This window comes from Talpa europaea (assembly GCF_964194135.1).
Source record: "Talpa europaea genome assembly, chromosome: 12".
Classification (NCBI taxonomy): Eukaryota; Metazoa; Chordata; class Mammalia; order Eulipotyphla; family Talpidae; genus Talpa; species Talpa europaea.
This window is the reverse complement of record NC_140079.1, coordinates 53269672-53388566: the sequence shown is the minus strand read 5'-3', so window position 1 is coordinate 53388566 and position 118895 is coordinate 53269672. Positions and strand designations below refer to the sequence as shown.

The 118895-nt window shown below is 41.2% G+C and overlaps 3 protein-coding genes across 3 annotated transcripts in view; 2 read left to right on the top strand and 1 right to left on the bottom strand.

Moving 5' to 3' along the window:
• Positions 1–27823: 27823 nt before the first annotated feature.
• On the top strand, positions 27824–28597 carry LOC311181605 (transmembrane epididymal protein 1-like; the record flags this gene model as incomplete). Its single annotated transcript, XM_084250051.1, has 1 exon — positions 27824–28597. The coding sequence occupies one exon, from the start codon at positions 27824–27826 to the stop codon at positions 28595–28597; it is 774 nt and encodes a 257-aa protein (XP_084106177.1).
• An 8047-nt stretch (positions 28598–36644) lies between these two features.
• On the top strand, positions 36645–92282 carry RGSL1 (regulator of G protein signaling like 1; the record flags this gene model as incomplete). The annotated part of the gene is made up of 21 exons (XM_084250050.1): positions 36645–36657; positions 38691–38773; positions 40830–40904; positions 42359–42488; positions 43887–43991; positions 45006–45167; positions 46340–47307; positions 49536–49598; positions 50016–50238; positions 53800–53907; positions 56795–56900; positions 65943–66136; positions 67449–67566; positions 68044–68158; positions 70294–70423; positions 74873–75047; positions 77758–77896; positions 78138–78262; positions 81272–81381; positions 83701–83787; positions 92212–92282. 21 exons carry the CDS (start codon positions 36645–36647, stop codon positions 92280–92282), a joined length of 3300 nt encoding a protein of 1099 aa, XP_084106176.1.
• Positions 92283–107874: 15592 nt separating this feature from the next.
• Positions 107875–118895, bottom strand: part of RNASEL (ribonuclease L) — a gene marked incomplete at both ends in the record, with an annotated part of 12280 nt that continues 1259 nt past the window's right edge. Inside the window, 6 exons of the mRNA XM_084250049.1 lie at positions 107875–107995; positions 109321–109451; positions 111985–112117; positions 113052–113254; positions 114402–114484; positions 118678–118895. The exon at positions 118678–118895 is cut by the window's right edge and continues 1259 nt beyond it. Coding sequence (XP_084106175.1) covers positions 107875–107995; positions 109321–109451; positions 111985–112117; positions 113052–113254; positions 114402–114484; positions 118678–118895 — 889 coding nt within the window. The remainder of the gene's footprint in view (positions 107996–109320; positions 109452–111984; positions 112118–113051; positions 113255–114401; positions 114485–118677) is intronic.

The following is a 118895-nucleotide window of genomic DNA, read 5'->3' as shown; positions in this document are numbered from 1 at the left end:
AGATTTGGCATGAGAACTTTGACCTCCTCAAGTCCACAGATCACCCCCTCCTTATGGAAGATACCTATCTTGAAAGAGATTCTTCTTCTGCCTAGGTACATTGCAATGACTATGCCAGGGAGAGTTCCATTAAAGAGGATGCAGGTCCTTTCATAAGTCACTCCTGCCACTCTTATTACCTCCATGTCCAAAAGTAGATCCCAATATAGGCCAGACAAACACACAGACAATCTGGAAATCAATTTAGCAAAAGAATTGTAAGACCTGAACAATCAGTATTTTTAAGAGCTTGGGGACCATGGGTGTGAATGAATTCTAAAGGTGTTTTTGAAGTGTTCATTAAGCCATATATAGCAATATGAATACACTTTCCTAGGTTTAACATGTGGCTTGAGCATCTGGGAATGGTGGAGATAGGTTGCTTGGTTGGCAGGTTGAAAGCAGAACTCAGTGGTGGCCAACTGTCAGTGAAGACAACTTATTGGAAACTCCCTGGCGAAGTTCCAAAGGAACACTGCAATATAGAGCTTTCTGCAAAGATGGGAACTTTCTCTGATATGTGCTATCCAATAAATTCTAACCATCTATGGCTATTGAGCATTTGAAATATGGCTACTGCAATGACGGTGTTGATTTTTTTATTTTAATGAATTTAAATGTAGCCAGACCCACATGGCTAGTGACAGATGTCTTGAATGGGACAGCTCTAGTGGAAGGAGGCTGAAGGCTCAGTAGAAAGGCAAGAACACTTCTTTTTTTATGAATATACTCTGGCTCCATCTCACAGATTCTGATATATGGAATACTCTCATTATCATTTGCTTTTGAATAATTTGTCCATTTCTAGTTTTATTTCCTTTTTAACCCAAAAGTTATCTAGAAGAGCTCCTGTTAATTTTCAAATAAATGGTACCCTGTTTTCTTTTATTATCCGTTGTCTGTAAACAAAAGCCATCAGTTACTTGAACAATAAAATGGGTTTATTTGGGGGCCTCCCCTGGTGGCACAGCGGTTGAGCACTTGGCTGTGCAACATCTGCAGCACCGGTTTGATCCCCCACTGCCGGGGAGGGTCCCACATGGCATGCAGACCTCTCCTGCCGTGCCCGCTGCTCCCCTCAGCAGTGCATTTCGTCCATCTGCCTGTTCTGCTCCCCGCTCTGGCTCTGGTGAATTATCTCACCCTCCCATGCTTCTGACTATATCCAGTGCTTGTATAAATAAATAAATAAATCTTTTAAAAAAATGGGTTTATTTGGAAACCAACAATAGAAAAGGATAGATTGAAAAATGTGTTCCTGGCAAAACTCATGACCTTTTCCCCAAATCCAAGGTTAACAGCCCCCTGTATAGCCTTTGGTGGCCCTTCTCTCATTCCTTCTGGAGGGGGAAGCAGCATGATTCCTCATGTAAGATGCAGAGCATGTCCTGTAGCTTTCTGATTGACACAAGTGTGAGGTGGGGTTTCTGTATAGTAATGTTCACATACCACTTTTAATGTTGATACTATTTCTGAAAAAAAAAAAAAGTTTTCATAAATGTTCCATTGGCAGTATTTAAATAGCATATATTCCTGAAAATTTTCATCTGATGTTTATTTCTGACATGGGCATGTCATGTTCTTTGGCTATGACTCTGAATTTGTTCATTCTCTTTTTATTTCTATCAATTTTTATTTTGTGCACATAGATGTCATGTTGCAAATGCATTAAAAATCATATCTATATCTTCTCAGTAGACACAAAAGAATGAGGAAAGTATTTGTCCCTTTTAATTATTAATGTTTTTCATTTTCTCTTCTGTCTGTCATTATTAGCATTTTAACATCTGTTTTCTTTTATAGTCTCCAGGTATACTTTTATGCCTATGTTTTCAATTTCTCTGGCTTGTTATTTTAAGTCTCTGTTTAAAAAAAATCTTTTTTAAAAAAAGTCTCTTTAAAAAAGAAAAAAGCATATAGCTTGATTTGAATCCTATCTGAAAATCTGTGTTACTTGGATGGGGAATCTATTATACTTAAATTTATTGTGATCATTGATATATTTGGGCTTATTTTTCACATTTTGTTTATGCTTCATGTTCTGCTTTTTGTTCCTGACCTCAGTACCACCTTTAAAAACATTTCCACAGGAATGACTAACTTACATTTAGAATTAACATTTCCACTGAAATGCAGATATATATCTGAGAATGAAGGTTAGGGGACCTCGGGACTGGAGACATACGTCAGGCATAAAGGAAATCATCCAATGCACCTCTGGGCTCTCCTGGGCTGGTAAATAATCAAACAAGCATCAGAGAGATTGATAAGAGAAAAAAACTTACAAACGTTTGATAATAACGGGTGTGCCTCCTGTATATATGGAGAGCTCCAGCATGACTGAGTAGACTTGTCATCTTAAGTAGCTCAGCTAAGACAAGGGAGGGTGGGGAATAAAAGGGAAGTTCTGGTGGGGTGTTTATTGAGAAAATGAAGGACCACAGATGTAAGTTCTGTCTTCTCTATTAAAAAGAAGAGATCAGCTCTTCCTGGGACAGGGCTTACAGAGAGAAGTTTTCAGATCAAAATCGAAGTAACTTCCCCCATCCTTCAAAGGCTCCCCCATGAAACAAAACTCTTGCCAAAGATGTGTTTTAGGATGACAGATTTCTGTTCTCCTACATACATGATTTCTATCTTTCCCAACATCCCTCTCCCCCCAACTCCAATCTTGTATAACTTTAGAAGCAGTGGTGCTGAATCTAAACCCACAACACACTGTGTAGACATGTCACAGTATTTGTGCCTCAAATAAATGAATTTTTACATATGAGACTAAATAAAAATCAAGGCCTCATATTGTTGTAGAGCAACCCCGATACAAAACGGGGTGCCTGATTGTGGGTCCTCACCCGCGCACTTAAAAGGACTTATTAATGTTCTACTGCAGGCACACGCGAAAGGTTAATAAAAGGTTTATTTAACTCCACCCTCAGGTCCCAGCCACCCTCCCTTTGGTGGTGACGGGATTTGTCTTTCCCAATGTCTTGATGGCTTTAGTCTGGAGTGGGGGTGGGGTCCACAAAGCCTGTACGGGATTAGCTCAGGACATCATTTCCCCCTAACAATATCGCTGGTACCTCAACACATTTGGAAGCAATAGTTATCAGCTAGTGTGTTTTGTAAGAAGGATTAGAACATTCTGAGAAATCCTAAGAAGATATAGGGTAAGGTGATTATGTTACCAGACTCAAGGGTTTCATTGCTTGGTGGGTAACCACCAATTCATCAGACCAAGCTGTTTGAGTCTGGCAAAAAAAGTTGAATCAATTAAGGAAACATCTCTCTCAAAGCACTGTGACCCCTTTCTAAAGGGAGTTAGGATTTTACAGGACCACTGGCAGTTAGACAGGGTGGGAGTCGGATGGGGTGTCTGGAATCTTGGTTGAGCAGGAGCACTGTAGCTTCTTGATCAGATGATGCCTTTGTCTGAATCACTTGTTAAGAAAATGGCAGCAGCATGGGCCTCCCTGGTGGCGCAGGCGGTTGAGCGCTGCACTGTGAAGCTGTCCGCAGCCTCTGCAGTGCGGGTTCGAACCCAGCCGGCCAGAGAGAATCCCACATGGCACAGCAGACCTCTCCTATCTTGCCTGCTGCTCCCCTCAGCAGTGTATTTCCTCACTCTGCCTGTTCTGTTCCCCACTCTGTCTCTGGTGAATCCTCTCACCCTCCTGCACATCTGGCCTGAACCCCGGTTCATGTATAAATAAATCTTTTTTTTTTTTAAAGAAAATGGCAGCAAAGCACATGACTCTGGTGAGGATTTTAATATGAAATGGATGTTAATGAATGCTGGTGATTTCAGCTCAGAATTAAAGCAACTTTCTACACGTTGTTTTAGGATTTAAGCAGTTTGGACTGGAATGCATACCTAATCCTTAACTAAAGTTTCAAGTAGCTTTAGGGGTTTTCCTGATTAAGCAAACTGCTTTGTCAGTCTTCTGTCTGCTGGGTGACAATTAGCAGCAAGGTTTCTAGGAACCTCAGTTTGGAGGTTCAACCTCAGCTAAAACTCAGTTTCATCATCTTTTCTGAGATTCAATAGTTGTAGAGATTTAGTATTTAACTTCTCTAAGTCCCAAATGCCTCATAAGTAATTTGGGGACAATACTAGTATCATTTCAGAGGGTGACTGAAGACTAGAAGAGATTATCTGTTAAACACAGCACAATCCATCTCAGCACTATCAAGCTATTGGCAGCCACTGAGGAATGAGTTCGATCCCCAGCCAGGGAGATAACCCACATGGCAGCAGACCTCTCCTGCCTCACCTGCTGCTCCCCTCAGCAGTGTATTTCAGTGGATCCACCTGTTCTGCTCCCCAATCTGTCTCTGGTGAATCCTCTCACCCCCCATACTGTGCCCCAGTTCTTGTATGCATAAATAAATAAAAATAAATCTTTTTTTAAAAAAAGCACAGCACAATCCTTGGCATATAGGATAACTAAAAAAAAAAATGTGGATCTCCCCTGGTGGTGCAGTGGTTGAGCGCTGGCCTGCGAAGCTGCCAGCAGCCTCTGCAGCTCTGGTTTGATTCCCGGCCGCCAGGCGAGAGTCCCACATGGTGCACAGACCTCTCCTGCCGCTCCCGCTGCTCCCCTCAGCAGTGTATTTCATCAGTCTGCCTGTTCTGTTCCCTACTCTGGCTCTGGTGAATTCTCTCACCCTCCCGTGCTTGTGACTGTACCCAGTGCTTATATAAATAAATAAATAAATCTTTTAAAAAAAATGTTAGCTGATTGTGAAATGATGACATAAGAAAATTTTGGTTATTCAGATCACCAAAATCTATTTCTCATAACTATTTGGTCTTCATTCATAGTTCCTTCATTCATAGTTACCTAATCCCCTGGCATTTCCTAAGTGTGTACTACAGGGGGCAAAAAAAAAAAGTGCTGTTTGTTATGTTAATGAATGCAACTTCTGGGAAACTCATCAAGATGGGGGCCCGTTGCCAGAGAAACTAATATGAGTAGAGTTTAGGACTTTCGGTCCTGTCCCCTGATTTTCTGAGAGGGAAGCGAGGCTGAAAGTTGATTTCAATTGCCAGTTGCTGGTGATTTAGTCAGTCATGTTTATGTAATGATGCCTCCATAAAAACTCAAGAGAAGGGGCTTCAGTGAGCTTCCACATTGGTCATCATGTGAAGATTTGGGGAGGATGGCACACCTAGAGAGAGCATAGACCCTCCATGCCCTTCTCCACTCCTTGCACAAAGCATCTTTTCCATCTAGCTGTTCCTAATTTATATCCTTTCTAGTCAATTTGTCATTTAGTGATTAGGAGGGGAGTAGATAGACTTCCTGAGTTGTGTGAGCCCTGTAGCATTTGGATTGAACTGGAGAAGGGTGTCCTGGAAGCCTCTGATTTATAACCAGTTGATCAGAAGCACTCTTTGCTTGCAACTGGCATGTGAAATAATGGCAGTCTTGGGGAACTGAGCCCTGAAGCTGCAGAAAATGATGCTATCACCTGGAATATAGTATCAGAATTGAGTTGAATTGTTGGACTTCCTGCTGGGTATCCAAGAATTGCTTATTGGTTCACACACTCTATTCACTCCCATTGGAATTACATTCAGGAACTCGTACACACTGATATTATTAATAATAATTATATCTTAGTTCACTCCCAGGACCTGAGGCAAGATTGTTTTCACACAAATTGTCTTCCTTAATCCTCTGGGAAAGAAAGCTGTGGAGCCCCTGGAAGACTCGTGATATTCCTATGAAAAGACATGACCTACATCCCTTGTTATTCTTCACATCCCCTAAGCTGACTGAGAATATCAGGATGTAAACAGAGAATCCAACTGTAAACAGCTACCACAATCACTGGCTTTGTACAGTAACCTCTGCCCTTTTTTTTTACAGTTTGTCTGAAGTTGCTGCATTAAGAAGATCTGGCCTTAATGGAATATTTAGTCCTGGATCTTTTCATGTCCCAAATTAACTTTAATGAGCAAACAGGGAAAGATCAAGAGGGTTGCGACTAGAACTAAGGGGAAACTTTGAAGCAGAAGCCAGGATGGGGTAGATGCCCTCTGGACTTGGGCCAGCGTTTGCTTTTGATTATAGCGAACCTTCAGATCTTGTTCATCAGAGCTGCAAACAAAGGGCTCTGGTACCAGAATGCTGAGATTCCATCTTTTGCAATACCTCTCTGTTCCTCATTCAACGAACATCTACTGAATACCTACCATGAGCAAGAAAGTTACTTTTAGTAAAAGCTTTGGGTAATACCAACTGAATGAGAGATTGTCACTGCCCTCATGGACTTTACGTTCTATAAGAGGAAATAGGATGGACACATAAGGAGGGGGACTGTGACTTGTCCTAAAAGAGGTGCAAAGTTCTATCAGATGGAGGAGGGAACAATTACTTCCATCTTAGAGGAAACCAACACTGCTGTATGTAGAAAGTTAAATGGATGCTGCCCTCTTAAGAACAGTGGCCCTAGACAGAAAGGATGAGCAATGGTCTTCTATATGAAACACATTGCATGAGCACTGGCAGGAAGTCCAAAGAATGTTCTGGGTAGAGCAAGTTGGATTTACTCTGTTTCTTCTATCTATGTTTTCATGCAAAAATCTTTTACTCAGTTTGACTCACAATGTGCCCATCAGTAAAACAGAGCTAGTTTTATCTACTCTTCGGAATAAATGTAGAGATTAAATGACTTGTAATAGATAAGGGTGTAGATCACTGTATGAGCTTGAATAACAGTAGTGAAGTGTATCTCATGCCTGTTTATTCCAGTCCTATGCTTGGAAAGAGCAGATCACCAGGAATTGCTACTGGAATATAGAGTTTTGGGAGCAAAACAAAACAGAAGCTGCAGGTCAATGCTGATAGTTAATTAAAAGTTTAGGGTTGCCACTGGCAGTCCTGCAGGGGCAGGTCTCCCTTGCCATAAAAGGACCCCACGTCCTGGTTAGAACTGGTCCTGGGATGTTTCCACCTGTTTCTATCCTTGTTAAAAACTCCTGGATGCATTGCTGCATTTTCCAAATATTCCACCATACCTATAACACCAAAAGGTTCTTCTTGCAAAGATATTTCTTTCACTGCTTCCCTGATCTTCTGGTTGAAGAGTTTGCCAGTAAGAAGCTCAAGAATTCATCAGATGCTCTATTCTCAGCAGAATTGATCTTCAGGTTTTGTCTCAGCAGTAGATCTCATTTGGACCATTTTTGGTATTCAATAAACAGTTGAAAGAAGATCTTAACTGTACTCACCCTTCCATCTCTGAGTTTCAACAGAGGCTTCAGATGTTGGCAATCAAGTTGGTGGGAAATCTCATTGCTGCAGGCTCCTATGAGATTTTCAGTCCTTGCTCATCACCCATCTCTTACCGATGTACGAAGCTGAAGTTAATAAGAGAATGGAAAGTGGGGATTTCTTGTCAGAATCGCCAATGTCCTGCACATTCTCTGCAGGTTAGTGGGAAGATGAAGATGCTTTCCTGCTTCACCTCAAGTCAAGTGAGAGGGGCTTTAAAGGTGCTATGTCAAGAGTAAGACACAGGTTTTCACTGGAGTTTGATGACTGACGGGCTCAAATTTTGACCAGCAGTCAGAGACTCTCAGAGGGCTGGTGGAAAGGGAGGTGCCCAGACAGGCGAGGTGCGTTCCCACTGACAGGCAAGAGGAGGACAATGGCAGCTGAGTCGAGCATCTGCCCTGAAGAAGCCAGCAGGCCTGTGTTCTCCTCAAACCTGGAGGGATGAAGACACTGAGAGGAGGCCAATGTGGTCACCTGGAGGAGGAGCAGAGCTGGGAGAGAGATAGCATATTTCTCACCCTAAAGCAGCAACACCAGGAAGTGGAAGTTTTATTTATTGATTCATTGATTTTTAATATAATTTAATTTAATATATATTTTACACCTTTCCTCCTTTTTGTACAATGCATGCTTTCTCCTTTCAGGTGTAGTCCCTGCAAAATTCCCATCACCAATTCATCCATCACCATAGTCCCTTGTGTAAGAACACATTCTCTTCCTTGGTTTGATCCCTCTCCCCTCACCACGCCCCCCCGCCCCCGCAGCTGCTTCAGAGTGTCTCTGATTAATAGTTGCCTGTTAATTTTGTTTTTTAACTTATTACAGTTTATTTTTTTCCTGGTTCTTTATTTGGTTCCCCTATATTCCTCCTATAAGTGAAACCTTCTGATATTTTTCTTTTTCCTTCTGGCTTATTTCATTGAGCATAATACCTTCCAGCTCCATCTATATGGCTGCAAATGGCATGAGTTTATCTTTTTGATGGCTGAATAGTATTCCATTGTGTATGTATAACACATTTTCTTGATCTGGTCATCTATTTTTGGCCATTTAGGTTGTTTCCACATCTTACCTATTGTAAATAGTGCTGCGATCAACATAGGCATGCAGGTATCCTTTTTATTTAATGTTTTTGTGTCCTTTGGGTAGATTTCTAGGAGTGGAATTGCTGTGTCATATGGAAACTCCCTTTTTAGTAGTTTGAGGAACCTCCACACTGCTTTCCATAGTGGTTGGACCAGTTTGCATTCCCACCAGCAGTGTAGGAGAGTCACTTTTTCTCAGGAGGCGGAAGTTTTAAATTGGACAAAAGCTTCAAGTTTAGGTATTATGTATGAATTGGGATAGATTATTTAATGATATTACCAAACTGAGTCTTTATTTACCTGAGTGACTGAGAAAGTCAGCTCCTCTGTGCAGATGTGTAACAGTGAGAAAGAATACATTCCTCTAGCATGAGTCAGCAGGGGCTCACTCAGGCAACTGGGTCTGTGCTAGGACCACACTGTGTCCCTACACATGGTGTAAGGAGCTGTGAGAGCCACACAGGTGAGCACGGCCCAACACCTGTAGTCTAGGAGCTGCTAAGGAAATGGACTTTAGGGTTGGACTTTAGACTAGTAAAGACATGGCAGTTATCAGACAGCAGTTGATGGTGGTGTGGGCCAGAAGATGACAGGTGAAGATGGTGATAAATGATCAGATTTTGAATGTTTCCTGCAGAGTTAAGAGGATTAGAGACCAGTGAGATGTGTAATGTGAGAGGAAGGCAGCAAAAAAGACAACATTTTTAACCTAAGGAACTGAAAAAAAATGAATTTGTATCTTACTGAGAGCAAAAGATTGAGGAGGAAAGGATTTGGGGAAAGAAAAGGAGGTTATTTGGGATGCTTTATGTTTGAGATGCCTGTTTGATGTTCAGGTGTTGATGGCAATGGATTATAAATATCTGGAGTTCAGCAGTTGGTCAAATCTAGAACACAGATCTATGAGTTAGCATTTAGTTCTAGTGATTTGCAGTGGGGCAATTGTCAAGAACTGTGAAGGGTCTGAGTTTTACCCTATCTACAAGCCAACAAGTCAGCCTTCCACAACATGGTGGAGATTGGCAGGAGATATGTGACTCCCAGCTCCTAGACCAAGACCTTCATTACAGCAATAGTGTAAAGCCCTTTCTTTCCCAGTTCCTTGAGTCTCAATTCCCCCCAGGGCCATGTGGAGAGGGATGGAGAACCTGCACACAACGGGGTTGCATGACAAGGAAGAACCCCAGACTAAGGAATCTTGACTGTCTTGGATGGCCAATAAGCATGCCTCTGTCTCCCCTTTGCTTTGAGGGGGACACTATCTCCATGTTCTAAGGTTCTGCTACAGAAACACCCTGAAAAGACAATCCAGGTAAAGGCAGTCAGCATCTCTGCTCTTGAGCTGTGAAAAAATGCAAGACACTGTAGAAAACTGTCTTCCCACATGGCATCACCTGTAAGAGCCTCATAAAATTTTAGATTTTATTTTTACAATGACTGAGAATACTGCTGTCATTTCATGGAGAGGGACCAGAGATACTATATACTCTGCAGTACATGGGAGAATATCACACAAAAATAATTCTCTCCTGCCTCACACAAATGCCCCCCCCACTTTTGAATGGGCTGTCAAGCATTCACATAAATGGGGAAAATAACAATTTATAGTAATTTGAATTATTTAAGCTTAGACACTGTCTCCACTTGATAAGATGCTCTAAGCACAGCTTAATATGCTCTTCATATTTAATAATTTGAATAATTTATTTAGTCATTAAATACTTTGTTTGGGATTCAAGAGTCATTCACCATTAGGGGAAAAACATACATTGCTAACAACAATACCAGCTATTGGAATAGGGACACTTACCCTACAAATGTAGCTAACATAACTGTAGTGATTTTGTGTGTGTAAACATATCTATCCAACTCTTATTTCATAATGTCAAATATGAAGAAGAAAAGTTTACTATTATCTAACTTCTCTTCAATAAAATTTACTCATTATAGGAAGCTATACCGTACTCAGATGCTTGTATCAAAGACTGTTAAAATGTCAGTGAAGAATAGAGTTGACCATTGGACTTAACAGCACAGAAATCATTAGTGTCCTTGAGAAGAACAATTTCAGGAGGGGTGGGGGCAAGAGTCTGTTTGAAGTTGGTTCAAAAAACATCACAAGAGGACAGGAATTGAGACACAAGTATAAACAACTTCTTTGAGGAGGTTTTCTGCAAAGGGTGTTATGCAAAGCACGTAGCACAGTGCCCAGCACATAGAAAGGCACTCAGTAAATGTTGGCCAAAGAAGGGCCTGATGATTCATGGGAGGTGCTTAGTAAATGATGGTCTACTGAAAAGAAACGTAGGCATAGGGGCCACTCAGGAAGGGCTTCTTGGAGTATTTTCTGCTGAGTCTTGAAAGAAACAATGACACTAGAGGTAGAGCACAGACACCAGGGGGTATTTCTTGGGGATGAGCCAAGTCACAAAGATGGGAAGTAAACTGGGGGAAGGGCACACTGCCTGCCAAGCCATGAGCTTTTGGGGGGGAGTAACCAGGCTTGAATAGAGTGAACTGGAGACACAGCTGACGGAAGACCTTGCTTGTCAGATCGTGCCATTCATTTGGGTCTGATGAATAATAGAGAATCAGAAATTGCGAGCAACCAGGGCTATATGGAAGTATAGCATTAATTGTGTTATAGAAGCTTCTATTTCAGGTATTGAAGTCCGGCACGTTACAACTCATGCTCCAGACAATCTAAAGAGAAGCATGTGTTTGTATGCGAACTGCAACCTTCACTTTCTTCCCTGAGTTAGGGCAATTGTGGGAATACAATTTGGGGGCTAAAGATGAGTGGGAAATGAAAACTCATTTTGGGGGTTTCAGGAGGGGCAGGCAGAAGTGGTCCTCTGGAATGAGTGTGTCTGATGCTGGCTTTAAAACATACAGTGTCTGCGGAAGGCCAGGCACAGCTCTCAGCTGGATGTGGGCAGCACGGTCTGGCTTCTGAGGCAGGGTGTGAGTGCTGTACTGACACCTCTCCCACTTCTGTGAATCAGGGTGAGACAGCAGTAATGTGGGGATGTATTTGAGTGCCAGTATAATTTGTCTGGTCACATATGCCGTTGAGATTCTGACCAGGCATGTGTAGCACTGGCTGGTTACCCGGGGAATGAGTGGTGAAGGTGGATACCAGAGGCAGTGAGGTCTAGGCACAAGCACCAGGCTTTGGCCCCAGCTGGACCTGGGTTCAAATTCCAAATTTTCCCCTCTTGTCTGTGTGGCTTTTGACAAGCTGTGACCTGCTGTTATAGCTGTCAAATCGAATAAGGGTGATGGTTAAGGTGAGGGTTAGCTATCTACAGTGCTTGTTGATAAGAGCGTTTATGACTGCCCTTAGTTTTATAAAATGCCATCTAATTCTGGCCACTGATTAATGATGGTGTAAACAGAGAACTATGGGGAAAGCAGCAATACTTTCTGGTGGAACGTGACAGCTATTTCTATGTGTGTGTGCATGTACGTCATATGTAGGTAAGCATGCATGTATCTTCTTATCTGACTACAGTCCACTCCTAGGCAATCCTATTTTGTTGACATCTTCTAGTTTTCTTTTTTTAAAGATTTATTTATTTATGCATACAAGAGCTGGGGTATAGGCCAGAGGTACGGAGTGGGGGGTGGGTGAGAGGATTCACCAGAGACAGAGCAGGGAACAGAACAGGCAGACTGACCGAAATATACTGCTGAGGGGAGCAGAGGGTGAGATAGGATAGGTCTGCTGTGCCATGTCGGTGTCTCCCTGGCTGGGGATAGAACTCATGCTGCAGTGTCTATGAGTAGCTCCATAGTGCTACCACTTTACCCATTTTACCACCAGGGAGGCCCCCCACATCTTACAGTTTTCAAGGAAAGCACTAATAGGAGATTGCAATAATTTCTGAATTCTTTAAATTAACAGATTATGACTCAGTATCCATTTTGACCCTGGAGCTTTTGACACAGAGATTGGACAGGTGCATATCTAGAAGGAACCAACTTACTTTTCCTTTATACACAATGTTAATGGTTTTATCTTACTGATTAATTTTCTAGCCATAGATTAGTAGTGGTATAGTCATTGAAAAAAATATTGACATATGAACTGATAAGAACTAGCTGGTGGGCCTCCCCGGTGGCGCAGCGGTTGAGCGCTGGGTTGCAAGGCTGCCTGCAGCCTCTGCAGCGCTGGTTCGATCCCTGGCTACTCCCCGGCCACTGGAGGAGTAGGGTGCACAGACCTCCCCTGCTGCCCACTGCTCCCCTCAGCAGTGTACTTCGGTCCTTCTGCCTGCTCTGCTCCTACCTGGTAGGGGGACTGAAAACAAATACCAAACAAACATAAAAACCTCTGTAAAGCAGAACAAAAGAGATTTTTAATAGTTTGGGGATAAACATAGATAATCACAGAGCTCCCTCTATTATCTGTCCCCACCTCATAGTATTCCTTCTTATGTGAGCAGGACAAGATAACTGAGCCATTAAAAAAAAGTCAAACTATATTCATCACCCCTTATTAATGGTAGCAAAGATGTTTCAATACATCTTAGCAATAGTCATGTCTAAAATTCTTCTAAAAACTGAAAAATGAACTCTATTTTCATTCTAGTTTCCTGTACAAGTTGATGGCAAATAAACTTAGGTGTTATTGTCACTAAAAACTAATTCTTTTACATATACATTGTTAAGCAGAGAGGACCAGCAGAAAGGTCAGCTCTGAAAGCTGTGGCACAGCTTTGTTTGGTGTGACAGAGTAAGCCACCTGGCTGTTTGGTGGATCAGGAAGCCCCTCTCGGACTTCTAACTTGTGTGTGTGTGTATGTGTGTGTCTGTCTATGTTTGTGTGTGAATTCAGTGTGCGCTCTCATGTCCCTGCTGCTGTAAAAGTCTTCCTTCCTCTAATGGGGAAGAGATGGAAACTTCTCTAGAAGGAATGAAAGGTATTGTCTTTACTACACTTCCAGGTGCCAAATAGACTGTGTGTCCCTGCATTTGGATCCCCCTATCTCTCAGGAGGGCAGGATTCTGTCTTGTCCTGAAAATGTAGACCCTTCCAGGTGACACACTATGGAAGCAGAAGGGGTCATGATGGAGCCTCTGGGCTTTTGGAAGTTAGAAAGGGAGCAGCAACCTGGCCCTGGAGGAAATCCCAGGGACTGGGAAGAGCAGGAGTCTGGCGGATTTGGCCAGGAGTCCACACAATCACTCTTGCTGATCAGGGTCTCAGAGAGAACAGCTGGATTCCTTCTAGAGAAGTTTCCATCTCTTTCCCCATTAGAGGAAGGGGGACTTTTACTGATGGGATTGATGTGAGAGACCAGGGCCTGGGCCGAGAGAATGAGTGCTGGCATCTGAGGTCCAACGTGGCTGGATGGTGCTCAGAGTGGTTCTCCACCAGAAGGCCGTGCTGGCTTGATCAGGTCAGGCTGCTGCACTGAGATACCAATTCCCCTGGAAGCAGGCCTGATGGGGTGTCGTGGCGATAGCAACAGCAAGAGCCTAACATCACATCTCTCCCCTTCTGAGAAAGGCTCTCTGCCAGCCCTTGTAGGGTTGCGTTAGCCATGGAGCTCCAGGAGGAAGAGGAGACGGATCACAGCAAATGACAAGGATCCATTTCCTGACGATCTGGTGGATTGGGGCTGGAACCAGTTCTATTTTCATTTCAAGAGTGTAAAACTATTTATGTTAGTTTCATATCTGCAGGAAACCAGGAAAAGAGCATGTCCTCTCATATCTGATGGTTATTTAACCAAAGTACTGATACTTACGGCTAGTCAGAGGAGATGTGCTATTTTGATGGCCGAGGAGCCCTTGCAGTATCAAAGCTCTCACTTCTCTTGATGGGGAGCTCAGCCAGTTTCCTCTTAGAAGCACATGGAGGCCCAGGCCTGACCTTCGGTGTGACCTTCCTGGTATATTGAACATACTAAGTAACTGAAGTGCTGTGGAGCCAAACCTTATAGATGTAGACAGGATTTCTAGCAACATTTGGAGAATCTTAGATCCTCAGAAGGGTTTCTACTATTAGACCCTCTATGGTCCTCTCACATGAGAAACTGGACTGTTCCCTGGGCTTAGTTATCATTAGCTCATGATGGAAATGATTTTAAAAGAGAATAGGCAGTCCCTCTAAATTATGTTCATTAGCACAGACCAGGGCTTTAGTGGGATATTTGCAATGGCTCTTATTCTGATGGAAACATTAATAGTTACGGTTTTCTGTGCTTGCCCCCCCCCCAAGTTCACCCTCCCAAGGGGCATAGGGAGTGAGGATTGAAATCCTTTTCAGGCATTCTGGGAATCCATTGCAGCAGTGTTCTCTGATTCTGTGTGTTGAAAGCTCCTGACAGAAAAGAAGGCAGAAGGGAACAGGTCCCCCACCTCAGGGCCCTCCTGGGGGAGTAACCTCAGCTACCTGGGAGATTCTTTCCAGATGGTGGAGCGCTCTCCCCTACTCACATGCACCACGGGCAACTTGGTGGGACCAGAGCCACTGCCCTGAGAAGAAAGCATGGCCCCTCCCCCCCACAGATGAGAGAGCTACCCCCATGGAAACCCCCTTACTCTCTCTAGAAAGTGTGGAAGTAGCTGACAGATGGAGTTACAGGGAATTGAAAATGGAGCCAGAGAGCCCATAAAGGAAGTGAAACGTCTCCACCCCGTTATGGCTCAATAGAAACTGTGGCTACAAACACACTTCTTGGGAACCTCGCAGACAACTGCAAACTCCAGTGATGGCTGAGGCCAAGCAACAGGCCAGCTGCACAGAGACAGCTGCTTGTGCTTGTCACTCAAGTTACCATCAATCACAGCTGCTCAAAATAACTGTGAGACGCCTGGTAGACCTCTAAGCACCACAAGCCCCTGGTGCCATCCAGGGAGCACAGTTCCATATTATATGGACTCTGCTTCCCCCCTGAACTGCAATTTTTAAGATTCCAAACAACCTCCTCTTTTCCTTCACAATTTCACCAACTTGTGCATGAAAGCAAGCTTCTCCTCAGTAACGGCTCCTCCCTGTGTGTGTGTCCAGATTTCCTCTTTTTACAAAGACACCTGTCATGCTGGATGCAGTGCCCATAATACTCCATTCTTGGCAACACCGCCCCTGATCTAAACCCACCCCCACAGGAAAAGATGTGCTGGATAAAATAAACCAGATGTCTCAGAACAAGAGGATTAATGCTTTAGTCACGAACTAAAGAAGAATCCCCAAATCCTTAGGTGATCCAACATAAACTGGAACTCCGAGCTACATGCCACGCTCGTGATCCTGTGGCAGGCTGGGTGGGACTGGACTCAGAAGCCTCAGAAGAGGGAGTTTTCTTGGCCAAGGGGGACGGAGGTGTGGACTGAGATATTGAGGGAATTAAAAAAGAATTTCTGCCTGAAGGTTGGATCTGATAGTATCACTTTTTCAGGATAAGGACAACAAACTCCTCCCACCTGCTCAGGAAATAAGGAAGTTGCTCTTTGCTAGGAGCTCAGGGTAGAAAATGAAATAAGGCAGGTGACAATCTGGAGCCTCTTGGAATCCACACTGCTCGTTTAGGGGCATCAGAATCTCAAGTCACACAATTAAGGTAAAATGTAGTCAGCACTAGACTAGTGACATTTCTGGTGTGCCCAGCAGAAGCAAAGCTCCTAAGCACCCCCCACTGAAGTGGGTTCACAATTGAATGTCTAGTCCCCTGCCCCAGGAGGCTGTGTTGGTCTGCTAGAGCCGCCCTAACAAAGTACCGCAAGCTGAGTGAACAATAGCACTTGAACAACAGCACTTTCCCGCTGTTCACAGACTGAGGTGAGTTGTCCCAGGAGTCAGCTGGGCTGGTTGCTTCTGAGCCTGGAAGGGACTCTGATCCATTTCTAAACTTGTAGAAGCATCACCCTGATGTCTGCCTCATCTTCATATGTGTCCTCCCTGTGTGTGTGTCTAAATTTCCTCTTTTTACAAACTCACCTGCCATGCTGGATAGTGCCCATCATATTCCAGCAAGCTTCCTTCTTAACTTTGATAATTATATCTACATGCTCCTATTTCAAATAAGGTCAGATTCTGAGGTTAGGACTTCCCCCTGTGAGTTTCAACCCATATGGAGACAATCCATCAGCTGACACCACACTGAAATAGCCCCTCAGGAATGTGCCATAGAATGTAATGGAAGAATCTGAAAGAGACAAGGCTCCTAACTGAAAGGTCAATGCAGGAGGCCAGAATGCAAAAACCCACCAAGAAGCCCACCTGGGGCCAGGAATGCGGAAGCCCGCCTAGAAAATTCAGACAATAAGCCTCTCCCTGCCCCTACAAACTCTGCCCTCCCTTGCAAACCCAGTTTCCCACCTGACCTCTCCTCACCCTATAAAAGCCTGCCTCCCCCTGGCAACGCATGTGACTGCACTGACCCCCACCTTGGGTCTGTGAATTTCTCCTGGGGGCGCAAAAAATTTCCACCCCCTTTGAGAAATTTTGCCTGGCTCTCCTTTTCTTTACCATGCCGAACCTTTCACTAACCTCTCTCAGACTCAGTTTCCCCTGCAGTCACAGGGAAGGAGCAACCTCCCCTGACAAGGTCTGAGGGTCAGATGAGACAACATAGGGAATACTCCTCAAACTGTGATATATTATGATATACTGTGTATATCTGCGCATATCAAACTGTGATATACTATGTTGATGAGTTTTAAGTTTTACTACGTCACCTAATTAAAAAAATAGCTCCCATTTACTGAGGGCTGTGCTAATTTTGATCTCTTTCAATTCTTACCATCACCCCATGTATAAATATCCTTATCTTATGGGGAGGAGGCTCAGGCTTAGCTAGGAACAGCCATTTCCCTGGAGTCACACGACTAGTAAGTGGCAGATCTAAAACTGAGTTAGGCTGCTAGGGTCCACGATCTGGGCCTTAGCTGTTGTGAACACTCCCCAGTAGTAGGGCTGAGTTCTGGGTGATGGTGAGGCTGAGGAAGTGGCAGAAGAAAAGGGCTCTATACTGAGAGGAAAATCCAATCTAGTGAAGTTGGGGGGTAGATGCGGATTTATTTTCAGAGCAAGTAAACATGGTATTAGAGGGTGTGGAAAAAAAGAAATAAAAAGACAAATGAAATCAGTCCCTGTCTTGGAGGAGGCTGGAGAGCAAATGGCACATGTGCACTGCAGCATAAGAGGGTTCCAGTAGCCTCTGACATCCCCCCTCCCCCAACGCAGTGTGGAGGGAGGAGGAAGGCAGGAAAGGGGCAGAGGAAGGTCGCTTTGACCTGACTTGGAATGTGCCCGGATGTGGGCTCTGTTGTGAATCCCAATCCTACCGCTTACAAGTTCTAGAATCTTACTTCTTACTTACTTTCTTGAAACCTCCGTTTCTTTCTTTCTTTTTTTTTTTTTACAGATTTATTTATGTATGCATACAAGAACTAGGGTACAGGACAGAGGTGGGGGGGTGAGAGGATTCACTAGAGACAGAGTGGGGAACAGAACAGGCAGATTGACTGAAATACACTGCTGAGGGGAGCAGCGGGCAAGTCAGGAGAGGTCTGCTGCGCCATGTGGGTAGTTCCCTGGCTGGCTGGGAATTGAATCCACACTGCAGAGGCTGCAGACAGCTTCACAGCGCTGAGCTCAACCCCTTGTACCACTGTTAGGGGGAAATGATGTCCTAAGATAATCCCATACAGGCTTTGTGGACCCCACCCCCACTCCAGACTAAAGCCATCAAGACTCTGGGAAAGACAAATCCCATCACCACCAAGGGAGGGTGGCTGGGACCTAAGGGTGGAGTTGGGCAGCCAGGTTGGATATAAAAAAACAAACACATGGGCCTTGGGCTCTCTCTCTGGCTCGCGATCACTCGCCTCCTGGCTTCACCGCTCCTGGCTGGCGGCGAACTCTGAGAGCGCCATTTTGGGATTCCTGATCGGCGGATCGGGTAGGACTCATTTAAAACTTTGTCTCCCACTTTTCTCCCAGAGCTGTACATTTCCTCATTTCCCCTTCCCTTGTAAATAAACCTTTTATTAACCTTTCACATGTGCCTGCAGTAGAGCATTGATAAGTCCTTTTAAGCGCGCAGGTGAGGACCCACAGTCAGGCACCCCGTTTTGTATCGGGGTTGCTCTACAACACCACCAGGGAGGCCCTGAAATCTCTGTTTCTTAAACTAAAATGGGATGAATCATTTGTTTGCCCTTTTAACAGTCACCTGCTTCTTTCTCCCCATAAAGCCCCCTACTTTGCTAGCTACCCTGCCTCCCCTTTGTGTCCCAGAGTGAACCCCAGGCCAGCCACAACTGCAGGGACTGAGGTCTGCTGGGCTCAGGAATCATAGTGATTCCCTGCTGGTGATGGCTTTAGGTGTGGGCCTGAAATCCAGGTCAGGAAGATGAGAGGGGAAGCCTGCTGCAGGGTCTCTGAGTGAGACCCCCATCATAAAGAAATAAACTATGTGGAAACTAGACATTGGGTGGGGATCATAATACAGTCTATACAGATATAGATTTATGATGTTTTATACCTGAAACTTACATCGTGTTATAAACTAATTTTACTTCAATTAAAGAGAATTTGAAAGAAATGTACTGAAAGTATAAGTATATAAAGATGCTCTTCCCTACCTCTGGACATTCTATGAGGATATGCTGTCTGGAAGCATCTTGAAGCCATGGTGGTTGCTTATCTGAGGACAAGGCTGGTGAGGATAGCAGAGAGAAAACTAGCAGTTACCTGGATTCTCTATGACATCATTCAGTCTCTGATATCATCTGCCCAAAGCTACAGGTTTTGGCATTCTTAAGCAAGCGAATTAGTTCCTCCTTGCTTAAACAGTGGAATCAGGAATCAATTTTCTCTTATTTACAGCCCAAAACATACTAAATGATTTATTGCTTCATAGAGTTGTGTGGAATAAATAAGGTGATTCCTATGAAGCATTTAACACTGTGAAATGTTAACATTTATCATTAATGAACACTCTATTATGGAATTACCACTGCTTTCTTCTTTACTAAGATGGGTCATACTTCTCCTCAGATATTTGAGAACATTTTTGCCAGAACCCAGACTTCTGCTTCTTCGGTGCCCAACTCAAAGCCAAATAAGACAAATGTAGATGTTTAATATCTACTTTGTCATGAAGTAAATGACATCTATTTCTATCTATATTTATGATCTATCCATATGCCATGAAATGGGTATTATTTATAGATAATAGGTTCTATTGTGACAAGTTTATATATATATATATATATATATATATATACATAGAAGCATCTCAGATAGAGATATATATATCTTACATATATAAACTGTGATAACAGTAACCTCTCTCTCTCTCTCTCTCTCTCTGTCTGTCTTAATGCCTAACATGTAATTGTGTTGGACAATCTAATTCAAATTAGACTGTAAATTGGTTGGAAATCATGTTCCCAAGAAGAATCTTTTCTTTTGCCACTGGGAATTGATTTCCAAATGAGTCTAAGTAGTTTGAAAAAGGGAAACATGGCAGACATTTGTGAAGTTGGAATGTGCCTTAATCACAAATCAGCTGGCCTGGAGAGGACTTAGTAATCATCTGGTCCATCTTTTTCATTTTTACAGTCCAGGCTCAGAGGCTTCCTTATGGTCAGACAGCTGAAGACCGGGCCAGACTCCTGCCCCAATTCCTTTCCATTTCCTGTCCTTACTTTCTTGACTTTCTCGAGTTAACTTCCCTTACAACCTGAATAAAGGAGGCCCTCTCCACAGAGGCTGTCTGGGCTGCTGGAATCTATGGGGATCCATGGGAAATCCCTGCATCGCTTCCTAGCAGGGTCACTGCGTATAGCTGCAGCCAGGGGCCAGGTGGCCTGGCATGTGATCTGAAACTCAGTATCCTTTGCTGACTTCAAACATCAGCCCCTCATCCCTGAGGGGTCAGTGAGGGCCAGAAGTTGGGAAGAGGTCTCTCCCTGTACACGTGCTCCCCAGTTCTTTGCGTAGAGGGCTCATAGCAAGGGGAATGAGGGACCCACTCACCCAGGTCAGGGCAAGGGAGGCTGAAGCACCTGCAGGCTGGTGGCACCATCCATCCTACACCGGGAGCTCATGAGAGCCCTTTGTTCAGTCCGTGCTGGTTTGACTCTACAGGTGGTCTACGCTGAACCCCATCCTGCTCACCACACATTCTCAGCTTTGCTTTTCCCCTTCCCCACACCTGAATGCTCCCACCTGCTCTCATGTGGTCCCCAATCCCGAATGATGGGCCTGTTCAGTTTAAATGTCCACGAAAATAGCTATTGCTTTGTAAAGATCTCTCTTGTCCCCCCACCTCCATCAGAATTCACCAGCTCCATCTAGCTAATCTTGAGCTTACATCAGTGGGCATTTTTCGGGTGTACGTGTGTGGCACCGGGTATCTCTTACTCAGTGAGATGTTCTGCAGAGACAAGTCTGCCCTTTTGAGGCTCACTCTCCTTGATCCCCAGTTCTGGGGACATCTCATCCAGCCAGGGGGTCTGACTGCTGTGAAGTGCTGGAGCCTTGACCCACTTAACACTTTTGCTTTTTGCTGAGCTGAGTTCTCCTGTTCTTTCTGCTGATGGATTTGTGACTTAGAATCTCAGCATATACTTTGTTTCCAACTAACCCACTAACCACTTGACATTCTGTGAGTCACTCCTTTCCAGGCACCAGTTTCCCCTGTGAAAGGAGGGGCTTAGAAGAAACGAACTCTCTGGCCTCTAATCCCTAAAATGACCAATTTAGAGTACTTGACATTTATATCCTGCTTTCAAAAACATTGTTTCATGGAGTTCCCACAGTTCCACATTTATCTATAAGGAAGAGTCTCAGAGAAAATACAGACTTTATTTTAAGATGTTCCCCTAGCAAATGGCCCAACTGGGTCCCAAACAGACCTACGTCATACTTCTCATCTTAATCATTAACGGATAATGTCTCCTAGAGCCAGACAAGGAGAACTTTCTCTTTCTCTCTCACCCTTGGGAGAGAACGCACAGCCTTCCAACCCCTCGCCTCCCCCTTCCCATGCAGCTCCCACGCAGGTCTGGGAAGCTCTCACCCTCTTTGTCTTCTTTCTGCTGAGTCTCATTATCCTTTCTGAGCCTTCCCAACTGCCTTTTCCTCCACCTTCCCTTCACTTATGCTCCCCTCCTTCCCCTCTCTCAGTCTCCTCTCTCCCTGCGCACCCTCTCCTCCTGCACAAGCCTCTCTTGGTAACTGTTGCTGGGTTCTCCTTTTATTTTTTTTTAAGATTTATTTATTCATGCACACAAGAACTGGGGTGTAGACCAGAGGTGCGGGAGTGGGGTGTGTGTATGAGAGGATTCACCAGAGAGAGTGGGGAGCAGAACAGGCAGACTGACTAAAATACACTGCTACTGAGGGGAGCAGCGGGTGAGACAGAAGAGGTCTGCTGTGCCATGTGGGTAGCTCCCTGGTCAGCCACTTGTGCTACAGTGGTTGCCCATAGCTTCACAGTGCTTTGCCTTTAACCCCTGCACCACCACGGAGGCCTCTGCATTCTCCTTGTATAAGTTGCTCACTCCTGGGTCAGTCTGTGAGTCACAAGGAAGATGGTGTTCAGGTGTGGTGATATGACAAGGGTAGTGTTTTCTAGTCTAGTCTAGTGGTTTCCATGCATCCAGTGAAGAACAGCTCTCATTAGAATCACCCGAGATGGGGAAGGGGAGTATGATTCAAAATGCAGACCCTAGTCCAGGGACTTCGCTCAGTAGCATTGGGGTGAAACTTGGCACTCTGCATTTTAAAAAGCTCTCTTAGGGTGACTCTGGTGTAGCAAGGTTCTGTTAGGAACTGTGCCCTCCACACCTTTCCCCTGGAATGAAGCAGTGAGTGGCCAGTGCCCACAGCAGTACCAGAGGCTGTCTCAGCTTTAGGTCTTACTTGTAGGTCCTAGAACATCCGTTAGTAAGTTTTCCTCTTGCTCTTCCCCATCCGGGTGAACACCCTATTAGTCGTGTGTCTGGCTCAATTGCTTCTGTCTCCTGGGTTGCAGTTCCTCTATTGTTGGCTATAAGTCCCCAAACCAGAGAAACACCCTACATTTTCACCTTTTTAGATAACACTTCCTTCTCTCTTACAGTTGTCATCTCTGTTATTGGTTAGAGGGAAGGAAGAAGAGAGTAATTTTCACTCAAGTCCCTCTAATATCACTTGAGTTTCCTAGTGGCCATGCTAAATGGGCCTCACTGCCCGACACGACAGCCAAGCACCCTTTGATGATTAGGTCTGAGATGGCCCCACTAAGGCCTTGGTTGATACTCTGTGCTTTCACTGGGGTGGACTCTCCCCCAGGGAATAAAACCTTGTGATTTTATATGTAAGGATGGTTTGTGATACTCCAAAAAGCCAAAGGACATAAGACGGGTACACAGAATTCGCTCATGTCAAATTCTCACAAGGAGATGTTGAGAAGTGAATACATGTGAAAAAAGCTTCCTTAGGGAGAATACAAATGAGAAAAGGGTTGAGGAACACTGCCTTATACAAAGGGTCTGTGTCTTGGACTGAGAAGCTATAATTATAGCAAATCATCCTTTTGACTCTGCTTCCCCTGTGTCCAAGGATGAAAAAGTCAAAGATAAGATTTTAACTCGCATAGGTTATTCTCTCCACTTGCCCATTGGGGGTGATCATGTTTGTCCTGCTCGCTTAGTTGGGTGAGTTCTCTCCTCCAATTGCATAGCCCAGATCACTTGCTCCACCCACCTGGCATTTAACTTTTAGCATGAGTGATCTGGCCTCATATTTGCATATCTGTTCTGTCATAGTAAGATTATGTAGCATTTTTTGGTAGACATAATATGTTCAGTTGACAGTTCATTTATCCATTCATCCCTCAAATATTCATTGAGCACTTCCAGGCGTGAGGCTAAAAAGGCAGAGAAGAAAGGACAAGGTCTCCAGCTTCAAAGACTTCCCAGTAAATAAAAAGTGATGAAAGAGTGATGGCATGGATTATATCCACAAGGCAGTGGGATGCCACTGGAGACTTTTAACCAACTTGTGGCATGATTAGCATTTTATTCCCCAAACTCATTCTGGCTACAATGTGGATAGGAATAGATGAGGATTGGAACTAGCTGTGTGATGACACAGAGTTGGGGATACCTGGACAATGGCAGTGGAGGTGGTGGAGATGGAAAACCCAGAGAATTTATTGATTAATAGGTTTTGGGGGTGAGTGAAAATGGGCTCTGCTCTGCTGAAGAGAGATTCATCACTATGCATTAAAACTTAAAAAGGAATAAAATATGACTCAGAAAGGTCATTAATGGTTTTCTACCCTAAAGAAGAATATTTGCTCAACACTGTTTATAAAAAAAATTGAAAAGTCAGGTAGACCAAAATGTCTATCAATAAGGGATTCAGTAAAGAAAATGACATTAAAATGAATGAGCAAGACCTCTATATAACAAAATGTTTCTGTCTCCAACACCTTACATGAATGAGTATGTAAAAACCACAACCTGTTAATCAATAAATTCTCTGGGTTGTCCATCTCCATGGCCTCCACTGCCCTTATCTATGTATCCCCAACTCTGCATTATCACACAATTCTTAACTGTGTTCTAATCCTCTTCTATTTCAATCCACATTGTAGCCCAAGTGAGTTTGGGGAACAGAAGGATAATCATGCCACGAGCTCCCCAGTAGCATCTCAGCCCAGTTGTAGAATGATAGATATTTTACTATTCATGTCCAGAAGGAAAATTCCTTTTGCCACTTGGGAGATCCCCTTTGCAACCAAATGTCTTTTTCCACTTTCTCACCCTAAAGTAGACCTATTAAATATCAACTTTCATTCACCCACATAGCATTTTTACTTACCCTTTTGTTTACTTAAACATTTGAAAAATATTGTGTAAATACAAAATGGTATTTATAGAATGTGCATAAAAACTCTACAGAATTGGAATACCATCAATACTCCTGCGCTTACCACCAACTGTACGAACAGGAAAATCTTGTCATCATGTCTATGTCCTGTTTGTCCCTTTCAAGTGTATCCTATCATTCCCTTCTCAGAGATAGCAATTTTCCTGAATTCTATTTATAATCCCACATATGTGTTCACATTGTTTAGTTTTGTGTGTTTTTGAACTTTAGATAGATATATAGATAGACAGATATAGAATCGTTCAATATACATTATTATTCAACATTCATTTTTCACCTTCAGTTGTATTTTTGAGGTTCATGTTTTTTATGATGACTCTCCAGAGAACTAGAACCAACAGGAGCTGTATAGAAAGGAGACTTGGCTCATGAGGCCATGGAGGCAGAGAAGTCCCATCACCTGCTGTCTCCAAGCTGGAGGCCTGGTGGGATAATCCCACTCTGCATTGAAAGTCAGAGGACCAGGGAAGCCAGGAGTATAACCCTTGGGCAAGGCAGGAGAAGATCTATGTCCCACCCCAGTAGACAGACAAGAGGCTGTCATTGTGAGGACAATCTACTTTGCCAAATTCGTGGATTCAAATGCTGATCTTATTGATACACCCAGAAAAAACATTTAACATTTACATAAATTTAACTGCCACAATGTAATTGAATATAACTATAATTTTTATGTTCATTTCTGTATAATATTTTGTGAGTATGGGCCTCCCTGGTGGCACAAGGGGTTAAGCACAGCACTATGAAGCAATCTGCAGCGTCTGCAGTATGAGATCGATCCCCTGCCCATCAGGGAGCAACCTACATGGCACAGCAGACCTCTCCTGACTTGTCTGCTGCTCCCCTCAGCAGTGTATTTCAGTCAGTCTGCCTGTTCTGTTTCCCACTCTGTCTCTGGTAGATCCTCTCACTCCCTGCATCTCTGGCCTGTGCCCCAGCTCTTCTATGCATAAATAAACAAATCTTTAAAAAATATTTTATGAGTATATTAGAAATTTATTAATATATTTTAATATTGGAGAATATATTGATAATTTCTTTCTCTGCCAATTTTAAACAGTACTACTATGGACATTTCTGAATATGATCCTTGTGTGCAGGTGTGAGTTACTGTACATGTAACAGTATAATACAGCGTACATACATGCATATACACATACACATATACATACATATACATACAAGTAAGGATGCATATCTTCCACTTTACAAAGCCATATAATGCCAAATTTCAAAAGTGATGGTGACAGCGTATGTTTTCACTAGCAATGTATTAATTATTCTACTTGATTCACATTGTCAAACTATCATTAGGCCAATTATTGTCAATCTGCTGGGTGTGGAATGATGACTAGCAAGTAAATGGGATGTCAGACCTGCAACCCTAGGAACTGAATCCTGACCCAACCCTGTGAACTTGGAAGAGCCCCCCAGGACACAGAATGAAACACAGCCTGGCTGTCACCATCACTGCACCTGAGAGACTGTGCAGAGGCCCTGGCAGAGCTGGGCCTGCATCCTGACCCACAGAAACTGAGATAATGAGTGTGTTTAAAATCACTAAATTTGTGTTCATGTGTTATACTGCAATATCCGAGCCATGGAGAAGGAAATAAAATCCCAATATGCTACTTAATTCTGCAGAGGGCAGAATTTATATAGTTAATGGAAAGACTGAAAATCCTTTGGTTAAAAAAAAAAAAGGGAGGGTAGTGAGCAAATCAGCTAAAAGGGGTCAATTGGATGGTGGAGGATAGAATTTGACTTTTAGTGGCATTTAATGTAGTATATGAAGAAATTAATCATAATGCACACCTGAAACCTATGTAAAATTAAAATGTAATGTTATTTCAAGTAAAAAGATCTGGTGAGGGACTTCAATTGGCCTATCTAGGTCAGGTGCCTATCTCTGGACTGAACAATGACTAGGAAAACAGGGTTTTTTTTTGGAAGATGACAATGCCCAGTTAACCCACATGGTTTGAGGGGATACTTTTCAGAAGAAGGGAGCTTTCTTATCTGAAATAATAGATTTTACCCAGCCAATGAAATTGGAAAAGAAGCTTACAAAAGACAAAAATATATCTAAAAGGAGATCACCGTTTTCAAATCATTTTTTTTTTAAGGTGTGAATTTTTAGAATAGTTATTCCTTCTATTTTATTTTTTTATAATAAATTTTATTTTTATATTCCCCATACAATTGCAACCCCCTTATTTTGACCCCAATCCCTCCCCTCCCGCCCCCTACCCCCCATAGAGTGTCTCTGGTTCATAGTTTTTTGTTGATTTTGATTTTCACTTTCTTATAGTTATTCATTTTCCTGGTCCCTTATTTAAGTTTTCTAATCATTTTAAAATTATTAAGAACAGTATGTAAATGTAATGATGATTAATGTGAAGAGCAATATCAAATTATAGTTTTTATATAGGTAAAAATTATAAGATGAAAATTATAAAATGAATATCCATTTATAGTAATAACAAAAGATGATTGATCAAATCATCAAAAGATGATTTACAAATCAAAATGGAAATCTGCAGGCTCAATATGAAATTTCATTTTAGACATTCCCTGTTCTTAACGCTGTTGAAAAGTAATGTGACCATAACAATGTAAAACAACTGCCTATTTCATGAAAGAAATTTTTTGATGGCGAATTCACACTAAGGTTACTAGTTTCATAGGCTCTTTCCAACTAGCACTTGCATTTACCTCAGTGATTCTCAAAGTGTAATGTGCCTGGGGATTACCTGGGGGTGCTGATGAAATGCATGTTGCAGGACACCCGCCCAGGAGCTTCTGAATCAGTACCTCCCAGCGGACACTGTTGATTTACTTTAGCTTGGAAAACACTGCTTCAATCCAAAGGAGGGGGTCTTGGATGATTAGTGGAGCCTCAGTTCTCTCTGGAGAGTAGCAGTTTTTTCTCAGGATAAATCATTTTTCTGGCAATCCTCAAACAGCATCAGAATAATTGGGTCTCTGTATATCTGTATGCTTACTTGTGACTCTGAAGACTATTTTTTACCCAGGAGAGTGCATTTATGCCTCGTGTTTATATGCAGTGATTGGTGAGGAATATGATAGTGCATACCTACCTGGTGCATTTCTGGTTCTTTCTCTGAATTTTCCTATGGTCTGTGAATTTCAAAGGGATGTAAGGACAAGTGGGAGGAGAGGTAAAGGACCCAAGCCATATCCTTTGAGAGTGGCAGATGTCCAGGCATTGTACCGGGGAATATGTTCCTTTCATTATTTGGCAATGGTTGGTTAGTTGTCAATGAACCAGAGTAGATGGTCAGAACGGAAACCATGACACCCACCCCACCATAAGTTTGATTTTTTTCTCCAAAGTCATTTCCCTTCTGTATGTGGATCAGTGAGCTGGATAAAGGATATAAACATGCATCGGGAAGCTCCTTCCACATTCTAGAGCCTGAGTGCCTCTGAGTGAACAGCCAATCTTGAGTCTTTTGCCTTGGCCTTCGGTCAGGCTGACCTTCAGTTCCATGGGAGGTTTTGAGGGTCATCTGTACCCGGGACTGTCTCTCTTCCTCTACGGACTTTATCACGCACGACTTGTTTCCAGGGCCTTGATATGCAACCACCCTGTCCAGTATCTGCCATGCCGCCCCTGGAGCAAGGGAAGGTGGGCAAGGCTGCAGCAAATCCACTACGTTGGGTTGGTGAAGATACTGAGTGCCTGTATTTTAGTGGCCCAAGAGCTGCACAGCATCCACGGACAGCTTGTACTCATCAGCAAGGTTTTTCATCAGAGAGACTTTTTCTACCGCAAACAGTGGCAGCATCTCACCCTCTATATGACCTTCTTCCTGAGTGGGTGTGTGGACGTGGTGAGTCAGAACCTGCTGCCCTGGAGGTGTGCTGCAGTGGAGCAAAGTGCCCAAGCCCTGGGCCTGTTTCTGTTCCTCCCCCTGCTGGTGTCGCACATGCAGGACACAGAGGGAGTGGAGCTGCTGGCTCACATCCTGCTCACCCAGGCCATGTTCCTGCTGACGGTGGTGGTAATCGCAGAGCTGTGGGCTCCCAACATGCTTCAGCTCTGGGCGATGAAGGCCTTTCTATATATGCTAATTGGCTCTTGGCTGATGCAGATCGGTTTTATGCTCTTCAGACCTATCTCTGGCTACAAATGGATGGATGATGACCAGCACGACATTATGTTTGTCACCACCTTCTTCTGTTGGCATGTGGCTTTCATTGCCCTTTTGATGACCTGGATCTATGGCTTCTCCTTTTGGTGGGTTCGTTACATTCATTGACTTCTGAGCCCAGATGAGTCTGAGTGGTTCCCTCTCACTTGTGCATTCTGGAGCACTTGGATGAGAAAGTGTGGGAGGTGAGCTGTCAGCGAGGAGGACCAGTAGCCTGCTTTCAGAGCTTCCACCCTGAGGCAGCGTGCTGGGCTGACCCACCCATTCTCTACTTCCGTTTTCTTTGTCCCATTTGCTGAATGTGTACACAGCAAAGGCAAATGAAGCATGAGAGATAAATGACTATGACCTTTGCTCTCTGCTCGCCAAGTATTTCTCCCACCCCACCTGCCACTCCTCAACTCCAGCCCAGGCATTCTGCTCCCTCTGCATTCCCCTGGCAGGAGAATGTGAAGATAAATACAATGGGTCCTCTGGGCCTTTATAAATATCCCTCACCCCACCTCATAGAATACTGACCACTAGTCACCTTCAGTATATCATAATAATTTGCACATCACAGTAATCACCTCCTTATTCTTTCTCTTTATGAATCTTTAAATACTCATGCTAAACCCAAACTATTATGCTGACTGTTTAGAACTCGTAGAACTATTGTTGAGGACTTTCTTTTGATTACTCTTTGATTTATCAAATATAAAGCAGATCCTTTTTCTCTTTTCAGCTTTATTGAGATAAGTTTTATTCCAAAAAATTGCACATATTCAATAGATCCATCTGGACAAGTTGGCACATAGGTGATACTGTCGCCACAATCCTGAAGCCAGCTTCCTCTGTGGGATCCACAGAACAGAGCAACACCCTGCACATAGAGAGGTTCTAAGGACTGGTCTGCTTTCGGAGTTTCACCATCTCTGCCCCCTCGAGTGTACCTTGCCTGACTCTCCTACCTGAGTAACCAGCATCTTTCTCTGTACACACTTCATCAATGTTCAAGTAGTAGACTCGCCAGGATCCATGTCATTCTGGTTCTCTTGTACCCAAAAATCTTATTTATTCTACATGGCTTCCTTTTTAATCTTGATGACTATCCTATCAACTGACTTAAGATAGCTGGATATTTACTATGTCACAAAATGCTATAAGTAAGGGTCGAGGGGGTTGAATGCTGACGAGTGGGGATGAATTATTGGGGACTCTCAAAAGAATGTCTTTATGTTACACATTCTATTTTTTTTTTTCCCTGCAGTCCCCAGGATGTGAAGAATTGTCAAGCTCCCCTTATTCCTGGTCACAACTAAACTACCCAGGCTAAAAACAGAGCAGAGCTGGGGAAGGGATTGCAGAGGGACCTCATTCCTCTAGTTTCCTCTTGGCTTCTAGTTCACAGGAGAACTAAATGTGCCCCTCTTCCTTTGGTTCTGGTGCTCCTCTTCCTTATCAGTTTTCTGATTCAGAAGTTAAGGGATAGCAGGGGAATTACTGTCTACTGTTAAGGGTCTCCACCCTCTGCTTTTGAAGACCTGTGAGCGTTCTGAGTTATGCAAAGAGGGGAGGTGTTTCCCAGTGTCATTGAGATGGGACTCAGCAATGTCAGAATGCAGGGTGGTGCATGCTGAATGTCCAGTGTGTGATGGGCAGGCAGGTCTCAACGAGGGCTACCGCTTGCACCAGTAGAAAGAACAGGCAGCAATGCTGCCTTCCACTGGAGAGGAGCAGTGGGCCCCAGAAACAAAGTTCCCCCAGGCTTGTCTCTCATCTCCAGGGCATCTCCTTGGTCCTAGTGACCAGTGCTGCTCTGGTTTTCCCTGTAGGCTCTGCTCTGTTCCTGGTAGTCACTTCTGGATCCCAACCCCTCTGTCTCATCCACTTTGGTATCTTCTCAGGACTTGCCCAGCCTCGCAGTTCTTCCTTCCTGCAGCCTTGCTGAAGCTCCTACACTGCCCTGAGATTGGGGTGCCAGGGAAGCTGTTTCTCCCCTACATTCTTTCCTGGTGGTATAGTAAAACTCCATTTTCTACTTCTTTCTGGCCTCCTTGATATTAAGAGCTTTCAATATTTTTAATTTAAAAATTGACCTTTTATGGGCTGTGACAATCCAACCTCATCTTGCGGCAATACCTTTCCCTAACTGGGTACAGTTATAGACGAGGGAAGAAAGCAAAGGCCAAACATTATAATTTCAAGATATCATCCCTCTCCAAAGGTAAAAGTTGAAGCAATACCACATCCACTTATTAACAGTACTGTCCCATTTCTGAGTAATTTGGAGCTCTTAATAGATACTTATGAACTGCTAATGCCTCCAAATATTATACTTCACAGCATGTATCTTCAAGGTAAATAGTACATATTAGCAAGGGCCTTTGGAGCTGTAAAGAATGATTACTGAGGTCTGATATAGTGGTGGAAAGGCCGGGTTGGTGTTGGATAGGATCTTTCTCTACTCTGCATATCACAGTAGAAGGAGCACCCTGACAACAATCCAAATCACTTTGGAATGTAAGACCAACTGAAGATAGATTTGGGGAAAATAAAGCCAAAAAAACCATATCAAAATTTTGGAGAGAAAAAATATAATTCTCATGATCATCCACAAGAGGGCACCTTCTTCACAAGAACCCAGAGGGACGCAGGAGCTGCTTTGCTATCAACTCAAAAAAAGAGAAGGGATGAAGGGGAAGAGAATTCATAGGCAAGTCTCGTCCCAACATCCAGTAAACATAATGAAGGTCTTGTTTCCTGTTAAACTGAATACATGGAAATGAAAAAGAAAACAGAATTCAATTGAATTGAGATACAGATCTTACAGATCTGTAGGTCTATATACATAGATAAGACAGATATTTAGATCTATGCATAGGTACATAGACATATAGATCTGTGTGTGTATTTCAAAAACACAAATGTCAAAATGCCCCTTGAGCTAAAATGGCTGATTTTTAGCAACTCTATAAAAATCACCAAAATGCTCTTGTTTAACCTCTCACAGAATTCTCATAAATATTTCCAGTCCAAGAGTTTCTGTCTATCAGACTTTGTTGTATGATCATATCCATGAATTATATTTTTAATGCTTGTCCAATATTAATCAATCACTAGTCCTAAAAGATTCTACTTCATAAAACTCAGAATTTTTATTAAACTGATTATTTTAGAGGAAGACTTTCCAGATTTTTTCACTTTCTATATTACGATAGAATAATTGCTTCAAGACTTGATATGTTTTGAATAACATTTTGAATGCTTTGCTTAGGCTGAAATTGCCTCTCCCCTGATTTTTAAAACGTGACTACATTGACCACTATTCTGAAGCCTGTACTGAAATCTACTGTATTGGCAAAGATAACACCCATTGGGGCAAGGTATAAATTCTATCTGCTGTCATTCGCCACATAATTAGCCACTGGAAATAACAAGAACAGAGTTCTGAATCAGGAAGCACAGTTGTACCCAAGGGAAGTTTGTCAATATTGAGTCTAGAGCTTTTATATGTTTCCACTGGGGCGGTGATGCTACATTAGTTGCTCTATCTCTCCTCAAACTCTTGCAATATCCTAACCATCCAGTTAGACAAATTTTAGAACTTGATATTTTTGTAGAACTTAAACTTATCCATATTACTGTTACATCCATTTCTCGGCTGAATTGAATAAATATCCTTGAGCACCTACTATGTTTTAGGCATTGGGGCCACAAAGATGAATACCACACCTCCTTTTTGCTCTTTCCTTTCAGCTGAGTTCTTTCTTACTAATTAATGTGATTTATTTTTCTACTGATAAAATTGGATGTCAGTTAACAAGAACAGAATGAGAAGTTTCACCACTACCCAACTTTCTATTTGCTTAATAACAAAGCTCTAAAGCCCTTTCACACAACCCCATCCTCTGTGACCTACGGGTGACTTTGGCGTTGCTAAATTCAGCTCCCAAATATTGTGTAAACTATATTGTTTGATGTTATTTTATTAAGCAATTTTGGACATTCTTCTGACTTAAATATCAATCTCCCAGAGGCTTGAATTCCCTTTTTCTGATGGATTTTCAGACACTTGGATTTCTCACTAAGTAAGCCCTCCCTCTCTCTTGTCCCCTTCTCCCTGGAAGTGAACATTAAGATGAAAGACCATCAGTCCCATAAACATTAAAAATTTAGCAAAAAATTACTGACACAGAGGGCCTCCCCTGGTGGCACAGCGGTTGAGCGTTGGGCTGTGAAGCTGCCAGCAGCCTCTGCAGTGCTGGTTCAATCCTCGGCCACCGGTGACGGTCCCACATGGCACACAGACCTCTCCTGCCGTGCCCACTGCTCCCCACAGCAGTGTATTTCATCGGTCTGCCTGTTCTGTTCCCTGTTGTGGCTCTGGTGAATTCTCTCACTTCTGACTATATCCAGTGCTTGTATAAATAAATAAATAAATAAATCTTTTAAAAAAATTATTGACACAGTAATTAAACTTCATATCCAAGAGAGGGTTAAAAGAATTTACAAATCTCAGTATTGTTTGAAAGCTTGTGTAATGTCTACAAAATCTTGTTGTGCCATAAAAGAAAAGAACTTAAGTTGGAAGGAATATTGTTAATAATGAATTCTAAATAAAACAATACTTATACTTGAAAAAGTGTGTGTAAACCAGATACTTTATTATTTATAACTATATATTTACCCTTGCATAGAGGCTTATCTATTTATATATAAACATATATTTAATATTTATATTTATATATAAATGAATAATATTGTATATTGATATATATAAATGAACAATTATGTTATATATGTGTTATATATATGTGTGTGTATATATATATAAAACATAATTGTTCATTTTTGTACAATGTTTGATTTCTCCTCTCAGGTGTAGTCCCCATAGAATTCCCACCACCAGTCACCTGTGCACCATCACCACAGTCCCTTGTGCTCTTCCCACCTCCTGTTTTGATCCCTCTCCCTCCCCCTCCCCTGAAGAATGTCTCTGATTTATAGTTGCCAGCTGGTTTTGTTTATTTTTTATTAATATTTTTCCCTGATCCCTTATTTGGTCCCCCTATATTTCTCCTATAAGTAAAACCATCCGATATTTTTCTTTTTCCTTCTGACTAATTTCACTGATTTTGGTAAGAAATTCTTTACTTTTTATGTTTTTGCATTCCAAGAAGTTTGTGGTTCACCATATTTCTTTAATCAACCATTAGCTGATTAGTCAGCATAACACATGTGTCCCTTAAGAGAGTTTGGGAGAAGAGCTCTGGACGGCTTAATAATCTCATTTCATTTCTTTGATTATTACCATGTCCTTGCTGCCAGGGCAGAAGAGGGACTCCTCTGGCATTTAAGGCTCACACGGTTATTTTTTACCCCAAATAGGAAGCACAGCCAGAGACTGTGTGACCAAGTCAATACAAAACAACATAAGATGCTATTAAGTGCACTTGTTCCTCTTCTACTCTGTGTTCATTATTAGCTCTTTGGACTAACTTACAGGTATCCTAGGACTTTGCAAAGAGGGATCCAAATTAGACCCAAAGCCTAAAATACCCAAATTTGATTTACCTCTCCTTAATGTGAAAAAGAACTTAATCTTCACACCTATTTAAGGCAATAAAGAATAATAACAAAAATAAATTTAGGATATTGCAATATCCTAAATATTTGCCAGACCACAATTTATTATCTGTGAGCAAACTCATGCTGAGTCTCAAATTTCCAAATTGCAAAAAGCATTTTAGACATTGGTAAGTTGAAAAGATTTCAGAAAATTCTTTTGTCTTATTATTTATGATTGTTCTTTGTTTCTCTATTTTTATGAGAATAAAGAGATTTGTTCTGGCTGCGCTATTCATCATAACCCACAAGCAGGCATGACTCAATTTATACTTGAAGGGTAGCATACAGTATTGAGGAAAAAAAAAAGAAAGACAAATATAATTTATTTTTTATATTTCCTTTTTCTTGAGTTTGTCTTTTTCAGAGAGATTGGTTCAATTGAGTAGGGAACTGATCAGGATTAGAAAAATTTGGGTCAAAATTGATTACAGAAAATCAGTTCTTCATATGCTGTGACCTGATGATGATATAAGGTTATCAGGTTTTGTTCATTCTTCTGGTTGAATTCCTAGATACATGTAATACCTATTTCTAAGTAGTTGTTTTTCATATTGATATCATTTACTTTTATGTCATTAATGGGAAAGATTTTTTTTTCTGCTTTATTTTTATTTTTTATTTTTTAATTAATATTTTATTTTATATAATTCTTACATTATTTTTCATTTTTGCACAATGTATGCATTTTCATTTTGGTTATATTTCCCATGCAATTGCACCCCACCCCCTTATTTTGACCCTAGTCCTTCCTCTCTCCTTCCCTCCCTCCCCAATAGTGTGTCTCTGGTTTATAGTTGCTGTTGATTTTGATTTTTACTTTGTATTAATTAGTCTTTTTCCTGGTCCCTTATTTAGGTTTTTTAAATTCCTGCTATGAGTGAGACCATTGGTATTTTCCTTTTTCTTTCTGGCTTATTTCACTGAGCATGATGCCTTCTAGCTCCATCCATGTTGCTGCAAACTGCATGTGTTTATCTTTTTTGATTGCTGAGTAATATTCCATGGTGTATATGTACCACATCTTCTTGATCCAGTGATCTATTTTTGGGCATTTGGGTTGTTTCCATAGCTTAGCTATTGTAAATAGTGCTGCTATAAACATAGGGATGCAGGTGTCTTTTGGGTAAATATCTAGGAGTGGAATTATTAGATCATATGGAAGCTCTATCTTTAGTTGGTCAAGAAATCTCCACACAGCTCTCCATAGTGGTTGGACCAGTTTGCACTCCCACCAACAGTGCAGGAGAGTTCCTTTTTCTCCACATCCTCACCAACATTTGTTGTTGCTAGTTTTTTTTAATATGTGCCTTTCTCACTGGTGTAAGATGGTATCTCTTTGTAGTTTTGATATGCAGGGAAAGAAATTTTAATTAAACAGATGATACCCACCATAAGTAGTAGAAGGAATTACACAGAAAAATCAATCATGGTGCAAAGCCCAAGAGTCTTATTTTCAGTTCATTAAAATGCATTTTTCATATAAAAAAGGTTTGATTTACTGGCATATTTGAAATAACATAGGCTCTCGAATTAAATAGGAAAGGTTGAATCTGTGTGTTGCATTTACTATCTTTCAGTGAAAAGGAGGAGTTGATAATCTCCATTTTGCAGACCAGAAATCTAAGTAAGGACAAAATGTACATACTTAATGTAACTTCTTCCTCATCAAAGGCACTTAGAGAATGTTTATTTTATTCTTTTTCAAAATTGATGGATAAGGAAGTGACCCGCAGCCAACCAGAGGGAACTATCCAGGAAGGAGGAGAAGAGATGGAAAACAACATTGGATATTAGGTTGAATTTTCCAGCTCAATCCAAAAGACAAGTCAAGTCATTTAACATTCACTGAGTACCTGTTAGAATTCTGGAAGGATATTAGATCCACAAACACATTAGAAGTAAATGAGAAGAGGGTCTCCCTGGTGGCACAAGGAGTTAAGAAGCAGCCTATGAACCAATCTGCAGCCACTGCAGCACAAGTTCGATCCCCACCAGGGGGTGACCCACATGACAGAGCAGACCTGTCCTGACTCGCTTGCTGCTCCCCTCAGCAGTGTATTTCAGTCAGTCTGCCTGTTCTGTGTCCCACTCTGTCTCTGGTGAATCCGCTCACCCCCTGTACCTCTGGCCTGTACCTCAGTTCTTGAAAGAATAAATAAATAAATCTTTAAAAAAAAAAAAAAAAGAAGTAAATGAGAAGACCCCCAGTCCCCTGAAGCACAAAGTCAGGTTGAAAAGAGAGAAAGAACATAAACTCAGGATCTATACTTGGACAAAAATTATAAAGAACCTAATAACACATGCAAATTAGTGGACTAGTGACCTAGCAATAAGAGGTCAGGTACAGTCAGGGGAATCTAGGTGATCAGCTAACATAAAGACATCTTCAGATTAAGGTTTACACCAGAAATAAGTAGGTCACTTCCTCATAGAATCTGGAACCCCTTAAAGAAGGTGTCTCTGTGTGTTCACAAGAACTGGGGTTCTGTTGACTGGGGGATAATTCTCTCCTAATCAATCACAGGGGCAGGAAGGACATGGTAACATGAGCAACGTAGGTGAGTCTCTGAGAGGGCTGTCTCCAGGGCATTGAGCCCCCCAAATAAGGCAAACCGCTTCCCTTAGCATTGTTAAGGGAATCTTTCAGGAAGACCCCATGTGGCTTTTATGTTATTCATGCTCTTTGTTTTCCTTATCTCTTCTTTCCCCCCATATCATGCTACCAGATCTAGAATGACAAGACAGGGTCTCATTCATAAGACAACTAAGGCAACTGAGAGGACAACTAAGAAGGAGGGAGCAAAAGGCAGATCCTGTCCTCACATTCCAATCCTCTTTCAGGGAGAAGTCTAGCATGAGCTTTAGGATAATCCAATGATTCCTTTTGTTCCCAAATTAATATTATTGTGTGGGATAAGTGTTAGAGATATTCCAGGTTATAAGGAAGTTCAAAGGCAGAACAGATAAGAATAGAGAAACAGGAAGGGTAATAATAGGCCGGGAAGAGAATGGAAGGATGTAAAAATTCTGGCTTCCATACGTTTTAGGGCAGTCTTATTAATGAAGCCTTATGACAGTCAAGCCCTTGTCATCAGCAGTGTGTGTAGCTAACACACACTGTGAAAACGATCAACTGAGAAATTTCTGCCAAACCCTAACTTTTCTGTGGATTTTCTCAATAGTTTTATTCAACAAATTCATGGCAGGCTCTACAAATGACAAAGAAATTGACATTAGCCTAAATGATAGATCATCTCTTGAAAGAGCAATTTATTCAGCATTTATAGAACTTGGACATTATGCAAACATTTGCAGTGCTTAAGGGAAAAAACATGAGCTCACAAGGTCAGGCTGGTGAGGAAGACAGATACATCACTGGATAAGAACAATGACTCCTTAATTGTAATGATAGGAGATGCACATGATGGTGCAGGGGAGTAATGAATCGATTTACCCCGTGGTAGATGCTACCATTCTTGGTTCATTGAGAAGATTTTATGTAAATGAGTTCTCGATGGCTGACTCGTAATTTATGAAGCAGATTGGGTTAAGAGGACATTTCAGGCCATGGGGAGGCAGAAGCAAAGGCATGGAAGTTGGAAGTGAGCATGATGGAACTTGCAGAAAACAGCTAAAACACTACTAAATCAGTGCTCAAGCCAGGACCAAGGGACAATGCCATTGTGCCCGAGAGGTCGCTATCAGTGTTCTCACCCCCACACCAGGGTTCAACAGCAACAGGGTTTATTTAACAAACAGGAGATTGGGGAAAAGGGAGAGTTTCTAAGTGTGGCCAGTTATTTCGCCCCAGATAGTGTCCAGAAGTCCCAAACAAAGACCGATCGTGGAAGAAGAGACAGCATTGCAGTAGCCCACAGCACAGTTGAAATCGGAATGGAATAAATGAAAATTCCTGCCCTTAGTTTCTGGAAAGTGGCTGCATAAGTAAAGGATGATGGGGTCAATCGTGTGATATGAGAGCACCAAAGTCATCCCCATTTCTGGTCACACTAGTATAAAATGGGTTATGGGCAATGGTTCTCCTATATTCTTTCCTGGGGAGCATGCCAAGGGCTTGAGATATGGGTGCCACTCCAGCCATCAAGAGATGAACCAGACAAAAGTGGGGGCATGGGGCATATGAGGAATAATTGAGGAACTGCTTGGTCACTGGCCAGAGGGGTTGGAGGGAAGCAGAGGTTGTGGTGGCTACATAATCTACAGGAGCATTATTCTATTTAAGAGGACTTAGATGAATTCTATCAAGCTTTGGGGGGCAGAATATCTGTGAGTGGAAAAGAGATAAGGAAAGGCAGTTCACAGTAGGAAACAATCTTTCTGAACCATTTTATGTCTTCGTAAATGGGATGGACAGTCCTGTGAGATGTCAAGCTCCCCACAGCTGGGTGTGTTTGAGCAGTATGACTTGCAGAAGAGTGTCCTGGTGAAGGGGAGAAAATTGAGTTAGATCTCCTTAAAGACTGCCATCACGCTGAGATTGGGCTGTGTGAAATGGTCCATTTAATTGCTTCATTTTCTTATCCCGAATGCAATTGTGGTTCACGAGCACTGCTTTTTCCTCCCCATATAGAGATAATTGGTTCTACAAATCTTATAATTCTGCTAGAGGATGAAGTCTTTGCTGATTTTTTCAACACATTTCTCTCTCTTCCGGTAAGCATCCTCAGACTTAAATTCAAATGTTTCATTAATTGTTGAATAGTGGATCTTACCAAGCTGAGTGTCTTTTAAGAAACTTCTTTCCAAATCAAAACTATTTCAATTTGAGCAAATTAATAAAAACCAGGATCTCCTCTAAAATCTTGCGTTTCCCCTCATTTTGATAATCAGACTTTGAATCCCCAGCCTCCTTGGTTGCCTTTGCCCATCCACAGTAATTTCCCATCACACCCTCTTGCTGGTACCTGAGTACACCTGGCTTTCTCCCACCTCAACACCTTCACTTGACTGTGTTCCTACTTCCCGTAATTCCACCAATTAAAGACTCAGCCATTTTTCAAATCTGTTTAACTCCTGTTCTCCTTAAGGAATTCTTAGTTTCTCTGTGCCCTTTGGCACCTTGCAACTTTTGTGTATCATATATGTGTGACTCCCCCAGTGCATTGTGAGAGTATGAATTCCGAGGACAAAACCATGGAGTTTTCATTCTGTTCTACTTCCCTATGTTTGGCACATAGTAATTGTTGACTGGAAGAAAATCTATATATTTTCTCAATCTGTGTGACTAAAACAATCCTCAAACATCAAAATATTCTTTTTTTTTTTTTTAATTTATACAAGAACCGGGGTACAGGCCAGAAGCATGGGAGGGTGAGAGAATTCAACAGAGACAGAGCGGGGAACAGAACAGGCAGACTGACGAAATACACTGCTGAGGGGATCAGCGGGCAAGACAGGAGAGGTCTGCCGCACCATGTGGGACCCTCTCCAGCTGGCTGGGATCGAACCGGCGCTGCAGAGGCTGCTGGCAGCTTCACAGAGCTGCACTCAACGGCCTGCGCCACCAGGGGAGGCCCAAACATCAAAATATTCTTAAACCCAAACTCAGACCATCCCTGCATGTGTTTTTGGTTTAAATCTTTGGTTACATTTGAACTTCAGTAACTTATAAATTGTGGCTCATCTCCATGTGCCCTTTCCATGAAATGCTACCTGCTGAAAGAGAGAGCATTTCCATAGGTTTCCACAGGGGGAGAGAGTTTCCATAGGTTTCCTATTTCAAGAGACATTAATTTTTAAATTCATGCACTGAATTTTGTGGGCTGCTTAAGTTGTGTTGAGAAATTGACTACAATGTCTCAAGATTACTTCTGAAACCTTTCATTAAGATGGCAGAGGCCTGTGGTAATATACACCTGAAGGTGTGATCTTACACCTCTAAATCATTTACAGTCTTATAAAACCATGCAAACTCAATTAAAAAATTAAAAAATAAGACAGCACATGCAATGGTATGAGTGAAGATCACAAACGATACCTGCTCTTGGAGATCTCTTTCCCCTTCCTTTTTTTTTTTTTTTTTTAACATTTTACTGATCCCACCATCTACCCAGGCACCCAGCTTGCCACTCTGATGCCTGCATTCTGGTTACCACCTTTCTCTGACATTCATGCTGACAAAGCCCAAGATTTTGCTTTGTAAAACAAAACTTTTGTCCCATTTTTTCATACCTTTGCCTTTAATTCCTGTCACCTCTCATGTAGACACAGAAACAATCTCCTAACTGGTGTCGCTATTTCCACCAAGGTCCCGTGACACCCTGACTCATGGCCAGACATCTGCAGAAATAACTCTCTCAAATAAAAATCTGATCATGTTGCCCCTTTATTTAAACACTTCACTGAGTGTCACCTTCGGGGTGTAGTCCAAACTTCTAAGCATGACCTGCCTGCTCTTGGAGGCCTGGCTTAACCTGGGTATTCTTTTTTGATGTATTTGACTTTTTCTTCAATCTAATGAAGTTACTTAGAAACTTGGAATTTCCCCCCGCAAATGTCCTAAGATTGTGCTACCTGGTGTCTTCACTTCCTTTGTTCTGCTGAAAGGGCTTTGCTTCTCTTGATCTCAGTCCCTCAGTCATTTCCTCCCACTTCTTTTTCTTTTTCCTCCCACTTTCTTTTTCCTCCCATTTCCTCCCACTGCAGATGGACCATGACATATTCATGAAGACAAGCGCTACTCCTCTGTTTCCTAACTTTCTTTTTGCAGGTCTTTGGTCAAACACCATTTTACACTGTTGAAAATTCAGAGTGGAGCTTGTGGCCAGAACTACCATATGACTTGGTGAGTAAGATTCTTGAAAGATGCAGAGTTTGGGGTGGGAGAGAGAGCAGAATTTGAAGTGTGAATTGGAAGAAAGTGAAAGAAAAGAGACCCAGAAAGTGACTGTGAAAGAAATTAAAGCAGGTGAGTAGAACAAACAGCAAGACTCCAGGTAGACATTCCTCCTTTTTGCATTTTTACCATGAGCAAACAATTGCTGATGCATCCTTTACTTCATAGTCTAGCCTATGGTCAGCCAATGGAATCCATCTTTCACCTCCACTGTGATTGTTCAGTATTAGATGCTCTGAGATTGTGTTGAGAAGAACTCTAAGGCCACACATAAGCAAGAGACAATCTGGGAAGTGTTTTGCAGTGCATTCCTTGGGTATTGGGTAAGAAATGGCAACCCACGGGCCATGTGGTGATACATGGTATAGCTCAAGGTTAAGGTGCCACTCTGCAATACCTATCATCACTTGAATATTCTCTTCCAGATGCCTTTCTATTTTTTAAAAAAGATTTTATTTATTTATGCATACAAGAACTGGGGTGTGGGCCAGAGGTGTGGGGACTGATAGGATTCACCAGAGACAGAGTGGGGAGCAGAATAGGCAGATCTACTGAAGTACACTGCTGAGGGGAGCAGCAGGAGAGACAGGAGAGGTCTGCTGTGCCATGTGGGTTAGCTCCCTGGATCGAACTCATGCTGCAGTGGCTGGTGATAGCTTGATAGCTCTGTGTCTTTAAACCCTGTGCCACCAGGAGATCCACTCTTTCTATTTTTCCCCTTGTTCTTGTCCACTGTCTTTCTCTTCTCCTCATCCCCCTTCTTATTCTTCTTATCCACTATGTAGACCTTAGACTTGCCAGTGGGATGTGGAATCAAAACTCACTCAAAGTATTGCTTACAACAAGGTTTTGTTTTTCTCTGGGCTCTACAGAGCTGATGATAAAGACAATTCACTTGGATTCTTACATTCATTTCCCTAGGAAAAAACCCCCAGTTTTATTTGTTTCACTTCCTCAGATCCATCTCCTGCTCTATGAGATGTTACATTTGTGTTGTGTGTTTTTGCACTTGTTGTGCCACTGATTTGAATTGGGAGCTTATGAGAAATTTTAAGTGTGTCTGCAAAGAAGCAAGTTGAGTTATGACTTGACACTAGCGAGCAAAATTTCTTCTGCTTCTTTTCTGTGAAGCAGGATTTAGATAATTTCTTAAACAACTTCCTTGATAATCAGGAAGATTATCTGATGACAGATGAAGCCTTTTCTTTCCTGCCAATCCATTCACCCCCCTGGGATCCTTAGCTTAAGCCTCCATTCCCTTCCGACATGGTCTTTAAGTGACACACCTCGCCTCTGGACCAGATACTCCAAGTGTGAGGTTATTTATTGCTCCTTGCTAAGCCGCTTTTCTTTGAAGTTCAGTTCCATTTCTTCCTTCTGTTCCTCTTTTGTTTATACTCTAGATTGCAAAGTACAAAGGATTATTGACCTGGTTGGAAAAATTCCGGTTACCTTTCTTCTGTAAAACCAACTTGTGTTTCCATTACATTCTCTGTCAGGAATTCATCAGTTTCATTAAGTCCACAGAAGGAGGTAAGCATGCAAGGTATATATGTGGAGGAATTAGGGAAACCAGATTGCACAGTGGTATGGTGCCTGTCAGAGCTACAGTAGGTACACTGTTGGCAGCCTTTATACCCTTGGACTGAGCTATCTGAGTGTGTAGTGGCAATAGGTGAACTCTTAGACTGAAAATTGGTACCTAGAGCAACAAGCAGGGGTCAGGTGGACAGAGCTGTTTGTCTCACTGAACATGGCAAAATCATCTAAAATATTTCCAGAACCAGACATAGCTCATCATTTAATTGCTCCCACCGGATGGAACCCACTATCATTTCTCATCTGGGCACTGAAATCATCTCTTAGTCTCCTTGCTTCCACTCTCATTCTCCTGCTCATGGCAGCCAGAGTGGACCATTAAAAACTCCATTCAGATCGTGTCACCGCTCTGTTCATTCTCTGACAATGTGTCATCAGCACCAATGACTCCTCTTCAGTGGGAAACCCAGTGCCCCTAAAATGAAACCTTCAAGGTCGGAGAGATCTGGATTCATGTCCTTTCTGATCACATCTCTTTCCCCCGCCTCTGTCACTCATACATTCCAGCCACATGAGCCTCATCCCTCAGACATACAGGATATTTCCCACTTCAAGTTTTTGCATTAATAGAAATGTCTTTCCTCCCCAAAATTCACAGGGTTCCCTATCTCACCTCCTCAGTGAAGGCTACATCAATGAGCCTAATGTCCACATATACAGCCCTCACCCTAGCATGCCCAGCCCCCGCTTTACTTGCTTTTCATTTTCATTTTTTTTAAATAATAAATAATAAATAATCTTCCACTTTGCTTGATAATACACTTATTATGCTTCCTATTTGTCTGTCTCCTTCAGTAGAATATAAGCTTGAGGACAAGAGTTTTGCCTGGAAATGAGCTTGACAGTTGACAGGCATGTAATAAATATTTGTTGAAAGAGTGACTAAATAAACTGTCCATCTAGCTTTGGGTTGGTAACTTGATTCTCAGCTCAACTGGCCAAAGGAAACTGAAAGTTAAGATTTAGGAGCTTCCCCTGAGTTAAATGTTGAAACAAATCACCTACTACACTCATCTCCCTCCTTCACTGTATGTGTAGGGAAACCGGGTTAGCAAGATCCCTGTCAGGTGGGGACTGTAGAAGCCACGAGCCCTGGCTGGAGGGTGTTTTTGATCTGTGCATAGTGTGCTGCTTGTGGGGCTTTTGTGTGTCACAAGACAGGTTCTGGCACAAACTCCAAAAATACCACAGAATCAAGCGAAACTTATCTAACTGGCTGCCATGTTCTCCATTCACACTGAGCACATGGGAGTCTGACTGTGTCCGAGACTGAGAGAGGGGCTGGGGACGAGCTTGTTGTCTCTCTCTTTCACCATCAACTTTTCCTGACAGCCAAGATGATGAAATGGGAAAAGGCAGACCAGTGGCTACTCCAGAAATGTGTCGGTGGAGTCAGGGGCATGTGGCGCTTCTGTACGTACCTCAAGGGCAGCGCAGGTGGGTTTCACAGTTGTTCCTGGGCCTTTGCAAGTTCTTAACAATGTCTAGGGTGCCCAGGAGGGCTTAGGGATGATTATGTCTATGGTAAACATAAAACAAGTTTTGTAATGCCATTTGGATCAAAACCTTTGAAAACTAGGATCCATAGTATAGGTTAGCCCAGAAGCAGTCTGAGACCCATTCATTCGTTCATTCATTTATTTACGTAATAACATTTATTGAGCCTCACTCCAAGCAGCCACTCTGCTGGTAGGTGGGGTAAGAGGTGGACAATAGCCATATATATGTCCTGGCTTTAAAATGCTGTCACTGTGGTGAGGAGACAGATAAGGAACAAGTAAAAAAAATGTTTTTTCATAATACATTAATAAATAAACCTTGTAGCAAAAGGATTGGGATGCACTGTTTTTGTTCTCTTGCATCCTTAGCTGATCAAAACTGACTGACAGTCCAATTCAGCAACATTAAACTTCATTCAAGAATGATCCTTCATTTAGGGATGAAATCCTAGATCTTCAGGGAGCCGGTAGGAGAGAACAACACAGATTATCTTGCAGTTTGTCACTGAGACTTCAGCTCTGGAAAAACTGTGAAATATGTAAACCATCTTTGACACCTTTTGATGCTGATGTTCCTCTCCAGATTGCTCTGGGTCCATGGTCTAGGGAAATGTTTTTTCCCCCTGATCTTTTTTTTTTTTTTTTGGACAAAATTTAAATATGTCATGATCTATCCCCAGAGGCTTACAATTTTCCTCAAAGTAACAGTTATTTTAACAACAGGAAAAAAGTCACCAAAGATCCCTATCTGATAAATCCCTTCTTCCCATGTCTCCCATCCACCCCTACATTAAGACATGCCTGCAGACAATGCTTTAACCCTCCTAAGAGAATAACAACAGTAGATAGTAAGGCAGGCTGTTGGTGTCAAGGTGGGCGCAGCAGATACACCCAGGTGCAACCACTGAAGGGCAAGATTGACAGCTCCGTGCCTGCCCTCTCTGATCTGTAGGTGAAGAGCTTGTAGATTTCTGGATCCTTGCTGAGAAGATCCTGAGCATAGATGAGATGGACCTGAAAGTGAGAGACCACTACCTGTCCCTCCTCTTCGTGCTGAAGGCCACCCACCTGCAGGAGGGCTCCCGGGTGGTGACACTCTGCAACATGAACATCAGTAAGAGTCATAAGGCAACTTTGAAGTGAAACTTATAGGGAGTAAAACAAACAAACAAAACTCCCGTGTCTGATACCCCTCAGTCTCCTGCTTTGCAGACTGCTGCCCTCTCTACCTTTTATCTATCAGTGCCAGTGGGATTCCCAACCCTTTACAGGAAAATGTTGACAGAGACCAGCTATCCTTAGTAGGGACCTCTTCGTGACATTTACTTTTTAGCAAAAGTTGGCTGGAAGGAAAGAAGAGGAATTGGGACCGGATAATTGAACAGCTCCTGCATCTTCTGAATTTGAGTGGTTTGTCCTTTTTTATTTTTTTAAATCAGTATTCTCTAGAGCAAATTATAACCTACAGGTCAAATGTAGCACATGTGGCTTGTGAGATAAGAATGTATATGCATTTCTAAAGGTTAAAGAGGAGATTGCTCACAATGTCTAAAGTATTTATTATGTGCCCCACTACAGAAAAAGCTTGCCAACCCCTTCTCTAGAGCATCAGATGCATCCAAATACACTTATGTATGTATTGAGTGAAGCAGCATTCCTAACTCAAATATAGATATGGTCCAGAAGATTCGCTGTTTAGAATTAGTCATATTCTTCCACATATATGGGTAATTTAGAATATATAACATTAAAATCAGGGTTAGTAAGGATTCCTTCAAATTATCCTGTCCAAACCCCAATCAGATCTGATATTGAGAAATCTAACTAAGAAGTACATACTTCTGGTTCTTAAACACTTTTTCCTCATGCCTTTTGCTTTTCTTTATAACAGCATTCAATATTCTAAATTTAAGGAATCCCATAAAATGGCTTTTATCAATGGGGAGGAAGGGAGGCAATTAGAGAAAGTGGTCATTATGACTTGAGTAAACCCTACATCTAAGTCCACTATATATTTGACCTGGCCAAACCCCAGGATAGCCTGAGGAATGCAGGAAATGTTATATGAAAAAACACTTGGAGGGCCTCCCATGGTGGTGCAGCGGTTGAGCGCTGGGCTGCGAGGCAGCGCCGGTTCGTTCCCCTGCCACAGGCGAGGGTCCCACAAAAAAACAAAACAAAACAAAACAAAACAAAAAAAAACTTGGAAAAATCCCAAAGTTTCTCCAACATCATCATTGCCATTATCTCATTATGTCAGCCTTCACCTCTCTGTATTTTTTCCAGAGGCCCTCCTTAATCTGTCTATCTGGCATCCCAACCAGTCAATCACCAGGAGAGAAATTCTGAGTCACATGCAGAAAGTGGCTCTGTTCAAACTCCAGAGCTATTGGCTCCCCAACTTTTACACCCATGCCAAGATGATGATGGCCAAGGAAGAATCGTGCCAGGGTCTGATGCAGGAGTATGAGACTCGCCTGTGCAGTGTTTGCTGCTCCCATGATGGAGGGCTCCCCCTGAGCATGAGCATAAAGAATTGCCAACACCCTCAGAAATGGTACTCGAGCAGGAAGACCAAGAAGAAGATGAGGCAGTTGATTGACCATGATTCTTGGCCCCTGGAAATGGATCTCAAGTCAAACACCACCATTAGGCCCCCCCAGGAGGTATGTCCCCAAGAGACGATGAGACTACAAATGACTTCCTTGAAGGTAGTTTCTTCAAAGGAGAAAAAAATTAGCTCTCAAGAAAAGGATATACCCTGTGCCAGGAAGTCCAAGGTAAAGAAGAAAGTTAAGAGTAACCTCCAATTGGAGGGCCTCTTTGAGGAGGACTTCTTGGCCCACTTGAGGGCTGTCACCCCCATCATCAATCACACCACCCCAGTGACTTTCAAGAGAGCCATCAAACAAAACTTCTCCTTGGGGTACATCCACTGGGCCTTGTGTGCTGATGCCTGTGCCGGGAGTCCCTTCCGTCACCACCTGAAGAAGCAGGACTTGAAAGTGGAGATCCAACTCCTGGATCTCTGGCAGGACCTGCACCATTTCCTCAGTGTCCTGATGAGGAACAGGAAGACTGGGAATGCTGTCTTTCGACACATGCTGGGCAACAGAATCTGTGAGCTTTATCTGAATGAGCAGATTGGTCCACCCCTACCACTCAAATCTCGAACCATTCAAGGTTTGAAGGAGTTGCTCCCTTTTGGGGATGTGAACCCCTGGATTCCCAGAGCTCAGAAGGAGATCTGCAAGGTAGGTCATTACTGAAATGAGTATCTGGAAAAATAGATCACAACCAACTAAAAGTCTTGTCTGATCATCTATACTGGCTAAGTTAATGGTCTGATTATCCACATAATCCTACACATTTTGAAGAGTTGGTTGGTCTCTTTGGAGCAAACAATGAAAACTACAAAGAACCAGTCATAAGTCCAAAGTAGAATTGAGGGGAAGGTGTGGTCAATATCTACCTTCTATTCCTTCTTCAGTTCCCTCTTATATGGGGTCTCTCAAAACTATGTACCTCAGGGTGTTCTGTTGAGGGATATTTCGAGAACCCTGTTCTGAACATTATATACTGAAATGCAGGGTTTCTATTTCCTAGATTGGTCATTAAGGTAATTGCCAAGTGGGAGGAGTTTATTCTTATCCCTAAGCATTAGATAAAAGCATGGAACTATCCTGAAGACTCCTAAGAAGTAAGGCCATAGCTTTACAATTGTATCATCAAAATCTTGGCAGAAAACAAATGGAACAAGTTGGGTAACAGATGAGAGCCAAATAAGAGACTACTTTCAAAGGAATGGGCATGAGGGTAGGGCTCCCAGGTCTGAAGAATTGAGGGGATGAAGCAGTTTCTAGAATCAGGAGAGAAAGAGCTGTATGCAGTGGGACACATGGCAGGATTGTAATTGTCAGTAGTGGGATATAGCCAGTCCGCAGTGATCTGGCTGGGAGAGAACAAAGGAAAAAGATATCCCATGCTCACTTTCCTCTTGCTAGGATCCCTCACTGGATGAACCCAACCAGAAGTCAAGGGAGGTTTTGATGTTGTCCTCACAGGTTGATCTCCCAAGGCATAACAGGATGAAGAATGGTAGGACATTTTTCTGGAGTGGAAAGTGGCTATAAATAGCAAATTGTTTAGTGCATTATAATGATTTGTCTTAAAAAGACCATTTATGCGCATTTCCTCCTTTAGACTTCTTAGCACCTCTGAGAGCAGACAGGGTGATACTGTTGCTTTTGTTGTACAATTAAGGAACATGAATCTCAGAGAGTGTAAATGGATTCACACAAAGGCACACAATAGACTAGTGGAGGCACAAGGATCAGAATCCAGAAGTCTTTGGCTCAAACCCACATGATTTCCAATACAGCATAGTTGGACATTGTGGTTGCACACTGGGGTAGTGCATTGGGCTCAGCCCCAATGGATCCATAGCTAACATTTGCTTTTGCACAGCACTTGAATACTGGAAGTCCAAAGGCAGCCTTGACCTTTATCAAGGGGTGAGAGGCTTAGACTGGGATTGCACTTCCTGGATCTGAGGACCTGCACAGCAAAGCTTCCTGCCAGCGCTTATTCTTCAGCAAAGATGTTGAAGTGTTTGTGTCTGGATAAGTCAAGATGTCACAACTTCCCAGACTAAGAATCTTGATATCATCCTTAACTAGTCTCTTTATGACCATGTTGAGTCTATTAGTGAATCCTGTTGGCTTGATCTTAAAAATCTGTCCAGTATCTGGCATTCTCCCCTCCTGCTATGACCACTTTGGTGAGGCGGCCTCCTCTTATTGGGAAGCAATGGCTTCCCAGCTGATGCCTCTAAGTCTGCTCGGAGCCCTCAGCAGGTTCATTTCCACACCAGCCATAAATTGTGTAATTTAACTGAAAATGATGAAATGAGTGAGAATCTTGAAAATAGTTTTCTGTGTCCAGTAAAACCCAAATTCCTTCCTTACACTGACTTTTATATGAGGTCTCCCAAAACTCTGTACCTCATAGTTCTCTATTGAGGGAGGAATGAAAACAAGAGTATGGATAAGGAGACCTAGCTAAGCGGTAACTTGCAGAGTTGCTGTTGTTATTACATTCTGTTTGTTTTAATGAAATAAGATATGCTTCTCAAGTGGGTAGCATCTTCTAGTGGGAGGGAAAAGAGATGCTTGGTTTTTAGGACCATTTTGAGAATCATCTGAGAGCACTTTGGAAATGAACAAAGAAATAAGTAACTGTTCTTCAGTAAAAAAAAATTGTCCTATCTCGTCTTAGTTATTATCAATGACTAGTCTCTGAGATGCTGAGAGGCATAGGCAGGCCTCCTGGTTGATCACGGCTAATGTCTGCTCTTCCACAATATCTCCATATTAGAGAATCCAGAATCTGCAGCCTCCTGGTCTCCCAAGGAAACACTAGCTGCAGAGAGGCAGCAAGCTCAGCACTACCTCATAACACTTGTGTCCTCTTTGGATTTCAGATGCTCAACTGCTGGTATGATGAATTCCTGGATGAAGAGGACTACTGGTTTCTCAGTTTTGCAGTAAGAAGGGCTTTGAGTTGGGGAGGAATCATGTGGGGAAGGAAAGAAATTAGAGAAGCTGCTCTTTAATATGCTTTATGTGTTCAGTAATTGGAATTTGATTTTTCCCAGAGGCAACTGGGGATTGCCTTTGCCCCTGATGTTATAAAGATAATTGAGTCTCAACAAAGACTCAGTTATATACACTAATTTTGAAGAAGCCACAGTCATATAGAATTTCTCCCTGCGAGAAAATGGTTTTGATTAGAAGAGGGGGGCATTGATGTATGTAGTAGCAATGGTTCTTAACAAACTGAAGATGACAAACCTACATCTGTGGGAAGTAAAGGAGGTAAAGGAGACCTGGGCTGCACAAAAAAACGCTGCTGGTCTAGTTACTGTAGCAAATAATGTCTGTCCTCCACCCCCTTCTTTTAGACTCAGACCCCTTTCATCAGAACCAATTGGCATAGAAAAGAATGTATAAGCAAGGAAGAGATCATTCTTCTTTATAAGAGGTTTGAGGAATCTCTGGAGTTAAGCCAGGGTTTGGCTGACATGGAGGGAATGGATTCTATGCAGTGGCAAAAGATAGCTACTGAAGATTTGAGGCAAGGTGGGTCTCTCCAGGTAGAACTGAAGTCTCCAGTGTTTCTAGCAGGTAAGGGAAGTCACCTTAATTTTTTGATATAGGCATATATCATATAGGAAACTGGGAAATATTAATAATTAACATTTAGTGATTACTACTACACATCAGCACCATGCAATTTGATGTTCACAATGACCTATGAGGTAAGTCTTGAGTATAGACACAGAGAGGACAAGTGACTTCCTAAGGTCACACAGTAAGTGGCAGAGCCAGGATCTGAATACAGATTGACTGGTCATAGGAGCCCCTGCTGGCTCTGTAAGGAACCATGATGCTCAAGTTTGACCAGACATCACCACAGTAACACTGAATACTTTTTGTGCATCTGAGAAGCATGTTCCTCTTTTCCACATGTTCCCCAGATATGAGTCCCATGCATTTCTGTGCATTTACTATTAGCAGCCATCCCTCTACCCCAACGTAACATACCAGCATCCAGGCAGTGGGGAGAAGTAGCTAGGAAAACAAGGCTCTGCTGTCCCAAGAGCCTGGGGTCATATCCTAGGTCTACTATTGACTGGATGAACTTGAGAAGTGCATTTAACCTCTCTTTTAAGCTCTGATTTTCTTATCTGCAAATTGGGAATAATAACGTGTTGTGAAGATGACCCAAGATCATCTATGAAAGCTATTAGTGCAATGTTTGCAATAGTAAAAAATAATAAATGTGAACCATTATTATTCAAATGAAAAAACTGCTTTAATTATCTATGCTGTGACAGAGTAGCGCAGTATTTCTCAAACTCTGATCCACCATAAATACACATGAATTTATGGCCTGGGAAATACATACCTGTGTGTGTGTTGCATATTATGGAAAAATAAATTTACACAAGATGATATACTCCAATATTCTCTATTTCATTTTTCAAGAGCTGTCAATGACTCAACTTATTTTTGGCATATTTTTGAGTCATGACCATCACTTTGAAATACACAGGTATAATAGGAATAAGCAAAAGTTTTGAAAATTCTGTTCTACCACTCTCTCTTTGAGCTTGAACAATTTATTTCACCTCTCTGAGACTCATTTCCTTTATCTGCGAAATGGAGACAATGGCAGGATTGTTGAGAGGATTGCAGTATGGGAATATTTGATATTGTGATTATTAGATTACACTCAAAAATGTTTTAAGTTCTTTAAAACTTTGATGCCCACTCCCCATATACACGCTGCCTTGGGGGCTTGCCTTTCCTGGTTATGCTTAGACACAAGTTATTTAAATCTAGCATGAACAAGGCCTCCCTGGTGGTGCAGGCAGTTGAGCGCAGTGCTGTGAAGCTATCCGCAGCCTCTGCAGTGCCGGTTTGAGCCCCGCCGGCTGCAAAGATGCCCACATGGTGAGGCAGACCTCTCCTGTCCCGCCCGCTGCTCCCCTCAGTAGTGTATTTCGTCAGTCTGCCTGTTCTGCTGGTGAATCCTCTCACCCTCCTCCACAACTGCCCTGTACCCCAGTTATTAAATAAATAAATAAATCTTTAAAAAATAATAAAAATAAATCTAGCATGAACAGCCCCTCTGTTTATCTCAGGAATTCACCTACTCTCCAAATCCAGAAATTCCAGGGCCTCCCTGGTGGCGCAAGGGGTTAAACACCTCACTATGAAGTAATTCCCAGCCTCTGCAGCATGAGTTCGATCTGTAGCCGGCCAGAGAGCTACCCACATGGCAAAGCAGACCTCTGCTGTCTCACCTGATGCTCCCCTCATCAGTGCTTTCGGTCATTCTGCCTGTTCTGCTTCCCACTCTGTCTCTGGTGAATCCTCTCACCCCCCACATCTCTGGCCTGTATCCCAGCTCTCATATGCATAAATAAATAAATCTTTAAAAAATATATTAATAAATCAATCAATCAATCAATCAATCCAGAACATTCCAGAACCTCTCAGATATCAAAAGAAAAGTGGAAGAAAGGATGACTGGTAAATTTCACCACACAAACACATTGAGCAACAGACATTCCGGTGGTGGCCAGAGACTGTTAGGAGTGGCCAGAAAGAGCAGAACCCATCCCCCCATAGAGACATCTTCCCTAGGCCCCTAGCCCTCATCTTTTCGTCCTCCACTAATGCTTATTTGGAACCCATGCCTGACCTGATAAAGGACCTTCTGTGCATTTACACAAGTTGGGGGCCTTACTTCCAGGTAATTCTCAGGTGGGGTTATGGCCCCACTCAGACACTACAACAAGCTCACAGGGCTAGAGTACTGTCAGCTTCAGATGGAAAAACTGAGTCCCACATCACAAAGTTAAAAGATTTACTCAAGGTTGCTCAGCAAAAGGAAGCTGCTCCAGGGCTAGAAACTTGGACTCCTGACAGGAACAACCCACTGCTCTATTGTTTGTGGTCACAATTCCCTGGCTGAGAAATGATAAAGATGACAGTGACAACACTGGTATAAAACAACTGAGACTTTTGTTTTGCATCTCAGTATTCCTTCTAGAATCCACTACTGGAATACTCTGAGAAGTTCCAGAAGATCTGTTCAGTTAGACTTAATCTAACCCTGGAAAGCATGACACGAATGCATGGTCCACCTTGCTGGGTGGCGAAGGGCTGCTGTTCTGCTTCTGTTTTTGCACAGTTCAAACTGCTCTTACTCTCTCAGTCTTACTGTCCCACCTCATTTTGGAAACAAAAAGGTTTCCCTCTCAATTCACCATGACTGGAAACAATGCCTCACTATTTCTAGGAAACATTATTCATTCTCGCAGGATAATAATTTGCAACTCATTTGGAATATGATTTTAATGTCATACTGATGATACTCGGATATGTGAGTTATCAATTCTGAAAATAATTCCCAAAGACAGATCCAACAGAGGGAAGGGCCCTAGCATATTATTTGGCATATACTATTCCTGTCTTTGAAGCACTAGAAGAATGTTTAAAATGCATTTGCAGTTTCTCCTCAAAACAGCTGGGCCTCCCCGGTGGCGCAGCAGTTGAGCGCTGGGTTGCAAAGCTGCCAGCAGCCTCTGCGGCGCCGGTTCGATCCCCGGCTGCTCCCCGGCCACAGGAGGAGGGTCCCACATGGCACGCAGACCTCTCCTGCTGCCCGCTGCTCCCCTCAGCAGTGTACTTCGGTCCTTCTGCCTGCTCTGCTCCCCACTCTGGCTCTGGTGAATTCTCTCACCCTCCCGCGCTTCTGACTGTACCCAGTGCATGTATAAACAAAGAAACAAACAAACAAACAAATAAATAAATAAATAAACATGCCTCTAAAAAAAAAAAAAACAGCTGGCTGCGTTGAAGAGGTCAACATTCATTTGGATGAGTTACTTCTTGTTTATGTCTTAACAATTAGTACCTGTTTCAAAGTTATTTTAGTATCTCTCTGGCAGAGAATCTCCATGGCCAGGTTTTCCCAAAAAGGACAGATTCTTCCCATTCTATGGGAGAGAGGAAGCTATAAGAATTTGTCTTTCTTGTGCAAATATTCCATTAAAACACTAGTCATTTTAAGTTTAAACTAACATTTGAAAGACAGTACTCTCGACAAAAGTACATTAATCTTTGAACCAAGAGCAGACAACTAGATTCTACCCATTTTTCCTTCCTTAATAGATACAGAGAAAATGTCCTTTGAGGAGCTCTGCTATAAATATCCAAAATTGGCCATAGAGAAGATCAGCAATGACTACAAAATATATTGTGAAAAAGCACCTAAAGTGGGTAAGTGTTTAAATTTAGGTAAGTTTGAGACAACCAGATAAGAGAAAAATTTCCAGACTCTAGAAGCATAAGCCAGAATACAAATAAACTTTCATTTAAAATGAGGGCGGTCAAGTGGTCTCCAGTGGCACAAGGGTTTAAACACGTCACTGTGAAGTTATACGCAACCTCTGCAGCATGAATTCGTTCCCTGGCCAGGGAGCTCCCACATGGCACAGCAGACCTCTCCTGACTCGCCCGTTGCTCCCCTCAGCAGTGTATTTCAGTCAATTTGCCTGTTCTGTTCCCCATTCTGTCTCTGGTGAGTCCTCTCACACCCGCATCTCTGGCCTGTACCCCAGTTCTTGTATACATAAATGAATAAATCTTTTTAAAAAAACAAATAAAATGAGGGAGGTCAAGGGAGAATGACCTTGTCTTTTATTCTCCTACTAAATATGAGAAGGGCATCATGAAAATGAGATGTAATTATTGACGAATGAGGATAAATGAAAATTGTGAACACCTACCTCCTTACCTAGTTATCACTCTGGGGTTTAAAATAATGCAGATTTGTCTTTTGCCAAGTTGTTTGGAGTCAGAGATTTGTCAAAGGAGCTATGTTGGGGTGTGTCCTTAGGAATAACACCTGTAAGGGGGAGAGGAGAGCAGGATTGGGCCAAGGTAGATATAAAACTGTCAGGGTGTTACAGCAGGTCTCAACAGCTCTAAAGGATGGCCCTTCCATTGAGACAAGGAGCTTATATATTTCCACAATGACAAATAATGGATGTGGCTGCCCTTAGAGAGAATATAACCTTAGGTGGGACAGTGACTTTTGGCCAAGCCAGTTTCCAGAGGAAGGCCTCTACTATTAACTCTAAGCAACCAGCACTGCAAAAGCTGGGGAATGAATAATTTGGTCCTAAAGGGAGAATTTGAGTCATGTACCAAGGCACCAACTACTATTCATTTGCTTTGTATGGAAATTGTGTAGCTCCAAGTCTTGTTGGTTTCTTTCCTCGGGGAATTTAAAGAAGGCTGATACTTATTAATGTAACCTATCTGGAGACCACACAAATGTTCCTCTTCCCCTCCTCTGCTATCTGTCATAGATTCCCTTGATGCTCAGCTAAAGTCTCTGCAGATCTTGTGGGGAGGAAGAGCATATCTGGCAGAATGACTCAGACACTCGGACCTCCCTGGTGATGCAGGGGGTTGAGAGCAGCACTGTGAAGCTGTCTGCAGCCTCTGCAGCATGGGTTTGATTCCCAGCTGGCCAGGGAAATACCCACATGGGGAGGCAGGCACTCTCCTGTCTTGCCCTCTGCTCCTCTCAGCAGTGTTTTCGTTCCAGTCTGCCTGTTCTGTTCCCCACTCTGTCTCTGGTGAATCCTCTCACCCGCCAGTGCCTCTGGCCTGTACCCCAGTTCTTGTATAAATAAATCTTTAAAAATAAAGAATGACTTAGACACTCACCACTAAGAGACCTGAACCTTGGTTAGCACACATAACCCTTGGATTGTGGCTGATGCACTTGTTAATTTATCATCAGAACTGGATTGGGGAATACCAAGAGGAGGACAAAGGAGTTCTCTGCCTCTGCTGTGTAACATGGCCCTGATGATCCGTCCATCACCTTATCAGTACAGTGATTCTTTTGCTTGCCTGAGACCTCTTGCCATAGGAGTTTGAAGTGACTGAGTGCCTACTGTGTCCCTAATAGAAGCATTCCAGGATCTAGGATATCTAGAATGGCACTGTCCACACAGGGCCAAAAGCTCTATATGGCCATTGAGCACCAGAATGTCTAGTATAAATAAATAGACTATATAAAATATATTGTTCAAGGTAATTTTTTCCCTTTTAGCTCTTTTAAATTGCATATGTGGTTCACATTATATTTCTATTGGTCAGTGCTTGTCTAGACTCACAGACCATAAAGTTGTAAAGATTAGAAATTGCCCTCAATAAGTCTCTTATACCGATAATAAACAAATCACTCCTAATTTCATCCACTGGTTTCCAGACCCAAGTCTTTTACTTACCGGGGACATAGTAAGTAGATGTTCTAAGATACGTTCTACTTAATAAATATTTTAAATCATCAACTATAAGATTATACCATGTCCTAATTTCTAGTGGTGAGATGAATAACTTGCAATTTCTGTCCTCAATGAATTGACATTCTATATTGTCTTCCATACTATTAACCTCAAAGAATTCTTCTAATATTGAGATCTTTGGGATCTCCATTTTTCAATAACAATGTTTAATATATATTTTTTGAAATAAATGCTTTTGAAATGGCAATCAGGGACCAAACACCCACTCTGAATTGTGTATGAGATAGAATGATATTTGAGAAGAAGCCTTTCATGGAAGAATGTCATCATAACAATGAATGGTTTCAGTTAAAACACATTTCAGTTGATGAAGTGGTAGAGAATCTGTGAGAGTTTGCTGATGACAAAGCAAGAATTCCAGACCGTGAGTAGAAGGATGTAGGATGGGTTAGCAGGAGTGTCAAGGAAGACTGGAAGTCATTTGGACTATGATTGGATGTCATGTGGTCCAGTTAAAACTGGGGAGGGACAACATTTAATGCCAATTAACATGATAAGGAGAGGTATAATGAGCTTGGTCTCTGCAGTCTTCTGGGGAAGGTGGGCTCTAAGCCTTATGACTAGTAGACTTAGATAACAAGGTTTAGGGTGATATTAGTGTCAGGGTGGAAATCATCCCTACTTCTCTTAGTACTAAGTATCTGAGATAGCAATTGTAGTCATAGTGATTTTTCCACATGCACTCAATGTCTGCTAGATGACCTTGTTACTTTGTCCCTGCTTGTGCACTGCAATGTTCTTTCTAACATGGTGTTCCCCAACTTTGTGATTGCTTTCATTAGATTTTTCAGTGGAAATTATCAAAGAACCAAGGATAATCTCACTCTCGTCTAGGAAATCGTCCTTTGTCAAAAAGGGTGATATAAGGAAGCCCTCAACAAGACCTGAGTAAGATATAGAATCTGACTATAGCAACATCTTCTGACACAAGCTGTCTTTACTCTCAAATTTGTTTAATGTTGAACTAATCTTTCTGTATGTAGATTTCCAGACTTCTTTCCATATGTCACACAGAGATGTACAGACACTGTGTATTTTAAATAAGTATTAATTTCCAAACTTGGTGCCATGCAAAACAATTATTTTACTTAATATCATGGATACCCTTTCACATCAGTTTGTATAGGTCCACTTTCTTCCTTAGTATGGATGCAGAATGACTTATTACACTATATCTTTTTTATGGACATTTACATTATCTTTATTTTTCATTACCATAAATAATACCACAATAAGCATCTTTGCACATCTATTTTTGTGGCTTCCCCAGCCCCCCTTGTGCTCAGGATTTTGTTTGGTGCCAAAAGTTGCTGCTGGTCAAGCTAAAATGTAGAGTCAGTGGATCAAGAAGATGTGGTACATATACACCATGTAATATTACTCAGCATTCAAAAAAGACAAATACATGCAATTTGTAGCAACATGGATGGAGCTGGAAGGGATCATGCTCAGCGAAATAAGCCAGAAAGAAAAAGAAAATTACCAGATGGTCTCACTCATAGCAGGAATCCAGAAAACTTAAATAAGGGACCACGAAAAAGAATAACTATAAGAAAGAAAGTATCAAAATCAACAAACAACTATGAACCAGAGACACTCTATGGAGTGTGGTGGGGGGGGGGGGCGGGAAAAGGAGGTCTTGGGGTCAAAATAAGGGGGTTGTAATTGTATGGGGAATATAAAAAATAAAATTTAAATTAAAAAAAGATAACATAATATTGATTATTATCCAAAGTATAAAATAAATATACTTGAGTGCAAAAAAATAAAAAATAAAAAAAATTAATAAAATGTAGAGTCAGGCAGGGGGCCTCTTACCAGGACAAAAGTCTTGGTATGAGGAACATACTGGAAAACCAATATCTGCTGAAAAAGCAGGCAGACTTTATGGCCAAATTAGCATAACCAACTAGACCACCTTGACAGCAAGTTGACAGGAAGTCAACTGTAAAACAAGGACTAGAGATAGAATGTTTTGATTCGCAGCAACATTGGAGCCCCCCAAGCAACAGCCTCATTGACTATCCCCTAGCTTATGCCAGACTGTTATGCATCCCCATTCCACATCCCCACCAGGCACATTCCTTTATACATTCTTCCACATACTTGCCCACCATCCCTGAATCTGATACCAAATAAACGTGAGAGGATGAAGTTCGAAGGAATTATGCTCAGTGAAATAAGTCAGAAGGTAAAAGAGAAACATCAGATGGTTTCACTTATAGGAGGAATATAGGGGAATCAAATAATATATCAGGAGAAAAAATAATAACAATACAAAATAAAACAAAACAAAAACAAACAGATAATTATAAATCAGAGACATCCTGAGGGGAGGAGGAAGGAGAGGGATCAGAAGGAGGGAGGGAGGAGCACAGGGGACTGAGGTGATGGTGCACGGGTGCATTGGTGAAGGGAAATCTATGGGGACCACACCTGAGGGTGGAGGAAGCAGACATTTTCTAAAAATGAACAATGATGTAAAAATATATTTAAAATATAAAAATGAACAAATACATTAGGTACAATTGAAAGGCAAAAATCAATCAATCAGTCAATCAATCAATAATGTGAGACTGGCCATATTGGGACTTTGAGTTAGTTATCTTTCCTCCTCTCCATGCTGCTACCAAAGCTGCCACCCTGCGAGGTGACATATTTTTATCTATTTGTGGTTTTTTAAATTATGTATTACTTTAGTGGCTCCCAACTGGTTCCTTACTTTATGTCTCCACCTTATAGTCATTCTAGAGTCAGCCTTGGCAGGTCTCACTTCTAGGCAAAGGCTGTGGTCCTTTCTTTCTGGAGTGCTTACTCATCTCTCTTTCCACATAGCACAAATGCCACCTCTACATTAAAAGTTCCCCAAATGTATGTCTGCTGTGTCTTTCCTCTCTTCTAAAACACCAAGCTCTTAAAATATAACACTAAGCACTTATCTTAATTACAAGCTATATGAAAAGTCTTCTTATAAATGGTAGATATATATTAGCACATAAAAACTTGATGATCACTGATAGACTATTTTGCTAGAAAAAAAGCTCTTACAATTATATTTTCAGTTACTTATAACTGACTCTGAGCGTGATAAGTCCTATTCTCTTCTAAATATTCTGTCTAGATCTGCCTTTCCTTCATGGAACTGCAATTATTCTGTGAGTTTCAATCATTTATTGTTCCTTTTGCTCTTCCATTGTACTATTTACCATTCTCCATTATGTTTACAGAAATATTTATTTTCCAATGAGTGAAGATGAGCATAAGCCTTTTTAAATAATTTATTCATAAGGTCATTAAATTCTAGAGGGAATATACAGGATAATTTAGTCCAATTTCATGTCATCTGTTATGACCTCAACAAAACAGCCCAAGGAAATTCCAGTTTTAATTCTCTTAACCTTTTCCTTAACTTTATTTCAATGTAATAAACAACTATTGATCAGTTGCATCCCAGACATGCTTTAGGTGCTAATGATACAAAAAATTAAAACACACAATACTTGCCCTTAATCTAATATAACCAAAAAACCACAAAACTAATCTAAAAATGTTTTGATAAAATATTGTTAATAACTATGAAAGTATGGTGGGAAAAAAAGGAAAATTTGAGGGAGGAGTAGGGTAAGTCTGAGCATCAGAAAGGCCATAAACTATGTGTAAGAACTCAACTCTAAAGAAATGGGAGTATTTTGTGGGTTTGGGACCTCTTCTAAAGTGAAGAAGTGTCAAAAAAATTTAAATTTGGAAAACATGAAAGTAGTATTCAAAGACTTGAAAGCAGTCCAGTGATACTACACAAAGAATAGTATGGGGTGAAGGGATAAGACACAAGATTAGAAAGCCAGATTGAGACCAAATAACTATAAGAATGTCTGGAGTGAATTGCTAAGGAATTTGTATTGGTTAAATCACAATGAGCATTCATTCCAGTTTGTTTGAATACAGGTAGTGAAATGCATATCATATGGATTTAAAAAAATATTACTGTGGAAGAAATAATGGTTGTCTAAGGAATCAGAAGCCCAAAACTGAAGGCATAAATAATAGTTAAAAATTCATTGCAGTTGTTTGGCAAATGATATTAAAGGTCTGAAGTAGACAGTGGGGATAGAAGTGGAAAGGAAGACACAGAATTTAAAAACACTGGAAGAGGAAGAAGCAACCATCTAAATGATGGCATAAGAGCATCACACATCATTTCACCATAAAAGCAATAAAACTGGACAAACCTATCAAAGAAATTTTAGAACTCAATAAATTACATTATCCAAAATAGCATTTTTAAACTTCACCTCCCTTGAAAAAAAAAACACAAGAAATTATGGCCCATGTACAAGGGAGGGTTGGGGTATACAGTCAATAGAAACTGTTCCTGAGGTGATTGGTTATTGGACTTACCGAGAACTTCTGAACTAAAGGAAACCATGTTTAAGGAATTAAAAGAAAGTCTGATGATAATTAGTAATCAAAGGCAGATAAGTAATGAGATAGACATTGTAAAATATAACCAAATAAAAATCTGGAAAATGTTAAAAATTCAATAACTGAAAAGAAAAAAATAGTTAGACTCAAAAGCAGAGATTTGAGTTGACAGAATCTGAATTTTAAAATAGCTCAAATGTTGTTATCCGGCCTAAAGAAAAAATAATAAAAACATAAAAATAGAACCTTGGACTTGAGGAATACTATAAAGAACTCCAACATACAAATAATTGTCGTCCCAGAAGGAGAGGAAAGAGAGTATGGGGGCAGAAATTTGTTTTGAGTACATAACAGTTGAATTTTTCCCAAGTTAGTGTAACACCCTAAATCAAAACATACAGGAAGCTTAATGAATTCTAATTGGTCTGAGCTCACACCTAGAGATCCACACCTAGTAGTCAGCTGTTGTGAGAAAAAGAGAAATGTCTTTAATTACTTAAGAGTAGGAGGATTTCTTATATTCAAGGGATGCATAAAAATAAAGCTTACTTCATATCAGAAATAATGGTGATGAAAATTGGTGGGACAATAAATTCAAGCTAAACTCAAAGGGAGTAGAATGAAAAAAATGGGTATTACAGTGGAAATCAATAAATGAAAGAGAAAAATTAGAGGAAATGCAGGCAGACAAGCACATGTTTTGTAACCATCAACAAAACTGATAAACCATTAGCTATACTTAGCTATACTGACCAAGGGAAAAAAGTGAGATGGAGCAGACCATCAAAATCTGGATCAAAAGAGAGGATATAACCACTGACTTTTAAAAAATTAAGGTTAGGGGCCACCCCGGTGACACAGAGGGTTGAGTGCTGTGAAGCTGTCCACAGCCTCTGCATTGCCAGTTCCATTCCTGGCCAGCCAGGGAGATTCCCAGCCAGTCAGGGAGATTCCCACATGGCTTGCAGACTTCTCCTGTCTCGCCCGCTGCTCCCCTCAACAGTGTGTTTCGGTCCTCTGACTTTTCTGCTCCCTGCTCTGTCTCTGGTGAATTCTCTCACCCTCCTGCACCTCTGGCTTGTACCCCAGTGCTTGTATAAAAAAATAAATCTTAAAAAAAAATTAAGGTTATAAGGAAATTCAAGGAACAAATTAAGCAGCTTCAATGAAATAGATACATTTCTAGAAATATCAAAATTTGTGAAACTCTCTCAAGAAGTAGAAAATATGAATATATCTATAACATAGAAGAAAATGAGTTAAACATTTAAAATCTTGTAACAGGGCCTCCCTGGTGACGCAAGGGGTTAAAACACAACCTATGAAGGTATATGCAGCCTCTGCATCACGAGTTCGATCCCAGGCCGGCCAGGGAGCAAACCACATGGCGCAGCAGACCTCTCCTGTCTTGCCCGCTGCTCCCCTCAGCAGTGTATTTCAGTCAGTCTGCCTGTTCTGTTCCCCACTCTGTCTCTGGTGAATCCTCTCACCCCCACACCTCTGGCCTGTACCCCAGTCCTTGAATGCGTAAATAAATAAATCTTTAAAAAAAAATCTCGTAACAGAGAAAAGTCTACATCCAGACAATTTACTGGAGAAAACTAGGATACATTTACAGAATAAATAATGCCAATATTCTAAGAACTTGCTGAGGAAATAGAGGAAGGAGCATTTGATAACTCATTTCATAAAGCGGGTAATAGCTCTTCTTCCCGTCATCCCAGTCAAAGTACCATAGAAAAAGAAAATTACATACTAAGCTCCCCCTTGGATCTAGCTATAGGAATCCTTAACAAATAATAGCAAACCAAATTCAGTAACAGGTACAAAGGATTTTACAGCATGACCAAATGAGATCTATCTTGGGAATGCAAGGTTAATTTAATATCAAAAAAATCAATTAATACAATATTACTAAAATAAGGGGGAAATTCCACATGATTATCTCAATTGATGCATAAAAAGATTTTACAAAATCAACAACCATTCATGATAAAAATTCTCAAAATTAAAATAGAAGGGCATCTATTTAAAAAAACCCTACAGCTAAGATTACACATAGTGAAATAGATGTGGTGGGGAGATTGTGGGTGTACGTGGAGAGATTTATTTATTTATTTATTTATTTTTATAAATTTTATTGTTATATTCCCCATACAATTGCAGCCCCCCATTCTGACCCCAATCCCTCCCCTCCCGCCCCCGCCCCCCTAAAAGTGTCTCTGGTTCATAGTTTTTTGTTGATTTTGATTTTCACTTTCTTATAGTTATTCATTTTCCTGGTCCCTTATTTAAGTTTTCTAGATTCCTGCTATGAGTGAGACCATCCGGTATTTTTCTTTTTCTTTTTGGCTTATTTCGCTGAGCATGATCCCTTCCAGCGCCATCCATGTTGCAGCAAATTGCATGTGTTTATCTTTTTTGAATGCTGAGTAATATTCCATGGTATATATGTACCACATCTTCTTGATCCAGTCATCTATTTTTGGGCATTTGGGTTGTTTCCAAAGCTTAGCTATTGTAAACAGTGCTGCTATAAACATAGGGGTGCAGGTGTTCTTTGGAATTGATGTTTCTGTGTCCTTTGGGTAAATACCTAGGAGTGGAATTGCTGGGTCATATGGAAGCTCTATGTTTAGTAGGTCCAGAAATCTCCACACAGCTTTCCACAGTGGTTGGACCAGTTTGCACTCCCACCAACAGTGCAGAAGAGTTCCTTTTTCTCCACACCCTCGCCAACATTTGTTGTTGCTAGTTTTTTTAATATGTGCCATTCTCACTGGTGTAAGATGGTATCTCATGGTAGTTTTGATTTGCATTTCCCTGATGACAAGTGATGTTGAACATTTTTTCATATGCCTGTTGGCCATTTGCATTTCCTCTTCAGAGAAGTTTCTTTTAAGCTCTTCTGCCCATTTTTTGACTGGATTATTTTCTTTGTTGTTGTTGAGACTCATCAGCTCTTTGCAGATTTTTGTGATCAGTCCTTTATCATTAGTGTTGGGTGCAAAAATGTTCTCCCAGTTGGTGGGGTTTCTCTTTGTTTTTGTTATTGTCTCTTTTGCTGTGCAAAAGCTCTTTAATTTGATATAGTCCCAGCTGTTTATCTTTGCCTTCACTATCACTGCTTTGGGTGATGTGTCTGTAAAGATGTCTTTGATGTGCAAATCACGTAGTGTTTCGCCTATATTTCCTTCTATATATTTTATGGTTTCAGGTCTTATGTCTAGTTCTTTAATCCATTTTGAGTTGATTTTTGTGTATGGTGTGAGGTGGTGGTCAAGCTTCATTCTTTTGCATGTAGCGACCCAGTTTTCCCAGCACCATTTATTGAACAAACTTTCTTTGCTCCAATGCATAGTCTTTGCTCCTTTGTCAAAGATTAGTTGACCATAAACCTGTGGGTTTATTTCTGGATTTTCTATTCGATTCCATTGGTCTGTATGTCTGTTCTTGTTCCAATACCATGCGGTTTTGATGATTATGGCTTTGTAGTATAGTTTGAAGTCTGGGAGTCTGATGCCTCCATTCCCTTCTTTTTTTTTCAGGAGAGCTTTGGCTATTCGGGGTTTTTTGTGATTCCATATGAATTTCATCAATAATTGTTCTATTTCTTTGAAGAATGACATTGAAATTTTGATTGGAATAGCATTGAATCTGTATATTGCTTTTGGAAGGATGGCCATTTTAATAATGTTTATTCTTCCAATCCATGAGCAGGGGATGTCTCTCCATTTCTTTGTGTCTTCTTCTATTTCTTTTAACAGTGTTTTATAGTTTTCTTTGTATAGGTCCTTTACCTCTTTTGTTAGATTTATTCCCAAATATTTGATTTTTTTTGTTTCAATAACAAAAGGGATGGTCTTTTTGATTTCTTCTTCTTCAGATTTATTGTTTGTGTATAGGAAGGCTACTGACTTTTGCGTGTTGATTTTGTATCCTGCCACTTTACTGAACTGATTGATGAGTTGAATTAGCTTTTCTGTGGAGTTTTTGGGGTTCTCTATGTATAATATCATATCGTCTGCAAATAGTGATAGTTTGACTTCTTCTTTTCCTATTTGGATTCCTTGGATGTCTTTCTCTTGTCTTATTGCCCTGGCTAGGACTTCCAGTATTATATTGAAAAGCAATGGTGAGAGTGGACATCCTTGTCTTGTTCCAGATCTTAATGGAATTGCTTTCAGCTTTTCACCATTGAGAATGATACTGGCTGTTGGCTTGTCATAGATGGCCTTTATGATGTTGAGGTATGTTCCTTGTATCCCAAGAATTTCAAGGGCTTTTATCATGAATGGGTGTTGCACTTTGTCGAAAGCTTTCTCAGCATCTATTGATATTATCATATGGTTTTTATATTTCTTTTTGTTGATGTGTTGGATAACGTTGATTGATTTTCGGATGTTAAACCATCCTTGTGCCCCTGGAATGAATCCAACTTGGTCGTGGTGAATTATCTTATGGATACATTGTTGGATTCTGATAGCTAAAATTTTATTGAGGATTTTTGCATCAGTGTTCATTAGGGAGATTGGCCTGTAGTTTTCCTTTTTTGTGTTGTCCTTGTTCGGTTTTGGTATTAGTGTAATGTTGGCTTCATAGAACGTGTTTGGTATTGTCCCTTCCTTCTCAATTTTTTGGAAGAGTTTGTGAAGGATAGGCACTAATTCGTCTCTGAATGTTTGGTAGAATTCATTTGTAAATCCATCAGGTCCTGGGCTTTTGTTTTTGGGGAGGTTTTTGATTACCATTTCAATTTCGCTAATTGTAATTGGTCTGTTTAGGTGTTCTATTTCTTCTTTATCTAGCTTTGGGTGATTGTAGAGTTGTAGGAATTTGTCCATCTCCTCTAGATTGTTAAACTTGTTTCCATATAACTGTTCATAGTAGTTACTGATTATTCTTTTGATTTCTGCTGTGTCCGTTGTGATTTCTTACGTGGAGAGATTTAAATGATGTGTGGGTGCATGTGATATAAAGATGAGGTTCAAAGGGCAGTTGGAAGTGGAACTCATGGGAACTATAGCTAGTTTTACTGTGTAAATGAAATTGAAAGTATAGAGGAGACAAAGATTATCTAGGAAAAAATAATTATAAGGAAAAAGTAAAGAGGACTGAGGATGAAACATTAGGAGCATCTATTGTTTAAGGAGCAGTGAAAGAAAAAAAACAGCAAGGAAATTTTTTCAATATTGATCAATAACAGCTGATCAATCATACTCTGTGTCACTAATTTAGAGTTGTTTGAACCCATTATGTAAAAAGAGGGTCCCGTTGAAAAACAATCGTCTCCTTTAAAATATCTCTTCTCTTCCACTGAGGTTGTCAAATGATGAGAACAAGTTTAGGATGGATACATAATCCTCCCTCCAAGGAAATGGACAGATTAACTGATCCATCCATGCTGCTCTTCTCACACACAACCTGGGAGATGACCTTCCCTAGCTGGAGTAGAATCCAGCATCAGTATCCCTTTCTCACGGCCAATGATGCTTTCTTATTTTCCAGAAGCATGGAAGAAATTCTCATAAATACAAACCACTTGGAGTGCTTCAGGGAGTTCCTCAGAGAACGAAAGGCAGAAACCCCATTGTTACTCCTGATAGCCATACAGAGGTTCAGTACAGAGAAAAATGAAAAGATTCAAAAGTCTCTCTTTGAAAACATAGTCAAAACTTTCCTCCATGGCAGATTACCTCCTGGTATGTATACTTTTCTCATGTTTTCTTCTCCCACGAGTACCTTAGGCAACTGCTGAGTGCTTGTCTCACGTGAGCCCCCAAGAGACAAGAACAGAGCAGTGATCACATGGGACATTATTGAGATAAAGACTGAGAAGGAGATTGAAAGCAGACAACAGTAACAATAAAACTCCAAAGAATAATAGCAGTGAAAGAAGGCCAGTGCAAGACACTTGGACTTCTATGTGAAATATATCCTTTCATTAACTTTTCGTCAACCCTGAAGTACTCCCTATGAGGTCCATTATACTAATATGGAAGGTGAAACACAGAGTTAACTAACTTTTCCAATGGGTAGAATGTGAATTAAAACTCAAGTTGCTTGACTCTCAAGTCAACTAGATTGGAGTTAAATACAAAAGCAAAAGCTTGTTGTTTTCAGCATTAGTGTCCACCACTGTTGGGGTGTAAAGAGAGTTGTACTTGGAAGGAGAACTGTCTCACTGAAAGATCTTTATTTCATACAGTTTGTCTTGTTTTCTTGGGTAATTCTGATCCATATAAATTCATCTTTACCAGAGCAGAAATTTCAAGTAAAGTCATTGACCTTTAGAATTCTGGAGCAAAATAAAAGGGGCTAGCATTAGCCCATCCTTGAATTAAACAAATCTATAGGAACACAATGAAAGCCTCCTATTTTGGCAGAGATGAAACAGATGTTTGGCAATTTTCTTGTGTTTGCTGCTTACTTGTGATAAATCATGATAAAGCTATAAATCTTAGGAAAGAAAAATAAGAGGTAACATTGATAAATCCTATTGGAGATATTAATTTGCTGGGCCCCAAGATATCAAATTCTGTACACTGTTTTGAATGAGATAGAAGAAAAAGAAGAGCATGTAGCTCTTGTCCTTGACACGTTTTCAAGTCTTATTTAATAAACACTACAGTCTTTGAACACCTGGAGAGTCATATTGCCCTTATGGTTCTTATTTGTAATTTTGGATTCCCCATCTCTCCAGCAATTTAACTTTAATATTTAACTCTTCTGCTCACTTCCTATATCAGAAACTTCAAACTAATTGCAGAAATTAATCCTTTAAATATTGTTTCCCCTTAAGCAGTCATCTTTGACATTTTAATAGAACTAAACCAGGACAGTATTTGCACATAACAATCCAAATAGACTATTGAGATTCTCAGGCAAATTGTGAAGGACTCGCTATCTAACCAGATTGAGAATAAAGGATGGTAAGACTTTATGGTTAAAAAAAAAATCTTTAGTTACCTCAGATGATAGACAAAATTTTTATTGCTCTCTTGCATTTTTTAGAAGAAATGCTGCAGTGCAATATCCCTTTTATCAGAGAAATCATTCATAAGCGCGGCGTCAGCGTAGCCACATTGTTTATGCTCCAGACCTATGTCATGAAATCTCTAGAAGAAAAGTGGTGAGTCTTATTTGGTGAAGGCAATGTTTCTTTTTGGAGATGCCCATTGGCTTCTGCAAGTCACATTACTCAGAAACTTATAATCCATTCTCTTAATTCATTGCCACAACAGTCTTACAAAAGAGGGCAAGTTCATCTTGAACCTTCTTAGTCTCAGACTTTGTGGTTTGTCACCTCTACAAGGAAACTTACTGGAGTCCTGGGTGCCCCCAACGTCTCTGCCCTCTCCCAGGTCGGTGCACTGACTGGCACTGCTGCATTGATGAACAATTATGACTCCCCTGCCACAATTCTGCCAGCTTTGTGGGCTCCAGGCCACACACCTTCAAAAATTCAGATGTGTGGGGACAACCAGTTTTGTTCCGATGATATGCTGATGTGAATTGTGTGAGAAATTTATCCGGTTTCTGGTTGCTCTTTGAGGGAAGGTTTCCTATTGTTTTTTATTCTATGTCTGCAACTTTAATCTCCTGGCAGGTTTAAAGAATACCAAGACTTATTCCCACTTCATCATTCAGAGATGCAAGTCGAAATAAAACCTCCACCTAGGAAGCTCTCAAAGATAGTCGTAATCCATCTACATCAATCCCAGGTCAGTGAGGAAGACAGTCAGGACAAGATTTTGGGGACAAGAAGACCACTAGGTATCACTGAGCATACAAAAAAATTCACTGTTAGTTTATTTATCTACTACAGCAACTATTTTGGGGGGTAGGCTTTTATATTTCCATTTTACATAGGAGGAATCTGAATCTCAGAGAAAATGTTACAGCAGGAATTTAAGAAAATCTTTCTCTTTATTATGTTTAGAATTAATTATTATGCATAGGGTTCAGGTGCATGGGAATCAAAATATCAGCTGCAGGGGCCTCTCTGGTGGCGCAAGGGGTTAAGAGGCTACCTATGAATCTCACCGCAGCTACTGCAGCACAAGTTCGATCCCCTGTCCAGGGAGCTACCCACATGGCACAGCAGACCTCTCCTGACTTGACTGCTGCTCTCCTCAGCAGTGTATTTCAGTCTGCCTGACAGTGCTGTTCCCTGCTCTGTGTCTGGTGAATCCTCTCGCCCTCCTCACCTCTGGCCTGTGCCCCAGTTCTTGTATGTATAAATAAATAAATCTTTTAAAAATATATATCAGTTGCATTCTTGAAGGCCAGTCTAGTGGACATGGGTTGGCCATGAAGCCAAGTAGATTTGAGCATCTCCTTTGCACCCAGTTTAAATTTACTCACACATCTGGTCACTATTATAGTGGAACCATTAGGCCTCCACTTATTCTGTGAGCTTCTTACAGTGTGACAAAGGTCCAGTCTGAACAGAGGTATTCTGCAGGCCAGCAGCTAACAGAGATGGGATGACCACAGAGCATGCCTTATTCTGGTTTCCAAATTCATGAATTATCTAACTCCTTCTTTCTCCCATAGGAGGAGAGAAAAAGTGAAAAAAAAAAGTGATAGGAATGTTATTTAGGGAAGACTCTTTAAAAGGTTTGAGAAAAAATACAAACTCCTCATATAATCATTTGCTCAATGTGCTATAGGAGTGCTTGTGTTATCAGTGCACTTTGAGCCTAGTTCTTTCTGACTGCCAAGATATGTTGAGAGATCTCTGCAAATCATCCCTAGGACAGTTGCTCCACTAATCCAGATATAAACACATAGGGCTCCCTGCTTTCTCCTCTCTGTTTCATCCCTACCTGAATGAATTCCATGTCAGGGCACCATGACATATAAGAAATTTTTTCCATGTAGGATTGAGAACATCTGGAACAGGGACACTTTGTTTTAATTTCAGATCTTCCAGTTATTCTTAGATAAGAAAAGATAAAAAGAAGCCAACATGTATGTCAAGCCTACCTTGCACCAGAGGCAAACCCTTGTGTTGGGGTTTACGTATATAATTACTAACTTTCATTGCAACCATGAAAGGAGTTGTTTTTCCACTTTATACATAGAAACATTGATATGCAGACTAAGTAAGGTGACACAAATTACAAAAATAGGGAGAAAGTAGGTTCCACACTCAAAGTTTCTGATCCCAAATCCAGTATTTTTTGCACCTGACCACTGCCTCTCAATCCATGCTTATATTGAGACTCCCTCGCTGCAGAATGGGAGAAGGGAACTAGATCAACAAGATTCCTTCTGGCTCTACACGTCAGTTTTTTTCAAGGGGTAAAATGACTGGGGAATGGTCACTTGGCATCTGTTAAGAAACAGAAGAAACACAAAATGCATTCATATGCGCATGTGTGCTGGTGTGCGTGTAAGTGGTATATGCATCTTGCATGCAATTTTATTTTTCTTTATTCCTTCAACATTTCAAAATGTGCCCAAGCTATCATTTATTTCCTGTGAGAATGGGCTCATCTCTGCCCTCTGTTTCTTCCTGTTTTTAGCTCTCAAACTGCCTCTTCCAATCACATCATCTCAAATCTTCACTGTTGAAATACTGTGGTTAAAAGGGTGTCTCTGCTGACCACAGGCTTCCATGACTCAGCCAGAATTTTCTTCTACCCTCCAGCTGGATTAATCTGTGGAGAGTTATACAAGCACTCTGACCTAAGTTTCCTCACCTTTCAACCAGAGCTAACAATTATTCCTTTTTGTGATAGTGGTATTGTAGGGTTAAATGTAAGGAAAGTCAAGTTTCTGACACAAAATAGACTCTCAGTGAACAGAAGCTATATTAATGAATGTAACAGACCTCTCTCTCTTTTCTCAGAAAAAATGGTGGCTGAAATTGATCAGTTTCATCAGGAGCTTTTGTAAATACCGCAAATTTATGTCTGATCCCAGTAAGCGCCAGGAATTGGAAGACTATCTTCGCTTGGAAGTATTTAATAACAAGGAAAGTAAGTCTTTATTACCTTTACCTGCTGATGTTTTGGCCACAAAGTTTAGCCAAAGTTTAGATAAGAAGCTGCAGAGCTTATAGCTGTATGTCATGCTTGTGTTAGCCTGGGTGCTAGCAAGAACCCCATGACCTGGGGCAAAGCCAAGTCCACCCTCTACAGAGAGGATGTGATTGCACAGTGAGCCAGCCAGGTGGCAGGCAAGTAGGCTAGGGCATTTTACAAAACTTTCACTGTGTTGGTTCATTTGTCCTTCAAGAATTCTTTAAAACATTTTCTGCTTGTAATAAATGCTTTTAATAAAAAGATAATTTAAAATGATGAGAATTCAGGGCAGCGGAGGAGGTCTCCTACTTCATTCCTGGGAGGATAATCTAAAGCAGTCTAAAGGCACATTGGACTCCAAGGATTCTGTGACTTGGGGCAAAAACTAGATTACCTCCTGGACATCAGAGACCCACTCTGACTGCGTGGGACAGAAGAGATATTGAGAAAACTCAACGCTGTACAGCAAGACCTGGGTGGTTGGTGAGAAGTGCCTGGAGCCAGTGGTGGGGGTGAACCGGCAGTGCCAGCACACACTCCCTCCATGGGACAGTCCCATGAGGGCAGAGGTAGTTAGCATGAACCTAACAGTGGGGAGATACGTATGAACGTGCTGGGATGAGCCCAGGGGACAGTGTCCCCAGCCAAGAAGACTAAGAACAAAAACGGTGTCACTCCCTCCACCATCCACCTCCTGGCTCAGGTTAATTCAGTGAAGCTGTGCCTGAAAACACCGTGAAGCTGCTCTGGAACGTTAGCCAGCACTGCAGAGGCATGGGTCTGAAGCCCAGAAAGGAGAGGTATAAGTGATAACGGAGGCACAAGCCACCCCTGCTCACTACTTTCGTTAGTGACTGGACCTCTTCAGGCCCCTACCCCAGTGCGGTTAGAGGCATTTATAGATTAGTTCTACATGACATATAGTGCCATCTACTGGAAATGTGGGTGTTCTGCACCTTTAAGACAAGAACGCTTAACAACCTATTTCAGAAAGTATTGGATAGGTGGTAAAAAATTCCTTAGGGGATTTTCAACAAAGAGAACAAATCTCCAGGAAAAAAATACAAAGACATGGGAGATCTTTCTTCCCATCAGACACAGAGTTCAAAATTACCATGAAAAAGAAATTCATAGAAATGGACGAAAACAGAAATGCTGAGAAGAGAAAAGAAATGAGAAAAATAAATGAATGTCCTGAAAAATAAAATTAATGAACAGAAGATAATTAAAACTTTAAGAAATAATGGATAGGGGCCTTCCTGGTGGCGCAGCGGGTTGAGCACAGCGCTGTGAAGCTGTCCGCAGCCTCTGCAGCGTGGGTTCGATGCCAGCCACCTGGGGAGATACCCATGTGGCGCGGCAGGCCTCTCCTGTCTCGCCCGCTGCTCCCCTCAACAGTGTTTTTCAGTCAGTCTGCCTGTTTTGCTCCCCTCTCTGTCTCTGGTGAGTATCCTCACCCTCCCGCACATCTGGCCTGTGCCCGGGTTCTTGTATAAATAAATAAATCTTAAAAAAAAAAAGAAAGAAATAATGGAGATACAGGATGTAAAGAACTAAAGAAAAGGTTAAAAATTTTTAGAGAAACCTATGGAAGTAGAATAGAACAAAGGGAGGGGAGTTCCACATTCCTCTCCAATTATCTAGTGGTTTTATTCCCAATTTTTAATTACCTTTTAAAATTCATCTGATTAAACTATAATTTATGTATAATATTAATCAATTTTAAGTGTGCAATTTGATGTTTTGACAAATGTGGTCCCCTCCATAATGACAAACTAAAATATTTCCATTACCACAAAAAATTCTCTCATGTTCCTTTTTAATCAGCACCCTTCCCCTTTCACCACCATTGTGTAGTCTGGAAACCAGAGGTCAGCTTTCTATCACTATAGTTAACCTTTTCTAGAATTTAATACAAACAAATTATGCAGTATATAGTCTTTCATGTCTGGCTTCTTTTATTAAATATAACTCTTTTGAAATTCAACTATGTTGTGGTGTGTATCCATAGTTCATTTCTTTTTAGAGCTAAGTAGTATTACAAATTAATGTGTCATAATTTTTTTTAAAGATTTATTTTATTTATGCAAGAGCTGGGGTACAGGCCAGATGTGCGGGAGGGTGAGAGGATTCACCAGAGACAGAGCGGGGAGCAGAACAGACAGACTGATGAAACACACTGCTAAGGGGAGCTGCGGGCGAGACAGGAGAGATCTGCTGCTCCATGTGGAATTCTCGCCGGCCAGCCGGGATCGAACCCACGCTGCAGAGGTTGTGAACAGCTTCACAGAGCAGCGCTCAACCGCCTGTGCCACCAGAGAGGCCCTGTCATAATATTCTTATCCATTCACTAATTGATGGACATGTGGGTTGTTTCCAGTCTAGAGCTATTATGACTCAAGTTACTATGAATATTCAAGCAGAAACCTTTTCTCTTGGATGGAATTTCCTAGGAGTGGAATGATTGAGTCATGTGGTAAGGGCATGCTAACTTTATAAGAAACTGTCAATTTTTTCCAAAGACTGTATCATTTTTGCATTTATACTACTGATGTAACAAAGTTTCAGTTGTTCTACTTTCTTGCCAGACTTTGATACTATTAGTCTTTTTAATTTTAGCTATTTTTTGGTGAGTTGTCTTTCCAAAGTTTTGCCTATTATAAAAATTGGATTGTCACCTTAGGTTGAACTATAAGAGGGCTGACTATAATCTAGATATATTCTTTGATATATATATATATTTAACAAATATTTTCTCCCAGCTGGTAACTTGCCTTTTCATTTTCTTTGAAGAGAATTTTTAATTTGATAAATTTCTTTTAATCAATTTTTTCTTCTATAGTGTATGCATTCTATGTTCTATTTATGAATATTTTCCTAATCCACTTTAGTAAGATTTTATTCTAGAAGTTTTATCATTAAAACAATTAATTAGGTCTATTTATGTACGCTGTGTGCTATTCTTCTGATACATATGTCTATCTATACACTAATACTGTTGATCACTGTAGTTTTATAGTGAATATTATAAATAGGTAGCATTGTTTTCTCTTAAATTAGTGACATATTCCAAATGTTGATGTTATATTTTCATTTACATTCAGTTCAAAAATTATTTTCAATTGTCTCTTTGATATCTTATTTGACCCATGGTTATTTAAACATATGCTATTTGATAAGGGACTGGTCACAAAGATTTACAAAGAGCTGATGAGGGCCTCCCTGGTGGTGCAGGGGGTTGAGCGCCTCACTGTGAAGCTGTCGCAGCCTCTGCAGCACGGGTTTGATCCTGGCCAGCTGGCGAGAATCCCACATGGTGAATTAGACCTCTCCTGTCTCGCCCGCTGCTCCCCTCAGCGGTGTATTTTGTCAGTCTGCCTGTTCTGTTCCCAGCTCTGTCTGTGGTGAATCCTCTCACCCTCCCACACATCTGGCCTGTACCCCAGTTCTTGTATAAAAATAAATAAATCTTAAAACAAAAAGAGCTGATGAGACTCAATAAGAACAAAGTGAACAGTTCAGTCAAAACATGGGCAGAAGAGCTAAAAAGACACTTCTCCAAAGAGGAAATGCACATGGCTTACAGGTATATGAAATAATGTTGAACATCACTTGTAATAAGGGAAGTGCAAATCAAAACCACAATGAGATATCAACTTATACCAGTGAGAATGGCACATATTTAAAAACAAAAGCAAAAACAGGAACCAACAAATGTTTACAAAGATATGGTGAAAAAGGAACTCTCCTACACTGCTGGTGGGAATGCAAACTGATCCAGCCACTATGGAAAGCTGTGTGGAGGTTCCTCAAACTACTAAAAATGGAGCTTCCATGTGACCCAGCAATTCCACTCCTAGGAATCTACCCAAAGGATACAAAAACATTAATTTCTTTCTTATTTAATTCTATTACAGTTAGAGAATGTTCTTTATATGACCCAAATCTCTTATTGATACATTTTATGAACCAAAGTCAGGTCTGTCTTGGCAAATATTTCATGTGCACTTGGAAGCAATTCATATTTCACTCTCATAGTGTTCTGTAAGTTAGGTCATGTTGGCTAGTAATGTTCAAGTCTACTATAGCTTTGCTGATTTTTTTCCTTGTTCTGTTTTTCAAAGAAGATGCTGAAATATGCAACTATAATTGTGGACATAGTACTCAGTTGATATTTATTTATTTAAGTTTGTGTGGTATTCTACCATTTAAGCAGAGGGCTTTGTCAGCACTCCTTCGAGTCTAAGTGAAAAGCTGAGCCCAGTGCCCAGAGTATCTATTTCAATAGGCCCCCAGGTGGGTCCACAGTTTCCTCTCTTCCTTTCAGTTATGCCTAGATTGAAGGCTTCAGACTTAAGAGTGACTTGATAACTAGATTTTAATTCCTACCTCTTTCTCTCTTAGATTACCCCACCTCACCAAATGTATCAGGACGCCAGACAACAGTTTCCACAAATATCCGGGTCTCAGAACAGGAGAATGGTGATATAACCCTTGTGAAGCGTCGAATTCTTGGCCATAGAATTGTCATTGTCAACTTTTTAATCAATGATATGTATTTCCTTTCAGAAATGGAGAAGTAAGTTTCACATTTTACCTTTCCCTTGTGGCTCTCTCTATTTAGTGCTCTGGGCAAAGATGAATGGTCTGTAGGTGGCGGGGATTTCTGTTCTGCCTGGCAGGCATCTCCATGAGACCTACCGCATGCTGTCACTAGGTCATTGACTTCTCCTTCCCTTTGGGTCCTGCAAGCTCCTCTGTCTTCCCAGACGAAAATTCCAGAGATCCTGATATTGAAATGCACTTACTTAAACCCAGGAAGTGAGGCACTTTATTTCCTATTATTTATTAATGTGATGTAAACCCTGTTATATAGCACCATTGGGCCAATAGTTCTTTAAAGAACTATGATAATAAAATTGTGTGTCAGTGTGTACAGCAGACATTTTTAAGTTAAAACATTTACTGTACATTCACTCACCTGTCAAATTTTTGATGTAAAATCAAAACCATCTTACCAATTAGATGGAGTCCATATAATTTTCTTCCATAAACTATACCCAAAAGTCTATATGCTAATTCTAATTTTGATGTCTTTAAAGTACAGTACTGCAAAGCAATTTAACCCTCTGGATTTTTACGCATGTTAATTTTTTTAAATTTTCTTATTCCACCTAACTCAATAACATTTTTTAATAAGTTTAAATCTGTAACCCTCCAAGTACCTAAAAATGGTGTTAAATGCTTTATCTCAGTTTTAAATAAAATGGAAAGTAAAGAAGTAAATAAAATAAAAAGGCGTGATTGTAATGAATGAATGAATAAATAAATAAATAAATGCAACTTGCTTTTAATGAGACATTGCAAAGAATTCAAATACGTTTTCACAGAAACAGCAAATACCTTTACTTTTCATGTTCAAATTTTGTCAATTTTCATAAATTACAAATTACTTGTTATAAGTGCTACAAGCAGCAATATTTTTGAAGAAACACGAATGATTCTCAGCAAATATCTGCATCAACTAGTTAGAGAAATGCATGTCCAGAGCATGCACTACCAGTGTATACAGTTGGCATGCTAGAGGCATTAGTCAGTGTGTTTTTCACAAGTACAGAGCACCTGGTAACTGCACATATTTGGTTAAGAGATTTTCCCCTGCAATCCAGTGAGGAATTGCTCAGTTCTACAGAAACTTCCTGATTGTTTACTCATTCTTGGATACAGAAGTTAGCATTGGAGATGCAAAAACAACTGAAGACATGCTTTCTAGTCCTCAAGATCCCCATAAACTAATGGGAATGGCAGAGAAGATACATATAAGCACTAGGAAGGGGAATGATAAGTTCTCTGGTTGAGTCAGGAACAGGAAGAACCTTTAGGTAACTGAGCCCTCAAGTATAGTTTTTGGGAGACAAGTCACCTAGACTTAATTTTGAAGGATGAGTAAGGGTTAGTGGGATTTTTTAAAGTGTACTAACTGTTCTCTGCATAGCAGCCAGAGTAGCCTTTTAGCAGTGTAAACCAGATTCTGTCACTCTTCTGCCTAAAATGTAGTGTGGGTTTCCCATGATCACAGGAACAATGTATGTCAAACCTCCTCACATTGCAGAAAGGACCATGCATGAGTAGGACCTATATAAATGCTACCTCTTGGGGCTCAGCTCATTCTACTCACCACTTGCCCCATGGTCCAGCTATGGGACACTGCATGCCTAGCGAACTGGGGGAATGCTTTATAGCCTTTGCACTTGCTGCTCCCTCCGCAGGAAGGATCTTTTGTCCTGATGTCTTCAAATGACTGTCTTTTGCTTCCCATTGTTCAGACAGCCATTACCTTCCCAACTGCATCATCCCTTTTCAGTCTCCATAAATTTCTGCTGGATATTTAATTATTCCTGTATATATTTAAATATCTTCTCCCTATCATCGATTATGAACTTCTGGAAAGCAAGGCTGTGTTACTGAGTTCATTCTGAATCCCTGCTCCTAGAACTAAACCTAGCACAGAATAGACCCTTTATAAACTGATTTCATAAGTAACTGGATACACAAACATGCATGCAATGGAAAGACCTTGGTATTCTGTCAGTACAATTTAAAATAAGTAATATTTTAAATGGCCTGAGAAAAATAAGCTGTGCTTAAATCAAGATAAAGTGTATCTGATATTAATGGCTAATAATATAATAGAAGAGACAGAAAATAGAATATTTTAAAATATTTTCTTCTAAGAGAGAGAAAATAATATAGCCATTACTAAGTACTAGGGAAATAGGAGAATAGGGAGTTAGTCTAAAGAATATAGAGCTTTAATTTAGAAAGATAAAAAGTTCTGGAGATGGAAAGTGGTGATGATTACAACGTGGATGTATGTATATGCCTCTGAGCTGCACATTTAAAATGGGTTAAAATGGTATTTTTTGTTATGTTTAATTTAGTATAATAAAAAACTTAAGAAAAGGAATCAGTTATTTCAGAGGGTGGTGATAATTATGAGACCGTAAGCACAGAAGGGGAAGAGCAATATAATCTTTGCCCTTGGAGTATCAAGATCTAGGATGGGTAAAGAAGGGAAGGTGAAATATGTGAGTTTATGATGAAGAAATACACTTGAAGAAACACTTAGCTTATTGTCTCACATGATGCTCAACTAGTATTTGTTAATGGATACAATATGCGTGACTGAGTGAAGTCACCTGGCTCGCTCATGGGTCTGGTCAGCAAACCTATTTACTCACTGCTATCATCTTCTCCTTGCTGATCTCCTACTTCCTGCTTCTCTTTAGATTTAACAATTTGGTGAGTTCAGCACTTGTGCTGCAAGTCAACCGGGCATACAATGAGAATGATTTGATCCTAATGAAGTCCAAAATTAGCATCATCATAAAGCTCTACCTGCATGCTGAGTTCTCTCCAAAGCTGAGGGTAAGGGGAACTCCCACTCCTCTCCAGCCTTTCTCCAAGGAGCATTTTATGCTCACAGGAACCCCAGAAGCTAATTGTCAGTTACGTCCTAAATCCTGGGTCTACCAGATGTCCTTTACCAAGCAGCTGCTGCAAAAGTTTCTGCCTTTTGGGAAGGGGTGGTCTTGAAGGTCCTGGGGGTCAACAAAGGTTTCTACCTTCCTTGGAACCTCTGCCAGTGACAGGCTCCCACTCTGGGTAGGTGAACATCTCTGAGTCCCAGAAGGATGCCATCCTTGCTGCCATTGCAGAGGGCCACCTAAGTCGGAACATCTTCTACGGGCCTATCATGTCTCTCTTCCCTGTCATTATGTACTTCTGGAAAAGGTAACTATCTCCCCTCACCTGAAGACCATGAGATCAGGAAAATGTGTGACTTTTAGTGAGTTCTCTGTCTTCCTCTAGTCCTTTTTCAGTTTTCCAGTTTTTTGGGAACTAAAACAGTGTATTCTCGTGTAGTTGCTACACTCCATCTCTCACATGAACATTAAATCAGAGTATAAAAGACTTGGGATCAGAATATCTGACTCTCACCTTTTCCTAGTGCTTGGGTGTTAGATTTTCTTGGGTATAGGTTTATCACCCAAAGGTAAGGGTCTACCACAGCTATTTGGGGAGCATGTCTATCCCAACTAATGCAAATGAGCTCATGCCTAAAAAACTTCATGGACAGTAGGACAGAAGAGTTTTGCTCTATTATGCCCCAAACCTAGAATTACCACTAGGGACACAGTTAGTTACTAGATACTTCAGTTTTTCAAGAGGAGCTTGAAATTCAGATTTGTATATCATATCTTCTAACATAAAAGTGGCAGATGTAGCAAGTAACTCAAAACAAATCATGGTGAGGAACCCATGAATGTCAGAAAACAAAAATGAAACAAAACAAAAATGAAACCTACAGAACAAAGACAGCCTGTGGCAGATGGGCTTCTATCTAGCCAGCAAGGTTCACTTTGAGAGACTGCCCTCAATTCTTCCAGCTATTTAGATTATTGCATGATTCCTGACTTAGGAGTTGCCCTCTCCTATAAAAGATATTACTGTATTAGAATATAAATGTAAATATTGCTTTCCAATCTCCAATCTTAAATATAAAAATCTAAGTTCAAGATAACAAAGTTAGCCCTTTGGATGTTAGTTGTTATCTAGCACTTATTTCTAGACTTCAGTCTAGTACTCCTAGTCAGGACTAAATAGAAATTAATCTTTAAACTTTCTGGAGGATAAGGTTCTCCTGGGAAGTACAGGCTTGAATCAGTGCTCCTTTTTACCTATTTAAGAAGCATTGGGGAGGTTCAGAGAGGTTTTGAATTACTAAACCTCATGCAACTGGTTCTTCATTTACTTTTCTAAATAACTTATGTAGAGTTTTGTATTCTGAAAACTGTATCCACATATATTTTCTCAGATGAAGCTCACAAGATCCACCTGAGGTGGGTGGGGCAAAGTATTTTTATCTCTATTTTATAGATGAGGAAACCAAGGCTAAGGGGCTTGCCTAGGATCTACTTGGTAAGTGGTAAGCCAGTATTAGAAACCAGGTATGGCATGATGTCACCAATGACAACACAGGTCATCCCTGATTTTACTCTTTCCCCTTAGAAGAATAACAACAGCTACTCAAGAACAAGACACAACTGAACAAATCCTAGAACATGGGGGTGGGAGGGTGAGGCTGAAACATCCCCTTGCACCACACAGACCAAGAGTGACTACATTAGAAGGGTAAGAAAAGTTGCGACATGTTGACCTCATGGTCTCTCCCCCAGGCCAGTGCATTACCACATAGAAAGTTCTCCCTTGTTCCTCCAGAGAGAAAAGAGAACCCAGGGGAGACAGCCAGTACCCACTCCCTGCATTGTGGGTCACGTTGTGGGATCCCCTACTCTGATCTTGGCCCACAGTGATTGGAGGGGAATCTGAAGGACTCAGCCAATTGGAGTTTTACAGATGGATCTTGGCAGACTGCAGTGCCCAAGTGATAATCCCAAATAGCAGCTTTGCTCATCTGCAGAACCATGTTGGTGGTTCCCTGATGAGGGACCTTAGTGAATGCAGATCTGCCTGATTTGGCAAATAAGGATTTTGACAAGCTCTTAAGCCTGATTTGCTCACACACCCAAGAAAGGTTTTGAGTCAGAGCTTTGCTTGTGGAGAGCATCTCTCAGGCACATCTCACTGGAGAGGCTAGTGGGAGCACCTGAAAGCTGTGAAGACCAGCAACACTTGAGTGAAGAAACAGACAGCAGGGGCTGATCCCCTTGAAGCAAAGACAGTACTAGGTAGAAAAGGTTCCTGTGCTATACACACTGGCAAAAGAATTAATTCATAGCCAAGGCTGATGCCAATGGCAGACAACAGTTGGATAAGACTACTGGTTTGGTTTTCTATACAAGCTAATTGTGGGATGGACTCCTGTTATCTGAAGTCACCCAACTGGAGAGCCTGTTTTGGAACTTGAAATTGAAGGTTACCTGGAGTAACCCCTCCCCACCTCACCCAGGAAAAGGAATTGAGACACAGTCCCATCCACTGTGACTCCTTCAGTGGGACCAGAGGATAGGAAAGAACACCCAGAATCTGTGAGGGCCAGTGGTACTCAAACCAGGAGAAGGGCAGCAGGGTTGATAGTTTCCAGAACAAAACCAGTGGAGCTCTTTGGCCAGGGAGCTTAGGGCTAGGGTTGGCTTCAGTCAAGACAACAATCAATTTTACCAACTCTAGCTGCTACTTCTGTTGCACCTGGGCAGAGAATTTAATTCATAGTCCTGCTTATTATGGGATATAGTCTTCACCCTGTTTGATCAGGGAAACTAAGAAGCATAAAGGAAACTTTGTGCCCATTCAATATCCCAAATTATAGGGGCACTTGAAAAAAGCAGAATTCGTGACTATTATCATGTGCAGAGCAAGACCACTTGGCACAGCCAACTCTAAATTCATTCAAGGAAGCAGGGTCTACTCAAGGGAAAGTGCTCTTGGGAATAACATAAAAGGCATAAGCCTCTCAGTAAGGGACAGGATGGAAACCAGGGACTGGGTCTTGAGAGGATTTCAGTCAAATGGTTTGGCTGCATCAGGAGAGGTTAGTTAGGAAACTCATACTCTGAGGCTCAAGCACACCCCAGATGTTCACCACATTCCAGGTCTGGGTACAGCAGATGCTTTACAGACACTGTCCATGTGTGGTTCCAGTAGGAAGTTCAATATACTGCCCATGCCAGGCCCTCTCTGTCCTCTCTGCCAGGGCCCCAGCCTGCTCCCCTGTGCTCATGTTCCAGCCCCTTAGCTGGTGGTTTCCTTCCCCATGATCAGAAGCCATTTTTCTCACAGGTTTTGTTCCTGGAAGGCGATCCGCTCTTATTTCCAGTACAGGGGGAAGAAGGTCAAGGAGAGAAGAGGTTTTCCTAAACCCGTGTACAAGTACCCTCCGTTGAGTGGAGGTAAGCTCCACCAGGACTCACAGCTCCCTCCTCTTACAAACAAGACTCAAGGAGGGAAAAGGAGGGCCAGAGGCCCAACCACTAGGGTATTTCACAAAGGCTTCACAACAGGTGTTTTCTGGAGTGGAAATCTCATTAACTCAGGCCTCAGAGGGCAGAGCACTCAGGGTGAGGGTTCATGGACAATTTTCATGCTAACAGAAGGGGGCTCTGCCTGCCTTGGGCTTGCAGATCACAGTCTTCTAGGGGTCTTAACGGGGGTGGTAAGACTCATATCCACAAAGAACAGGTGTGATATTTCCCACTCTGGTCAGTTATGCAGAGTAAGGCTAGAAATCAGTCAGATTCTGATTGGTGGCCCGTTATCCAAATTAGGCTAGAAGTCAGGTTCCTATTGGTGCAATAATACACATATCAAATGAAAAGTTAGTGAAGCAATGATTTCATTTCTGGGTGGTTTGAGGTGGACTGGCTTTGTTCCAGTTCCTTGGTTAAGGTGGATGTTCTGAGTATTGTGGTATGGACATGCTTGGGGCCCAACACTCAACAACTCCTGGCACTGTTTTAGTTACCCAGACTCAAGTGATACAATTATTTCTACATGAATACACAAACACACACACAAACACTTATATTGTTAAACAAGAAAATTAAAAGTTGACAGTATGATTTTAATGTAGTACATACAGTGTGTCCTCACTTGTCAACAGTAGAGTCTTGGAAATTAGAAATTGAAGTGAAATGATGTATAATGAAACCAGTTTAACCATAGCCTAGTTGAGATAAACAAGAGTTAAGTTGCTAGAGCATATTTCTACTCACAAAAACATCACTCATTTCTAAATCAAGACTCCAGACACTTCTAATGTGAGACAATCATTTGTGTTCACTCATTCATTCATTTCCAGCCTGCTTACTTCAGTTCAGGGTCTTGAGCAGCCACAACCTATTCCAGCAGCTCAAGGCACAAGGTGGAACCTTATTTTGGACTGGACATTCTTCCATTTCAGAGTGCATCTCTCTCTCTCTCTCTCTCTCTCTCTCTCTCTCTCACACACACACACACACACACACACACACACACTACTGCAACTGGGACCACAGAGACATGCTAATGAACCTAAAGTACACATCTTTGGGATAGGAGTGGACGCCAGAGTGCTCAGAGAAAACCTGCAAGAACATGGGGAGAACATGCTAATTCTATACAATGGGCCTGGCTGGGAATCATTTATTTTTTTTCTCATCAATGTTATAATGAAATGATGTTATTTAAGGACCTGCTGTGTGTGTGTGTGTGTGTGTGTGTATTTAGATATATCACTTTAATGAAAGCATGGGAAAATCTTCAAAATAAAGGTAGTGTTAATTGCATTATTGGATTACTGGTGAAAAGTTTATATAATTATCACCAACAGCTCATTAATGATGCATTATTAATATGTATTACTCATATGTATATAAAATACATGTTTTTCTTAGCCCAGAGCAGTTAAACTCAGTCCCTTTCCCAATACCTGCACTAAGACAGGCACTTGAACAAAAGGGAATTTTAAAGAAAGGGGGATGGTGCCTGGGGCAGTCTGGTGAGAGCAAGACTGGATTTTTTCACAGTGAAAAGTTCCGGGAACCACAGAGAACAGGTCTGTGAATCTGGAGACAGTGCAGGAATCAGAGCAAAGTATAGAGCTAAGAAGGAAGTCTTTAAAACAGCAGAAACGCTCCCAAGATAGAGCTGATCTTTCTGTTGTTTCAACCTTGAGACCTAAATTCATCTCTGGCTTTCCTGAACAGTCAGGAAAACAACTCCAGTCTTTTCATATGTGGTTCAAAATGTCCTTGTGGGTGAATAGGATGGGGCAAGGTAGAGGAGAGAATGGAATAATAAGAGGATAAGGGGAGGGAAGTGGCAGCCAGGGTGGGCAAAGATACTCATAGGAACAAGAAAATGTCCTTGATTGGCAGCCAAGAACTCCCAGTCATTCATTCATTTCTCATGCTGAGCTCAAGGAAAGCAAACTCCCAAATCTTTTCTGGTATTGAAAGTTGGAAGATGGCAAGAGAATGCTCTGAGTTGAGGGGTCAGGCCACTTGGGTTTCAGACCTAGAGAACCATTGTGTTCCCCAAGGGCACTTGGGCATTTTATTTCCCTCTCAGCCTCAGACTCCCATTGTGAGATACAGAGATTTGAATTTAAGTAACATTCTATCGAACATCCTGTAATCCAAGGAATATTAAACAGAAGTGCTCTTGCTTACTTAGATTAACTTTGTTGGGTGTTGTGAAGTTTTTTTTTTACCCCCTCTTTCCTTCCACAGGAGACAACCCCATCTTAAGATTCACCTTGCTCAGAGGGGTTGAGTGGTTTCGGCCTCAACAACGTGACATAATAGCAGTCCAAAATTGTAAGTTGGAGTTCGAATACAACTAGTATCAAAAGGGTGACTCTAAGTTCAGCTTGGCCAATCTCCTTGTTACAGAGCAGGGAGAGGGGTACCTTAGAACCCCCAAACCTGTCTGCTCTAAATGGGTTCTGCCATTCACCACATCAACACAAAATATGTAAAACTTTAATGGAAAGGAACTTTAACACAATTAGTAAACAATACAGAAATGACAAAGAATATAGTTTCTAAATCAAGCATCCAAAGTCACATCACCTCGTGGATAAAAGTCTACCCAAAAGGAAAAATACCGGATGGTCTCACTCATAGCAGGAATCTAGAAAACTTAAATAAGGGACTAGGAAAAAGAATAACTATAAGAAAGAAAATATCAAAATCAACAAATAGGAGCAACATGGCGGCGAGGAGACGCTGCGAGTAAGATCTCCCATTAAAAAAAGTTAATAGGGAGGAAAAGCGGCAGGTCCCAGTGAGAACTGGGACACGGAAGATAAACGGACGACTCCAGCAAACTGCCCGAAGAAGAAAGAGGCCATAAAAGAGGACCAGAAGGGAGGGAAGCGCAGAACCCTGCTCCCCTCCCCCGCCCACAGAGGCGGCACTCTCCGACCGGCAGACAGGAGGGAAACAACAAACCAAAACGGCCAACAAGAAAAACGGACACAGCAAGTGGGACTGTGAGTGGAAAGGAACTATTTCAGCCACCACACCCCGTGAACGGGAGCTGAGGCGAACCCTGTAGGATCCGCCGCAGAGGTGAGCTCCAGGCGCCATTAAAGAGAGCCCCGCCCCCCAGGAGGAGACCAGCACCAGCACACAGCCCCGGCCGCCCGGTAAGCTTGCGCGGAAAGTGGCGCGGATCCGGACCGGATCGCAGCTGCCCAGGTCCCCGCGCCTGCGACCTAGGCTTGCGGGGAGACGGCGGAGGCCCTCCCTGAGTGAGCAGGAACAAGGCGCCCAGGCAGGGGAGCGGGATTCAAAAGGCGCCATTCCCGCGCCACTGATCTGGGCTACAGCCCGCGTCCTGGAACTGAGGGCTTTGGAACTGAGACCCGGGGCACGAAATTAGGGGCGTGGGTTCCCCACGACGGTGGGGCACAAGGCAGACACAGCACCCCAAAGCCGTTGAGGTGTACCCTACCATCCCCGCTCTGCTCCCTGTCCCACGGGGTGGAAAATCAGCTCCCCAAGGGCTCTAGGAGAGATCTCTGGCGCCACCTAGCGACTTGACCCCAGCACAGGCTACTGAAGGAGCTAGTGGCCAGCTGGGGAGTTAGCCCACACCGGGCCCCTTCCGAACAAGTAGTCTGAGCCCACAGGGAGAGCGAGCACCCACAGCCGGGGCAGACCAGGCACGCAAAAGAGTGTGCCTGAGACCAGACGCGCAGGGAGTGTGTCCCACATCACCATTTTAGAAGAGGGACATTTCTTCAGTAAAGACTACCTGCAGAAGGCTTCCTCAGGAGCCAGAGGTGAGCGGGGGAAGTTCGCCCACGCCAGACCCCCTCTGGCCTGCAGTCTAAGCCCAGACGGGAGCAGGAACCCACCGCCGGGGAAGACCAGGCGCACAGGGGAGTGTGTCCCCACATCGGCATTTTAGAACAGGGACCCTTCTCCAGTAAAGGCTGCTTGAAACTGACAGATGACTCCTGGAAGAACCAGAGGGGAACAGAGAAGCCCACCCAAGATGCCGGCCAGTCCCAACAACACAGTGTCCCAACGCATACGGCAAATTAGAAAACAGACAGTAGGGAGGAGAAGAACCACACGCAACCTAGCAACTCTCCAGAGAAAAAGCACACCACAAAAAGAAAGCCAGCCCCCAGATTGCAAAGACAATAACTTGGAAGAATTTCTGAGCCTTCCAGAAAGAGAATTTAAAATTGCCGTGATTAAAAAACTGACAGAAGTCATAAAGGAAAACAATGATAAGGGAAAAATAATCAACGATCAGAAGAATGCAATTGAGTCCCTAGAGAGGGAAAACAATGGTCAGAAGAAAGAAATTGAGTCCCTAAAGAGGGAAGTAAAAGAAATGCAGGAGATCAAAGAATTAATGGAAGAACTAAAGAATTCTGGGAAAAGCAATGAAAGCAGAATAGATGAAATGGAAGAACAAATAAGTAATCTTGAAGACACAGAAATAAAAAGAACCAAAACAGAAAAGGAAAGAGAAGTACGAAGGAAAAAGAACGAAGAAAGACTTCGGGAACTATCTGACTCCATGAGGAAAGGAAATATAAGAGTTATAGGAATACCAGAAGGAGAGGAGAGAGATGTAGGAACAGAGAAAATATTCAAAGAGATAATTGAAGAGAACTTCCCAAATGTGAAGAAGGAGCTGAAAATTGATATACAAGAAGCAAGAAGAACACCAAACTTCCACGACAAAAGGAAAAATACAGCAAGACACATAATAGTAAAGCTCCCAAGAATCCAGGACAAGGAAAAAATAATGAAGCTGGCAAGAGGGAAGAAACAGATAACATTCAAAGGAAAACCAATCAGGCTGACATCAGACTTCTCCGAAGAAACACTACGGGCAAGGAGAGAGTGGAGGGACATAGTCAACAGACTCCAAGAAAACAGCTGCCAACCAAGAATACTCTATCCCGCAAAGCTCTCCTTCCTCTTTGAAGAAAGAATATGGACCTTCCCAGACAAACAGAAACTCCGGAATTTCATTGCAACTAAACCCCCACTCCAAAAAATACTACAAGGAGTCCTAAAGCCAGAACCGCAGAGGGACGAATAACAATGAAAGAAGGCCAAAAAAAAAAAAAAAGTTATTAAAAGAATAAATAAATAAAATCAAAGGAAAGACAAACACAATGGCAAATACAGATGTTAACATATCAATATTAACTCTAAATGTAAATGGACTAAACTCTTCAATAAAAAGACACAGAGTTGCAGCCTGGATTAAGAAACAAAACCCAACCTTTTGCTGTCTCCAGGAAACACATTTAGCTATAAAAGATAAAAATAGGCTCAAAGTTAAAGGATGGAAAACAATCCTACAAGCAAATGGACCAAAAAAGAAAGCAGGAACAGCTATACTTATATCAGATAAAACAGATTTCAAACTCAAAAAGATAAAAAGAGACCCCAATGGTCACTACATTATGATCAAGGGGACAATACTTCAAGAAGAAATAACACTCATTAACATATACTCACCAAACGAAGGAGCACCAAAATATATCAGACAACTGTTGTCCTCTCTGAAAACAGACATCAGAGAAAACACATACGTAGTGGGAGACTTCAACACACCACTATCAACAATGGATAGATCAACAAGACAAAAAATAAGTGAAGAAACCAAAGCTCTAAATAAGGACCTAGAGCAATTAGGCTTAACAGACATCTATAGAACACTAAACCCCAAAAAAACGGAGTACACATTTTTCTCAAGCGCACACGGATCATTCTCCAGGATCGATCACATACTGGGGCACAAGACAAACATCAACAGATACACCAAGACTGAAATCATATCAACCATCTTTTCTGATCATGAAGGCATCAAACTAGAAATAAACCATAAAAAGAAGGCAAGGAACTTTCCTACCTCATGGAGATTAAAAACCACACTACTGGAAGACCATTGGACTAATGAGGAGATCAAAGAAGAAATTAAAAAATTTTTTGAATTGAACGACAAGGAGGACACCAATATCCTAAATGTATGGGATGCAGCAAAAGCAGTAATAAGAGGAAAATATATAGCAATAGAAGCTCACATCAAGAAACAAGAAAGAACGCAAAGAAACAACCTAATCTCGAAGCTCAAAGATCTAGAAAAAGAACAACAAAAAAACCCCAAAACCAGTAGAAGAAAAGAAATAATAAAAACCAAAGCAGAAATAAATGAAACTGAAACTAAAAAAACAATCCAAAAGATCAATGAAACCAAGAGCTGGTTCTTTGAAAAAATCAATAAAATAGACAAACCCCTAGCCAGGCTCACAAAGGAAAAAAGGGAGAAAGCACAAATAAACAGGATCATCAATGAAAGAGGAGAAATCACAACGGACACAGCAGAAATCAAAAGAATAATCAGTAACTACTATGAACAGTTATATGGAAACAAGTTTAACAATCTAGAGGAGATGGACAAATTCCTACAACTCTACAATCACCCAAAGCTAGATAAAGAAGAAATAGAACACCTAAACAGACCAATTACAATTAGCGAAATTGAAATGGTAATCAAAAACCTCCCCAAAAACAAAAGCCCAGGACCTGATGGATTTACAAATGAATTCTACCAAACATTCAGAGACGAATTAGTGCCTATCCTTTACAAACTCTTCCAAAAAATTGAGAAGGAAGGGACAATACCAAACACGTTCTATGAAGCCAACATTACACTAATACCAAAACCGAACAAGGACAACACAAAAAAGGAAAACTACAGGCCAATCTCCCTAATGAACACTGATGCAAAAATCCTCAATAAAATTTTAGCTATCAGAATCCAACAATGTATCCATAAGATAATTCACCACGACCAAGTTGGATTCATTCCAGGGGCACAAGGATGGTTTAACATCCGAAAATCAATCAACGTTATCCAACACATCAACAAAAAGAAATATAAAAACCATATGATAATATCAATAGATGCTGAGAAAGCTTTTGACAAAGTGCAACACCCATTCATGATAAAAGCCCTTGAAATTCTTGGGATACAAGGAACATACCTCAACATCATAAAGGCCATCTATGACAAGCCAACAGCCAGTATCATTCTCAATGGTGAAAAGCTGAAAGCAATTCCATTAAGATCTGGAACAAGACAAGGATGTCCACTCTCACCATTGCTTTTCAATATAATACTGGAAGTCCTAGCCAGGGCAATAAGACAAGAGAAAGACATCCAAGGAATCCAAATAGGAAAAGAAGAAGTCAAACTATCACTATTTGCAGACGATATGATATTATACATAGAGAACCCCAAAAACTCCACAGAAAAGCTAATTCAACTCATCAATCAGTTCAGTAAAGTGGCAGGATACAAAATCAACACGCAAAAGTCAGTAGCCTTCCTATACACAAACAATAAATCTGAAGAAGAAGAAATCAAAAAGACCATCCCTTTTGTTATTGAAACAAAAAAAATCAAATATTTGGGAATAAATCTAACAAAAGAGGTAAAGGACCTATACAAAGAAAACTATAAAACACTGTTAAAAGAAATAGAAGAAGACACAAAGAAATGGAGAGACATCCCCTGCTCATGGATTGGAAGAATAAACATTATTAAAATGGCCATCCTTCCAAAAGCAATATACAGATTCAATGCTATTCCAATCAAAATTTCAATGTCATTCTTCAAAGAAATAGAACAATTATTGATGAAATTCATATGGAATCACAAAAAACCCCGAATAGCCAAAGCTCTCCTGAAAAAAAAAGAAGGGAATGGAGGCATCACACTCCCAGACTTTAAACTATACTACAAAGCCATAATCATCAAAACTGCATGGTATTGGAACAAGAACAGACATACAGACCAATGGAATCGAATAGAAAATCCAGAAATAAACCCACAGATTTATGGTCAACTAATCTTTGACAAAGGAGCAAAGAATATGCATTGGAGCAAAGAAAGTTTGTTCAATAAATGGTGCTGGGAAAACTGGGTCGCTACATGCAAAAGAATGAAGCTTGACCACCACCTCACACCATACACAAAAATCAACTCAAAATGGATTAAAGAACTAGACATAAGACCTGAAACCATAAAATATATAGAAGGAAATATAGGCGAAACACTACGTGATTTGCACATCAAAGACATCTTTACAGACACATCACCCAAAGCAGTGATAGTGAAGGCAAAGATAAACAGCTGGGACTACATCAAATTAAAGAGCTTTTGCACAGCAAAAGAGACAATAACAAAAACAAAGAGAAACCCCACCAACTGGGAGAACATTTTTGCACCCAACACTAATGATAAAGGACTGATCACAAAAATCTGCAAAGAGCTGATGAGACTCAACAACAACAAAGAAAATAATCCAGTCAAAAAATGGGCAGAAGAGCTTAAAAGAAACTTCTCTGAAGAGGAAATACAAATGGCCAACAGGCATATGAAAAAATGTTCAACATCACTTGTCATCAGGGAAATGCAAATCAAAACTACCATGAGATACCATCTTACACCAGTGAGAATGGCACATATTAAAAAAGCTAGCAACAACAAATGTTGGCGAGGGTGTGGAGAAAAAGGAACTCTTCTGCACTGTTGGTGGGAGTGCAAACTGATCCAACCACTGTGGAAAGCTGTATGGAGATTTCTGGACCTACTAAACATAGAGCTCCCATATGATCCAGCAATTCCACTCCTAGGTATTTACCCAAAGGACACAGAAACATCAATTCCAAACAACACCTGCACCCCTATGTTTATAGCAGCACTGTTTACAATAGCTAAGCTTTGGAAACAACCCAAATGCCCAAAAATAGATGACTGGATCAAGAAGATGTGGTACATATATACCATGGAATATTACTCAGCATTCAAAAAAGATAAACACATGCAATTTGCAGCAACATGGATGGCGCTGGAAGGGATCATGCTCAGCGAAATAAGCCAAAAAGAAAAAGAAAAATACCGGATGGTCTCACTCATAGCAGGAATCTAGAAAACTTAAATAAGGGACCAGGAAAATGAATAACTATAAGAAAGTGAAAATCAAAATCAACAAAAAACTATGAACCAGAGACACTTTTAGGGGGGCGGGGGTGGGAGGGGAAGGATTGGGGTCAGAATGGGGGGGCTGCAATTGTATGGGGAATATAACAATAAAATTTATAAAAAAAAAAAAAAGAAGACAAAAAAAAAAAAGAAGGAGATCAAAGGATGTTAAATAGCAAAAAAAAGAAAAAAAAATCAACAAATAACTATGAACAAGAGACACTCTATGGGGGGTGGGAGGCAGGGAATGGAAGGCTTGGGGTAAAAATAAGGGGGTTGTAATTGTATGGGGAATATAAAAATAAAATTTAAATTAAAAAAAAAAAAGTCTACCCAAAAGGGATTGGTCCAGAGCAAGGCCCAAAAGCCTGCCACAGTCTAAAGAATCTTTCAGTGGGGACCCACAGAAAAGGATCAGAAACAACCAGACAAGTCTGGAGGAAAAGAGCAAAATCAAAATCAAGATAAAAGCTGCCATTGTCACCTCCCCATGGGTCTCTCACCCACATCTGTTTCAACCAATCCATGACCAAAAGGCAAGTGCAGTTACTTCACGTATCTATCTGCTCCATGCACCTCCTCCAGGTCTCCTTCTTGCTCTCCATCCTACTTCCTTCCTCAGTCTCTTCCCCAGCTTCTTCTCTTCCCTGCTCAGCTCCACTCTACTTTGGGCTGGGCAGGGAACCTGGAACTTCCCCTAGTCCTGGGGACTGCCCTGTTACATCCTTAGTGACCAGAAGAAGACTGAGACCCCCAAATATGAGGTGACTTGTTCAGCATCACAAAGCCTATGAGTGGCTGGGCAGGAATTGGGAAGGGTCCTGGGTATAGCTCTCATTTGAATAATCTGAATAATCATGTCTTTGGGATTCTTTTCTAATCTTTTGAAGACAAATGCCTTAGATTTCTCTATATTTCTACTGGTCCTTTGTTCATTTCCAGGTATGCTGGGATATCTTTATTAGAAGAAAATCATACCATCCTAAGTGTTAATTTCCCCTCCCACTGAGAGCAAATGCTACTTGAACAAGACCCCAGCCCCATACCTCCCACTTCCTGATTCTCTTATCCCTGATAAGAGAATTCTCTTATCTCTTATCTCTGATCTTTTATCACCGGTCCTAGCCTCCCATATTGTGGCCTTGTGATATCATTTTTCTTCCCCATAATCAGCCTCAAGGATTCAAATCTCATTTGCCAGCACTAAATCTGCGTTTGCTTCTACATGATATCTCCCAAGACTTTTCTTTCTATCTAAATTGTCTTTCTATCCTAATTCTACTTCTAGTTTGAGGACTGCATCCTGCCTCTCACAGGCATGAATGCCAACATGCCTGGCCCATGCATTACATATGTCCCCTTCTTCCTTCATGGGGGTGCCCACTATGAAACCACGATCCATAGGATCCAAACAGGAAGACTTGTGATTCCAGTGTCCCTCTGGTCTACTCCTTTTCACTTCCCTGGGTCTATAAGGTTGACTTCATCACCTTTGCATCCAGATGACAAAAAACATCTAGGATAAAAAATATAGCAGCATCCAAACCAGGTCTCTTGGCTGTCCCTGGAGTATTGCTACTTCCCCTTCACACTCCAAACACCTGCCCTGGGGGTGTTCCTGGAAACTGTCCTGGAAACTTCCCAGACTGGAGGTCCTCCAATGACCTGTGTCCTGAGTTCTGATGCATTTTTTTTTCTGTGTTTATTTTTAGCTTCATCAAGCAACATGACCCTGACAAGAAATGGGCTTTCCAACATGCACTTGTATCCTGTCATCGGGTAGGCATGAGCTGGAAATCCTCTACTTTAATTCAGGGCTGGTTTGTCCAAGTGTACAATGAGAGGTGGGAGAAACTTCCCAGGGCCAAGACTTCACTCCACATGCTGATAACTCTCCTCACACAGAACGAAGACACCAAACCTGGCACTTCCAGAGACGCCTGTGCTCTGGGTAGTTCGGGAAGGGTTTCTCTGTGGGCACTCTTGCCCACCTCCCACTAGAACAGACACTTTTAAGAAACCACAGTCTTGACCCACCTTTCAGTAGAACACTATTACTGGGAGAAGCATCGGAGGCGAGCTTTTATTGTCACCACCCCTAATATTACTGTACTTCAGGGTAAGGTATATAAGATGGGAAAGAAAGAGGAGCTATCATGATAGACAAGATATTGACAATAAAACAAAATGGACTTGAGTTTTCCTTACTTCTGTACAAGCATCAGAGTGAGACTGAAGCTAAGTTAGGGTTCTGGAAGAATCCTGAGAGGGTACTGGAAAACATAGCAGAGTAGTGTCAAAGAGCTGCTTGGTCTGCGACCCTCAACAGATGAAGAAACTGACAAGGCTGAATGTTTCCACACTTTCTGCAAGTCCAGAGAGGACTTGGAGCTTCAGGGTACATGTGTCAGTGCTGGTGCCTGGGAGACAAGGCAGGTACTTTGCAGCTCTTTGTACAGAAAGGTAATGTGTGGCTTTAGAGGTAATAAACTCTTGGGGAAGAAGGTGAAAATAAAAATGTAGAGGAGGGTCTCCCTGGTGGCACAAAGGGTTAAGATGCAGCACTAAGAAGCTATCCTCAGTCCCTGTAGCACGAGTTCGATCTCCAGCCAGGGAGGTGACCCACATGGCGCAGCAGACCTCTCCTGTCTTGCCCGCTGCTCCCCTCAGCAGTGTGTTTCAGACAGTCTGCCTGTTCTGTTCCCCACACTGTTTCTAGTGAATCCTCTTACCCCTGCACCTCTGGCCTGTACCCCAGTTCTTGTATGCATAAATACACAAATCTTTTTTTAAAAAAAGAATGTAGAGGACTCTATCTTGCAGGCAAAGGGTTTGGGTTTGGGTTTTGACATTGGTTTTCCTAAAGTGAATGATGGCAATGAAGCAGCAGAGAGCACAACTCCAGTTCCTCAGCACCATGATCACTCACCACTGTTTTCTTTCCCTTTAGAAGAAAGGTATCCAGTATCAAAAAGGAGAAGTAATCAAGTCAGACCCCCAGCAGAGGCACATCATCTCTAGGAAGCCTCCTGACGCTGATGGAATCTTTTCTGGTCAGAAATGAAATGCCCTGGTGCCATTTGCTGTGGAGAGATCATAGGGGTGACAGCTCAGACACAGGCTCTTGGGACTAGATGGCAGTGGGTAAGATGTGGGCAGAGAGTATGCGCAGAAGAACATCCACCCTCTCCAAGCTAAAGAGTTCTATTGGAGACCATCTCTCCACTGGGAGTATATAGCAGAACACCTTGCTCTTGAGGTCAGGAGGCCTGGGTTTGAGTCTCACTCTGCAGCTGCATGGCCTTGAGTAAATCCCTGGCCCAGGGTTCTTTTTTTTTTTTTTTAATTTTTTTTCATTACATTCTCTTTTTTATTTTATATATTTTTACATTATTTTTCATTTTTGCACAATGTATGCATTTTCATCTTGGTTATAGTCCCCATACAATTCCTACCCCCTTTATTTTGACCCTAATCCTTCCTCCCCTCCCCACCCCTGTAGTATGTCCCTGGTTTATAGTTGCTTGTTGATTTTTTCATACATTCTGTTGCTCTCTAGATGATCTGTTTTCAAACTGTACTCTATGGATGTGCTTCACAGGTGTAGGTGTGTGGTTGGCATGAAGGAAGGGTTGAAGGGGGGAGTTTAACCCCTCACCTTTGCCATCATCACTTCTTTTAATTGCAGCAGCTCTTTCACCAGTTCAGGTAGTCACATTTTGCACAAGATTTTCTTTTTCTTTTTTTTTTTAATAAATTTTATTTTTATATTCCCCATACAATTGCAACCCCCCATTCTGACCCCAATCCCTCCCCTCCCCACCCTCCATAGAGTGTCTCTGGTTCATAGTTTTTTGTTGATTTTGATTTTCACTTTCTTATAGTTATTCATTTTCCTGGTCCCTTATTTAAGTTTTCTAGATTCCTGCTATGAGTGAGACCATCTGGTATTTTTCTTTTTCTTTCTGGCTTATTTCGCTGAGCATGATCCCTTCCAGCGCCATCCATGTTGCTGCAAGTTGCATGTGTTTATCTTTTTTGAATGCTGAGTAATATTCCATGGTGTATATGTACCACATCTTCTTGATCCAGTCATCTATTTTTGGGCATTTGGGCTGTCTCCAAAGCTTAGCTATTATAAATAGTGCTGCTATAAACATAGGGGTGCAGGTGCTCTTTGAAGTTGATGTTTCTGTGTCCTTTGGGTAAATACCTAGGAGTGGAATTGCTGGATCATATGGAAGCTCTATGTTTAGTAGGTTCAGAATTCTCCACACAGCTCTCCATAGTGGTTGGACCAGTTTGCACTCCCACCAGCAGTGCAGGAGAGTTCCTTTTTCTCCACAACCTCGCCAACATTTGTTGTTGCTAGTTTTTTTAATATGTGCCATTCTCACTGGTGTAAGATGGTATCTCATGGTAGTTTTGATTTGCATTTCCCTGATTACAAGTGATGTTGAACATTTTTTCATATGCCTGTTTGGCCCAGGGTTCTTGAAGGAATTACATGGAAAATGTGTCCCGATGGCTTGGAACACTCTAGAAGCAGGGTGCTGTTTTTATCAACAGTTACAGATGGGCTCTTTTAATGCTAGATCTCCTACCTGGCCAAAGGAAAAGGACAACTGGAAATTATTCAATGATTTTCATACATTGTCTTAGCAAATCCTTACAATGCCAGTCAGAAATCATTAATTTTTATTTTTTAAGATTATTTATGCACACAAGAACTAGGGTACAGGACAGAGGTGCAGGGAGCTAGAGGATTTACCACAGACAGAGTGGGGAACAGAACAGGCAGACTGACTGAAACAAACTGCTGAGGGGAGCAGCAGGCGAGACAGGAGAGGTCTGCTGCACCATGTGGGTTGCTCCCTGGCCGGGGATCAAACTGGTGCTGCGGAGGCTGCAGATAGCTTCACAGTGCTGTGTTTAACCCCTTGCACCACCAGGGAGGCCCCATCATTAATTTTTAACTAGATGAAGAAATAAACACACACAGGAGGTTATTGGCTTTCCCAAAATCACTAGGTTGTCCATGACAGAGACTGAATTAGAACATTCCTCTTTTCATCTTCCGGCCAGTTCTCATTCTATCATCACCATCAATCCTACTTTTCATACTAAAGGAATACTTACCAGGAGTTCTGCTCTTTTGCCCATAGATAAAGACACTCTTTGGGTTTTTTTTTTTTTTTAAGAAAATTTTTGAGCTAATGGTCTAAACTATTGTGATAGTTTCAGCATGATAAGACCCATTTTTGTCTTGGAGAAAAATCAGGAGTTAAATGACAGTTGGCATGTTCAAAAGGAGCCTTCTACTTGAGATAATTCAAGAGAGTTGGCTCCTGACTCACTGGGGCCACTGGCATCTAAGGGAAAGGGCAAGGGAGAGGCCCAGGGGCGGAAACCACCTCCTGTCCCAATAGTCAGCGTCCATTGCTACCATAACCAATTTATAGAAACTTCAGGGCTTAAAACACAAATTCACACCCTCACATTCTGTAGGTCAGAAGTCCAGGACTTGAGAAGATAGGGTGAAGGAATTGGCAGGACTGTGGTCCTTTCTAGAACTCTTGGGTAAATCTGTGCCCTTGCGTATTCAGGATGTTGGCAGAATTCTGTTCTTCCCTTTATAACACTGAGGTCTTATTTCCTGGCTGATTGCCAACCTATATTTTTTTCCTTATTAAAAATGCCTCACCTCCTTAGTGGCATATACATTGATCATCTGACCTCAGTCCAGGTTTCCAGATTTTTTTCTTGCCTCTGCCCAACATTGCATTGTACCCTCCACTAACACAAATGTCTAAAGTGACCTTGAATTTCTTGTCCACTGCGTCATATGAGACCTCACAATGTGTTCCCACCTGGCTTTCTCGTCTCATGTCTCATCTCTCACCCTTTCCTCCTGCAGCACCGACCCCTCCCCACTTGGGGACACTTTGCCTCACCTACTACACTATCTCCTTTTATCAGGCAAAGACAATGTTCTTCATTTTTTGTACCTGACTCAGTGAATTGCAGATAAGATTAATTGCTCCATAAATACATGTTGAATGCTTGAGTAAATGACATGTGCTGGGTTCTGGTGGCAGAGGAAACAGAAGGTGCTGTCTATGGCTGTACTGAATTTGCAGTCAGTTACCTTGAGGTCATGGTGAACTAGAATAGACAGCATTGTTTAACAGAAAGTCAGTAATCACAGTTGTCACTAGCACAATATGAAGAAAAGACCAGGTTTTCCCTCTGAAATTTTTTCATGGTCTTGATGCTTTAAGAACTTTTTAATTTTTTAAAATCTCTTTTATATAACATTAAATTACTAGTATCAATACTGGTATTTTACTGTGTTCATAATTCATTAAACTTTTTAAATGAACGAAACAATTATAACCCATTTCAGATATCTAAATAATATTAATTTCCCCCCAACTGTATAAATTAAACTTTTTTTTTTTTAGGAGATTAACACAACCCATTCAGACTAAAGAATGACAAAAAGATGCAGAGGAAAATAGAGCAAGAAAACGGAAAGAGATCTGTCTTCCCCCCCTCAGGAGCCTTTTCAGTTTTGTATCGGGGAGTGACACAAAAGTATAAAAAGACATACAATGTCTTTTCCTTTCTACAAAAGTATAAAAAGACATCTGATGTTCATGCTGAGTGCCTCCAACTAACCCAAGTGTTGCTGAGGAGGAGGGGGCAGCTCGGGTGTGCAGGATGTGTGCAGGAGAGCCAGTCCTCACCCCTACACTTCAGCCAGCGCTGCAGTTCATTGGCCAGAATAAAGAGTCTATCTTCACAACTCATGAGTCTCCCATCTTCTATATAAAGAATGGGGTCCAGGGCTCTCAAGGTCATTTCCAATGGAATAGATTGTAGAAATATTGCTTTCCATCATGGATCAAGTGCATGGGCCAGCCAGACTCTGACCCATGGTCCTACCCTCATCAACAGAGGACAGACCAGGAAACCCTGCGGCCATTCTTTAGAGCTCAAGTTTTTCCACAAGGCAGACTGGTTTTAAGTCCCCTCTCTACTCCTGAGTAACTTTGTGATCTCCAGAAAATTACTTAACTCACATGTGTGTGAAATGGAGATGATACTGTTGACCTCATATTGTTGTTTGAGGACTAAAGATATTTTGGGCAAGTTCAGATTAGGGTGGCGGGCATTAGCTGTCCTTTCCACACTTTTCCTAAACTTCTCAGAACATGAAGGAAGTAACTGACCAAGAGTAGTAGAGTTGAAAGATTAAATCATGAGGGAATTCTGAATGCGTTTTCTCTGAGATACATCCACAAATCTACTTAATTTCAAATGCGTGTATACTCATTTCAAGGATTCTATGTTAATGTTTACTGTTAATAGGGGGTAAAAAGATTTCCTCCTGTGTTTTCAGCACATACACACCCTGAGCCCTTGAGATTAATGACCCCTTCAAAATATTAGCAACCCCATATTGAGCACCTACTATGTGAGAGCAGGGATGGAATTACAAGACTTATTTCACAAGTTGAACTCATGGATCTATCTATCTAGAATCTTCTTGCTTCTTGCTTGGACAACTTCTCAGAAGTCAGTTGCAATTCATATCTTTGCTCCTCCTTTTCTGTAAGGTGTTTTATTCCTTTGGCTACTTTCAAGATTTTTCTTTATCTTTGATATAATGTGCCTAAGTGCAGATTTTAGCTATTATTCTTCCTGGTGTTCTCTGAGCTTCCTGGGTGCCACTTTAGTGTCTGGCATTAATTTCAGGGGACTCCTCACTAATGCTCAAATATTTATTGTGTTCCTTTCTTCTCTTTCTGGTCTTCCCTTTACATGTATGCCATACTCTTGTAATTGTCTCACTATTCTTTTTTATTTAATTTTATATATTTTTTATATAATTTTTCATTTTTGCAAAATGTATGCATTTTCATCTTGGTTATAGTCCCCATACAATTCCCACCCCACCCCCCTTGTTTTGATCCTACTCCCTCTTCCTCTCTGCCCCTGTAGTGTGTCTCTGGTTTACAGTTGCTTGTTTGTTTTTGTTTTTTTGTTTTTTTTAAAGATTTATTTTTTTTCTAATTTATTTATACAAGCACTGGGTACAGTCAGAAGCGCAGGAGGGTGAGAGAATTCACCAGAGCCAGAGCAGGGAGCAGAGCAGGCAGAAGGACCGAAGTACACTGCTGAGGGGAGCAGTGGGCGGCAGGAGAGGTCTGCGCGCCATGTGGGACCCTCCTCTGGTGGCCGGGGAGCAGCCGGGGATCGAACCAGCACTGCAGAGGCTGCGGGCAGCTTCGCAACCCAGTGCTCAACCGCTGCGCCACCGGGGAGGCCCAGTTGCTTGTTGATTTTGATTTTTACTTTATTGTAATTGGTTCTTGATATTCTGTTTTCCTTTTTCCAGTTTATTTTTCTCTTTACCTTTTCATTTTGGAGGTCTCTAGTGACAAAATGGGGAAAAAATCCTCAAGTTCAGATTCTTCCCTCAGCCCCATCGAGTCTACCGATGTGCCTGTCAAAGGCATTCATTTTTGTTATAGTGCTTTGGGTTTCTCACATTTCTTTTTGATCTTTTCTTAGAATTTCCTTCTCTGCTTACATTACCCATGCATGTTGGCTGCTTTTTTCTTTAGAGCATATTAATCATAGCAGTTTTAACTTTACAGTCTGATAATTCCAGCACCCCTACCATATCTGGGGGTCTTCTGACGCTTGGTCTATGTCTTCAAACTTTATTTTTGCCTTTTAGAATGTCTTGTAATTTTCTGTTGAAAGCCAGACATGATAATACATGGTAAAAAAGATCTGTGCTAAATAAGTCTTTTGTAATATAATGGTAAGTTTGAGAGGAGGGAACACTTGTGATTAAGTTCTGGACTTCTAGTGAGTCTTTGCTGCTGGACTATCAATTTCATAACTGCGCCCCCCTGCCCCCCAGGAGTGAGACCATGGCTATAGGGGCTGGTGTGATATTTGCCTTCGACCACACAGAAGGCTAGTGATGTCTGTGGTTAAGGATTTTCCTTCCCCCAACATGGAAGACTGGAGAAGCTGAAGTTGGCTATTTCTCTTCCCCTCTGAGTCAGCTAGGCTCTGATAAAATTAGATCTGTTAGGTCTGCTAAAACAGCTTCTCTTGAAGTCAGAACTTCCTCAGAGTGTTATGACATATTTCAAAATGGTTACATTTTTCTTCCTCCTGCTGGAAGGTCAATTCTTTTTTTCCTTGATCTTCACTCTGAGAATCTAGTAGAGTTTCTGGAAGTAAAAGTCACAAAAGTGTGAGAGGGCCCATGATTGGATCTCCCTTGAGTTTTTTCTCTCCCAGACTTGTCCACACTGAACCTCTTGCAGATTATCAGTTACAATTGGAGTTTTCCTACTCAGGTGCCCACCCAGGTGGGCTTTGCTCCGGTAAGTTATGATTCTGTCTACCTATCTCTCTAATTTGGAGAACAACTGTTTGCCCTGTGACCTCAGAGATGGATCTAAGAGGAGTCATTGATTTTTCAGATTATTCAGGCTTTTACTTCTGGTCAGGGTGGAATAAAATTTTCTAAGCTTCTTTCATGATAAATCAGAATCTTGAAATTATTGGGAGTTTTTTTTAAACACCAACATTTGGTTTAATGTAAAACCCAAGGTTTTAGCTTAATTGGTCTAGGATGGGGCCTAAGTGATTCTAATATACAACCAGGGTGAAGAACTGCTGGTGGGTGTCATGTGTTATTGCTGAAGAAGGAGAAAGGGTAGCAATAAGAATGGGCAAGAGAGTTTTGTTTTTCTTGATCTCTTTTGTCAACTGTCTCTAGGCTGAAATCAGTTCTTTAGGTATTATTAAAAGAAATGTTTTCCACATAATAAGTGTTGCCCTGCCTCTGGCCCTGCCATTCTCAATTCCCTCTTTATGTTTATGTTATAACCCAGAGTGAGGCAGATGGACTGTAATGCTAGCCTCATGGATGAGTTGAGAAGTATTCCCTATTCCCTATACTACTTTCCTCTGAAAAAGATTATACAGAATTGATAACATTTCTTCCTTAAATATTTAGTAGAAATCACTAGCAAACCCACCTAATCCTGATGTTTTCTGTTTTGCAAAGTTATTATCAACTCAATTTATTTATTATAATGCATTCATATGTTTGTGTTTTCTTGTACAAATTTTGGCAAATTATGTCTATCTAGTATTTGCTCCATTTCATCTAGGTAATCAAATTTGTGGCATAGAGTTGTTCATTGTCTCACATTATTGTTCTATTAATGTCCATAAGATCTGTGGTAATGTCCCCGCTCTCATTTCTGATATTAGTAATTTGTAGCTTATGTCTTAGTTTCTTAGTTAGTCTAGTTAAAAATTTATTGGTATTATTGGTCTTCTCAAAGAAGATCAACTTTTAGTTTTATTAATTTTCTTTCAATTCCACTGATTTCTGTTCTAATTTTTATTTTGTTTTTTTGCTTGCTTTTCTTTACTTTCTAGTTTCCTAATTTGGAAACAGATTATTGACTTTTAAATAATTGTCTTTTACTAACATATGTGTGTTCAATGATATAAATTTCACTCTAAGAACTGCTTTTCCTGATGTCACAAATTTTCACAAGCTGTGCTTTAATTTTCATTCAGTTCAAAAATATCTTTAAGTTTCACTTGAAATTTCTTCTTTGACTCTATTATTATAAGTGTATTGTTTTATCTTCATGTATTTGGGGTTTTCCACTTTCTGTTACTGATTTCTAGTTTATTTGCATTGCGATCTGAAAATAGATATTGTATATTTGTTATTGAATATTAGGGCTTAGAATTTTGGCCTATCTTGATAAATATGGGAACTAAAGAGGAATGTGTATTATGCTGCTTTGGGCTGAAGTAGCCTATAGAGTCAGTTACATCCAATTGTTTCACAGTGGTGTTGAGATCAACTATGTTTTAACTGATTTTCCACCTGCTAGATCTTTTTATTTCTAATGAAGAAGTATTGAATTCACCAACTACAATAGTAGATTCAATAGTATTTCTACCCAAGGTTTTGACTGTCAAAACCTTGAACGCTATCTTTTAGCTGACTCACAAATGTATCTCTAACCACTCTCTTTGTGTTCCTTCTTGATACAAATATCTAACTATACATGACATCTCCATTTTAAACATCTCCTAGGAAATCTCTCATTAAGGGTGCCCAAAACTACAGTCCTGTCTGTCCCTCTAAACTTACTCCTTTTCATTTACCATAGTCTCATTCCTCCAGTCACCGAGGCCAAAATTCTTACACCCACTCTGGACCCTCTCTTTCCTTCATGCCCCTATGCATTGTTACAAATCTTCAAACTATAGTTCTACTGCCTTTTGATGCCAGTTCTACTGCCTCTTGATGCCAGCAACTGGAGTCTACTTAGGGGTTATCTAAGTGGTCTCTCGTCTCCCAAATAGACCATATGACAATTAAAACACAATACAGATGAAAAACAATGTGGAGGATGAGAATTTTGCACTGTTTACTGTTTTGTTTTATTTTTTTAATGTGTCTTATTTCCAATTCTGGTAGAAGAGAAAGGGGGGTGTAAAACATTTGCTGCAAGTCAAATATGTGCTAGGTTATTAACACCAACAACTAACATTGAGCACCTACCATATACCAGGCACTTTGCTAGGCAATTTGGCTATCATGGAAACCCCACAGAGAGGGAATAAAAATTTGGATTTCCTAAGATCTTATCTGGAACAAGGTTCTGTTGTGCTTCACCCAAAGTATTTCGAAAGTCTGCTGTCTCATAAAGTGGAAGGGAGCAGGGAGCAGATGAGTGTGCTAGAAGTCAGCTCCAAGATTACCTCTCTCCCAGGCTGCAGCTGTAGCACAAAGCCTCCATCATCTAATTTGGAAAGTTCTACTCAATTTCCATGAATTCAAATGAGTCATCTGTACACCTATTCCAGGTACTGTGCAAGGCTCTAGGAAAACATCTGTAAAAGCCACCAACTTCAAATATAGCACATGAGATAAAGCTATTGCCTTAAGGTGAGCAAGACAACACTAAAGAATCTTTCTTCTGGATGTGGTACATATATACCATGGAATATTACTCAGCATTCAAAAAAGATAAACACATGCAATTGCAGCAACATGGATGGCACTGGAAGGGATCATGCTCAGCAAAATAAGCCAGAAAGAAAAAGAAAAATACCAGATGGTCTCACTCATAGCAGGAATCTAGAAAACTTAAATAAGGGACCAGGAAAATGAATAACTATAAGAAAGTGAAAATCAAAATCAACAAAAAACTATGAACCAGAGACACTCTATGGGGGGTGGGGGAACCGGGAGGGGAGGGATTGAGGTCAAAATAAGGGGGTTGCAATTGTATGGGGAATATAAAAATAAAATTTATTTAAAAAAAAAAAGAATCTTCTGGAAACTGAAACTTTAGAGGGACTTGGGTTAGAGAGAGGAACAATAGACTGTGAGTCCAAGAGCCTGGCTACTTGAATTCTTAGATGTTTTCTAGGGCAGAAGTAGTTAAGGAATAAGAGCTGCTTCTTATATAGGTAGATGCTTGAAATAATTTGAGAGATTCCAGAAAGCATCCAAATGTACTTCCCTACCTCCCACCATGAAACCCATAGTATCACTTTTCAATAATTTATTAGGGATTTTAAAGACTCTTCATTCAATGAGAGACCCACATTAATATGACTGTCCCTAGGAGAGGATTAAGCAAATACAACAGATTATAGTGAGCGCCTATTCAAATTCCAAGCAAAATGAACAAGAAAAAAAAAATGTGATCATCAAGATTCTCATATTTCAAAGAAAATCTTAAAACTAAATAATTGTAACTCAGTGAGATATTCTAATCATAGAAACAGTTATCCCCCATTCAAGAAATACATATTAAAATCTGCTTTGTTCTAGGCTCCATTCTGCTGTCGAGATGGAATATAATGGTACATATGACAGACAAATACACTGCCATCATAAAGCTTATATTCTCATCATGATGAAGAGAAAGGAGATTTTTGTTCTAATGTGAACAAATTAATTTGATAATTTCAGATATTGATTAGTGCTATGGCTTCATAAAAAATGAAGATAGATTGAAATTATTTCAAACAAGGAAATCTCACCAAGGGACTGTAGAAGATGAGCAGGAACTACCATGCAAAGTCTGGCAGAATAAAACTCCAGGCAGAGGAGACTACAAAAGCCATGGCCTTAAGGAAGGCCAGTAGTCTTGAATAACAAGAAGTGAAGTCTCAGTAGTCTTGAATAACAGAGATAAGGCCAGTGTGGGAGTTTAGCCTACAGGGGGGGTCAGCAAAAGGGTGAGCACAGTCTTTTAGACTCTGCCAGTTTATATTGGGGCCTGGATGTGATAGTAACCATTTGAGTTTTTCTCCTAACTGGAAAGTCATTGGGGAAGTGACCTGACCTGATTTAATTTTTTCAAGTTCAGTTGGTGGAAAAATGGTTGTTGGGACATGAATGGAAATATGATTGTCAGTTATGAGACTCATGTGTCCATCCAAATGGTAGGTACAAATGTGTGAACAGACTTGGGATTTATTTTGGTTGGAGAACCAAGAGGACTTGTTAATAGATTGGTCAAATTTGGGGTGATTAGATGAAAAAATGGTAACATCTATAGCGAGAAGCCAAATCTCAAAACCTGATATCTACTGATCTATGGTTATAGTAGTCCTGGGATCTGCCTATTTCATTGTTTCTGAAGCTATCATCCAGGAAGAAAGGGGAAGAAAGTTAATTGCTTGAAGATTATTAATGTATAGAGGTTGGACAGAGAAGTTGCTGGCATAGGACACTGGCAAAGGCAAGCAACGCTGGGGGTGGTGCTGCAGACATTAAACGAGACATGTGCAAAATTAAGAGTATTCAGCAAGCGCCTCCCCTGGTGGCGCAGCACTTGAGCACTGGGATGCGAAGCTTCCCATAGCCTCCACAGCGCTGGTTCAATCCTCGGCCACTGGCAAGGGTCCCACATGGTGTGACAGACCTCTCCTGCCACGCCCGCTGCTCCCCTCAGCAGTGTATTTTGTCAGTCTGCCTGTTCTGTTTCCCACTCTGGCTCTGGTGAATTCTCTCACCCTCCCGCACTTCTGACTGTACCCAGTGCTTATATAAATACATAAATAAATGTTTAAAAAAAAAAAAAGAGTGTTGAGCAAATCAGTTGCAGTTGTGAGTCAATGAAGACAAAGAAGTAACTGCTGGATTTGACCCTAAAGGCCATGGGGTGACCTTGACCACCTAAGCTTCAAAAGGGAGGAATGGAGGAATGAATGGAAACACCAATACCCATCCTGACTGTGACCAGTCAGCCAGCCTGAACTCTTTGCCACTCCTGAAATACTACCCCGTATGGACTCACATACCTAGATTTGTATCTCAGCTCTTCTACTTGCTACCTATGTGAACTTGGCAATTTGACAACCCTATCTGAGTGTTTATAAAAGGGGAAACTGGTTTTTTCCTTTATGTAAGAGAAAACTCACTTCTTCTTTGCTGTGTTTCTTCTGTGTGCCCCCCTCTACCTTCTCACATAGCACACTTCATTGCTTGGGCATTTCAAATGTGGTGGGGGAGAGGGAGGGTTCTCCATGCTGAGCAGTTCTGCAGATACCAGCTGGGTGTCCTACACCTTAACAATTTTAACACCATCTTCCTGGAGATAGTGTTAGATCCACAAATAAAGGGCTCAGCTTTACAAAACTGCCCCCCCGCCCGTCCCATCACAGTCCAGATGCCACCCACATGTAGTCCCTAGTCTACAACTTCTGTCCAATTTGGCTACACACTGGAGGTTCCCATAATCCAATTAATCAATTTGCTAGAAATATTTGAAGAACTAAGGGGACCATTTATTTACCTTTTCCAGTTTATTAAAGGATATGATTTTAAAAAATACAGATAAGAAGATACAAAGGATGAAGTCTGGGAGGGTCTTAATCACAGAGGTCCTCTCCCCTTTAATGCCCGCCTCCATGTATGGATGTGTTCACCCCACCCCTTCCCACATATCTTTCCCTGTGCATTTGTACCATCTGGTTATTTTTGGGTTACATCCTTTTATAATAAACCAGTAATTTAGTAAGTAAAATGTTTCTCTGAGTTCTATGAGCCACGCTGGCAAGTTAATCAAACCCAAATGGAGGTTTTGAGGCTCTCTAACTTACAGCAGCTGGTTAGAAGCACAGGTAACAATCTGGGCTTAAGACTGGCATCTTGAAGTGAACTAGAAACCTGTAGAATCTACTGCTATTTCTGAGCAGAATTAAGTCGAAGTACACTCAGTCAGTGTCCTGTGCATTGTTTGTTGGTATGGGGAACCCCTACACATTGTAAAATGCATCTCAGAATACCCATTTAATTTTAGCTGCTTTTTCTGTAAATTGGGAATAATTGCATTTTATAGTATCATCCTGGGTGCTGCTAGGTATCCCTAAAAGCTTTAGGCACTGGAAAGCAGTGCAGTAGGTATCAAGAATTGCTGACTTGATTGCTTTTACCATATTTGTCTGTCCTATGTGGCTTCCCCAGTCCATTCTAGATGGGCAGGCTCCCCTTTTCTCTGTGTAATGGGCACTTTTGCTTAGTGATCCCAAACAGAGAACCACCTTACCCAACACAGTACCGAATATGAACTGCAAGTTCAATTAAATATTTGTGGATATGATAACTGAATGCAGAATATGTGCAAAGTGTCAATAGAAACCCTCAAGAAATAAAGCAGAGGATGAAAGGACCTATTCCTTCCTTCTCTCTCTACAAAGACATCCCAAATGTGTAAGAGATAATCAGCATGTTTCCTAGCTTAGTTTCCTCCTCTGCAAAATTAGTATAACAACACTTAGTCAAACCTAATTTAGAAATTATAGAGCACCATAATTTATAAAATATAGTTATATAAAGTATAATTTATAAATTATAAAATGTAAGCTAGTATCATTATTGAAAGATGAAGAGGGTACATTTATTACTCAACAAATAGTTATTGAACATCACTGTATGGCAGACTTTGGTAGGTAGTAACCATACCTACTTTAGTAAGTAGTAACCATATAAATCAAATATATTATATATAATATATATATATATATTATTAGTGATCCTAAGACCTTAATGTGCCCAGGCACAGAATCACCTTGCTCAACACAGTACCTAGTATGAGCTACATGTTCAATGAAATGTCTGTGGTAAGAATAACTGGGTGCAAAGCCTGCTCTGCCATAGTTCTGGGTGCTTGGCAGTCAGAAAAGTCACTCAGATGGGGTGTGGGAAGTGTCAGTGACCAAAGGACCTCCTGAGGAGGTGACACTGCAATTGTCTATGACAGATGCAAAAGCAAGAAAACAAATTTGAATTTCTCCTCCATGAGGTAGTCCATACACTGCAGAGTCTGGGACTCTACATAGGTTCTACAGTCCCAAGACCCATAAGGCAGTTTCTCAACTTTGATCCCCCTGATATTTCAGTCTGAATAACCCACATGTGGTGGCTGTGCATTGTAGGATGTACACTGCAGAGTGTTTTGCTGCCTCTCTGGTCTCTATTAATTGTGCATCATAGAATGTTTGCCTTCATCCTTGATCTCTGTTAACTAGATCCCTCCTAGATTTGACAACTAGAAACATCTCCTGACACTGCTAAATGACCTCTGGGGATAAAACTGCCCCCAGTTGAGAACTAGTGCCAAACAAGACCTCTGTAGGTGGTTCTAGAAGAAAAGGAATGCATTAGTGCCTCAATATATATTAGTGCTCATAAAATATTGAAAGAAAATGAATGAGGTGAATGAAGGAAGGAGCCACATGGAGCTGCTTTGACACACTCCTTTTGGGGCTCATTCAGAAGCACTCTGGGCTAGTAAGTTCTAAGCCCCAAAGAGAGGTATCAATAACATTATATCCATGAAATAGTGAAATTTTGGTTCAAAATCTGAATCTTAGGTTCTTCTTCTCTTTAAAGGGGACACTGAACCTCTCTTGCAAAGTCATTGGGAGAATTACAGGAGCTAAAAGATGTAAAGCATGTAGTATTAGAGCTCGAGGTCCTTACCCTTTTGGTGCAACTGACAAGAGGAATCTTAGCAGTATGTTTTCCCAGCTCCTGCCACAAAGCTTTACTCTTAAAAAGACTACGGTCAAAACATACGTGTTTTTTCTGTCACAAACAGGTGGGGAATACTAGACCTGTGCCAGTAACAGATAGATCAGCTACCCAACTCAACCCTTACAAGCAACCAGGTCAGCGAAGAGGTGTAGCAAGCCCAGGGTCACACAGTTGGTAAGCACTTCTCTGAACTCAAAGGTTCGGCACTCAGGTCGCACTGTCTCCATCACACTAGAGCTAGTTTGGAGTGTCAGTCTTGTACAAAATGCTTTCCATATTCAGTGTTGTGTAGTCTTTCATAGACATATAAGAAGAAATCCGGAAATTTTTCCTGAAAATATTGGGAAGGTTCTCCAATTCTCAACTTCACCCTGAAATGAAATATAAATGATTAGGCGTGCTTGCTCCAAATTCCTCTCCCCCTTTTTATATGATCCAGAGTATCTCTATGGTCCACAACATTCTTTGTTCACTTGATTCCTATAGCAGAATGAAAAAGGACTTGGATTCTGACATAGAAATATTCATTTCCTGACTCTGCAACTAACTGTGCAAACTTTGGGAACTTAATCTTTCTGAACCTTGGTTATATCATCCACATAATTGGGATAATATAATTCCATAATCCCTTACCTGCAGAGGCCAAAGTCCTGACAATAATATGGTTTTTGTGAATTGGCAGCAAACACTTTGGCCAGAAATGCTAATATGGTGTTGTGTATATGTTGGGAGTTTGGGGTATGTCTTAGAGTTTTATAACACAACCTTCACTGTACCCAGGTGCTTGCTTCCTGTGCTCTGTCACACAGCGGAGTCACTGGTCATCTGTTCAGTAACTCAACAAAACCTAAAAATGTAGGTGAGTGCCCGCAGGTCAGGTGCACCATTCATTGTAATGATCCTTTTCCAAACAGAGAGGAAGAATCGCTTTTCTTTCATCAAAATAAACTTTCTTCTTTCCATCAAATAACAGATATAAATTTAGAATTGGATTTTTTAATCATTCTCATTTCATGTATGACTCATGGAAATGAAAACAATAGTTACTTTTCTTTTCTTTTTTTTCCCTTTATCATTTTTATAATTACTACCCACCATGTAATAAGTATTACATTAGGCCTTTTACATATATTTTTTATATATTTTATTTAGTATAATACTTACATCATTTTTCATTTTTGCACAATGCATGCATTTTCATTTTGGCTATATTCCCCATACATTTGCACCCCCCTTATTTTGACCCTAGTCTCCCCTCTCCTCCCCCCCACCCCCGGTAGTGTGTCTCTGGTTTACAGTTGCTTGTTGATTTTGACTTTTTCTTTATTACAATTAGTCTTTTTCCTGGTCCCTTATTTGGGTTTAAAACATCTTTTCTTTTTTTTTTTTAATGCACAGTGGAGATGGTACTTTATTTTTTTTCAAAGATTCATTTATTTATGCATACAAGAACTGGGGTATAGGCCAGAGCTGTGGAGGGTGAGAGGATTCACCAGAGACAGAGTGGGGAACAGAACAGGCAAATTGACCGAAATACACTGCTGAGGGGAGCAGCAGGCAAGTCAGGAGAGGTCTGCTGTGCCATATGGGTCTCCTCCCTGGCTGGGGATCGAACACATGCTACAGCAGCTGCTGACAGCTTCATAGGTTGTGAATTAACCCCTTGCGCTACCAGGGAGGCCCCAACATTACTTACTTTTCATTCTTTTTTTCATGAAGATGTTGTCTTGTATTCCGGATGAATCTTAGCAGATCACCCACAGTGTTCTGATACCTACCGTCTTTTTTGTAAAACAGATCCATTTGTTTCATAAAATACTCATCAATCTAAACAACATCACGCAGAAACATGACAAAACAAATTCACATGGAATGAAAAATCAAAAAGGCAAAATACAAATTTGAATATATATCAAAATTATCACCAATTAATAAAGCATATTAAGAAAAAGAAAAAGTAAATTCAGTATATCAAAATGCCAGCTGCAATTGTGTTTGGGTGTGGGATTATAAATAACTTCAAATTTGTGTATTGATTTTCCAATGAATTGTTTTCAAAGGAATTAAAATATTAAAGCATGGCTTAGAAAATGTTGGCTACTATACTGAGAAATTTGTCTATAATACTATATGGTATTTTATTCCATGTGGCAACCTTCCAGATTTGTACTTGATGACACTGTGTCCTTAAGTATACCTGTCTAGAATGAAATCAGGCCTGACAGCCATCACCAAAGTGAATATAGTTGTTTTGATTTAAACTCCTGTCCCTATATGTCTATAAGTGGATGAAGGGAGGGTTATTAACACCTCCCTCCTTTTGAGTTTGGAAAGACCAAGATGCCAGAGGATTCCTCAGGAAGAATAACTGGTGACTAGATCGATACTTGGAGAACACTGAGGCTGCTCTCGTGTGTTAGGGGCAGACACGTGTGAGAAATGCCACAGGAGCACTGTGGTTGTTGCTGCTGCAGGGCACAACAGGCTTTGAGAGCTGGCCTCATGGGGAGCCTCATGAAGAGAGAGACCCACGGTGCATGCAGTCTGTGGGTGAGACCTGTGCTCCAGAGCAACAGCGTGTGCTGCAATATGGCAGCTCTCAGGCAGGTACTCCCACAGCTGGGGTGACAATAATTTCCTGCCAGATCTCATCTTAGCTCAGGTCTAGACAACCAGCCTGGGTTTTACTTGTAAATACCACACCAGAATTATAAATGGACCAATCAGGTTGGACCGCCTAGCAGTGACATTCCAGGTTTTTGAGACCATTCAATATTGTAAATAGACCAATCAGATTTGAGATGACCAGCTGAAACTGTAAACATGTTTTAAATCATCTTGAAAGGCAGGTACTCTGATGGGGATATAAGCTAGGGTTTTGGAGGGCTTGGAACCCATTAATCAGAGAGATTCGTTGGGACACAGACCTTTGCATCATATCTCCTCTTTCCACTGCAGCTGGACCACTGCTCATGTGCATGGTATTTCTAAAGGAGCTTTCTGTTCTTGGCTTGTGCCAACAGCTCCCTAAGAGCTGTAGCATTGGGGTGCCTCTGGCACTTCTGCCTGCTGACTGATGCTGACTGGTACTGGAGTGTTCAGTTACCTCTGAAAGCTGTCTACCACTTACCGGCGTTGTGTCAGGCAACACCACACTCTCAAAGAAATGGGAGTCGTGAAGCAAACAGTTATGGCAGGATGCTGCCAAGAAGGCAAAACCTGGCCTTTTTATTGATTAAATGATTTTACAGAGTCAATTACTCAGGGCAGGAGAACAACAAAAAAAAAAGTTAGAAGGAATTGAATGTATTCTTAGGTTATCTAGGCTTTGGGTAAAGATGAGTCTGAGGATCCAGATTAGTCTTATGACCCATGTTTGAGGATTGAAATCAAGCTTCCGACCCCCATTAGTGGTTCTGATCTTATTAGCAAGGCATTCCACTGATCAGTCTCTGCGATGCAAAGTTACCTGTAAGTCTACAGCTCCTCAGGCATTCCTCATCATGCCTCATGACGCATACTCATTGTCCCAGGGAATTAAGCATCCTGATCTTGTTTAACTTGAGAGGAACCTTTGCAGAATTGGCAGTTTGCATTCTTTAAGTCTAGGTATAATTGATTGACTGGGCCAAATGGACCTTGTACTGAAAAGGCCAAACTGCATAGCCAGAATGGCAGCTTAAGCAGCCTTTTAAGCCTTGCAGACCCACAACTGGTATGCCACCAGCTCCAGCTTCTCATAGAAAGGGCAATCCATCTTTCACTAGCAATCTTTGGTTTGGATTACTGGACGCTGTGGACACTATCTGGGGTGGTATGGCTGGCCATCTGTGGCCTTAGAAATTCTTTCTTTTTTTCTAATTACCTGCTTATTAATAAACCCCATTTGTTGCTGCATCTTAAGCCTGTGTGGCGTCTTGCAATTGTGAGCACATGGGTAAGAACCCACAAAAAGTGACAAGTCCCCTAAACATTTGCATTGTTTTATGCTGAGCAATGTTTGTGTGACAGTAGCGGGAAACCTGTGGAAATATTGCAAGAGTATGCTGAATACTTGACCACAAAGCTAACAGGATTATTATCCAGGTCCTTCTCAGAGAATAAAGCTTGAGGAAAGAGGCACAGAAAAGGAAAAAGCTCCAGAGGTGGGTCAAGGCCACCCTCAAGAGAGGCCCAGATAAGATTCTGTTGAGAGGGTCTGGCTTCAGAAAAGGAGAGCTTACACTCAGAGGGATAATCCCCTCTTTCACTCCTTGGTTACACCAGGCAAATAGTATTAAAAGAATGTTAGAAAAACTAATATAACATATGACACAGAGCTATTCATGAAATGACTCTAGATCATAGGAAGGGTTCGTACCTTAGCCTTCCAGCGGTTAAAACTTTTGGAATGTTCAGAAGATTTAGGCTCCAGCAGTTGAAAGATCTTGCTATTAGGCTTTCGAATTTTGATGTCATTTTCATTTCCCACTTCGCTCAGGGCCCTATAGCGACTGAGGATGACAGGATTATCATGATCATTCCAACCTTTCCAATCTTTCCAGAAAGAGAAAACCACTAATTTTGGTTTTTGATAAAGATAGTAGAACCATGTCTCTAAAAAATCTGCATCATGGGAAAAGAAAACCAGTATCCAGGTGGATAAGTGAACACTCCATGCCAAGTTAAGAGAATAACTTTGGGCCTGCTGAGCCCTGACACCTCCCCATGACACCTCACTGTGACACTTAATTTACCTGCTAACTTGATTGGCCAGAGGGTTCCCAGACTAAACACTATTGTGAGGTGTCTATGAGAGTGTTTCTGGATCAGATGAACATTTGAATCAGCGAACTCAGTAAAGCAGATGGCCCTCCCCAATGTGTGCGGGCATCATCCAATCCTTTGAGGACCTGAATAGAACAAAAGGCTGAATTCACCCCTCTGAGCCAGATTGCTTCAGCCTGAACAGTGCTCCTTCAGACCCTTGCTCTCAGTGCTCCTTCAGACCCTTACTGGAATCTACATCATCAGGTCTTTGAACATGGCCAAATTACATGTTGGTTCTCCTGGGTCTCCAGCTTGCAGATGGCAGTTCATGGAACTGCTCATCTGCCATATTGAATGAGCCAGTTCTTAAATTTCTTCACATATATTCACATATATTGGTTTTATAAATAGATAATAGATTATAGATATAGGTAGATAGAGAAGACATAGAACATATGTAAAGAATAATATATAAAGAATATATGGAATTAGTAGTATATATTAATTATTGATTACTAATATAAATATTATATAAAATATATGACACATTATGGGTATATATATGTGTGTATGGATGGATGCATTCATTCCATTAGTTCTATTTCTCCAGAGAACCCTGACTGATCCACTACTGTCTTCCTTCTGGAGCTCTAGGACATTCTCTCAGGGTTTACTTACCTCTCCCAACTCCAAAAGAAGGGATGCCCCAGCAGGCCACTTAGGTCTGTAAATTCTTCCTTAGGAAAGATCAGAGGGTGAATGAGGTTTTCAGTTTCCACATCTGGAGAAAGTCGAACCACGTCTTCATTACTTTTAGTCTTCAGTCTTTCAAAAGGGATGTCTCCCTTTTTTACAACATATATGACCAGTAGTCCGAGGTCCTGCACAAAAGCCAGAAGTTTAAAAAAAGTAACTCATGAATTATCACTCTATTGGGGGCAACCTTGGAGGGTGTGATGCAGGCCAAGAACAAAATGAAGACTGAAGGAACCCTAAAGAGTTGAAGTTAGTTGCAGAGAGAAAGCACAGGTTTGTGCATAGAGAACTCTTCAAGGCAGCAGAGGGTCCCCACAATTTAGATTTGCAAGGAGGAAGTGGTAATCCAGAGTTATTATGGTAGCTTACTTAAAGGAAGAGAGATTTGAGTTGGACCTTAAAATATGGTTAGAATTTAGACAAATAAAGGAAAGGGAAAGTATTTCAAATGAGAGGAATGTCAGGAGTATTTCTGGGAACTGGGACTTTGGCTCAGTGCTAGGTTGAGCAGCAGATAAAGAGAGCTAGTCTGAGGTCAATGAGAGACAGGAATGGTCCCAGGAGTCAGGTCACAGCAGGAAAGAAAGGTCAAGAAGAAGATCAGCACAGGAACTCCCTGTACAGACAAGACACCAGTCAGGTATCACCTGACTGTAGTCACCAAACCATAAAGACAGGATGGAGAGTGTGGCCCACTGGAGAACTCTCTAAGGAAACATCTGCCTTAAGAGGGTCAGAAACAATCTGGGAGTTTTAATCTGCAGAGACAGGCTCTGTCTTTTCTCAGGAGACACAGCTATTTCAGGGCCTCAAACTCTGTGGCAGGTTTAATCTCTTTTGAGCTAGGGATCAACTCTCTCCCCAGGTGCTTCTGGAGGACTTGTTATCTGGTCCTTTTAGTAGCTTGAAGTGAGTAAGGAAAGAAATCTCAATTACTTTGTCCTTAGGCAGGAACTTTTATAAGAATTCTGGAAATATTTTGTATATACCTTCTAGAAGTAATTCAAGATGTAGAGTATGCTCAATTAATTTTCTTATTTGGCTAATGGGGGAAGAGAGAAGCAGAGAATGAAGTCACGGGGACAACCAACTGCACACCAACCTAGGGAAATACGGTTTTCTACAGGGAGCAACAACAGTGAGCACTGGGGAGGCCTTGAACATGCTTTCCCTTTTACTTACAATAGAAATGTCCTCCACCTGGCCATGGGAAATAAGGTAATGAAGGAATAAGGAAGCAGAAATGTTCATAAGTAAAGTGACTCTAGTTACCTTTAGATCTGTTTTGATTTCCTGTTTTCTAGTCATCTTGATGCTTTTATCAAAATCTGCCAGGCAAATAGCATCATTGGAATCTATGAGAGAATTTGTATAGGTGCATTGAAAATCCTCATTCTCTATAATTCTTTTAAATAAATATGTAAAACAATATGAAATCCATCATCTCTGAAGAAGGCAATAATAATGCTATGTATCCACTGCTGTTTGTGTCTCAAAACACTGTCATGTGCACTATGTTCACTGAGTTATTAAATATCTGCTGAGACTAGGACTTAACTTTTACTTTTTCCAGGTCATGGAGTGAGGAAGGATAGGAATAAATTTAGCTATCTCCCCATTTATGAAATCCCTGGGAGCAAAGAGCACAGATTTGTAAAAGAGTTAAGGTTATATCCTAAGACTAAAGAGAAACTAGCCAACAAGACTCCAAACCCAAGACCATCTGAGTGTGGTGTTCCACCAATCACCCTGACGAGCCACAACCCACTCTGACATTATTATCAGTTTTCAGCCAGGGGACAAGTATCTGTGTCCTCTTAAAATCTTTCCCCCTTGAAGAAAACCGCTGAATCTTCAGAAATATTGATAAATAGATGAGAGAGCTCAGAAACCAGAAGGAGGAAATTCAGTGACATGTCCTTTAAGGGGTGAGCCCTGCATCTGGCTTAAAGGAGTCTGAGAAGGAAGACTCAGTAGCCTCAGATAGGATGATGGCTAATGCAAGGTGTGCTTCTTGAACCCTATTATCCTGAACCCAGACATCAAAGTTGTGTGGAAACCCCGGTCTAATGAAAAAGAACCCATCAAATTATTGCACAAGTGTTTGGTGAGGGGGAAATGATGGTGACGAAGGACAATACAGTCTGTGCTCTACAGAGTTTAGAGCCTCTGGGCAAGGAGATAAATATGAAATAATCATACATATAAATATAAATTAATTATGATTTTGAAAATGCTAGCCAATGGTGCAGAATGTTCTGAAAATGGATTACAAGAAGAGCTATGTGACTACGGTGGGGTGGGGTGGGGGCAGAAGTGTTCCGCAAGGGACAGACATCTAGACGGAAAAAGTAAGTACAGTTTGAGTCAGTGATTGGAGTTGGGAAGAGAGGATTCCAGATGAGAAATCCCGAAGTAGAAAGGAACATGGGAAATTCTGCTCTGATATAAAGCAAGCCCAAGTTCCTGGAGAGAGAGATGAAGTCAGAAAGTGGCTTGAAGTGAGAATGAAGAAGATGATAAACCAGGGATTGTTTTAAGTTATATGAGTTGAAAATTTCCCACCATTGTTTAAATCACTTTGAATTGAGGAGTTTTTTTTTAAAGATTTATTTATGCATATACGAACTGGGGTACAGGCCAGAGATGTGGGGAGGGGGAGGTGAGAGGATTCACCAGAGACAGAGTAGGGAACAGAACGGGCAGACTGGCTGAAATACACTGCTGACAGGAGCAGCAGGAGAGACAGGAGGGGTCTGCTGCGCCATGTGGGTCACCTCCCTGGCCGGGGATCGAACTCGTGCTGCAGTGACTGCAGGTAGATTCATAGTGCTGTGTCTTAACCCCTTGTGCCACCAGGGAGGACCCTTGAATTGAGGTTTTTGCTACTTAAATCTTCAGGTGAAATGTTTCACATCTCTTCCAACACTTATTTTTTTACAGGCCCCAATTATTTTATTTTTATTTTAGCAGGCATTGCGAAAGTGCTGTGAGATTTTTTAAATGCTTACTCAAAAATTTTCAAACAATCACTCACAGTGTCTGTATTTTTATAATCACAGAAAGTTAACAGTTAATGGGTGTCATTAGAATGAAATCCACTCACTCCAACTTCTGCCAATGAATCAAGAACTTCAATTCTCTTTTATCTCTGCTCTTCAAACTTAACCCGTTCCTCGCTCCCAGCACTGATTCATCTAGAATTAATTCATTTAGAATTTTTTTAATTATCAAAACAGCAATATATGTTTAGCTTACTTTTAAAAAAATAATTTTTCTTTGTTCATTCTTGCTTCTCATACATCATTATTTTCTCCCAAGCTTTTTTTTTCTCTTTCTTTAGGAACATCTTATAGCACTTCTTTCATTTAGGATCTCTGGGTAGAAGTTTTCCTTAATCTTTGAATACTTAAAAACATTTATTTTGAATCAAGAGTGGACAATAATAAATTACCTATTGTTTTTTTTTTTTTAAGATTTATTTTATTTATACAAGAGCTGGGGTACAGGCCAGATGCGCAGGAGGGGGAGAGGATTCACCAAAGACAGAGCAGGGAACAAAACAGGCAGACTGATGAAATACACTGCTGAGGGGAGCAGCGGGCGAGATAGGAGGTCTGCTCACCATGCTGGTTGCTTGGAAGCAGGTAGGGATTGAACCCACACTGCAGGGGCTGCGGACATCTTCACAGTGCTGCGCTCAATCGCCTGCGCCACCAGGGAGGCCCTTACCTATTGTCTTAATTAGATCCAGCTACTATAACAAATTACCATAGACTGGGTGACTTAAGCAACAGAAATTCACTCCTCACAGTTCTGGATGTTGGAAATCAGAGCTCAGAGTGGCAGCAGGGTTAGGATCATGGTGAGGATGCTGTTCCTAGTTTATAGAGTCACCTTCTTGCATTTTATTCAATGAAACTCAGAGATGAGAAGGACATGTGACTTAGCAGGATGTGTTGGGACAATGTGGGTCTTTAATTGTTTTTGTTTCTCTTGAGTTCACAAACCACCCAGTGTCTCATATAATATGCTGTCTGCAGACACGCCTGCCACAGATGTTTGACAGGGCCCTTGGGGAAGACCAGAAGCACAGGGTTTGATGTTTCTAGTTACTACTGATGCAACAATCTACTTATTAGCTCACCCTTCCACCTCCCCTACTTCTGCCTTCCGTTACACGTGGTGTCTTCTCTGCATGGCAGACACTTTGATGAATAGTATTTATCTCCATTTATCCTGGGTTCCTGTATCTTCCTTCAATCCTGTTGTATCTATGTTTAGTGTGTCTGATTCTTCAAAGATTTTGACCTGTAATAAATCTTTTTATTTTGATCTCAGCTATGAATTTGTTTAAAAATCTTTTCCTATCCTTTTAGGAAGTGAATGCAGTGAAATACTTTCAGTATCTATTAGGTAAGCCACTATGAGGCAAATACACAATTCTTTATTGTTCAAATTTAAGAAGGTATGGAGAAAGAACTTTCAGTGAACAGGTAGTGTACAGTTAATGATCTTTGATCCTTTTGCATCAAAACCATCAGTTAGAACTTGGAAGGACCTCACTCTTGTCTGAATCTTGAAGTCTCTGTCTTACTTGGTAAAGTTGCACAGATTACTGATCCTTTTAAGTTTCCCCAGCAAAGTCTCTTAAACCTAGGAAGGAGTGCCACTAATACCCAGGATCTTAAAGGCTGTTCCTTGCCTCTCAATACCTGAGCCCTCTTTTTGCCTGTTCCCTTACACTGAGGTTAAATTTCAATGCATGTCTACAAGTCAGGATCTGCTTCCATTTAACTCTCTAGACAAGGATCTGGCCTTTGCTGAGCGTGTACAAGGTACAGCTGGCTTGCCTACCTTACACATTGCACTAAATACTGTCAGTGTCAAATGAAGAAACCAAGGCTCACAGATTAAATGACCAGTCTGAGGTTACAAAGCTACAACATGACAGAACTAGCCCACAAGTCACACTACATGGTGTTAAAATCAAGGCTCCTTCTTAAATCTCTACAGTTCATTGCCTCCTGGGATTTCACACTCAACACAGCTTGCTTTCTTTTGTGATGCTTTTGTGTATTTTGTGTGTACGTGTGTGTTGGTGGGTTTGGGCTAGTGCATGCTCACTTGTTCTGCCTGCTTGGTATCTATTTCACTGTGTCACATCTTGTCCTGATATCCCCCATTTTGACCTTGGTTTTACCATTTAGTTTTACCAGTAACCACCACCTTTGTTTGAAGAAACACACCTCAGGATTCTCTGACTTTCAGTCTAATCTAGAAATTCAAATTTCTGAAGCTGGCTCCATCTAAGATGGACCTTCGTATTTGTATTTTCCAAAGGCAACATAAGGTTAGCCTGGCATCCACGACCTCTGTGGGGGGCAAAGAGTTATAACTGGTAGCAAGAGAGACATGCCTAATTATGAACTTGTTGTATTCAAATTGAATATTTACTCAAGCCTTTCCTGCCTGAAACAAAAGAACAATTCCTTTTGTAAATAAAGACCTGCCGTTTATGAAAGAAGACCAGGGAGCAGGGACCTACCTATTAAGATGTTTCGTGGCTGCAGGTCTTGGTGAGCATATCCACACTGGTGCAGCCCTTTGACTGCTTTAAATATAGAAGAGAGGACTTTCCGGGCAAACTTATCTTCCTTGTTTCCCACATCTGCCCTTTTGCGGGCATTGAAGTGCTCCTCCAGGGTCTGCTCGCAGAGGGCGAGGCACACATACAGGCAGTCACTTTGCCTCTCACTCTCATAG